Source organism: Phoxinus phoxinus (genome assembly GCF_949152265.1).
Source record: "Phoxinus phoxinus genome assembly, chromosome: 5".
NCBI lineage: Eukaryota > Metazoa > Chordata > Actinopteri > Cypriniformes > Leuciscidae > Phoxinus > Phoxinus phoxinus.
In genome coordinates this window covers 32,445,559-32,588,505 of record NC_136880.1, presented here as the reverse complement: position 1 = coordinate 32,588,505, position 142,947 = coordinate 32,445,559, and the positions used below count along the sequence as shown (strand labels likewise).

The following is a 142,947-nucleotide window of genomic DNA, read 5'->3' as shown; positions in this document are numbered from 1 at the left end:
GCAGACACACAAATCACAGAGGCTGGACAGACAACAGTGCAGTGGTCCAACCTCACACCCCGTGCTGCCGACCTCGGTTACAGTCTCAGCACGTTAACCGCGTTCATTGAGATATCAGGAGTTTCGACATCCATGTCCTCATCGGCTTGTCTCTCTCTGTCTGTCAGATGCATAGACAGGGAGCGCCGTCTGGCTACTGACAGATAAACGACTCTGAGTTGAATCCTTGCCGCAGGGAGACACGACATACTGGACTCTCTGATATGTCTGCAATAAGGATTTCACCCACGCACCAGCTTTCCATCAGATTAGCTGGATAAAGCGCAGCACATTCCGTCCTTTTTGGCGGGTACCAAAAAAGAGTAACAAGGTGCAAAACACAGCGAAAGCCCATAAAGGAAATGACTTGAGCTTTGCCCGATCGGTGGTTTGTGCATATTCTTGACACGGCTTCAGATCTGGTATTATGTTGTGACACTAGTATGATTGTTAAGACTATGAAAATCACTTCTCCATATCCTTTGTTTTGCTTGTGGATTCACACTTTATTAAAGTTGTCATACACATATACGTATCAAAGTTTCACAGGAAACTGTGGCGCTGAAAGCATCCTGCACAGAGGACAAACAGTTCCTCAGTCAGGCGTGACACTTCTACAAAAACAATCAGTGATTAAGTTGTGTCTCTGGCACGTCTGAGAGAATGTCTCATTCATCCTTGATTGCACCCTCGGCCTGCCCCGCAAGGTCATCCGCGCCCCCGCTCCCACCGAAACAGCGCTGGCACTTTGCGCAACAGGATTCATGTCCTTGACACAGACAATCAGTTATTGTCTTAATGCTACATATTTGCCTTGATGTCAACGAGAATAGAAACGCTCCATCATATCTGCATTTCTTTGTGTCCGTTTACAGAACGTACGGATGAATGACTTTTGTTTGTCGTGTGGCTTTGTGTACATGTGACTGTGTTCTGTGCCGCAGGTTGAACTGCACCCCTTGTGCTGGCCTTTGTCCCAAAGTGTGCATGGGGCTGAAGACAGTAGACTCAGTCACTTCGGCACAAGCTCTGAGAGGATGCACCGTGATCAACGGCAGTTTGGTCATCAACATCCGCGGAGGGAGTAAGAACAATACAATTTCTCCACTTTGTGCAGCATAGAAGGGAATCTTTAGTGTAGAGCTCTCTGGAATTCATGGTTCTGATTGGTTAATCAGCATTCTGCAAATGTTTTTATGACTAATGACGACTAATCTTTATAATTGGTTGTTGTCCAAAAATGGCAACCATTTTCCTATACTGTTAGATTCAGGTCCCCTTCTGTGTTCTGATCACTGTATTCTGGTGGTGCATTTACCTCCCAGTTACATAATAATAATAATAATAATTTTCTGATTATTATTAAGAAATATATATACTGTATATAATAATAATAATATTATTATTCATTTTAATTATTATTTATTTTTCAGTTATTTAGGGGTATACTAATAATAAAAAAAAGTAAAATAAATAACAATATCATAAATAAATCTATTTCGCATTGTGACTGCATTACCACCTTGGGTGTGTGTTCACTTCCAATAATTCAGTCGAATAATTCAATTTAATCAATAACAGAAACCTATAAAAAATGTACAGAGTAGCCTTATTGTACTTCATTGTACATTTTAACAGTGTGCAGACTTTCTTAAATTCAGATTTTAACCTTGCTCTTCTTTCCGCCTCTCCCTGTTAGATAACATAGCCGCAGAGCTGGAAGCTAACCTGGGGCAGCTGGAGGAGATCACCGGCTACCTGACAGTGCGACACTCATATGCCCTAGTCTCGCTATCTTTCCTTCGCAAGCTCCGAATCATCCATGGAGAGACGCAGGAAGTCGGGTATGAGTCTTCTTCATATGTTTTCCAAACTGTTGGCTTTATCCATTTGCGTTGTCAGGTGTTGCTTGTCAACCATAATGATACCATGTCATCTTTCTATTCCTTCCTCTTCCTCTTCCTCCTGCCTTAATTGTGTGCTTTTTTATTTCCCATCAGGAATTATTCATTCTACGCTCTCGATAACCAGAACCTCCGTCAGCTGTGGGACTGGACCAAACACAACCTGTCCATCCAGCAGGGTCGCATGTTTTTCCATCATAACTCCAAACTCTGCATGTCAGAGATCCGGAAGATGGAGGAGTTGACTGGCACTAAGGACCGGCAAACAAAGAATGACATTGTCTCAAAGACCAATGGAGATCAGGCTTCATGTGAGGAAGACATAGCTTTGCATTTCCTTTATGCTCATGTGCCTTTTTTTAAATAAATCTGAATGCATTTTTGTTGGTGTTTGACTAGGTGAGAGCCAGGTTTTGAAGTTCACACAGATTCGCACACTTTCAGACAAGATCATAATTAAATGGGAACCTTTCTGGCCGCCAGATTTTCGAGACCTTCTGGGATTCATGGTTTTATACAAAGAGGCGTAAGTGACTCAACTCTTTTTTTTTTTAAATGGACCTAAAAGGTGCACTATGCAGGATTTTCACACACAAAAATAAATAAAAATAATGCCTCTCCTAGGGCTGTGCGATATTGAAGAAAAATGCGATATGCGATATCTTGCTAAATAATGCGATATTCGATATGCGATACGATATTTATTTTTCTAAAATCAATTAAAATTGTATTAAGAGAAATCATATAACCAAAATTTCAAATTATTTAGGGGAAAGAAATCACTACAACTTTTGAAAGTGAACAACAGCAGTTTTTTTTATGTTGCATTAACACAAATTACATTTTAACATTACATTTAAATGTTACAATTACATTTTAACAATGTAAACAAACAGAAAATAAAAATATCACTAATACTTTGCTCCACTATATAGTTAGGCCTACATCAACCTGAAAACATGAACATTCAAGTAAACAAAAACACTTGAGAAACAGTGGAGTTACTACTTTGCTCTCTTTTTGTTTTGTTTTTGCCAAGAAAAACCCTGGTTTCCCGACTGTGGCGATCGGAACCATATCCTTTGCCAGATAGCGTGTAACGTTAATGGCCTTGGTTATCTCACTATGACGGCGGGAACTTACAGGATATGGTGTTATGCTTTCGAAGCTTGATGATATGGATTGTTGCTTGGGTTGGTGAACGAGGGTTGATTCACCTGAGCTTGAAGATTTTTCTGCCGAGCATTGCTGATACAAATCGTTGTGCTTTGCTTTGAGGTGACTGAACAGATTTGAAGTGTTTCCCGTTTTCGTTGCTACACGAGATTTACATGTTTTACATATAACTTCAGTCTGCATTAGAGCCCTGCATTTCAGCCCGAGCCCGACGGGCCCCGACTTATTTACGCCCCTAGGGCCGGGCTTCGGGCCAATTTTCACGTCATCGTTCACACGCGGGCCGGGCCTCGGGCCTGTTTTAGGCTTATCCTTCTTTTTATAGCCTATTTTTGACATGTATTAAAATTAAATATGAGAAGTTGACGATGGAAAAACAAACATAGAAAGACGTTTTAAACCTATCACACTGACATATGACTGACACATGACAGTCTGCTCGCGCTCGCGCACACACACACACACGCACGCACACAGGTTTCCCGGCGGCGCGACCCAAGATTTGCGCGACCAGCTCGCTGTTTTTAGTGTCCCCGCCAGCAGCAGAAGTATAGCGAGCGTGACTTCAGCGCAGCTGGAATAGTTCAAGAAAAAAGTACGACTGGATTAAAACCTTCCACTGTGGATGCTGTGATTTTTCTTCACGATGCTCTGTAACTGTTCTTAGCCATGTTAGGGGGCTGTCTTGTTGGCTTTCGTTTGAAAACGACTTTATTTTCATCAGTCTGTTGGAAACTATTGGAAATAAGAATGGCCATGTTCTGTAGTGAAGACTTGATTTTTGAGGTAAGATAATGTGCATGTTTGTTTTTAATTTAATGCCATTTATTTGATTTGTTTAGAGGCTATAGCTCATTTCGTTTACGAGCGCTGTTGCCACTGTGAGCAGCAGAGCAGTTTGCCTCAGCTTTTAAAAAATGATAATAGACGTTTAAACTATAACTGTCTATGTGTGATATGCTTAAGGTGTTTTATGGATTTTATTGTAGCCAAGTAAAGTGTTGATTTGAGAGGCTAAATGGATCAAACATGTTTAACTCGCTGTCGGCTGCTTGGTCGTCAATAAAAAAAACAAAAAGAAACCGAACATTTGTCTAAATTAACTTAATAAAGAAATGAAAAGAAACATAATTAACAAAACGGAACTATTTTAATGGCTGCAAATAGTTAGTTTGCCCTAGACCAGGCTACATGTAGCCTATATTAAAAAAAAAAAAAAAAACGGGCTCGGGTCGGTCTCGGGCTGATAATTCTGATGAGCTGTCGGACACGGGCCGGGCTAGGGCCTGAGCGTCTCGGGCCAGGGCCGGGCTAGGGCCTAGATTTGAGGCCCGTGCAGGGCTCTAGTCTGCATGTGGTCATCTCTTTTAAATCCAAAAAACTGCCATATCTTTGAGGTGCTTCTTCGTTTTGGCACTAAATCGTCGGCAGCAGCTGCGGATGTCTCAGGCTGGCTCATTTTATCATATTAGTTTGCTATGAGCGCGTCACTCACTGCGTGCTGGCTTGTTGATGGTCAGACGTCAGAGCAGTGAGCACGCGGGCGCTATGCGCACGCACACACACAACTAACGTCCGCATGTCAGATGATCTGTGTCGTAAAACTATATAGCTTTGTATTATTTTGTTCATTTATCGCAAATCATTACGATATGCATATCGCGATATGCGAATTTGCGATATTTTGATATTTTCGATATATCGCACAGCCCTACTCTCAACCTATAATTACTGAAGTGTGCAGTGGTGTTTGTGTCTACAGAGACACATTTTCTTCTTGAATTCCTGTGCTCGAGACATTTTTGGACTGCAACCTTGGGCAGTGGGTGTGTCGTCCCAGCCAATCATTTATCTATTAGCGTAACTGTTCTTTCATATGTACCAAAAAAAAAAAGCTATTTATGCGTGATAAATACAATATTTGAATAAAAAGCTCATTGCTCATCTTCCCGCTGGTATTCGCTTGAGTCGGTTGGACTGCGTATGCAACTGATAAATCATGTCAGGGTAGAGGACTTGTGCTTCTGGCGGTGCTCAAACGAGGGGCCAAGTTTGAATGTTGAACTGTAACTGAAAATCCTGTATAGTGCACCCATGATCAAGACATACAGCATATGATGTGTTGTGAATGAAATTGAGACTGTGACGGATAGAAGTTCCATCCGAAATCCAGAGCATTCTGTCTTATGGAAACTTATATTTTATGTTTTGTCGACTCAATGATACACACCAGGTTATACGAACTATCCCTCACAGCCTCATTTTAATTTTCACCATTTTAAAAATGGTGTCTAGCTCAATGCAATGAAGTGATTTCTGTGTTAGTGTTTGATAACATATCTCTCTGCTTCTCAAGGCCATATAAGAATGTAACTGAGTTCGATGGTCAGGATGCATGTGGCTCTAACAGCTGGGTCATAGCAGATGTGGACCCTCCACCTCGTGCCACAGAGGGAAAAGAACAGCAGGAGCCCGGCTACCTCATCCACCCTCTGAAGCCGTGGACGCAGTACGCCATCATGGTCAAAACCCAGCTCTCCGCTGCTGATGAACACCAGGTCCACGGAGCAAAGAGCGAAATCATCTATGTCCGCACCAATGCTACCAGTAAGAGCTTCTGGAAAGTTTCCTTCAAGGAAAATTAAACTTTTAAGGCAAACCTAGAAGAAATGTAGAAAGTTGGGATGACCAGTTTTTTGTATGGCCTTCAGAACATCCATTTACTATTTTAAGACCTTTCACTTTACAGCATTTGTATTCATGATATCCTTACCAAGCCTGTTTAAAACTAAATGTAGTAATTTCTCTAGTCTTTTCTGTAAGTCGATTTCAGTAGCAGTGTTAATCTTGCAGCCTTAGTATGGGAGAGGAATAAAAGAGGTCAAAGGCTGGTAAAACAGACCGCTGGTGACTTTCAGTGGTATGAAATAATTTAGCTGTGTGCACATCATGCCAGGCCGTGATTAAGGAGAAAAAATAAATGTGGTTTGCTTTCAGAGCTGCTAGGTGTCTGTCTGATTTCCTTTTAGCTTGTTTTGTCTTTCCTTCCTGATAAACCACATAACCATTCACTAAGCTAAAAAACATTGTTTCGGCAGCTGGTTGGCAAGAGCTGAAAGCAGTGCTTCAGGGTTTTTCTCTCTTTTTTGTCTTTCTGGTTTGGCAAACGGTTGGGTTCGCACACTGTGACATCGATGGTGTCCTTCTACTTCCTTTTTAGGAGGAAGCTGTCGTTATTCTTCTTGTCTCATTGGCGACCTAGTCTGACAATGTGGTCTAACCAGAATGGAGTTTTGTTTAGAGTCTACTGTTCTACTAGTCTACCTTTTTGGCTTTGTTCTTATTTAAAATCATTCTTGTTTGTTCCATTTACTAATGAGTTTTTTGTTGTTGTTGTTTTTCAGAACCCTCCGTGCCCCTGGACCCCATATCCTCGTCAAATTCCTCATCTCAGATCATTCTGAAGTGGAAGCCCCCTAACGATCCAAACGGAAACATCACACACTACTTAGTCTTCTGCCAGCAGCAACCAGAGGCTAGCGAGCTCTACAAGTTTGATTACTGTCAGAAAGGTTAGAAAACATACATGAGCATATGTATATAAAACATACACACTACTGTTCAATAGTTTAGGGTTGGTAAGAATCTGAATTGTATCTATAAAAAGATAGCAGAACAAAATCTAAGCCTTGTGTTTCTGTTCAGGAATGAAGCTACCCACCAGAGCCCCCACACAAGTGGACAACGAAGAGGAACAGAAGTGGAACCAAACCGAGGATCAGGGCCAAGATAGCCGCTGCTGTGCTTGCCCCAAAACGGAGAAACAGCTGAAGAAAGAGGCGGAGGAGTCCGAGTACCGCAAAACCTTTGAGGACTACCTCCATAATGAAGTCTTTGAGCTCAGGTAAATATCACGGTTCCTCATTTAACTAGTGTAGATTAGAACTGCAAACACTAATCATATAATCGGTAATGAAAATAAAATTATTATGAAAAAAATATGAATTTTTACTATTTTTGCACTCAATATATAGCATATATTATATAGCATATCATTTTCCTTACATAAACAATATATACAGCATACATATGAACATAATATGTATATATTACATATACTATTTAATGTATAGACAATATATATCATGCATTATATAGACATTCATATGTATGCAATACATAGCTCACATTATATAAACTTTTTAATAGTATGGCAAAATATAGCATAGATACATTATAGAGACTTTCTCATATAACCGGTATATTGCATATATTATGTAATGCAATTTTCATATATAGACAATATATAGCATACATTATTGACATGTGTTCATTATTGTATATCATGCATTATATAAACTTATACAAACCGTTTTCATATAGTTTGAAGGAGAGCATTGTGAAAGATGTGAAATTTAATAGATGAAATAATCAACAGATTGATCAATTATCAAAATAGTTCCCCCTATTACCATGGGCTCAGAAACATATTTTTCTATTCAAAGACTCTTGAGATGCAGCTATCACAATCTTCAGCTGATGTGACCCTCTAGGTGGATGTTCTCAAGTTGTTCATGTTGTTATGGTGTTCATCTGTTTTCTCCAGAGTTCTAAGCTCAGGGTTGAACGTCTTAGTAGTGGTCAGACCGCTTTCCCTCGCCGGGTTGTTTTTGACTCCACCAAGACCTTGAGTACATGTTTTTGTTTGGTGCGTTTCCACCTTCTATGTGTATCTTTGGCCTTCAGAAGCTCACAGCTGGCTCTCACAGCTAAAGATCTCGTTCCACTCTTACACACACATGTACACTCCCACATACACACAAACTTTCTCTCATGCTTTGTACAGGCCTTGGTTTAGTGTAATCTTTTTTTTTTGAGTGGAAGATGTTGTCTGGTCTGTGGTAGGGATGGACAATGTTGACAAGGACAACCACAACGCATTCAGAGGAAGTGCAGACTCTTACACAGGTGGTTTGTCTCGCTACCCTTCATTGTTCTACATATTATGGTTGACTTTTGCAGATGGTCTGCACATTTTATTCACAGCGACTTTACAGTCTATAAAAAGTATTCGATTTTTTTTTTTTTAGACATTAAAATATTGTTTTACTTGAGATGATTTTATCTTCGGAAATGCTTTGGCTCTTATAACATACCAAAAGTGCTGAATCCTCCTGTCCTGAGCTCTTATATGAGGAAATAACTGAAGGCTGTGGTGCTCTGGTAGTGGTTTACCACTGGAATAGTTAAAACCAACCACATGAAATGCTCCTGTGCTCCCTCTAGAGGCGATGCTTGTAATGAACCCATACTTCAAGTTACGCCCACTTCAATACGCCCACCTCAAATTGCTCACAGTTTTTGTTTTTTTTCGACTTAAAGCAGGCAGCGCTGCACAGATGACCAATGTTCAAAGTACCGCGAGAGCGGTCAGAGAACAGACAGTTCCGTATGCTTTTGAATCGCTCACGCTCAAGTTTAACACAAACTGAACATAATAGAGTTGATTAAACTGACTCTTAGCTGTTCAAGAACCGAAATGCTTGTTTTGGTATACAGTAAAGCAAGCTGCGATCTGCATTAGTGCCAAGGTACTGATAATGTATTGCAAGAAAGCATATTGCTATGTATTGTTTTATCAATTATTCGTCCCACCTTAACTAGAGTGTGGAGCAAGCACTAATATATCCTTTTGGAATTGGGCTTTATTTCCTTTTTTTCATTTATTTTTTATAAATAATTGTAAACATTTTTTGATGTCTTATTGTATGCCTGATTTGCTGGTGATACTGATGTACACAGCACTAATGAACAGCTAAATGCAAACAAATTATACTTTTGAGACAAATGAACAACAAGCACACCTATAACAAAATATCCAATAGAAAATCAGATCTCAGAAAGTGCCCCCAGCCACATAAAAACAGTAGAATCTAATCATTGTAGTTTTCCCCTCTGTCCACATCCCCTGTAGGTTTCACAGTCGTTGTAGAGAGAATTGCATTGAATGCAATTGGAGATTAGATACGGAGTTCTGTAGGTCCTTTTATGCTCCTTTGACGATGTGTTCCAGTTTACCACACCTGTTGACAAAAGAAGAGACGGGATCATGTGTAAAACATGTTCCGATTTTTATTTTATTTTAACATGTTTCCTCAGTATTCATTTTAGTAGTGGTGTGCCACCAGAAAAATGTGAAATTAAAAGAAACACTTATTGTCTAAAACAAAGCATTAGTCTATTGTAGAAGTAATTATTATATTATGATGATTCAAATAATTTTAGCACTAGAACCTCGACTTGAATCAACTTGATAATGAACGAATGAGGAATCGTCACTCAAAAGCACCACCTCTGCACAAAAAAATAAAAAGGAAACAGTCGTAAACGGTTATAGAAAACAATAAATTAGGCGACATCTATGCATTTACATCTATTAGGTGACATCTTACCCATGCATTTACATTTTATTAATGGCAAGTGACCATTCCAGGGCGATCTACTACTGTTGTGTTGCTGGCATCTGTGGGACACTCAGCGAGACAGATTGACAAGCTCAAAGTTCAAAACGCTTTGCTCTGCCCTTGCTGCAATGTAAAAAGCAGCAATATGACTTAAACACTTCGAAACACGGTTATCTCGGGAAAATATTCTTACCGTTGTCTCTATACGAGCTTAGCCTGGCTAACGCCAGACCCAATTCTCGTTGAGACTTGGGTCTGGGAACCACATGTTCATTTTCTCGTATTTGAGGCGTGGTTTACGAATGCGCCGGCGCCGTTTATTGGGTGCTAAGAATGTCTATCAAATGCGCCTGTACGTAGCTCATAGCCAATCGTTTCCATTATACCAGATGACGTATGTAGAGAAATGGTTTAACGCCAAACGCTGCTCTTTTTTCTAAATAAAATTGCGATCTAAACTACTTAGAACAATATCTAAGGCTGCATCAAAAGGTAGCTTCGCGTCTGCTGCCATGTTGACTCCATAGATATAAACAAACTGCTTAGTTGTGTCGCAAAGATGTCGTCATTGTCTTGCTGCTCCCTCCCCGTTCTGTGATTGGTTCCCTAAACGAGGCGAAAATCAGGTCCATGGTTTCCAGACTGCCTTTCAGCGAGAATAAAATCGCGCTGCGCAAAGGCAGTCTGGGGAAACCCAGGCTAATACGAGCTGGTATCTTGCCGACAACAGTTTTGAGTTTGACACATCGTGTGGTTCTTTGTGATTTGGACAACTTCAAGTTACGCCCCCTTCAAGTTATGCCCGCTTCCTGTTACGCCCCTCTCTTGCAGTACGCGGACAGACCCATCTCGAATTCTGTGGCTTGCAGTCCATGCATGCTAGTGTTGTACTAAAATATGGCCAAAATACCCTTTAGCAAAGATACACATTTAGACTTTGTCTTCTGGTTAAATGCATCAAATACACCAACTTTCAATCATTTGGGGTCAGTAAGAGTTTTTTTAAATGAAAATCTATTGACCAAAAAATACAGTAAAAACAGTAATATTTGTGAAACATTAAAACTTAACATAACTGTTTTCAATTTTCACTCCAATTTTACTCCAGTCTTCATTGTCACATGATCCTTCAAAAAACATTCTAATTTGGTGCTCAAGAAACACTTATTATTATCAATGTTGAAAACAGTTGTGCTGCTTAGTATTTTTGTGGAAACCGTGATCAGGATTCTTTGATTAATAGAAATAGAATGTCTTTTCAAATCAATTTCATGCATCCTTGCCAAATTAAAGTTTGAGTAAAAAAATAACAACATCTTAGTTGTGTTAAAGGTGGTAAGTATTTTTGTCCAATCAAATTATCTTTCATAATTAGTGTGTTTCTGCTAAGAACCTGCTTCAATAGGAAATGTCTAAAGACTATGCTCAAAAGATTTCTCATATTTCAATCGGTTCAGAGCTGTTGAATTAATAGTCACTTTAATTTATTTCAGATTCCAGATATTTCCTAAACTGTAATTTGCCACTGTTTTGTGCAATTACACTGTCATTTGTGGTCTGTCCTTTCTCATTTGTGCAGCCCTTTTCCTTCTGAGCGAGAGTGAAGAAAAGAGTCATATGTCATATGTCAATATCTCATATTATTTTACATTTTTCCCTCATTCCTTTGAAGGGTTGAACATTTCTTTAGTGCAGATGAACATTAGATTATTGGATGAAATGAGTGCTGCAACATGTAGAACTGTCATTTAGTCAATCAGACTGCTGTTTGATGTTTGAGTGAGGCTGCTTAAACTCGCATCAGCTGGAATCTCAACATAAGCTCACTTTTTCAACATCCACAAACATCTGTTTTCTAAACCGTGATGTATTGTAGGCAAATTTACACAAACAGTACAACAGCCTTACAGTCTACAACATGCTCTAATGCAAGATCATTTTCTAGAGCTAATGCTCTAATGTTTACCGTCATTGTTAGTGCACTCGACTCGCTTGCAGGGGGATCGAGGTTTGAGACCGACCCGGAGCAGGGCTGGTAGGATTAGAGTGTGAGTTTTGGAGGCAGAGCAATGAAGAAGGGGTGTGTTTGTTTGGGTTGATTTCAAACATCAACATTGGCCAACAGCATATTATAAAAAACGACTTACCCCACCTTTAAGAATCTAGACTGACTTCCTTCTCTTTACATGTTTCTGTGTACCCAGGCCATCAAGACAGCGCAGATCACTGGTGGGCATTGCTAATAGGACCTCCTCTCGTCTTTTCACTACGCCCTCCTCGTTACCCAATGGCTCTGCCACTCGTAGCCCAGAGGAGGAAGCAGAGGCCAATAAGATTTCACTGATTGTGCATGCCAAAGAGTCAACAGTCATCTCCAGTCTGCGCCATTTCACCAGCTACCAGATAGAAATCCATGCCTGCAACCATGAGAATGACCCCGCTCGCTGCAGTATGGCGGCCTACGTCAGTGCCCGCACCATGCCCGAAGGTGTGGGATTGTAATTTTATGATGCATTATTTCATTGAGTATAGCTATTTTTTTATTGGCTATATCCCCTATTGTCATCTGTTTGTTTCTGTTTTTGTACAGAAAAAGCTGATGACATTGTGGGTCTGATAATCTATGAGGTGTCTGAGTACTCCGTACACATCAGGTGGATGGAGCCTAAGGCCCCTAACGGCATGATTATTCTCTATGAAGTCCACTACAAGAGGCTGGGAGATACAGAGGTGAGTTCTTACACAGGATGGAGATCGAAGCCTGCACTCTGCTCCCATGAACACTGGCTGCACTTTTAAACTGATTTTTATCAATCCTGTTGAAATCTCCAAATAGCTCCAAATAAACAAGCTTTTTTAGCATAATTGTATCAGCTGTGTATTTCTGTAACCATGGAGAAATCCAGCCAGGGACGGTAGTAATGTTCCTAATACTGTTTTTAAAAAAGCCTCAGATAAACAAGTGATGATTATATAAAGGTTAATAATGGTTGTAAGCAAAGCAAAACATGGTTTTGCACTTAACGGCGCATGCACCTGTTTCGGTTGATGGATTTGAAACACTGTTGTAACTGTTTACACTGACCTATTACAGTTTCATCAAAGTCTGATGAGTAATATTTATATGTATTAGTGTGAGATGGACTTTAAAAACATGATAAAAACAGAGCCTTTGCCACTGGATAATGGGTGGCTTGAGTCTGATGTGCACGGCAATATGGGTTATCTATCTAACTGCATGCCTTTATGTCTTAGGAGCTGCACCACTGCGTATCCAGGAAGAATTATATTGCAGACGGAGGCTGCAAGCTGAGAGTGGTGCACCCTGGGAACTATACAGTGCGGATCAGAGCTACCTCCCTGGCAGGCAATGGATCGTGGACAGAGCCAACACACTTCTATGTTCAGGACCTACGTAAGATGGCTTGTCCATAATGCCTATGTATATTATATCATCAGTTATTAAATTATGCATAAGACCCACATAACTGAATTTTCGAAAAGGTTTGTGTATATGTGGAAAAAAAGACTAAATATTCACATACTAATACTATTGACACAAAGTTTCAACCTCTTAGTTTAATTAGGGGAAAATTGTAAAAAAAAAAAATTACAGTTGTTCAATATGGAAGATGTCATTAGTTAAGTTTTTTTTTTTTTTTTTTTTTTTTTTTTTTATACTATAAATTGGTTTTGTTGTGTGGTCATTTTTATAGTTTAAGTTTGCTTTGGGTTTTATTTAAAAAAAAAAGTTTTAATATATTAATTTGAAAAAAATTCCATGGCATTTAAGGCTTCCTAATAATATCAGTATATAAATAATATTTTTTATTTAATCTTGTAATTATTATTTGCTCCATTGTGTACTGCACCTGTACACAACTTGGTTTGAAAGTGCACACCTATTATATATATATATATGTTGTGCCTATGTGAACAGGTGTGGACCCATCCAGCATGCTGAAGATTGTGATCGGTCCTGTGATCTGTGTCTTTTTACTACTTGTGATGGGAAGTGTGGGCTTTTTCATGTTCAAGAAAAAGTAAGTGTCTTGTATTGTGATTGTCATGAAAACTGTAGGAAAGTATTTTTTGTGAGGTAAGTAATGAATTTCTTTAATTTTTCATTTTTAAATCTGACCAGGCAAACAGAAGGTCCAACTGGGCGACTTTATACCTCCCCAAATCCAGAGTATTTCAGCCCAGATGAGGGTAAGCAATTTTCCTTTCCCTCTGCGTGACCTTTGGCAGCAAATGCTGGAGTTGATGGCTGCCAGAGGTGGAAAGTAACGGATTACATTTACTCGCGTTACTGTAATTGAGTAGTTTTTTTGTGTACTTCTACTTTTTTAAGTAGTTTTTAAAATCTGTAATTTTACTTTTACTTAAGTACGTTTTGTTTGAAGTATTGTAATTCGCTCCATTTTTAAATCATATCCGTTACTGAGTAAAAAATAAATAAAATAATAATTTACAAGGAAAAAAAAAATCGCGCTCCGGAAACTACTACATTGATTGAAGGGCGGGAGAACCGTCTATGGCGAGAACAAACGCGCAAAAAAGGTGATGCAGACCCAGCTAAAAGTGAAACGCTGTTGAATTCTTATGAAGCGAACCATATGGGCAGTATGTGAATACTTTAGATGTAGGAAAAACGCGTGGTTGTCCTCGAGGATAGATATCCAATTTGCAAAAAATGTGGACGCAATGTGGCTGCAAAAGGAGGAAACATAGAACACCATCCATCTGTGCAGATAAAGGTATGTCCCGTTTGCAGAGTGAATCCCCGAATTCAAAATCCAAATGAAAATTCAATTTACATAACGCAGGTTCCACGTAAAACACGCAATGATGTAGGCTATATGAATAAATTGAAAGTAGAGCTGTGCAATAAATCGCGACATGGTCTCTGAATATTAAAGCGCAAAAAGACTGCTATGTAAATATGCTTGTTCTGCGTGCCTCTGTGTGAATGAGCTGCGTCGCGTCTGTAGCCTACTACATACTCAAGTATGCCTGATGCTCATTGTGTTTTCAGCGTCTCACAAACAATATGAGGACATGAAATAGGCTACATGAACATTTAGAGAGCTGCTCTGAGAGAACGCCTAATGAGCATTTTCATCATTTTATTTGAGAAAAACCATTGTCAAATACACTCTAAAACAGGTCTTCACTAGAACCCGTCAAAATAAAAGTTTAGTGTTACTAGGAGAAATTATGATAGAAATAGCCTACCGGTTTATTACTATTGTATGCCTACAATAGAACATACTTCTCAAAATAATAACAACAATAATTTGAATTTAAAAAAATTTAACATTATTTAAGGAATATCTTTTTTTGGGTCCATGGTTTAATTTAATAAATCTGTTCGGCAGAACTTTCCCAAAAAATAAAAGGATAAAGTTTACATTTATTTGTATTAATAAAATACATTTTCTGAATAAAATACATTTCATAGGATTATTCTTAAACATTTTAATATATTATTAATGTTAAAAATAGTTAATCTAATGGTCATTGGTCAGTTATTGAATTTAGTTAATTAGACATGTTTTATTGAAATTTTAATAAACAAAACAAACAAATAATTTTAAGTTTGTTATAATAAAAGCATTTGTTAAACCAAAAAACTGTTTTCATTCATTTAACTGTCATTTTTTTAACTGATGATAATAATAATAACAATAATTTAATGATACCGTTTATTTATTTATTAATTGATTAAAGGGATAGTTCACCCAAAAATTAAAATTAGCCCATGATTTATTCATCCTCAAGTCATCCTAGGTGTATGTGAAATTCTTCTTTCAAACAAATATCGGAGTTATATTAACAAATATCCTGCAGTGAATGGCCGTTTCTGTTTTGAAGTCCATAAAAGTGCATCTATCCATCATTAAAGTGCTCCTCACGGCTCCGGGGGGTTAATAAAGACCTTCTGAACCAGAGCGATGAATTTGTGTTAGAAAAATATCCATATTTAAAACTTTACAAAGTAAAATAACTAGGTTCCAGCCACACGAACATACAGATTCCACTTAAAGGGCACCTATTATGCAAAATTCACTTTTACATGATGTTTGAACATAAATGTGTGTTGGACTTAACTTACATCTTGTGAAAAGGGGCATAATAGGTGCCCTTTAAGTCTAAAGCGCAATTTATGCGAGGAATGCGACGTACTGCTGATATTTACGCTATGCCATGACGCACTACGCTACTTCGACGTCATAAATTGCGTAAGTTGTGCTATAGACGCAAGTAGACTGCGTTTGGCCGGAAGCTAGAATTTTACTTTGTAACGTTAAATATGGATTTTTTTTCTTAAACTCATTGCTTTGCTTTAGAAGGCCTTTATTAACCCCGTATGGAGCACTTTTATGGTGAATAGAGGCACTTTAATGGACTTTTTAAATATAACTCTGAAAGAAGAATGTCATATACACCTAGGATGACTTGAGGGTCAATAAATCATGGGCTTATTTTAATTTTTGGGTGAACTATCCCTTTAACAGTAATATTTTCGGAGACATTGCCATACTGTGCAAATCTCATACCGTTACAACCCTACACGGGAGAGCCCCCCACCCCACCCCACCCCCGCTGTTAAAAAAGTAACTAAGTAACTTTTACTCTGAGTAAATTTTAAATGAGCTACTTTTTACTTTTACTTGAGTCGATTTTTAGACCGGTACTTTTACTTGTACTTAAGTAAAATTTCATTGAAGTAGTAGTACTTTTACTTGAGTACAATATTTTATTACTCTTTCCACCTCTGATGGCTGCACATTTAATTTAGTTTTAATAGAAGAGTTGATCACATTAACCATCGATTAAGGCAGATCATCACATTTAAAATGACTTTCTCTTTTGCTTGAGATCTGCTCCATTTCAAAAATGACACAGTGTGTCCTGCATGTCTGTTGTTTGTGCAGTGTATGAGCCAGACGAGTGGGAGGTGCCGCGTGAAAAGATTAATCTATTGCGAGAGTTAGGCCAGGGATCTTTCGGCATGGTGTATGAGGGCATCGGAAAGGACATAGTTAAAGGCGAGCCACAGACCAGTGTTGCGGTGAAGACGGTTAACGAGTCGGCCAGCCTCAGAGAGAGGATTGAGTTCCTCAATGAAGCTTCTGTGATGAAGGCATTCAGCTGCCACCATGTGGTAAGACATGTCTCTTGCATGTTTTGTAGTCTTATTTTAGTTTTGTTTATATACTGTTTATTATTATTTTTTATATTTAATGTTTTCATTTATTTTTTTTCTTTTAGTACATTTATTTAAGTTAGTTACCTTGGCAACTTTTTAAACTTAATATTTATATATACACTACGGCTCAAAAGTTTAGAAAAATCATGATTTTTAATGTTTTTGAAAGACATCTCTTATGCTCACCAAGGCTGCATTTATTTGAAATGCAAAAATACAGTAAAACAGTAATACTGTGTGAAATGTTATTACAATTTAAAATAAGAGTTTTCGATTTGAATATATTTTAAAATGTGATTTATTCCTGTGATATGAAAGCTGAATTTTCTGCATCATTATTCCAGTCTTCAGTCACATGATCCTTCAGAAATCATTCTGATATTCTGATTTGTGTGCTCAATCATTATCAGTTATTTATTATTATTGGTGCTCAAATATTGATAATGGGTCCTTACTATTGTAAGTGTTGAAAAGTTTTTGCTGCTTAATATTTTTGTGGAAACCGAGGAATACATTTTTCAGGATTCTTGGATGAATTAAAAGATTAAAACAATCTAATTGATTTAAAATAGAAATATTTAGTAACATTATAAATGTGTTTATTGTCAGTAAAAACAGCCTTTTTCAACGTATGCTTTTTCAGGTTTTATTTTAAATACTGAAAATTATTTTATTAGGTTTAGTTAACAATAACACTGGTTGGACTTTGACATAGTCTATTATGTACAGTAACTGACATGATTCTGTGGGTTAGGTGAGGCTGCTGGGGGTGGTGTCTAAAGGCCAGCCCACTCTAGTGGTGATGGAGCTCATGACACATGGAGATCTGAAGAGTTTCCTGCGTTCTCTCAGACCTGACTCAGAGGTAACAAATCATACCAGAAGTTTCACTATCAGACTTAATAGAGCTTTTAAATCCGTTTTAAGGAGGTAGAATATTAGCTTAGTTTATATTACACATTAAAAAAGGACTGACTTTTTAAATATTGGATTTTTGTTTTACTGTGTTGTTTGATTACTTTGTTACAGAATAACCCTGGTCGGCCTCCTCCAACGCTGAAAGAGATGATTCAAATGGCCGCAGAGATAGCAGATGGCATGGCTTACCTGAACGCCAAGAAGTTTGTGCACCGTGACCTTGCTGCCAGGAACTGCATGGTGGCCGAAGACCTGACCGTAAAAATTGGAGGTACGTAATGTGATAGGGGTATATTTATTTAAAGTTTAAAGGGATAGTTCACCCAAAAATGAAAATTAGCCCATTATTTACTCTAGGTGTATACAATCGGAGTTATGTTAAACATTGTCCTGGCTCTTCCAAGCTTTATAATGGCTGTGAATGGCCGTTTCTTTTTTGAAGTCCATAAAAGTGCATCTATCCATCATAAAACTGCTCCACACGGCTCCGGGGGGTTAATAAAGGCCTTCTGAAGCGAAGCCATGCGTTTGTGTAAGAAAAATATCCATATTTAACACGTTACAAATAAAAATTGCCAAACAGCCATACGCAGTCCACTTATGCCTAAAGCACAACTTGCGCAACTTGTGACATCGGAAGTAATGTAGTGTGTCATGGCGTAGCGTATATATCAGCAGTGTGTTGCATTACTCGCATACGTTGCACTTTAGACTTAAGTGGAGTCTGTATGTTCGTTTGGCCGGAAGCTAGTCATTTATTTTACTTTGTAACATGTTATCTAGGTACTTTTACGCCTAATGTTTTATGAATTCAGACATACTATTCTTTTCACATACCGTACTGTTTTTCACATACTGTAGTAGGGAAGTATGGATATTCGGATGTAGGGATAATACCAATACCAAACAATACATGTTAAATATTCAAAATTGTCTCTCGAAGGTTGATTTGCCCAGTATAGAGTTAAAAATAATTCAATTTAAATGTATTTGAATAGCTCACATTTTGCTGGATGGCGCCTTGCATGGCTGACACCGCCGTCGGTGTATGAATGAGTGAATGTGAGGCAATATGTAAAGCGCTTTGGTGGCCATTGGGTCTGTTGAAAGCGCTATATAAATGCAGTCCATTTACCATTAATCCTGCCACACGATTATTATTTCTGTGTAAATACCTTGTTAAAATTTTATTTTTTCATAATAGGTGTTGCTTCAGATGCTTTGTTTTCGTGTGGAAGAAAAAACACTGTATAATTTTGTCCATTTATGAACTAGTCTTGGGTCTTTGAAGTAAGTTTCTGAAATAAAATAACTGCACAAAGCTAGTAAAATATTCTAGCTATGCCACACAAAAGTGCCAAAATGAGATGCTGAATGCAAGCTCATAATAAAAAAGGAGGTACAAGTGTGAATGTGTTGTAGTATGTCTCGTACGTGGATTGTGTCATCTGTTATTTTAAGCGCTTTCTAATAGTGTTATTTTGTCTTGTGTTGACTGCTGTCAGATTTTGGCATGACAAGAGACATTTATGAGACGGATTACTACAGAAAGGGTGGGAAGGGCCTGCTTCCTGTGAGATGGATGGCCCCTGAGTCGCTGAAGGATGGAGTCTTCACCGCTCATTCAGACTGCTGGTGAGCTGTCCATATGCACACACACACACACAAACAACCATACAAAGACATGTCATTGTTGTAGGACTATCCTTATGGTTTGTTTTAGTCACTAATGACCCACGTTGTGCTTGTCAAGGTCGTTCGGTGTGGTGTTATGGGAGATCAGTACTCTGGCTGAGCAGCCCTACCAGGGGCTGTCCAATGAACAAGTTCTTAAGTTTGTGATGGATGGAGGATACCTGGACAGACCTGACAACTGCGCAGACAGATTGTGAGTGCATTACTGAAATATTGCCCGTGTTAACATCTCAAAGTTGGTGTTTATTGCAATACTAACTTTAGCCTACTGTATCTGGGCTCATAATGGATTTTTTTTTTATTCTCCTGCTGGTCAGTTGGACCAGTAGTTATAGTAGTCTACTTGCCCTGCCAATATTTCACCTGCATATCACGAAAGAATTATCTTTTTATATTATTATTTTAAGCTATGCATTTTTTCTGTATTTGCTAGAAATATTTGGATTTTTCTATAAACTTCAAGTTTTCTTTTAAACATTTTGTTTATAATCTTTTTTTTTTTTCTTACAAGAAGACAATTGGTAACAAGGTAGAAATTATAGCTATAATGCATCTCCATAAATTGACTTAGAAACTGTTACTGGAATTTTGAAGTTATAGCAATTGAATCCTAGTATAAGAATTTGATCACGTTATTTTAGTCCCTTTTAGGTCATTTAAGATGAAATCACCATCATGCTTTCCTTGTCAAATGCCAATGACTGTTAAACATATACTGGACTGCACTGTTTTTAATTTAAATAGACAATGTTTTAGTTCATAGATGTGTGTAGCTGATATGTGTCACCTGAATGTATTCTAGACATTCTCTTATATTAATCTTAAATGTCTTATATAGTTTTTTGTTAATTGTATGACTTTTTATTCACTTTGATCTCACAATGAAGATAGCTTTGCTGCTGATATGGCTTTACATTTAACATAAATAAATGTAGTGGAATTTTAAGGACTTCGGTCTTTAACTGACATGTCTCCTGTTTCCTGATCCTCCAGGCATAACCTGATGCAGATGAGCTGGCATTACAATCCCAAAATGAGGCCCAGCTTCCAGGAGATCATCGAGATGCTCCGGGAGGATCTGCATCCCTCGTTTCAGGAGGCCTCCTTCTTCTACAGTGAGGAGAACAAGCCGCCCGAGACGGAAGAGTTTGATATGGACCTGGAGAACATGGAGAGCATCCCGCTGGACCCTTCCTCGTACTCTCAGAGGGAGTGCTGTCTAGATGGGGACGAGGGCTCATCCGTGGGCCTTCGAGGGAGTTATGAGGAGCATGTGCCGTATACGCATATGAATGGCGGCAAGAAAAATGGACGCATCTTATCCCTACCCCGATCTAACCCTTCCTAATATTATAAACCCCATCAAGCTACATTATAAATTTTTTTTTTTCATCATTTTATAGATTCACTTTTATTGAGCTCTATACCAGAAGCCCTTCAGAAAGGAATCTCAGGACATTCATTTTCTTCTTTACTGCCTCAGTATGATGATGATACAGGGTGCGGGCTTTTTTTTGTATTTAAAGAAGAAAATACACATAACTGCTTCTTTTCTGTTTTTTTTTTAAATATAAATATATATATTGCCAAGTTTCAAGGACTGGTCAAATGGAACAAACTGTGAAATTAACCTCAGACAACCAGAAGGCTGCTTTAAACCTTACATCTCCTCAGACTCTCTCCTCATCCACCAACTCTCTCCAGAAAAAGACAAAATATAGATGAAAAAGAAAAGAAAAGTGACCTTACTCTGTTTGTGGCAACATGGAGTTCATGACAACATGGAGTTGTGTCTGAATCTGTACACTTTGGGCTTTGGTGGCAAACCTGTTGAACTTGGGAACTGTAGGATGACATTTAGCATCCTTCCAAGAATAAACTGTCTACAGGTACAAGACACTGCTTTTCTACCTGCTACTCAGTATTCCAGACTACACGGAGAGAACGAACAGATTTTTGGACTCTATTTTTTTATTTATTTGCTTGCCTGTGCTCTTTTTCTTATTTTTCCCCCCTGGTGTTCACACATTTACAGCTGAAGGATATTTAAACTGTTTTCAGGACTTTTGACTAAAAGAGTTCCTCAGATTGACCAATAGTTGCTGCTTTGATATATTTTAGTGGGTATAGATGATGATAAAAGTATATATAAATATATTATTGATGTTTTTGTACATAGTTGATATGTCGTCATTCGAGTTATTGCCGGTTGTAGAAATGTTTTTACATGTTTGTCTCGAATCTTTATTTTTTCTAATCCGAAAATTATACTAATCATCCTGGACCTCTGATCAGCCAGCAGCTCCAAGATGCACAGGAGTATCTACTAGACGCATTTGGCTTCAGATGTCAAATCTTGATATCAATGGAAATAACTGCTGTAAATAAAGCAGTGAGGTGCATTCAAGAAGAGCGAATAGATGTGTTTCTGTCGTGTTTTTCTTGCGAGTAATTGTGTGAACTTGTGAGTGGTTGTGAGAAAGTCTTTCAAAGCACAGGGCATAGATAGAGGAAGTGTTTTACATCAAATTCGCACAATTTGTGCGATAACTAAACTGTGAAGAGACATGTGACAAAAATGCAAGATCATGATAAAATTCATCCCACAAACAGGAAGTTGTCCTTTTATTTATATTTAATACAAATCTATCTTTTCAAGTTTAACAATGTCAGCCTAATTGGGATTCTTCAGTCACTGATAAATAATATCGTGCAAGTTAATTTATTTCAGTAATTCAACTTAAAAGGTGAAACTAATATTATATAGACTACATGCAAAGTGAGATATTTCAAGCCTTTATTTGTTGTTGTGATGGTTATGGCTTACATCTTATGAAAACCCCAAATTCAAAATTAGATTATTGTGAAAAGGTTTTCATAGCTGTAAGTGATAATCATCAAAATTTTAACAAATAAAGGCTTGAAATATCACAATTTGCATGTAATGAGTCTATATAATTAGATATTCTAATTTTTCGAGTTTCACCTGTAGAGGAAAAGAGGTCCACCCTATTTCACAAAGATCCACCTTCAACTTAAGGGATGTTCGACTTCACCACTAGGTATGCTAATTGAAAAGAAATGTTGTGTAACACTAAGTGTTATAGCTTTTTTGTTTGTTTACTAACGTTACTAACTATCTGAATGTCTCCTCGGTGGAAACGCATTCATTCAGTAAAACGTAAAATAACGTATTTCTCCTGTTCTACCCTGTATAATGTATCCTTCAACTTGTAAGGCTCCTCAGATTTGAATACGGGATTCATTTGTCCTGTTCTCCAAATTGTGTCTCCTTACACTCCTGCACCTGACAGGATAGCGGATCAGGCTCCGGAGGTCGTGAATTCTTGGGGCTGGCCTCTCCTCTTCACCCCAGTCTATTACTTCGTCCCACAAGTCCCACGACATCCAGTATTCGTCGTCGGTCCATGAGAAGAAGTTTTCGCCGTGGTGGAGGGACATTTCACCAGCCGCCCTCAAGTCTGTCTGGCGTGCTTCAATCTCCTCATCCCCACTATCCTGCCTGTCCCAGGCACCAAGATAATGCCAAGAGACGGCAGATTTCGGATAGAGGGATGACATCTTCACAGGAAGAATTGGAACTGAGGCACTTTTTGTTGCTATACGGCACGCTATCCATTAGCTTTACTTGACAACTGCATCAAGAGGATGTGAGCGGTCTGGAGTGACCAGAGCAGGTTCTGTGGAGTAACGTTACAGTGTCGATTATGTCACTGTGTGTCATAATATGGACAGCAAAGTTCCATTTTCATTAAAAAGTGGAATGCACAGTCATTCAAGCTTCTTTTACTGTCTTGTTTACTTCAGGAAATCTAAATCTGCCTAAACGTTAACTAAAATATAAAAAACTAAACTTATCATTTAATTTAGTTTCTGATGTACTAAAATAACTGACACTAAACTGAAATAAATACAAACTATAGACATAAAAAAACGAATAAAAAATGTGTAAAAACAACAAAATTACTCAATCTTGAAACGAATTTAATCAAATAAAAACTAATTCTAAATATGAATAAAAATTATAATAGAATTACAATTATACTAAAATAACATTGGTGTGTGTACTGTGAAGAAAAGGAGGAGTGCTGCTGGATGTGTGAACAAACCCTGCCGCCTTCTGTTTTGTTCCCGTCATGCCTCGAGTGAAGCAACGCTGAAGTGTGTGTATGCGCGCGCGCGCGTGAGTGTGTGTTGTTTGAGAGGACACAACCATCGTTCCTGTAGATGTGTGCACTGCACTTGTTGTTGCCGGTGTGGTAGATGCTTAAGAAAAGAAACTGTGTCGAAAAAAGAAGATAAGATAGGAAAGAAAAGAAACTGTTCCGAAAAAATTGGATAGGATATTATGTGATGTTTCTTTAAAAATGGTAAGTAGAAACTTTTGTAGCTAAAGTTTGCGCGAGCCTCTTTGTGTTTAAAGTTTGTCATCGAGGCCTCGTGTTATTTAATTGGCGTTGAGGATTATAGTTTACAGAACATGTATTCTCATTTCTAAATCATCTTTTTGACTTTGTTTAGAGATATACACCGTATTTTAAGGGCTACTTTTAGAGTTTTTCGTGGCCTATCATTCATTTATCTTTTGCGGCTGTTCTTGAGAGGAGTGTGACGTATACCAGTAGCAGGAAAAGTTTAGCCGTGATTTCACTTTAGGATTAATAATGGTGTCTCTTCTGAAATAACCACCCTGTGTTTTTGTTTTGTTTGTTTGTTTTACAGAGCATGGCATGTTTATTGTTGCGAGTAGATGTGGTCAATGAAACCATGTCATGTTTTCTTTTGATCTGTTGATTGCTCTGTTTACACTTGTCCTCTGATGATGAGTAATGAAGGATGGGTTATCTGTTCGACCATTACATTCCTCGAAATCTGTCTCTTGATTAATGCCTCATTCGCTCGTGATTCTAGTTTCACCAGTGTCAGATCTGTAGAAATCTGAGTGAGGTTTGTGGTCATGACTCGTGGGAATTTGTGTTTGTAAAATAATCAGACTTTTCCTCCTCTGTGTTCTAGCTACTTTTTCTTAATCCAGCAGTGACTAGAATCTTTTTCAGTTTCACCAGTGGTGGGCCGTCAGGGCCAGCAAGCCCTTCTCTGCTGGCCTAAACACTATGAGAATCACTGACTTGCACTTTAATATATATTTTTTATGAATGAGTATTAAATTATTCCCAATAGTCCGTTCTCATAATTTCATAGCTTTTCTCTTGGTTGCGCTGCTTCCAGTAGTGTATATTTATTTTAGTGCTCTTATCCAATCATATTTCAGTCATCATGTGTTGCCAGGGTCAAATATATCTGCTTCGAGGCCTTCAGAATCGATAGTGCGGGCGCCTGTAGCTTAAATGAATGGCAATGAAACTGTTGCTTTAACCAATCAGATAATCGGTCAGATTTAATCAGCCAATCAGATATCGAGTTGATTGCACAGGGGCCATCTAGAAGGCATACAATAACGTAAGCATCTCCACGCCCTTTGATTGGATGGTCAGAGCGTGTACTATTATTACTGGTAGTCAGAGATAGCTAACTGCATCTGTTGCGAACTGTGTAAACTAAAATACCTGTAGATTTAATAGTTTTTCAACCCACAATTAATGTTTATTTCCTTCCTCGACCACCAGCAGGTTCAAACCTACCGGAAAAAAATCCCTTATCCAGCTTACGCAGTCTCGGAACTCTATCGATCTGTCCGGGTAAAAACAGAACTGACTGCAATGTAAAGTTATGCCAGGACTGATTTTGAAGGCATAAGTCCCGCTGATCTCAATGATATCGTTCATAAATCTGTGTGAGAGCTTGTGTCGGCTGTAACGTTACACATCGTCATGTTTTGCGGTGTTTTCCCTGTTTAACGTTACTGCTTCTGTCGAGCGGACACTCTCAGCACTAAAGCGAATTTAAACTGACAGAAATACGACGGGACACACTCGACTTTCAGCACATTAGCCTCGATGGCGATAGAAAAGGTTGCTGGGACTGAAAAGCACAGACAAACTGTACAACCAAGTAATTCAAGTCTTTTCGAGGAAAGAAATTAGGATGGATTTTGTGTAAAAAATCAGTTTTGGAGAGTATAATGCATTTTTTTGTCCGTGCTGAATATGATTTTCTTCCTAATTTTTATTGTAAATTTATGATCGAAACAACTTATTTTTTTCAAACATTAATAGGCTACTATAGCCATTGACTGATAAGACAGGGATGAGGATCCGTTTCTGAATTTATAATCGGAACGCAATTACACAAAAGCCGAACTCAATTGCTCGTTTCACCGCATTAACCCTATAACTGCCGGTGCAAAATAAAAACAGGAATTTCACAACAATTATAGAGAGTATGTGCGTGCGCTGCTACACTATTAAAAGTTATTAATTCAGGGTGGACATCACTGAAGGCCTAGCTGTGAAATGCACGGCCCGCCACTGAGTTTCACTAATAACGTTTCATACCTCATACTGGTATCTGTTCAATCAGTCACTATCCTTATTCATTGCCTTCTGCTAATATTTATTATTTCGTAATAGTGCCTGTGTGACTTAACTATTATTGCAACATCAACAAATAGCAAATCTATGCTTTATTTATTTCTATGGGAATTTGTGGTTCAGATGTAATCTATTCGTTTCCGACTAGTATGTTTTCTTAAATGTTCATGGTACCAGTTTTAATCAATATGTTAAGTACTTTAGCTAGGTACTTGTAACTATTCAAAAGCTATATTTTGGTTTTCCTGGTTTAGTCAAATTTAGACACTGGTATCTCTTTATAGACACGTGTGTGTTCAAGTTGTTTGTAGTAATGTATCAACTTATTTTCTTATAGATACATTTTAATTGAACTATAAATTGTGTTTATTTTAGTGCATTAAACTAAATGAAAAGATAAACTAAAAGAGAAATATTGCCATTGTAACTAGTTTTTTTTTTACAATATTTTATTATAAGTAACACATAAAAAAAAAAAAAAAGGTTTTAGTTAACTATAATAACCCTAGTCATTAAAAATGACAAAAGTTTAAAAAAAACAAAAAACAAAAGTGAAACTAGTGTCTCATAAATCACCAGAAAATCAGGAATAGATACTTACTACTATTATGATAGTTAGTAGAAGAAGTACTATAGTGTCTGAATTAATACGACACGTCACTCGTACTGATATCTAACTGATAATTTAAATAAATAAATAAATAAGAAATTAGGCACTAGTAACATATAAATAGATACTATTCACAACTTAGTAGCCTATGTTACAGCTTAATAAACCTACAGCTTTCAATATAATATGTTAATATGAAACTGCTACTCGGTCTTTACTCTGACCAAGAGCCCAACAAAATCAGCTGAGACAAACTAGAATCTCACTAGAAGCTTGTCTTAGACTTCGCAGTAAAGGTCAGCATCTTTAAAGGTTATGTGTAATCTGTAGCTTATCTGTTTTTGTGTGTGTGTGTGAAACAGAGACTTTCTGTATTTTATCTGGCCTGTTGATGTGTGAGAGGGGGAGGTTGGCTTCATGGTCATAGGCAGTTTTCAAGCCAGGCATTTTTCACACAGTAACAGAACTAGTAAATCAGTTACAGTATGTGTAAACAAGAAATGCTCGCATTTTGCAGCTGCTGAATCCATTATCACACCATGAAAACTAGAGCGAACCAGTTAATATGAATGTCCTCCCGCTGTTTTAGTTCAAAAACGGCGGTTTTTAGTTTATAAGATCGCCTAAACAATGATGGCGGCGGTGTCAAATTTCGTGTCTTATACTAAATGTAAAGGAAGGAGGGCGTTTGTTGTTTCTACTCAGACTGGAGCAGCCTGCTTTTCTTGTTTGACCGATAAGCATAAACCTTAGCCTCATTTCACTTGGCTATATTCATGAATCATCTCCATCCAGCGGATGATTCAGGGGAGGTGCAGCCTGCAGCAGAAGTTATCATTCAGCTAGAATAGTCCAGTAATGAATCCACCTGCAGAAAACGGCAATTACATTACTGCTGAGGGCAGGTCTGAGTATTATTTTAGTGCGACTCGGCTCATGCAATGATCCTTCTTGGTCCCCCAGCAATGTGAAGTGTAAAGTCAGTGCCTTTAACCGCCATTCATCAAGGTGCAGCTGAATTTGGGTATGAAATCTGCATCCTAGTCAGTATCCTTCTCATAATGAAGCACTAGTCATGCGTTCAGGTTTGCTCTTCTCGTTTGCTTGTCTTTTATTTAGCCTTCATGCACTTTACACATGCTAGTCTATATGAATGAATGTACTATTTGAATAGCAGCACACACATTGTTAGTGTGCTCACAAGGTGTATCATGCCTTTCTTGAGGATGGAGCGGTTTGCCATTGTAACAGCTGAGTGTTGTACAACTGTAGCCATATCAAATTCATAAGTTGAACAAGGTGATTGTTTTTTTATATTAAAACCGGTTCTCCCATCACAACTTAATGACAACAATGAAATTATAAGGTAGTTCACATAAAATTGCAACACAAAAGATGATATTGAAGAATGTCTTTTTTTCTTCAGTGAAATTCAGAGTGGAGGCCATGTGTAGGTCTGCTTGTTCTACATAAGGAAATCATACACATATATATATATATATATTAGTCTTGTGTTTTTTTCCTGTACTGTGTCATCCAATACTTAATCTAAAACTATGTTAAGCAGCATTCTTCTAATTATTATTAATTAACTTGACATATTATAAATCACTTTAGGACTAATTCTGAGGTGGACTGCAAAAATGCTTAAAGGTGATTAAAATGGTGAAAAAACTAGTTAGTGACCCGACAAGGCATCTTTAATAGGCAGTGTTTGCCTTTTATATAGATCTGTAAATCTTAACCTAAAACTAGATTTTGTCAAACAAAAGCAAATTGCCGTTCCAAAGTTTGGGGTCAAACTGGCTTCGGTTCAGACTGCAGGTAAATGTGGCCCAAATCCAGTGTGAACACAAACCACATGGAATCTGATCTTTTCAATTCAGATTTGGGCCACTTCCATATGTGGTCCTAAATCCGATTCAGCCGCTAACTTACCGACCACAGGTTCCTGGAGGGTATGTAAACTCGTAAGAGAGAATGGAGCCTTTGGCCTGCCCCAATATCTTGAACTTGACGTAAGCTGCAACCGGAAGCCAGTGCAAAGACAGTGGTGTGACATAGGCTCTTTTGAATTCATTGAAGACCAGTTAAAGGAACACTCCGACTTTTTGGGACTTTAGCCTATTCAACTTATCCCCCAGAGTTAGATAAGTCCATACATACCTTTTTCATCTCCGTGCGTGCTATAAGTCTGTTTGACGCACCCACCGCTAGCCTAGCTTAGCACAAAGACTGGATGTAAATGGTTGCAGCTAGCATACTAATCCAAATAATTGACAAAATAATGCAAACATTTTCCTATTTACATGTTGTGATTTGTATAGTCACAGAGTGTACAAAAAACAAAGTCACATGAGACATAGACATATTTTAACCATATAAATACTGGGAACTATATTCTCTGAAGGCGAAGCACTGCTACTTGGGCGGAGTGATAACCGCAGCACCTGAGACGCGCTCTGAACGAACTCTCTGCTCCTCACCACGGCGCGTCTCAGGTGCTGCGGTTATCACTCCGCCCAAGTAGCACGGAGATGAAAAAGGTATGTATGGACTTATCTAACTCTGGGGGATAAGTTGAATAGGCTAAAGTCCCAAAAAGTCGGAGTGTTCCTTTAAGCCAATGTGTTCTGAATCATTTGAAGAGGTTTGATTGCACATCTTGGAAGTCCAGTCAAAAGGGCATTGCAATATTCCTGCCTACAAAGGACAAGGGCCTGGACGAGAAGTTGTTGCATGCTCAGTGAGGAAGGACCTGATCTTCCTTATGTTGTACAATGCAAACCTGCATGATCATGCTCTAGTAGCAATGTGGTCTTTGAAGGTCAGCTACTCATCAAAAAAAATACCCCAATATTCCTGGCCAAACTCTATTGTTGCTGAACCTTGCTGGATGGTGATATTGTGCTGTACTGATGATGAAGTGGCTGGGAAGAAGAGAAGTTTTGTCTTTGCTCGAGTTGCAGGTGATGTTCTTTCATCCATGCCGAGATCCATCCACGCCAGGCATTCTGTTAGCTCCTGTCCATTAAATAATATAGATACAACATTTGATTTTTAATAATGTAGTAATAAATGTTGAAATTAACATTAACTAACACTGATAAATCCTTTAGCAGTATTTCTCTAATGTTAACTTATGTAGTTAAATAATAAAAAACAGAATCCAAATTAAAACCGACTATACAGAATTTATGAAATAAATGTAACATTTCACATAATTCATCTATTATTGTTAGTTATTATTAAAATGTTAAGTTATACAATTTTTATAAATTCAAATGATTAGACATCCTTTTTTATTATTAGTAATATTTAATTAAACCATTAAAATGGAAAACACAGGGAAAAAAATAGGCCCTATAGTCAACTGATATATTGTTTTAGGATTCTTTGATGAATAGAAAGTTCAAAATAACAATTTATTTGAACTGGAAATCTTTTATAACATGATATCTTCCTTGCATAATAAAAGTATTAATTTAATAATATTAATTAATTAAAAATTTTGTCCAGCAGCCATATCACCCTGTAGCCAACGACTGGTTGCCATTAAAGCTAAGCTGGGTTGAGCCTGGTCAGTACCTGGATGGGAGACCTCCTGGGAAAACCTGACTGTGGTCTGTGTGGGTCCTAACGCCCCAGTATAGTGTCGGGGACACTGTACTGTCAAAGAGCACTGTCCTTCGGATGAGACGTTAAACCGAGGTCCTGACTCTCTGGTCATTAAAAATCCCAGGATGTCCTTCGAAAAAGAGTAGGGGTGTAACCCTGGCATCCTGGCCAAATTTGCCCAGTGTCCTCTGTCCATCATGGCCTCCTAATCATCCCCATATACTGATTGGCTTCATCCCTCTGTCTCCTCTCCACCAGTAAGCTGGTGTGTGGTGGCGTTCTGGCACAATGTGGATGTTGCACATTTGTGGTGGTTGAGGAGATTCCCCTTTCCATGTAAAGTGCTTTGAGTACCCAGAAAAGCGCTATATAAATGTAACAAATTATGATTTTATTATTATTAAAATGTATTCATTTCTTTCAAAACACAAAATAAAACTTACTGACCCCAAACTTTTGAAAGAAAGTGTTTGATTAATTATACATGTACTGAATATGATTATATATAAAAATACATTTGTAAATTTGGCTGTTGGGTTTGTGTAAAAACATTGTGTTCACTTTTTTTGTGCTTCAAAGCCTTACATACCAGACACTGGATGAAACATATCTATTTTGGATAAGGCAAATTATATCTAGGCTATATCTGCAAATCTACATTTTTATTCAAATTTTACTTTCCTCTGAATTTGTCAATACTTTTTTGCTTTAGTAAAAAACTACAGTCCAAAAATAAAGATCCATTTAAAAAAAGCAAGGCTGTTTACTTACTGTAGCCATGTCTTCTGCTCTATAACCTTGTCTGACAAGAGCTTAGGAATGTGACAAACTAAAACCAGTTTGCTGTTTCAGAGAAGAAACAGATTTGTTTCATTATCCTGTTTTCCCAGGAATGAACTGGAGCCTTACATTAGCACGCCCCATCTCTTGCCTGTGTCTAGTATAGCTTCTGTGTTGATGCTTTGCATTTGGCAAGACACTTTTATCCAAAGCGACTTACATTGGATTCAATGTATAGATTTTATTGCATTATATCAGTTTATAATTGATCATCTTATAAGTTTATGCATTCCCTTGATCAGTCCTCCACTTCAGCATATGCGTGTGTGTGCTGGCGTCAAACCAAAATAGATCATACCTGTATGTACACCACAAGTGTCATGTCAGATACACACCTCTGTAACCTTTACCTGCACTGCGATAGTCACGCAAAGACCATTACGTTTTTTTTTTAACCATAAATAGATTTAGGTATGAAAACTAACTTTAGCTGGAAAATAACATTATTCAAGAGCCGCTATAAAGCCAAAACAATCTCTGTTACCTTAAATTATACGTTTATCTCTGTAAAGCTGCTTTGAAACAATCTACATTGTTAAAAGCGCTATAAAAATTAAGATGACTTGACTTAAAAGCAAAATGAGTGGAACAGGGCTATTCATTCATTTGATCTTACTCGGTTCTTATGTTGTATATATGGATTCATTTAAATTATTGTTTGCACAAATGTCTTGTATAATAATGAATAATGGTCTCAAATGATTTTTTATCAGTTTTTATGACATGACAAATGAGTGCCCTACTCGATTGCCACTTGAACAAACATTTAAGGTTAATTGCAGTTTATAAAAACTGACGAATGCTGCCAAGTACCACAGAAAATAGTTTCCACTTGTTCCTTAGTTTGGGAAAAAATGCATTTACATCTTTTCAGTTAATGTACACATGTAAATCCTGGAAACCCAGTAACTTCTACATTGTATCTGTGTAAATCCAGGAAGGAACTATGTTGATGCATCTAAATTTGTATTTTATCCAGAATGTTCCTTTAAATTACAGACCCAAAGCTAACTTTCTGCTTTATGCTCAGGTCTGACAGAGACCATTCATCTTGCATTTGGCTGTATCTGCTCCATGACTTACCTGGCAGGCATGACCCTCTCACAGCAAAGATAAACCTGCATCCTCCAGCCTTTAACCTCTTCTGGTTATCACTACGGCCACAGGTCAGTGCTCTGGCATCCTGGACAGGAACTGTAGTAACAGTAGCAGCTTTCTTGTGAAGCAACAGCATTGGCATATATATATATATATATATATATATATATATATATATATATATTTATATATATATATATATATATAGTGTATGTGTGTGTGTGTGTGTGTGTGTGTGTGTGCTTATATAAATATATTTATCTTATTTATTTATTTAAACAGTTTATTCTTTTATTCAGCAAGGACACATTCAATTTATCAAAAGGGACTGATAAGACATTAAAGAATCCAAAATAAGTATCACAGTTTCAACAAAAATATTAAGTAACATAATAAGAAATGTTTTTGAGCACAAAATCATCATATTTGAATGATTTCTGAAGGATCATGTGACACTGAAACTGGAGTAAGGATGCAGAAAATTCAGCTTTGCCATCAAAGTTGCCACAAAATTTCCACTGTTGATACCAATAGCGGATTATTAAGAGTAATATCTGCCGTTACCGATAGCTTGATTTTAACCCTTATGTGCTGTTGGGGCTGTTTTCAGCCACTATGGGGTATTTTTGAGTCTTATTTTGGCCATAACTTTTTCCGTGTTTCAGCAAATGGAATGATTTTTGGTGACAAAGCTTATTTTTACACATATTTTAGGAAAATGCTTTGAAAATTTTCAAAAACTTAACAGTACACTCTGGGCAAATTCACTACCCTTTCGTTATGTTCGTGGCTGAAAACAGCCACTACTTTAAACTGCTGTAAAAATTGATCAGATAAATATTTTTTTGCCATTTTTTTTGCGTAAATCTATTAATCAACATCAGTCCTGTTCAAAACTACTAAATGTTTTTTAAAAAATCAAGATTTTAACTCTTTAATTGCCAAATTCATAAATTATGTCACTGATTTGGGAGGGGAAAAAACACAAAATTACTTATTTTCAATATAAAATGTGATTGTGGACTGGATTTTTTTTTACCTTTTATCACAGTCTTGGACATGTCAAAGATTAGAAACAACATTGGTTTTGATGCATTGTTAGTTTTTGTGCAGCATCAGATTTTAACGTTTTCTCCCTCATTTACTGTTCGTGGCTGTTTTTGCCCCATTGACTTCCATTATAACCACATTTTTTGATTGCAAAGCCATGACACCATAAAATCATGCATTTTTGATTGTTGGTGGTTTTCCCTGTTGGGAAGAGGTAAAATTAGTAATTTTTACTGTTGATAACCAGATGGCACCATTAACCCTTTAGGTAGGCCTGTGCAAAAAAAAGCTTAGTTTCTGGCTTTTACATGGAGTTATATGGAGTATAATAGCATAACAAAGTGTGTGTGTGTGTGTGTGTGTGTGTGTGTGTGTGTGTGTGTGTGTGTGTGTGTGTGTGTGTGTGTGTGTGTGTGTGTGTGTGTGTGTGTGTGTGTGTGTGTGTGTGTGTGTGTGTGTGTGTGTGTGTGTGTGTGTGTGTGTGTGTGTGTGTGTGTGTGTGTGTGTGTGTGTGTGTGTGTGTGTGTGTGTGTGTGTGTGTGTGTGTGTGTGTGTGTGTGTGTGTGTGTGTGTGTGTGTGTGTGTGTGTGTGTGTGTGTGTGTGTGTGTGTGTGTGTGTGTGTGTGTGTGTGTGTGTGTGTGTGTGTGTGTGTGTGTGTGTGTGTGTGTGTGTGTGTGTGTGTGTGTGTGTGTGTGTGTGTGTGTGTGTGTGTGTGTGTGTGTGTGAGTGAGTGAGTGAGTGAGTGAGTGAGTGAGTGAGTGAGTGAGTGAGTGAGTGAGAGAGACCTCACCTTGATGCGTCTGAGAAAATCAAAATATGCAACTCAGCTCTCAGAACTACATGGAGTAAACAAAAACAAAAAAGGTGTATTTATGCATCTGCCTTTTGATTGTGAGAAATGCAGACTAAACAAAAACTAAGCAAGTGTATTTAAACACTTGCATGCAAGCCTGCTGGTCATTTGATGGTGAGAAGAGCAGGCAACATGAGAAAGGGCTTGACTTGCAGTGAAGTTTTAGAGATGATCATGCAGCCTGACCCCTCCAGCGAGCTGCAGGATGTATTGTCTTCTCCCTCTGACACCACAGACTCAGGAGAGGCAGATCCTGATTTGGATGTGGCACCCTCATCATCTTCTCTAGCTTCCACTGAAGGCGAGGAGGATTCAGAGGATCCTGGGTCTGGGTGGATTGGGAGAAACGGCGAAGTGTGGTTTTCCACCAACGCGGAGACAACTCCCTTTCTTCAGCCTGCCAGAGGCGTGACTCCAGGGCCGACGAGATGATTGACCTCATTGTCAGCATGACCAACCTCCAAAACGCAGAGCTCTGCTGATTTCTTGAATCTTGAGAGGGACATGGTGGCTCTAAAAATCGCACGACCACTGCGATCATCCCACAGGCAACGTGTGGACTCCTCTCTGGACCTGTAGACACCGGCCATAATCAGTAGCCCCATGTAGGCACGGAGATCTGTGGAGTCCACCCCGGTCCAGTTTCTCATTGTGCGGCGCCCGTAAAAAACAGATTGAACACAGAATCAATGTTCTGGACCCTTGCGATGGCATAGCGCGTCGGCCATGAAGTCACGCCTCTGGCAGGCTGAAGAAAGGGAGTTGTCTCCGCATTGGTGGAAAACCACACTTCGCCGTTTCTCCCAATCCACCCAGACCCAGGATCCTCCGAATCCTCCTCGCCTTCAGTGGAAGCTAGAGAGGATGATGAGGGTGCCACATCCAAATCAGGATCTGCCTCTCCTGAGTCTGTGGTGTCAGAGGGAGAAGACATGCATAATCATCTCTAAAACTTCACTACAAGTCAAGCCCTTTCTCATGTTGCTTGCTGCTCTTCTCATCATCAAATGACCAGCAGGCTTGCATGCAAGTGTTTAAATCCACTTGCTTAGTTTTTGTTTAGTCTGCATTTCTCACCATCAAAAGGCAGATGCATAAATACACTTACTTTGTTTTTGTTTACTCCATGTAGTTTTGAGAGCTGAGGTGCATATTTTGATTTTCTCAGACGCATCAAGGTGAGGTCTCTCACACACACACACACACACACACACACACACACACACACACACACACACTTTATTATGCTATTATACTCCATATAACTCCATGTAAAAGCCAGAAACTAAGCTTTTTTTTGCACAGGCCTACCTAAAGGGTTAATGGTGCCACCTGGTTATCAACAGTAAAAATTACTAATTTTACCTCTTCCCAACAGGGAAAACCACCAACAATCAAAAATGCATGATTTTATGGTGTCATGGCTTTGCAATCAAAAAATGTGGTTATAATGGAAGTCAATGGGGCAAAAACAGCCACGAACAGTAAATGAGGGAGAAAACGTTAAAATCTGATGCTGCACAAAAACTAACAATGCATCAAAACCAATGTTGTTTCTAATCTTTGACATGTCCAAGACTGTGATAAAAGGTAAAAAAAAATCCAGTCCACAATCACATTTTATATTGAAAATAAGTAATTTTGTGTTTTTTCCCCTCCCAAATCAGTGACATAATTTATGAATTTGGCAATTAAAGAGTTAAAATCTTGATTTTTTAAAAAACATTTAGTAGTTTTGAACAGGACTGATGTTGATTAATAGATTTATGCAAAAAAAATGGCAAAAAAATATTTATCTGATCAATTTTTACAGCAGTTTAAAGTAGTGGCTGTTTTCAGCCACGAACATAACGAAAGGATGGGAATTTGAACAATGCACAAGGGTTAAGAAAAAGAAATATCAGCCAAATAATGCTGTAAACTATACAGGGAACCATGAATTTTTTGATAAAATGTACAGAATTTGAAAGTTAAGAAAGCGCAGCGCTCTTTACTTGGATGGCTATGCGCGCTACAAATAAAGTTTGGTGTAAATAAAAACTGTGGGCCTGGCAACCCTGGCTTGAACTACGAGTCAAATAGAGCCTGCTTTAAAGTTGCTATTTTTTTAACTGTTTCTTGTTGCGTTAACTTAGACGGCCTTAAACTCAATAAAAGACACTTTCTTCACACACAGTATGAGTTTCTATCGGACACATTTTTCAGCCCCCTTTTGATGGACGGTATAATTGGCCTTGATCATCGACTGTTTTTAAACAATACCGATTATTGGCTGATACATCAGTGTAGCCCTAATATTACTGTTTTATACTGTATTTTTGAACAAATAAATGTAGCCATGGTGAAAATAGAGACACTTTTAAAAAAAAACTCTTGAACTGCTCTGAACTTTTGAACAGTAGCATAGTGCTTATCAATGGCATCTTTATGAAACCTGTTTATTTTTATGATTCCATTTGGTGGCACAAAAATGACATGCTTCACCCTTTAAGATTTTCTTTCTGTCAAATTAATCGTTTAGCCATTACAGGTTTATTAAGACAAAACTTAGTGTCTAACAGTGTTGCTTGACTGTTTTAATTGTCTTCTGGCTGTCTTTTAGTTTTTCAGAACATAAGATGGAAGAAATCGATTCTGTGAGAGTCAAGTCCTTGCCAGAAGATTCAAATGTCCCGTCCACATATTCTGCTGACTCCATCAATATTGACGGTTGGCTATTTAACCCGTTTAGTTACTGTAGCCATTAAACTTGTTGTCATCACAGGTCTTGTTTGTTGATGTCAATGGGATGTGTATATTTTCTCCTCTTCTACACAGATGGTCGTTATAGTGCGCTGCGTGAAGATCTGGAAGCAGATGCTCGGGATTTTGAAGCTCCCACATGGAGTTTAGCTGTTGACCAAAATTATTTAAAAAACTATTCCAAAGATGCCATTAAAAGACAGGACGTAATACATGGTAAGGGATGTGATAACTTGTTTTGTTACTTTTTTTTTTTTTTTTTTTCGTAGAAATTGAATTTGAGCAATACAAAAAAGTCTACTCTGCTATTGTTTTTTGACAGAGCTGATTCAGACTGAAATAAACCATGTGCGGAAGCTAAAGCTGGTTTTGGGCATATACGTGCGAGAACTGCGTGAGACCCTGCAAATGGATGAGACGCAATTGGAAAGGCTCTTTCCACAGGTGGATAACCTGCTGCTGGTGCACCAGCTTTTCCTCAACCGCCTTAAACAGCGAAGAGTCGATTCCATGGAGGCAGGCAGTACCCAGAATTACTGCATCCACAGTATTGGAGACATCCTCATCACACAGGTATCTTTATCATATATCTGCTGTAGGATGTGCATAGATATGTTAGATGCCCTGACAGGCAAGTTTCTACTTGAGGCTTAATGGCTAGTTATACGACAGATCGATTTATCTAGCTGCATGCTTTGGATCACCAAACTGTCAGTTATATATCCAGTGTCCTTTATATGATCTTTGAATCCACATTCCCCAGAGCTGAGCTAAGCAGCAGGTGCTTCCTGAAATGAATGGAATTATTGTTTTAACATTAAATTAGTATGCCATAATATGGCCCCAAAAAGTTTTTTTTTTTTTTTTAAATATAGGCCATGCACATTTCTCAAGCCAAAGATTGTTTTGCTTAACTTTTAAAAAAAAGAAGGTATTTTGACACTTTAGTGGAATGTCTATAGTCAATGTGATGAACTACATTGCTAGTACACTTAATACATCCACTAAAATCGTCTTGACATGAGTGAAGTCATTTTATAGCAAGTGGCCAAGAAAAGTGAATTAAGTTCTGAGAAAATATTTCATATCATTCTAATGCATTAGAAGAAAGAAAACGGTTATTGTAAATTTTAATAATATTTCACAATATTATTATTTGTATTGTACTTTTTATCAAATAAATGCAACATATAGTGAGCATAAGAGACTTCTTTTAAAAACATTAAAATAATCTTACAGACACAAAACTTTTGAATGGTAGTGTGTATGATTAAATGAAGCAGTGTTCATATTTCGTCGTCTTAGTTTAAATATCCGGAATATTTTTTTTATTAACTTCTGGGAATGTTATGAAAATCTTTTGTGTTTATCTTTGGCGCTCTCTGATCTGCATGTTTGTTTGTGTGTGTAGTTCTCAGGTGAACTGAGAGACAGGCTGCAATACTGCTATGGAGTGTTCTGCAGTCACCACACCGATGCAGTCAACTTCTCTAAAGAGTTAATGCAAAACAAGAAGTTCCTGGCTTTAATAAGAGTAAGACCTGACCTTTTGTTCTTAAGTAAAAATCTCAAAAAAATATTATTTTAAGAAATGTTATATTTAGTGAATCATTTCACTTTCTGATCATAATTTACTTTTCTGTCCTCAGAAAATATGTCAGTTGTCCATTATACGAAGATTAGGAATACCAGAGATTATTCTCCTTATAACGCAGCGCATCACAAAGTATCCAGTTCTGTTTGAACGTGTCATTAAATACACTGAAGGTACGTTTACTTTGCTTTCAAGAAAAAGTATCTGTTCTGTTTTGAGGTTGTATTGTTGTGGGTTTTTTATTTATTTATTATTATTTTTTTTTTTTATTATGTAACATTAAAATGTTAACATACACTTCTGTTCAAAAGTTTGGGGTCGGTAAGTTTTTTTTTTAAATATATATTATTGTTCTTTACAGAAGTTTCCTATGCTAACCAAGGCTGCATTTATTTGATCAAATACAGTAAAAACAGTTCTATTGTGAAATGTTATTGGAATTTAAAATAAGTTTTCTATTTTAATATATTGTAATTAAAATGTAATTTATTCTTGTGATGGCAAAGCTACATTTCTTATGTTATTGTTTAAAAAAAATTTTTTGTTGAATAGAAAGTTAAAAACTTTTTTTTTTTAAACTGATTTCCAACTTTTATGGAAATCTATATATGAATGCTGAAATAATTGTAAATGAAATATAGCTGAAACATTAAAGTTTAGTTGTAGTTTGGTTCTATTACAGATAAAAGGTACAGCTGTGTAGTTTTTATAATGTAAAAAGTGAAAAGTACTTAATTGGCAATACATCAGAGTTAATCTTTTAATGTTACTTTTGATTGGCAGATTAAACAGTGTTTGCAGAAATACAGTTTTCATTTAACATATTAATGATGGATATTGTGTCTGAACAGAATATATACATACAAGCATAAGTCACCTTCATTGATGTTGTATGGTTTTTCATCCTTTTGACAGCTGACTCAGACGAACACAAGGACTTGGTACGAGGTCTAGACTTGCTGAAAGAGACCATATTTCAAGTGAATACTCATGTAGACGAGTTTGAGAAAGCGACAAGGCTAAGGGACTTGAGCAGTAAGCTGGAGCCCAAGTCCCAGGTCAAGATGACCCACGGGCGAGTGTTCCGCAGAGAGGACATGGTACAGGGCGAGAGGAGGCTGCTTCACGAGGGCATGCTCAACTGGAGGTTAACTTCTAACAAAAGCAAAGGTGATCATTGTATCATTTGCATATCTATTAAAATCACGACTGGACTTAAACCAAAACAGTATGGTTCTGATGCTATAAGCCATTTTTTAAATATTATTTTGCTTCACTTTGATCATTTGATAGGTGACAGACATTTCAGTATTTTCTCTCTTATTCCTTTAGATGTCCTTGTCTTGCTGTTGTCAGATGTTTTGCTGCTGTTACTGGAGAAAGATCAGAAACTAACCTTTGCCTCTCTGGTGAGCAGAATGTAATCATTTGCATTTTGTTTATGTATAACGTACAGTAGGCTTGCTGTGATAGTCTGTGTTACACGGTGTTCAGCCGTACACGATCACATTACATATGAAAACCGTGACAATAAAAACCATTTAGTTAATTTCGACAACGGACGCTGCAATTATAAACTGAAGGTGTCTTCTCTGCTCCATACAGCACGAGCTGCAGTGCAGCAGAAGTCAGATTTCACTTATTACATGTTGAGACTAGAGTAAGGTGAGATGATTGACAGGAGGATGTTGTGCGCCACAGATCCTGAGCGTCATTGACAAATATCCCATTTTGTAAAATGTGCGGTCCGTACCACTGCTCCCTATACACAGAGTAGGCTACACGTGATCGTAAATTCAAAAGGGATTTCAATACACCGCATATAGAAAGCGGCTCTCTGATGTCCATACGTTTTAGGCCTGTAGACAGAGTGCGCGTTATCGCGAATTCAAAATCGAAAGTGAAAAGCGAGCCCCCCAACCCCCGGTGTTTATGGTTGTACCGGACATCCCTTGCATACAGTTGTCGTTATCATTAAATGTCAGCATGTTCACAGGATGGTAAGCCTGCAGTGATTTCACTGCTGAAGCTCATTGTGCGTGAAGTGGCTCATGACGAGAAGGCCATATTTCTGATCTCCGCATCCTCGGACACTCCTGAGATGTATAAGTTTCACACCTCCTCTGAAGAGGAGCGCAAAACCTGGCGAGACAAAATCTGGAAGGCCGTGGAATGGTATGTTTCATAAACATCTTTGATGTTTAAAAAATATTTTTTTCTTTAATACACTACCGTTCAAAAGTTTGTTGGTAATTGTCTCTTATTCTCACCAAAGCTGCATTTTATTTGATCAAAAATACAGTAAAAACAGTCATACTGGGCAATTACAGTAATATTGTGAAATAACAGTAACATTACTTACAATAAACACTTTTTGTGTAAGGTTTGTTAAAAATAGTTTAGAATAGTGAAATCTAAGTAATATATAAAATGTTGTCTGTTTTTTCTTTCTTTTTTCTAACATGATTATTCTGATTATGTTTCAGCTGTCCAGAAGATGAGGAAGAGGAGCCAGAAGAACTGTCTGTGAGGATCCAGGACTTTCAAAGTAACATGCACATTTCTGTATCACAATCTATGATCAGTCTTCCTTCCTCTACTGTAAAAGGAATTGTTGTCACATTTAACGTATTGACTTTTCTTTTTCAATGCTGTTTTCTGAGTAGGTAAGCTTTCTATGCGGGATGCATTGATAGAGCAGAACCTTACAGAAAAGCTGAGGTTATTCACTGGCATTGCAGCCTATGTGACGGGTGTTACTGACATCTCAACAAGTGACCGCCATCTGCTGCGTTGGAATGCTACAGACCCCCTGCAGGGGGAACAACTTCTCGCCAGAGCCCTAAAAGATGGTGAGACTCGCACCGCACAGCAGAAAGGGGAATTCATGCTTGTATTTAGATTGACATCTTACGCGATTTCTCTGCAGAATAGAGTTAAAGCTTGGCTTACCTTTTATTTACATTTCAAGTGATAAGCCGCCTTAGGTGCTGTTGTACTGTATTTTTGAATAGTCACATTTTAAGAAGCTTTTTTTAGGTTAATGTATGCTAAAGTTGAATACTAAAGCATTGTGGACTGTAATCTATGTTTCTAATCTTTCTTCAGTGGAGATTTTACAAAACTTGCTGGTAACATGTGAGGGCCAAACTCCTCCTCCTGGTGAGGGGATGGATCTGGTGCCACTACCCAAGAGACCTGATGCTTTTAGAGGCTTTGAGAGCGATACCTACCTGCTACCTGGAAGTAAGAGAAACGTTCTTTATTTCATGACATTAATGTAATGGTTACATATTCATTGCCATTGACCGATGGACTGGTTGTTTGTTGATGGTATTGCGAGTTTAGTGGAAAGATCAAGGGACCGAAGTCACTCGTGGTCCAACCCTCAGCTCAGAGAGCTTTATTCTAACGAGAACCTGGAGATGTCGGTGAGCTGACACTACAGTATCATGCTTGTTATTTTTTTGGAGAAGTACTGGTATAAACCAAAACGTATGTTCTTGCTTTTGACCCATTAGGCAGATGAGGAGATAACTCTAGATAGCTGGAGTGCATATCTGTCAGTCTTCTTCCCTAAAGCAGAGGTGAGATATAATATTCTTTCTGTGTTTGGAATAAAAAAGCCGCTTTTCCTCAAAAATTTTGATGATTAACACTGTGATGATAACTGTAAAGCGGCCTATATATTATCTCTGATAAACCACAGACTGAAAGTCATTCATTTACAAAGAGAGAAACCCGGGAGCAGCATGGAGTTCTGATTTTCTGATCCGATTTGATTATCTTCGTTTAAGTTTTTAAAAAAATTACTTTTCCGGCTTGATTGTATGTGACTGCCCAACTGGATGTGACGTAATCAAATCTATGAGTGCAAAGTGAAAATGACCTATATTTTTTGTCCACTAAAACATTATTCTGTAACAGTATTTCTGTCAAAGGGGCCGTTATGAATAAATTTGTCTGAAATTATTTTATAACATGAAATAATTATTTACAATGATTAGCTCTAGAAAAGCCTATTTTTAGTGTCTTTTGTTCTGTGTGGACTCATCTATTGACTCTACATTCATTTTAGTATGGTGAACAAGTGGATGGTGCTTTCAAAGCAATGTAAAAGTTCTTTGCGAAATACAACAATCGAATGCGAATGTCGGAGAAAGTTAAAAAGACAGTTTAAGGTTGAATGTTGTCACTCCCTAAAAAAACTAAATCCAATTCTATTTATCCAAACCTGCTTCAGTTAAAATTGTATAATTTCATGTTTGTTTGTTTTTCTAATTTTTCTCATATTATTTTGTGTGGTCAACTTACTTTAAACATGTTACTTTTATTAATATTCTGTTTTTATCTCCACAGCTTTATGACATTGTAACTAAATTGTCCCAGAAACTTTACAGCCTTCAGGTAATCCAAACTCTAAATGTGCATTTCATGTAGTGCTTCTCTCGTAATTATCCAATGATTCATTACCTGTTGCCTATGACAGTTTTAAATAGAAGATTCTTCTGTAGATCCAGATCAGCACAAATGAATCTTTGATTTCCTTATCTGTTTCCTTCCTTCCTCAGTCCATCGTCCAGCAGCAAGAGAGCCACATCGAGGTGCAACGTGCCACTATTGAGGAGCTGATGTCCAGACCCAGGGGCAACACACTCCTGGAGAAGGAAAAGCATCGGAACCTGGAAAAGCAGCGTGAGGAGCTGGTCAACTTCCAGCGGCTCCAGAATCAGCACCGACAGGAGCAGCTGCAGTGGGAGCAGGAAAGAGACCGGCAGAGGGAGCAGGCGGAGATCAGGGAGAAGGAGCTGAGGGAGAGGGAACTGGAGTGCAGCAAACTGGAAGAAAAGCTGGCGGAAGACTATCAGGAACTGGCCAGGGGCAGAGCGCAGTACCAGGAGGATCTGGAGCGGCTTCGAGACTCTACACGTAATGTGGAGAGGGAGAAAGAAAAGCTGGAGCAGTTGGAGAAGAAGTTTAAGAAGTATGAGAAGAATGAAAACATACCCAAAATTGCCATCTTTCCCCTGGAGAATGAACAGATACAGGTTTGGGCAATATTATATTATATCTGAGCAAAATGTACTGATCTTCTAATGCCACTGATATTTCATACTACACATTAGTGCACATGTAAAATAAAAGAATGTATGCATTTCAGACTAAGCAGTTTTTCTGGCCAATATTATTTTAGAAGTTTGTATATTGAATATATGTGCCATTTGTAAATCAGAAAAAGTGTACATGCATAAAGTTTCCTTTCTCTCTCTAGTTATCTCCTCCACCCTACCCCATATTGAATGTGGTTACTCCCAGCTTTGAAGAGAGGCCTCCCCTGGTACCACCACGCAGGGAGAGCATCGCAGCCCTTCCTGTTAAAGCAGAAGTGCCCATCCACCTCATTAGTACCACCAACCAATCCCACAAAGCCGGCTCTGTCCAACAGAAGATACCCACCAAGCTGGCCGCCCAACCTAAAGGCAAGGAGAAGCACAGCAAGCACAGGAACTCCCACCAGCGCACCAACAGCGCAGGTAAGAACTGCTTTATGACCTCTATCACACCTGAGTGTGTGAGCTGGTGCTGTTTCTGGGCTGTGGTGTAGACGTATCAGTAAGTTTTAGGTGATTTTGAACTTGAACATCTTCTCACACTTTTAGCTGGCATAGAGGTGTCCCAGTTACTTCCCATCAAAGTTACAGGAAAGGAAGGAGGCAGTTTAAGAGCCATGAGCTCCAACAGTCCTCACCAACTCCGTCCAGGTAAAACTCCTTATTCTGTCTCATCTCACGTACAGCTTCTTTCTTTCTTACGATGTGTCAGTGGTTAAAATGTTTACATTTTCTTTGTTTAATGGGATCATTTTACTCCAAAACTCTGTTTGTTTGTTTTTACCTCATATTCTAACACTTCTTTGTACTGTGCATCTTCATATTGCTTACATGCTGCACTGTTTCAGTCATTTAAACCATTCGTAGTTGTTTCTGCATTCGTAAATCTATTTCTGTGGTGTTTTTTCAGATATGTTTATGCCACCAGAGAAGTCATCTGGCTCTGTGCCCTCTTATTCAGGAAATGCCATCAGGAGGCACAACACCACTCATAACGCACACAGTACCCTGCCAGGACAACGTAAACCCAAAGACAATGCAATTGCAGAAGACATTTATTTCTTTTAATGTCCCTGTGTGATCTGTGGGGTTTGTTTTCCTCTCTAACATGACCTGCACTGACTCAAATGCATATTTCAAAGAAATGAAACCATGCAGATTTTAGTCTTAATCATGATTTCTGTTTTTACTCTTATTTTTACCTTTAATTGGGGGGGAAAACATTATTTGGGAGGAATCATTCCTGGCACTATGGCTCTTACATTAACCCTTTTTCCTAATCAGTCTCTGTTTCCTGACAATCACAGTATCCTGTTCAGTTCTGCATTACAGAGTGGTCTTTGTCTTAACAGTTTGTCATTCCTGTAAATACTGTTTTTAGTTATTTATTGTGATCTTTATTTCAGGGATGTTTGGCTTCACAAGTGTTACACTGCAAAAGTCTGTGTTCTTCCTGGACTCTTTATAGGATAATCAAGAGCTTCTCAGCTGTGACATTTAAAAAAAAAAGTAGACCTATTTAATGTGTGGAAGTTTTAGTTTAAAATGTAAATTTCCTTTTTCATTTTCTGTCCATTTTCTGCACAGATCAAAGAATATTTTACATTATTTTGCTTGTCAACTGGAAAATAATGTTATATTTGAGCAAATATTTTGTAGTGTTTCAGAAAAAAAAATAGCCTTGTTTTTCTTTATGACGGGGGATATCTGTTCTTAACTACTAAATGTCAGAGGTACCACCTCTTATTTCTTTTTAGTTTACTTTTGTCTCATTCATTCATACTGTACATAACTAGATCATGGCACAATTCTGTTGATTTAATTTTGAGAAAACAGACTTTCTTCATTAGAAACCATACATTTGTAAATAGTGCAGAGCAAATAGAGCTTTTTTGTTCTCAATAAGAAACTGTTGCACTTTTAAGTGCTTGCGATTTGCTCAGTAAAATGAACAAACATAAAACCTGTGTGTTTAGTTTTGCTTCACATTTTGTTATTCAAAAGAAAAACTAGGGACCGTCAGCGACGCTACATTCACTCACTTCATGTCCTATAAATTGATCACAAAAAAAATCTATTTGAAGGAATTCTTAAATAGTTGTGTCCGAAATGACTCACTATACACTATGTATTTATGCACTATGTACTCAACCGTGTAGTGTATGAACTTTATCATTCTGACAAAACCTTATAAAGTTCATACCCTACACGGTTGAGTACATAGTGCAGATTTGAATGTTATGGTTTAGACAAAGCTGTGATTAGTCAAATGAACATATAAGGTTAGAAGTAGTCTACCACAGACAGCAGCGCAGACTGCTTTCCAGCACGGACTGGTGATGGGATTCCTAGTACTTTGGGAACAAATAAAAAAGTATAAACATTTTATTTGTGATGGAAAACAAAAATATCAGAGTCTTTTGTCAATAAATCAGGGGCTTAAGAACATCACATGTTGTCATCTTAAATATGACATGGCTTAATTAAATGCAGCCCAAGCTAAAATTATTTATGACTACATTATTAGGCCCAGTTCCTCTGATAATTTTGAGGATGGGTAAAAAAAAAAAAAGCACTATTTTTGGTTACAGAGAGCAAAGAAATTCAGATTTGGTAAAATGAGTACTACAAAAGTTTTCAAATTGTTTTAATAGATTTTTGTTTTTGGGACCGTATACAAAAAGTATTAGATCCCATATATGTTCAAATCATAGCATTTTTAGATTTTTAGCAGAACATCCAATAACCACAATATTAGAGTATTATAAGCGATGCTTTGTATTGGGTTCATACTGTAAATTGTCTTGGAAATGTCCTAGAAAATGGTGGCCCGAAAAGGACCTTGGTCACTTGCATTTTATGAAAAGAGCACCATGACCATTCATGAATGAAAGAAAAACTAAGGACTGAGAATTTTCATCATTTTAGCCTTCTAAAATTTGTTCATTTAACTTTAAAAAAAAGAAAAACAAGCTATTTTGCCCAGGGCTCGACCACCTTTGACAAGAAGTGCCTTGTTTTTTTGTGCGTGTTCATTGTGCCATTTGGCCTTTAGCTCAGTGCGGCTTATTTCATGCACAATATGGCATAATGAACACGCACGTTTCTTGCTTTTTTCCCCAGCTTGGTCATAGAGTTCAACATTAGCCTGGAGTTAGAATACATAGGGAGTCTAGTGAACCTGGTGAGAGTAAGACACAATTATACTATTACACTTTACCAAACACTTTTTGATGAGGGAGGAAAATGCCAAGAATATTTTACAACACATTCTTGACTGTAATTATACTTGCTTTTTTGCAATTGCTCTCACATTAAAACACCACAATACACAGTTTATAACATAATGCATTATTCCTTTAATATATGCACTGCACTCTTCAACAACTTTTCAAAATCTGACTTTTACAGCATATGTTGATCTGTTGATTTATTAATACTGCAGAAGTATTAATAAATGAACAGAACTTGATTACAACTTGTCCAAGTAATTCCATATGATCACGGTGTAAAAGATTTCAATGAGACAACAGCGCAACAAACTTCTTAAATAAACTCAATGTAACTTTAGATTATTAAATCATACACAAAGACATATCAGTGCTTTACACTGGAATAACTTTTAAAAAAAAAGTACCATGAATACAAAATTCCTACTATAAAACAGAATGACTGTCACTCAACAGATGGGCAGGAAAGTATTCTTAAAAACTGCACTTGCTTTAAAAATGCACTTTAGTTTTTATTTAAAGATCTCAAACATCCCTTCCATCAAGTAAACAGCAAATTCCAAATAAGCCATGAGCATATGAATATGATCTATATCAATGCAACTAAAGTTGAAGTCACATTCCAAAGTTTTAGTTAAATGTGGCCATGTGTAACAGTACTGCTCTTAATTATACAGCATAGCGTAATATAAACGATTAACAATCTAAGGATTAAACTAATAAATCATTATTCCCGACGCTTTTGCCTCATTCGGTCCTTTTTAGCACCGTATTTTAAAGGATGAGATACTTCAGCGCTGTTGTGACAAGAACCCGCCACGAATGCATTATCAACTGGAACCCAAATAGAATTTTTCTTTTTTGTGAGCCGTCTTGAATATTCTGGACATTTGTTTTAAAATGTCTAGCTGCACTTAGTTTCATTTACTGACTCTTTTTACAGTCTATTTACAAACAAAAAGAAGAGAAAACAAAATGAACACAGAGTTGAAATCCTTGTGAAGAAGATTGAAGCTGTCCCTTCGACGCGCTCCTAATACCATCACGTAAACTGGAAACAAGTTGGATGACGCACAGCAGGTGTTGTCTCCTCATGTTTTTCCCTTCAAACAGACTGTACAATTTCAAAGGCTTAAAACAAGTGCACTGAGATGTTCATACTGCTCAAGTCTATTACATATATGGTCAGATATATAACTGACTGCAAAAAAATAAAAAGAAATTAGCATCCTTCCAGTCTTGTTTTTATTACGTAGATGCATCTGTAAGATGCGGAACTTCCACTTGGGCTGGTGGAGGAGGGTCCTCGCTCTGATTGGTCGTTTCAGAGTCCGGCGGCTCCGGATTGGACTGGGGTTCATCTGTGGACGGTCCTGGGGTTTGAGTACAGTTGATCTGTTCCATCACAATTGGAGGAGGCTGAGACAGAAAAGTAAAACTTTCATTTAATTTTGATTCATAGATCATTTATATATGCACACTACATTAATGTTTTCGTTTTAAAAGAAATGATGGAGATTCATCAAAGACAAATAAAATTGATCAAAAATGATCAAGACATTTATAAATGTTAAAAGATTTCTATTTCACATAAATTATTAACTTTCTATTAATCAAAGATTTCCATAAATATATGAAGCAGCACAACAATTTTCAATATTGTTAATAATAATAATAAATGTTAATTGAGCAACAAATCAGCACAATAGAATGATTTCTGAAGGATCATGTGACACTGAAGACTGGGGTAATGAGGCTGAAAATTCAACTTTGCCATCACAGGAATAAATTACATGTTAAAATATATTAAAATAAAGTTATTTATATAAGTGTTTTTGATCAAATAAATGCAGCCTTGATGAGGATAAGAGACTTACTGGAATTTAAAGCAGAAGAAAAATGTTAGAATCGCTACGCTGAGAAGTGAGAATGAGAAAATGGTTTCTGATTTATGACTTTATAACACTCAAGATGAGTGGGATCAGGTTCTTCTCTACGTCATACAGAAAATCACCTTAGATCAACTTAAGACCAACCAATCTCCAGGCCGATTATTAGATTAAAAGCATAAGCACTGTTAGCTCAAGAGCTGAGGAAATGAAACATAAGCCCTCTTCCGGTACACAGATCTCTTACCAGACCTAAAGGAGACATCCAGTGTTTATCAACCCATAATGACTAGTGAGTGGTTTTAACTCGTGTCTTTAGACAAATGCCTGTGAAATCAAACAATGTAAATGGCTGATTGTGTGATAACAGGATGGTTCACCCAAAAATTAAAACTCTCATGTTGTTCCAAACCTGTGAGACTTCGGGAAACAAATGAAGATATCTTTAAATGGAATCTGAGGCTTCAAAATATTAATAAAAAGATTGTAAAAGAAAACATAATAAATCGAGCGGTTTAATCCAAGTCTTTTGAAGAGACACTATTGCTTTATATGATGAATAGATTTAATTTAGGCTTTTATTAACACAGAGCACTCAAATTTGGAAAACAGAAGCTCATGGATGCTTGCTTGACACGCGAGAACCAATGAGGTTTGTTCTTGTTAGGTTGAGCTTCCATTTACCATATTTGAGTGAATGTTCGCTGATCAATGTCTAAATTAAATCTATTCATCATATCAAGTAATTGAGTCTCTTCAGAAGATTTGAATTAAACCGCTCAATTCATATGGATTTATTTTATCGCTTTTTCAACGTTTTGAGGAGGAAAATTTTAGGGTGATGAGACTTTCAATAGAGCACAACAGTCGTAACAGCGCATTTCCATAGGGAAATTGATTTTTAACGATAACTAATAATCCTTTAAAAACAGACCTCCTGTGAGCTACGAGGATGTTAATCTATGGTATTTACTTCTGTTGAAGCAATCAGCCTGCGTTATTTCAGCGTATTTTAAAAATAATCGAATTTTCTAATTAAAAATTACATTACCCATGATGCGGTACAGAAAATTGCACCAATCAATGAGTAAAAAAAAAAGCTAAATGTGCCAAAATAGCTCTTTAGCTCCGGCCACTCACATGAAGCACTGAAAATTAAGTAATCGAGTCGATCTCTCTAAGCTCTCAAAATACTTAAATGTGTATATATGCATATTTTGCAATAAACTTTAAATAGTTTTTAAATATGTAATCTGATTTGTACATGAGAAGTTTGATATTTCTCCATTTTTAATTATATTATGCTGTTCGCAATGCTTCATGGGATTGTAGTTATTTTTCTCACTATAGCTGTTAAGTACACATTCTTGTACTTTTGTCATTTTGTCAGATTTTCTCATTTATTTTGCGTCAAATCAAAGTTTATCATGTTTACCAGTGCTGCTGAAAAAGGGGGCGGGAACTAATGCACTATGGAGGGAAAGTCTTATGGGTTTGGAACGACATGAGAGTCAGTGAGTAATTGATGACAAAATCTTCATTTTTGGGTGAACTACTACCCCTTTAAGAACAATTATACATATCATACATATTGGAAATTAACGTTTTAATCTTAAGGTACAGGTTGACACCGAACCCCTCCTTTAATAAAAAGAAGACACCCACAGTAAAAATGAGAGCAAAATAAGAGCGGAACAAAAAACACGTGGGTGGTTTTACTCAACTGTAATTCTAGTAACTGTACATAACCCTAGAACTTTTCCGATCGAAGAAGGCACTCATATCAAACTGGTATTCACCACAAATCCACTTCCTGTCCAGAACAAAGGCAACTCCTTGCGCCACAGTGCCACCGCAAGGCTGGTGAGAAGTGTGCAAGGCACCAGGTATAAGAGGGCAGGCTGACCCATCTGCATCAGAGCCAGAGCCACAAATGTGATGAGAAGACCAATGCCGTAGCCTAAACAAACCAAGATCACATTCACAATCTTATAATGATAAGCACCATGTACTGTACATGCTTAAAAAGATCCCAAATAACTACACTAAAGCATGAGCGTAGAAATATTGCCCTACAGTATGTCAGTGTATTACCACATTAAACATATCTGAATTTAAAAGGTTGCCAGTGTCTTACCAATAGTGCAGGCCAGAAAGTATATTCGAGAAGTCTGCATGAGAATGTCAAATCTGTGACAATACGCTACAAGCAAACCTGAGGAAACAAAATGAAAAGGAAGATCAAATTATCAAAATAGGCTAAAAGGAAGAAAAGAAAAACAGAAAGATTTTGAAGCAGAGTTTGATTTCAATAGCTTTTCTTAAAAACAAAGAAATCAGATACATACAAGCATTGTATATTTGAAGAATTTCTAAATCTTTAATAACATATTTTATATGCAGAGGCAGATTGCCAAGTATGCCTAATATTTTCTCTTTCTCTTATTGAAACAACCAAAAAATATGAATCCAAAAATCTGAAATATTAATCCAAAATGACAACACAAATAAAAAGTCAAATTCAATTTGGAGGGTGTGATGGATTATTAATAGATAAGATAGTAAACTATCTTTTGAAACTAACCATGTTTCCAACTCTAAATCTGACTTCCCCTTCTAGGTCTAACATTCTGACAAACTTTGGACACAATGTACCAAAGCGTTCTGTTCTTTGTCTGTATTATGTCATGACATATTGAGTAATCAACTGAACTCTTAACCCTTTACAATGTTTTTTGAGGAGATATTTTTGCTTATGCCAACAACAGAGGGTAAGGGGGGGGGGCTTATTTTACCAATTGAACCAATCATATTGATAGTAGGTGACATGTTAGTCACGCTGTCTTTATCCTATAAAGCCTGATGCATTCTTCATTTTGGGAGAGATTCTCTATGAACTGCTCGAGGACTCTCCCGGCCGTGATTAAAGGACACGTTTAAAGACTCATTTAAAGGACATTTGCTGAAGTCTGTCTGTCTGCGCAGCATGTTAGAGTAAGGAGACTCAGCCGACGTCGTTGTGTAGACGCGCTAGGGTATAGGATTAGACTAGGCCGACGTCGATGTGTAGACGCGCTAGAGTATAAATATTATAGGAAACTAACGTCAACTGTAGACGTTCGGGGACGTCGATTGTAGACGAGACGCAGATAGACTTAGGTCAGGTGCGAAATAAGAAAAATGTACCACAAGGGGCGAAACCATTAACCGCAGTGACGTTTAAACAGGTAAACATGTCAGCAGTGTGGACACTTTACCGTGACTAGAAAGTAGTGCTGGGCGGTATACCGGTTCATACCGAAAACCGGTGTATATTTTCGTTACGATTTTAATTTGTAATATACTGCCATACCGATGCATTTAATTACACGAAGTTCGGAACGGACCCTTTACATGAAATGTGTTCACGCACTGTCTCGAATAGCTTAGGGAGCGCTGTTTCAGAGATGTATTTGCTACCAGGCAAACTGTACCGGGGCTCCAAATGTTCAATGAAGCGGCAAAATCCAACGTTTTTGACGACTGACAGTGGCTGGTCATCCAGAACAATAAACTCGATAATTTTGTCGGTTATATTGCCAAACAGCGGACATACTGCTAGTGCGTGCATTTGAATTTCTTCTTTACTGCTCTAAACGGCGGTTGCTTGTGGCGACACAGCACAACTTCCTATGTTGCCGCGGGCAACCACTGTTTAGAGCAGCGAAGAAGACTTGATCTCCGATTTGCAGCGTTAAGCAAAGCTAGCGTGCAATAACTATGTATTGTTTATGAAAATGGTATCGGATCGGTACAAGTACTCGCCAATACCGATGCCAGAATTTTTATTGGTATCGGCGCCATTTCCGATACTAGTATCGGAATCGGACCATCTCTAAAATTTTCCCACTTCTTTAGTTTCCCACTTCTCGAAAGAAGTTTCCACCAACTAGTTTAATTTATCACCTACAAAAAAAACTACACAATAATCAGCTTGCCAAGTTCAATGACCTACACATTATTTTTTTGTTTTTTGGCTAAATTAAAACTTTCATTTCAGTTTTGGTAAAAAAAAAGAATTTCAGTGCATCATCACTTTCTTTCCATGAACTCTGGAAATCTGTTCATCATGCAGCTGATGCAACAACAGTAATGATGTTACCTGGTACCAAGATATCCCCGAAGCCCAGGAGAGAGAAGGGCCGGTCACACAGGACCAGAGGAGACGAATTTAACCTGGGCACTTTCAGCACCATGGGAAGCTAATGAAGACAAAGATCCCCAAATTGACACCACAAAACAAAACTAAAATGTATTTAAATGTATCCACATTTTCAACAAAATAAACACCTTCCTACCTTTTCATGAGTAGAGGAATCAGAGGGACCAGCCGCCACCTCAACCATGATACTTTCCCCACTCTGCATGGAACAATAAACAAAAATATGCTAAAGAATATATATTTTTAGTTTGCATCAATTTTAAAAACGAAACTAAGAAGAGCATTGTACCGTAGTTAAGAGTGGTGTTATGAAAACAAAAAACACGTCATACACGAACAGCACGACCAGGAGCAGAGTGCAGGCCTACAATGAGAAGACAAATCAGTAGGAAATGCATCACCTCCACACGCTAAGGTAATCGTCAGCATCCACCAGTATTTTAAACTCACCTTGAAAGTAGGCAGCCTGATTGTTTTCAGCATGTAGAGACAGAAAGCGATGCCTAACGCATCCTGAAGTATCCACGCCCACCTAGCGAACATGACTTTTCATCAGATACCATCCGTAATAGTGCTGAAAGTGTCAAGAGTCTTAAGACCTAAAGTGGTTTTCACTATTCTTACTGGTCTTCGTTGCGGAAAACTCCCCAAGTGACGCTGACTCCTATACAGAAGGCTGAAAGGACCAGCATGCGCACCTGTGGCCGCTTGTGGCAATATGGCAAGTTATTCTCAGGTACCCTGTCAACACACAAAGCATCTCCTTCAATACAAAGCCAAAAGGAAAGAATCTTATCTTGTCTTTCTCATGCACATCTCTGACCTGCATTTCCCAAATGGTAGTCTTCGGACAAAAGGCCAAAGACAGCTATACAGACCGACGGCAGATGCCAGACAGAACGTTGCTATAGTCATATACACTGTGAGAGAGAGCAATGCAGAGGAATAAATCAAAATCATCAAGTTTAACCAAAGTACACACGGTTTGTTGAAAAACGGTAATACTTAAATTATTTATTTACCCAATTGATCATAGAAGAAATATAAGAGCACCAGCATAGAGCAGCACATGACCACAAACACACAAATCATGATGGGGGTGACGTCAACGATCTCCTCGTCTTGTTTCTCGGCACCGTCGTCCCTTTTGTGCTTCATGTAACGTCTGCCGGCACACAGATGTGGGTTTAGTTGGATAAACTCTGCAGGCTGTCAGCTTTATTACTTATTTATCTTGCAACCTGTGCCTCAAGGGCTCAAAATGTTACAAGGGCACAATTCTTACTTTTTAATGTCTCTGCTGCCAGCCCAATATCCTCCGACAGCCACTGTGCCTACTGCCATCAGAAAGATGAGCACCATGTTGTAGTCCACCACCGGTTCATTGGGCGCATACATGGCCACCTGCCGTTTCTCCCCAAACGTCTACAAACAGAAATAAGAGAGCCTTTTAAACTTGTATTGCCTTTGTAATTTCAATGTGATGTGTGTTGAAGTGATTTTGATTGAGCAATTTCAGTCCACAGACAACCTGCTCTAATGAAAAATTACCTTACTGATGTCCAGCAAGTCTTTATAGCTTAGCAAGGCCACTGGGATGCCTATCTCCTCATACTGGGACTTGTTGCCTGAGGGTGGAGTCTGTAAAGCATGTATAACAAGCTTATTGTGACTCCTGTGAAAATGTTTTCATGACATTAATGGTGTTAGAGTCTTACCAGTCTATCTTTGCTGACAATCAGTAGTCCCTTGGCACCATTGATCTGGGCCAATCTGACTTTTTCATAGAAAGTGCAATTTCCTCTCATCACCATTGGGATGCTGTTTGGGAAGCCACCCTCGGGTACATCAGAGGGGGAGCACAGGACAGAGGAGGTGAGATCGTAAGTCTGCAGCCGTGCCTGAAAAAAACAATTAAGGACGAATGAGTGCCAGCATTGTGATGATAAATTGTATACTGCAGTTTCAGATACAGCAGAGGTTTCTGTTGGGAACGAGGCCTTTTATCGTGAAATCATTACATTATGTGAATCCACGCGTGTGTGTGTGTGTGTGTGTGTGTGTGTGTGCGTGTGTGTGTGCGTGTGTGTGTGTGCGTGTGTGTGTGTGAATACTTCCTTGGTTAGTAGAGACAGGAATACTTTCACCAAAGCAAAAAGCTTATATTAAAGGAGAACTCCGGTCAATTTTAACATTGAGCTCAATTTTTAGTAAATTTGGAGTGCTGTCAATACAGAGAACAACGACAAAAATCGGTGTTGCCTACACCGTGTTATCCTCTTTTTAAAATTTGCACCCTATTGGCTTGAATGGGGTCTAATTTTAAACCTGCTTTTATTTCTCTTATCATCCTTGATGTGTCAAAGACCTTTCCCAGAGTATTTGGATCTTGTCTTTCAGATCCAAATAAAAGCATTCAAATGTGTGTGCGTGTGTATGCGTGTGTGTGTAATGTAAATTGCTACTAACTGCTTTACTGAGGTCCTGAGGTAGTCGAGCCCACTGAGAGTTGAAGAATATGCAGTAATCTTTGCCTTTACTGTTCCCCTGATCGCTGAAATGTGCCATGCCATATTCACCTAAAACCTGTGAATCAGAATGGATACAGCTCAGGTTATTGGTTAACGGGTTTGTGCATTTCCTCCTTGCTGAAAGAAAAACTGACAATGGGAAAGAAATGTGTTAAAATCTGAGGGTGACATGAACTTGCATAAAACTGTTTTTAACCCTTATAAAACCATTCATATAGCGAAATGCACAGTGAATTATGTATTCTAATAAATTACAGGACCACATTCAGAAATTGTGTTGCTTTTGGGTTACTCAGTAATTGTGTCACTGAGATGTTATTCATTTTCTTAATATATTACACTATTCAGGAATTTGTTTCTGTAAAATGGACTGATAAATAATAACACAGGCGGTATGATAAAAGGCCATATGATGAGTTACAGATCATCATAATTAGCATATCTAGCAACTGGACAATAATTAAAAGACAGAGCTCATTGTGACCCACACAAACACGATACACCATCACGTTAAGACACTACAATTCTAATAACATTAAATGGAATGAACATAATACTCAAATGTGAATAACTAGTAAGAAAATAATAATAATACACTACATTTTTAAAAAATCATACATTTTACATCTAATTGAATATAATTCTGGTAAGGTATATGGTAAGGTAACTTACGGTTTAGCAACTAAATGGGTTTTGATGTAGCATGTTTACATTCGTCTTCTGGAAAATTACTGACATTTCCAGTGTACAGTCTCACTGTTTGCAAAATAAATAATCACATTAAAACAAAGGTTTGCCATTATTGATCCAGCAAAAACGATAGTTTGTCGCTCGTTTGATCAGTGTTGTACATTTGTTTCGCAGTAACAGTGTGTGCGAGAGGACTCGGCCGCGCGGGCCCCAAACATGCACGAGCACATCCCTACTGACGTCCACGGAAAGCTAATGTTAATGTGCCATCGGCAAACAGATTAAACAAACTGGGCACAATCCTTTTGAGAAACCCACCAAAAAGCAAACAGGTTCTTTTGTGTCTTCTTGCGTCTTACCTGTTTGAACAAAAGAGCTGCCCAAAGGAGACTTGACAAAAATCTCATGATGCCTGAATGTTGTTGTCGTCTCCCCCATGCGCACTGCCCTGCGCACTGCCCTACGCAGACTCAACTATCAGCTGTTTAAACATATCCCGCCCACATTTTGCAGTACGGTGCCGATTGGCTAACTTCATCTATTTCCGACCATTCACTATTGGTCTATTGGCTTTCACACTAGTCAATCAAATTTTGGTCCCGCCTTCGCATCATAAAGTCCAAATTTGTCATTCATTGGAAACATAATTCCCAACCGTTTAATGGTTAATATTAATGTAATGTTAATGTAGGTAGGTGTACTGACTTAAACCTAGGTTGCAAAATACATATAGATATTTTTCAATAACAAATTCGTTTATTTATTTTGTTTGACAGATTGAAATAGTATATGTGCCACTGTGCCACCCACTGCCACATGTAAGGAAATCCTGCCTAAAATTTCCATTTGCGCTGGATATTGCATTTTCACACATTGACCTTCAAACTCATGCATCGTGTGCAAAAGGCTCAAGTGATGTGAGTCTGGACAGAGTATGTACTGCGAGTGTTCGCTCGGACCACGCCCCCTTTCAGACATGTTGCGACATGCCCTAGCTTGCAGAGAACGGCTGTCAGTTTAGTTTCAGTTTCATCAGTTTATTAGTTAAGCTTCAGATTGTGTTCGTGTGCGTCAGTGATCACAAGTAAGTTACAATTATATCATATAGATAAGTTAATATTAGCGATATTATTATGGTTGAGTTTACAGTCAGTGATAGCCTTTATCTCTGTTGTATGTGTAGCTTGTATGGCATTCTTATTGTGGTTCGCTTTTCATGACATGTTTAGCACTGTTTATTTAAGTAACTAAGGAGAGTTATTAGCCTCAATTGTGTTTATGTTAGTTAACATCTATGTTTATTTCCTTTCTTTTAGAACCACACTTACACTGTAAAGTTCATAATAAATAGTGCCTGTGCATCTGTATTTCAAAGCATATATAAAAACCTTCAACGAATATTCCTGCCTTCCGTGTCCTGACTAGACACCCCATATTGGTGACTAATTTTCATAACCAGTAGAGCCCCATTACAATTTATGGTCCTTCGAGCCGGATTAGAGTCAACGATATGGCAACCAGTAAAGAAGGAATCAGCCTCCCTGTTTCACCTGTGCGCCCCAAACGCTCAGTGCAACGCCCAAGATATCTGGATGATTTTCTAGTTGAATATACAGATCAGCATAGCTTAGCACAGATGCACAGGCACGAAGAGGAGAGGGAACCACTCAGCCCTGCTAGAAGCATATCAACAATGCAGAATGCAAATGAAGCCATTGTTCATCAGGCTTTGGAGACAGCGCGGCAACAGAGTGAAACAGCTAAGAAACAAACAGAGCTTTTGGAGCTTTTCCTACAGCACCATTCCCCTCAGACCTCAGCTCAGTGGTCAAGGAGGTCATCACGGCATCAGACCCCAGTACGCCAAATCTACCCAGACAGAGGAGGTGAACCACAGCCTTCCCCAGCCCTTGCTTCTCACCACCACAGAACTGAGGATCATCCAAGTGTAGCTGCAGAACTAACCCATCAGCTAGAACAAATGACACTTCCTCCGTCTCTCAGCCGAGTCACTCAACTCCATCGGCACACGCTCGATCCACGCTATGATGTTCAGGCTATCAAGCAGGATACTGAACATGATCCACCAGCTCACCTTCAGACCAGCTATCCCAAAGGGTCACCCCAGGGCCCACAGCAGTCAGTAGGCTTGTTCAGAAATGCCTCATCACATAGCATGCTCTCGTCATACCCCATATCAGGTAATTGTAAGCCCAACGCAGCCGCACCCGGCAGCCAACACGAGAAAGGTAGGGAGCCTCAGTTGGAAAATCCACATCTGGTGTCACCTGAGCCTCATATCTATCTCCCACATGTGGCTCCTCCCAGATCGCTACATGGAAATCCAGCTCTCGATCAGATGATGCCTTTACCTGTGCACCAGTCAATACATCAGCCTCCTTATGTACCCCAACCCTTCTACCAAGGAAACCCAGCCATGTTGGCCCAATATCCCTCCCCGGGTATCAGTATGCACCCCCCAATATAGAAGGACCAACATTTCCTGACTTCACCAAGGAGGATAGGGCTCAATATGTGGAACTACGCCTTTCTCTTAGCACACTCCTGCATCCTTCTCAGTCGGAGCATTACAAGTATGCCATCTTGCTGAAACATGTCAAGGTTCCACATGCACATCGCCTCGTGCTGGCTCATGCAGAGTCTAATATGCCCTACTCAGAAGCTCTGAAAGCACTGGATGAACGCTATGGACGTCCATATCAGTTTGTGCTGAAGGAGATAGAGGACATGGAACGCCTACCCCCCATCCGAGATGATAGGGCTCTCGACGAGTTCTCCATCAGAGTGCAGTCGCTTGTCGGGATGCTGAAAGCTCTCCGAGGTGAAGGCCATGAGGAACTCCACTGCGGCTCCAATGTGAAGCGCCTTCTAACCAGGCTCCCCAAGCACCAGCAAGAGCGATTTCGTCGTCAACAGTATAGGAAGGACCCTGATAAATTGAAGCTAACGCTCACTGATTTTTCAGAGTGGCTGAAGGGAGAAGTCAGATGCTTGGACATTGAGCCCTCACTTCATGCTCACAGTGAGAAGGACAAGAGAGAATTCAAGCAGCAGAAGTCCAAGGTCAAGATCACTACTGTTATGCATGGGACAGGCAGTTCCAGTAACCATCCAGTCAACACGCCCTCCCAAGCAGCTCATTCTGTCCGAACACAAGGGAAGGGTAAGATATACTGCCCTTACTGCGAGGCAGAACACTACCTCAGCCAATGTGAGAGTTTCGCTAAGCTGACCAAAGCAGAGATGGTGGATTGGATTAAAGTCAAGAGAAGGTGCTGGAGATGTGGACGACCTCACCTAGCCTCTGCCTGTGACCTCAAGAAGGCGTGTCGCTTTTGTAAGTCAAAACACCTTTCTGTTCTTCACGAGGTCAACCAGAGGAGTGAGAACGAGCCCACCATCACATCGACAGCAGAGACTCACTACCTGGATCAGCCAAATAGATATAGCCAGGTACTGTTAAAGATTGTCAGAGTCAATTTGCAATACCAGGATAAAGTGATCGACACGTATGCAGTGCTGGATGATGGCTCTGAGAGAACCATCTTGCTTTCATCTGCAGCACGCCGCCTGGGAGTACAGGGTCAAGCAGAAGACCTCACACTCCGTACTATCCGCCAAGACATCAAGATACTGTCAGGCTCACGTGTGTCCTTTACGATCACTCCAGCTTCCCAACCAACGAAGAGGTTCTCCATTCAAGGCGCATTCACAGGTGAACACCTAGGCCTCTCTCAGTACAGCTACCCAGTTACCCAGCTCCAAAAAAGATATCGGCATCTACGAAGTCTGGCAATTCCACCCATCGATGGAGCTCAGCCAACCCTCCTGATTGGATCGGATAATGCTGATCTGATCGTTCCGATTGAACCAGTGCATCTGGGTCCCCCTGGTGGTCCTGCAGCAGTCAAGACTAAGCTTGGTTGGACACTCCAGGGTCCAGCAAAATACCTGCAGCAACAGCTTCCAACCACACAGTGCTTGTTCACCACAGTTTCCTCCCCTTCTGTTGAGCTGTTCAGTCAAGTTGAACGGTTGTGGCAGTTAGATACACTGCCTTTCAAAAGTGAGAGGTTAGTGACCAGATCCAGACAGGACAAGTACTCAGTGGACTTATTAGAGGCCGAGACCACCCGTGTAGAAGTAAACGGAGTGCATCGGTACGCTACACCCCTTCTACGAGTCCCAAATATGCCCAAGCTGCAAGTTTCAAAGGAAGTAGTGATGAAGAACCTGCGAAACACAGAGAAGAGGTTGGTACAAGACCCACTGCGTGCATCTACCTACCAGGAGGAGATCAAGAAACTGGAGATTGCTGGGTACGCCACCAAGATTGACTCCTGCGAGGTGGACTCATCAGAGGAGTCGTGGTTTCTGCCCCACCACATGGTCAAACACAATGGCAAGGAACGGATTGTTTTCAACTGCAGCTTCCAGCTTGGCAGACAAAGTCTAAATAACTACCTCCTTCCTGGTCCAGCCTTAGGACCCTCACTCCTTGGAGTCCTCCTGCGCTTCAGAGAGCATCGAGTCGCAGTAAGTGGAGACATTAAAGGGATGTTTCACCAGGTCCGCCTGCTGGACAGAGACAAGCCCTTGCTGAGGTTCCTTTGGAGAGATCTAAAGACGGACGAACAACCATCAGTATACCAGTGGGAGGTCCTGCCGTTCGGGACGACGTGCAGTCCCTGCTGCGCGATCTTTGCTCTTCAGAAACACGTCAATGAGTCAAGTCAACCAGGGGAAAATGTCCGCCACAGTGTAGAACAGTGTTTTTATGTCGATAACTGCCTGCAGAGTCTACCCACCATAGTAGAAGCCAGAAACCTTGTGACGAAGCTTAGAACTCTCCTAGCTGCAGGTGGCTTCGAAATTCGCCAGTGGGCCAGTAACCAGCCAGAGGTGATTCGCAACCTGCCCAAGGAGGCCAAGTCTGACAGCAGCGAAAGATGGGTTTCTCAGACGCATGGTGAAGCTCAAGAGATGACGCTAGGCCTTAGTTGGCACTTCATAGAAGACACACTTCATTACAGGCATCGCCAGGTTGCCCCAAGCCAGACGACCATGCGAAATATCTATAAGATACTAGCAAGCCAGTATGATCCCCTAGGTCATATCCTGCCCTTCACAACAAGGGCCAAAGTTTTGGTCCAGAGACTGTGGGCCAAAGACCGCGACTGGGACGACCCAAACTTACCGGTCGACCTCCTGGAAGCCTGGACTACATGGGAAGAAGAGCTCCCTCAGCTCCCAACAGTCAGTCTCTCCCGGAGTTACTTTCCACTGGACGTGGATGTAAGTGCCATCACCCTCGAGCTTCACGTCTTTTGTGATGCATCAGAGTCCGCCTATGGGTCAGTTGCTTACCTACGTGGTGAGGATCCTCATGGCCAAGTCCATGTAGCCTTTGTGCTGGCACGCTCAAGAGTGACACCGAAGAAACAACAGTCAATGCCACGCCTTGAGCTCTGTGCCGCCCTTACTGGAGCTCAGCTTGCCCAGATGATCCAGAGAGAGCTCACCCTTCAGTTGACGGACACAGTGCTATGGTCTGACTCCACTACAGTACTTACCTGGATACAGTCAGAGTCCTGCAGATACAAGGTGTTTGTAGGGACTCGTGTCTCTGAGATTCAGGAGCTGACGGATCACCGGTCATGGAGGTATGTGGACACACAGAATAACCCCGCAGATGCTATCACCAGAGGGATGACACTATCCAACCTAGCCAAGCCAAACCAATTCAGCCAAGGTCCTGCCTTCCTTCGGCTACCGCGTGAGAGTTGGCCAGCCACAACTTCTTTCGTGGAGGTCCCAGATGAGACAGAGATGAAGAGGTCTGCGTTCTGTGGCATTATGTCAGCCATTACTGCTCCAGAGATCCCAGCCGCTGAAGACCATTCAACCTTTGAAGATCTCCTTGAGGCAACGAGTAGGTCACTGCATGGGGCGGCCTCTCAGTCAAGCGCCCTCAGTGCAGATGACTACGCAGAAGCAGAACTCCGAATCCTTCAGAGAGCGCAATATGATAGCTTTCCAGACGAAGTCAAGTGCGTGAGAACAGGGAAAGCACTTCCATCCAGCAGTCGGCTCTTGTCACTTGCTCCAGAGTATGACGTCTCTAGGGGCCTTATCCGAGTAGGCGGTAGGTTGCGCCGTTCTACTAGTCTGGAAGAAGATGTCGTACACCCAATTGTGCTAGAACCTAAGCACCCTATTACCAAACTCATCATACGACAGTATGACAACAAGTTACTCCATTCTGGATCGGAGAGGGTCTTTGCAGAACTCCGACGCAAGTTTTGGATCCTCCAAGGCCGCGAAGCTGTGCGTCGTCATCAGAGATCCTGCCCGGAGTGCCAGAAATGGAGAGCAAAGCCTGCTATTCCTAAAATGGCAGATCTGCCCCCTTGTCATCTCCGCCTCCTGAAGCCTCCATTTTATTCAACAGGAGTAGATTGCTTTGGCCCATTCCAGGTCAAGCGAGGTCGGAGTACGGAAAAGAGATGGGGAATAGTTTTTAAGTGTATGACCACCAGGTGCATTCACCTAGATGTGCTGCCCAACATGGATACCGACTCATTCCTTATGTCACTCAGAAGGTTCGTGGCTAGACGGGGAACTCCCTTCGAGCTTCTCTCTGACTGTGGGACCAACTTCCGCGGAGGAGAACACGAGCTCAAAGCAAGTTTCGAGGCCATGTGCAAAGAGCTGCAGACCAAGTTGGCTAAGCACCAGATCCGTTTCCAGTTCAACCCACCAAATGCACCTCACTTTGGTGGAGCCTGGGAGCGGGAAGTCAGATCCATTAAGGGTGCACTCTATGTTACTCTGGGAGCTCAGACAGTGACCGAAGAAGTCTTGCAGACAGTTCTGATTGAGGTAGAGGGAATCCTCAACTCCAAGCCACTGGGCTATGTGTCGACAGATGTAGCCGATGTGGATCCCGTAACCCCCAACTACCTCCTCATGGGGCGGCCTGACTCTTCGCTTCCTCAAGTGGTGTACCCTGAGTCTGAGATTCTCAGTCGGAGAAGATGGCGGCACAGTCAGGTGTTAGCTGACCAGTTTTGGACCCATTTCATTCGGAACTATTTACCTTTCTTGCAGTCAAGGCAGAAATGGCTAAAGGACACAGAGAACCTCACTGTCGGTACAGTGGTGATGGTAATTGACCAAAGGTTACCTCGCGCATTGTGGCCCGTGGGACGAGTCACAAAGACCATTAGGAGTGTCGATGGTAAAGTGAGGACTGCTGAGGTGCAGGTGGACAAGAGGACCTACACCAGACCAGTGGCCAAGCTCATTGAGCTGCCGGCCATCCCGGATAATGCCTCGACAACAGCTCCTGTGGATAGTTGAGCCTTTCCAGGAGATAATTCACACCGTGAATTATGGGGCGGCTGTGCAAAAGGCTCAAGTGATGTGAGTCTGGACAGAGTATGTACTGCGAGTGTTCGCTCGGACCACGCCCCCTTTCAGACATGTTGCGACATGCCCTAGCTTGCAGAGAACGGCTGTCAGTTTAGTTTCAGTTTCATCAGTTTATTAGTTAAGCTTCAGATTGTGTTCGTGTGCGTCAGTGATCACAAGTAAGTTACAATTATATCATATAGATAAGTTAATATTAGCGATATTATTATGGTTGAGTTTACAGTCAGTGATAGCCTTTATCTCTGTTGTATGTGTAGCTTGTATGGCATTCTTATTGTGGTTCGCTTTTCATGACATGTTTAGCACTGTTTATTTAAGTAACTAAGGAGAGTTATTAGCCTCAATTGTGTTTATGTTAGTTAACATCTATGTTTATTTCCTTTCTTTTAGAACCACACTTACACTGTAAAGTTCATAATAAATAGTGCCTGTGCATCTGTATTTCAAAGCATATATAAAAACCTTCAACGAATATTCCTGCCTTCCGTGTCCTGACTAGACACCCCATATTGGTGACTAATTTTCATAACCAGTAGAGCCCCATTACACATCGTCATTATTTTTTGTTCATTCTTCTTGAAGTTAACTTTTTCTTGCCTATATGATTCATATCATATAATATGAATATATTCACTGTTTGGACTGCCGCCTTGAACTTGAGCACGGCCTTTGTTTTTGTTCCTTGATTTTGTTGTTTTCTTTTATTTTAATGATCTACGTTTACGTTATTAGCCTAACATATTTTATCATAGTATTATATTTGAAAGTTTATTACAATGTTTGAATGAATGAATGGATGGATGGATGGATGGATGGATGGATGGATGGAAGAAAAAACATTTTTACAAAGAAAAAAGTAGATTAATGCTGGTCTCCCACTACACACAAATCCTGCTGCATAACATTTAAAGTCAAGGGAATTTCCAGATAAATTATTATGGTCAATAGATTGACTTAGCCTAGACTTATTACTGATTTAATGTGTAAAACTTGCCAGACTTTGCACAACACATTTTATCTGAGGAGAGCAAAAAGTCTTCCGTGCTTTTTCATCATATGTTTTTCATCATAATGTTTAATTACACAGTATTATAAACGTCTAGAATGCTTCAGAGGATTATGTCTGGAACAATTACAGACTTGCATAAATGCATATCACATAGGCCTATGCGTGTACAAAACAAGCAAGAACGCTTTGGATATTTCTCTTGTGTGACTGATATATATATTAATTTACACCTTTTTATGTGTGTTATGAGTCTGTTGTGGTAACACTGACGAATGAGCAGTGCAAAACAAGCCCAAACAAGTATTTTTTTTAACTTATATCAGTGTGCTAACACCTGGCAGACTCTTAATAACAGGTACAAGTTGACATCATCCTGCAGTGGAGTCTCGATGATGTCACTGATCAAGCCACGCCTCTCCAGAGCGCAGCAACCGGAAAATACCCATTGGCTGAGGAATGCGACGACGTTAAGGTATGTAACAAACAAACTCTCAGCGTTTACTTATTCTATAATAGTGTTCTAGGTACTATTATTCATATTATAGAGAAAACCGTATTCATTTATTCAGTAATGTTTTTCGTGTGTCAACGTACACGTAGCTTGCCGGTGTTTGCTGGTCGTTTCTTTTACAAGTTAGCCAGATGGCTACTGGAATAAGTCAGTGCTTTATTAGATACTACTATTAGATACTTACTTCGTATTTGTTTTATGTCCTCATTAACCACATTAAAATTATGTTATGGCTGTGAAACTATCCTCTGAGATGGAAAAAAAGGTGGTTGTAGTTGTCTTTACCAATTAAGGCATTAAGCCTTGAAACATGTCTTATAGCATAGATGAGATAGATTTAACGGAGATGTCATTTTAGTGCGAGTTTGTTCTGCACTACAGTGCTGAGATATTTGCTGTTAAAGGGTCATGATAAAGAAAGAAAGGAAGATAAAAAAACTGGCAACCCTAGTGTATGACTGTAGGTAATGACGTATGTAGGAATAGAATGTCCACACTCTGCACATGGAACTTCTCATTCTCATGTCAGTTTAAAATCCAACATCCTGTGAGGTCAAGAGTACATCCCGAAGCATGTGCACTCTTCAGAACAGTTACAAACCATTTATAGTCATTGTCAATAAAGTGGTCTAGTGTTCTGATGAAGTCAAATCCATGCAACTAAACTAGTCCTAACACTATTTCTGGTCATTGTGGTCTCTAACAGATTGATTAATTTGAAGTCAGCAAATCATGGCTGGCTTCAGGCAGGAGGATGTGGAGCTGTGCTATGAAATGGGAGAGGAGTTAGGAAGGTAAGATATGCCATTTCTCTTCTTAAAACTCTGTAAAACTAGTTTAACTTGACTTAAAATGGTCTCACGCATAGTGGATAAAACAAAAATCGAGGTTAAAAGTAGTCTAAGATCTTAATGTTTGATTAAGCACTATAATTATGAAAGCTTTTTGATGAGATAAAAGGTAAAATGAATACATCGTAATGTTTGGGATTGAGTTGCAAAGGCAATGTAGTGTTTGTGCTTCATCAGTGCAGTATAAAAACACACGTCATGAGAGTCCTGCAATTTAAAAATCCCCAGCACAGTGACTTAATCATCTGCAAACACTGAATCAAGTCCTGCCTTTCTTCCTATATATGGATGTGAAGGTTTCTGTTCTGTGCTGCTGCAGCATGACATCACTGCTTTACAATGCATATACTCGCTCACTGAGCCTGAGCACAGCTGTAGTGCAAATGAGACTGGGCCAGAGAAGAGCTGTCAGAGGAGTACTTTAACCACACAACATTTTTTTTTTACTTTTATTGTTCTCATTGGTTGCATTATACAGCATTTGTACCATTAACTAAATTAGTTACCAATTTGTGGAATGTACAGTTGTAATAATACATTATTCAACCCTCATTGCAAATCAGGTTTATTGGCAAAATGTACAGTCTTTTAGCTGTTTGCCATTAACAAATCAAGCAAAAGTAATTGAAACGGCCCAACATAACAAATATTTCAAGTGGTTTCCCCAATTTCAACTGAAAATGCAACTTTTAATGACTTCTGTAGAAGTAGACTTCTTTAGTAGAACACCCTTTTTCTGTTATGACCTGCTGCAAACGAGATGTATAACCAGACACCAGCTTATGGCAACGTTTCTGATGAATCTTAGCCATGAGTAATGGCCTCCATTTCAGTAATATTCTTGGGTTTGCAAGCTGCAACCACCACCTTCAAATCCCACCAGAGATTTTCAATGGGGTTCAAGTCAGATGACTGATGGCCACTGTAGAATCTTCCAGGACTTCTTCTGCAACCAAGCCTTGGTGGAATTTGAGGTATGCTTGGGATCATTGTCCTGTTGGAAGTTTCAATGACGCCCAAGCTTCAGCTTCCTCACTGACAGCATGACGTTTTCTCCTAGGATTTCCTGATACTTCAATGAATCCATCTTGCCTTCCACACGCTGCAGGTTTCCAGTGCCAGAGGACGCAAAGCAGCCCCAGAGCACCACAGAGCCCCACCATGCTTAACTATAGGCAGTAGGGGTGTAAATATCAATCGATTCGTATCGATACATCGATTATACAGCCGGCGATTCGATGCATCGTTGCGTCCGCAAGAATATCGATTAATGTGCTTATTTTGCCGCCTGTCATTTTTCAGCATCCACTCCGACATATGCGTGCAACCTACTCCTAAGCTGCGGGTGGCGATATCCTCATTATTGTCTTCTACGTCACACTGCTTCACGCGCCGCGCGCATTACGTTTATGTTCACAGTTCACACACTGTTGAGTCTGACTTTCAAGAGCGATGGAACCGTCAGAGCGAGCTGGCAATGAAAGTGAAACGTTACACACTCCAGTCGGCGTCAAGTCATGGGTGTGGAAGTATTTTGGCTTCAGGAAAATAGATGGAGCACTGGTAAGAGATGTTGCCGTTTGTAAAGAGAAAGACTGTCAGTGTGAGATAAGATACTGCAGCAACACGTCGAATCTCTCCGCACATCTGAAAAGGCGCCATGGTATTGATGTCGAGTGTAAAGCTTCTTATTACAAATTATCTGATTGCACTTTATTGTAACTGTAGTAGATGCAGTAACTGTTCTATTTTATGTTCATTTGCAGTGCATTGAGCACAAATGTTATAGTGTAACATACACATTATTATGTGAATAGATAGAATACTGTTAACTGTATTCTCAATAAAAGGCTAATTAAATGATTTATTTTTGTTGATTTATTTTGAAACTTAATAGATATCATCATGTAAAAATATCGAGCATTGAATCGAATCGAATCGTATCGCGGGGAATTCTGAAGTATCGAAAATAATCGAATCGTTGGCTTAAGAAATCGGTATCGTATCGAATCGTCATGAAGGCCCCGATTTACACCCCTAATAGGCAGTGTTTTTTTTTAGCATATGCTTCATTACTCTTTCTTCAGACATAACGCTGATTAATAGGGCCGAAAAGTTCCAGTTTTGTTTCATCGTCCCACAGAACAGAATCCCAAAACATCTGTGGCAACGTTTATATGATTTTGAGCAAATTGGAGCTGACTTTTCTTGTGCTTTTGGGTCAGTAGTGGTGTACGTCTCAGAGTTCTGGGTTGCGTTCAGTACGCACTGTACAAGCTGAAACCTCAGTGCCTGTTGCCACCAAGTCTTGGTGCAGGTCTTTTGCAGTCCCTCGAGGTTTTATCTGAACCTGCCTTCTCAGAAATCTGGTTGCAGCCGTTGATAGCTTCCTTTTTCTGCCCCGTCCAGGTAGTGCAAACTATGCTTCCAATGGTGTCTCTGGGAACATTTAGTGCCTTCGCTATCTTTTTGTATCTTGTTCCTTGTTTGTGAAGGGCGATGATATCTTCTCTTAACTTTTTGGACCATTCTTTTGACTTATTTTCTATATTTCTAACATGCAGTCAAATGTGACACTCAACAAACCGAGCCAGTTCAGATATTTCATGTGTTCTAGCTCAAGCACACTTGGTGCAACTAATGAACCCCTTGATTAGTTGCATCAGGTGTGCCTAAAGGGTAACTCAACTCCTGGGCTGCGTTCCAGTCCAAAATCGTCATGCCCTTCACTTGCTAACTTGCTGTACGTCATTGCTTACGTTGCACGAGTGCCAACTACAGACGGAAACCGCAATGGGCTGAATTGGAACGTCCTAAGCCCTTGATCACTTGGAATAAGCTATGGAGTTTTTATAAGTGTGCTTGGGTTGTTCTAAATTTAAAAAATTATAATTTAAATATCATCAAGTTGTTTGTTGTAGTGGTGATTAGACGAGATCTGTGGTGACGTCACAACCGTACTGCATTGTGGGACATATAAGTGCCAGTGTACATATGAAGTAGACTCGCGCCCTCAGTCAAAATCAAGGGAACGAAGGTCTGTGGATATAAACTTCCCTCGTCCACTTCACGAAGTGGAATGCACTTCAAAATGGCAGCAGGGATTCCCCCGAGGGGAAGTGCTTAGGGAAGTTTGCAAGTGCGTGTCTAAAAGTGGACTGGAACGCAGCACAGGTCAGAGCCTGACTCCACCCACTGGCAATATTTGAAAAATGCTGGAAAAGTGGGCAGAGCCCGGCGGAGGGGGGTCGTGCACCTGAGACTCGTCTCTGTAGGCAAGGGCGTGGTGAGCTGGTACCTGCTTACGTCAGGCAGTACCACAACATCCAATAGAAAAATTCAACTGCAGTAGCCACCGTTCAACCTGAAGAGGGCAGCACTCAGATGTTTTTACACCATATATTGTAGAATTAAAACACTTTATACCCAAATGTCAACAAATTAACTTGATTCAATGAACAGCATTAATAAAGCCCCAGTCTTACAGATCATTAACTAAAAAAAGTTTAGTTTTAGGTTTAGTTGCCCTAGATGCATTTGCATTTTCAGTTGAATTTGGGGAAACCACTTGAAACATTTGTATTGAGCTATTTATTCATCGCGAACAGCTGAAAGTCTGTAAATTGTCAATAAACCTGATTTGCAATGGGAGTTTAATCGAATAATTCCGATTACAACTGTATGAACTTTTGTTCAGTGTAGTGTGTTTTTTGAACACATTTCATATACATATCTACATGCAAAATATGTAAAATTTTAATTATAAAAACATCATCATGATCTCGGTTTCCTCTTTTCAGTATTTTTTTCTCTGTGTGTCGTTCTAACATGTTTCATAGTGGACAATTTGCCATTGTGCGTAAATGTAAAGAAAAGAGCTCCGGAACAGAATATGCCGCCAAGTTTATCAAGAAGAGACGGCTGTCATCCAGTCGACGGGGCGTGAGCCGAGAGGAGATCGAGCGGGAGGTGAACATCCTCCGAGAGATTCAGCACAGCAACATTATTACCCTCCATGACATCTTTGAGAACAAGACCGACGTGATCCTGATCCTGGAGCTGGTGTCTGGAGGGGAGCTGTTTGACTTCCTGGCTGAGAAGGAGTCGCTGACTGAGGAGGAGGCGACGCAGTTCCTCAAGCAGATCCTGGATGGAGTCTACTACCTACACTCTAAACGCATAGCACACTTTGACTTGAAGGTAAGCACTAGTATGTTTTGTTTTAAGATTTGCTATTGATTGATGTAGATGCCGGATCAATCAATGTTTTTTCAAAATTTAAATTTTCAAAAAAGGGTGAAATATGTCTCATTAACATGGAAACATGTACTACAAAAGTCTTGAATGCACTTTGTTTTCAGCCTGAAAACATAATGCTGCTGGATAAAAATGTACCGAACCCCAGAATCAAATTGATAGATTTTGGAATTGCACATCAGATTAAGGATGGAAACGAATTTAAAAACATCTTCGGAACTCCTGAGTTTGTTGGTGAGAAGTTTATTATAACATTGAATTATATCTTTACTTATTATGAGTCTATTAGGAATCCTAATTTCATTTGCCATATCTTTTGTCATTTGTAGCACCAGAAATTGTGAATTATGAGCCCCTTGGCCTGGAGGCAGACATGTGGTGAGTCATAAACATAAATAGCCATGTTATTGCATAAAGAAACGCTGAATGGAAATGCCAAGATGCACATAAGTTCTAAAAAATGTTTTGTAAAAAACAAATGTAATAAAACGTATGTCCTCAATTGAGTCAGGAATAGTTTTTTTGATAAGGTGGCATGCGCATAAACCACGATAGAAACACATTTACTGTATAAATGCACAGCAAAAAAACTAACATGGCTTTGCCAACTAACATGACAACTAAGGATGTGATTGGATAGTTGGACTAACCAGCGGATCAGTTTCATTGCACAGGATCTCAATGTTGTTTTAGTTATTCTGAAATTAAATTTAAAAAAGTCTTCAAAATTATTTGTTTTTTTTACCTCCCAGAAGTGCATCCGAACGAAAGATAACATGACAGCATTTATTGCGTTTCGTCTGTGTGTTCTGAGGCGCAAGACATTTATGATGTAGGATAAAAGAGACACAGTCGCTTCCCTGATTGCAGCAACTTCCATTTTATCACATATATTTGCAGCAAGAATTTACCAGGAAGTGACAATTTTGTTCTCTTGGGGTTTTATTTGCAAATATTTTATAGATATTCCAATTTTGTTAAATTTGCAACTTTGAATGGAAACTTGGCTAATAATGGATATCAAATATTGTTTAGGTTGTGAATGCATAATATTCACGTGCAAATCTTTGCTGGGATTAATTGTTTTTCTTGTGATTTTCTTTGTTGCAGGAGCATTGGAGTTATCACATATATACTGTAAGTAATTAGAAATGGCTTGTTTGGCTGCATTGATTTCATGCTTTTTCTACATCGAGGTGATATGGAAACTGTTGTACTTTGCTTAACAAATATTAATGCGTTATTAATGCTCTTTAGCTTGAGTGGCGCTTCTCCGTTTCTTGGCGAGACCAAACAAGAAACACTTACCAACATTTCTGCTGTCAACTATGACTTTGATGAAGAGTACTTCAGCAACACAAGTGAGCTCGCCAAGGACTTCATTCGCCGACTGCTGGTCAAGGATCCTAAGTTAGTATTATCCAGTGTTATTATTATTTCCAGTAGAAATTATATAATAAAATAAAATATAAGATAAAAAAAACCCCTCAAATAATTAAAAGTTTATTTACTAAAGTTACTAAAACTAAATAAATTAAGATAAATGGAAATATTAATAAAATGACAAAAGCACAATCACATAAGAAAATGAAAATGCTCATTCAAAATGTTAGTAAATTCTATGAATAATACTAAAATAACACTGGCATAATTTTCATTCTTTAATATGTCAACTGTTTATTAATAATTAATTCAATATTTGCTGTTAACATTCAGGAAGCGAATGACAATCGAGGACAGTCTCCAGCACCCCTGGATCAAGGTTCGAATGTTTCTCTATCCCTCACTTTTGAGTTGTCACCATTTGTTCTTTGCTTGACTTGCTCTCATCCCATCATCCCCTACAGGTGATTAAGAGGCGTAACGTTCGACCTGAAGAGAGCGAGCGCAAGCCGGAGCGCAGGCGTTTGAAGACCACCCGTCTGAAGGAGTACACCATCAAATCCCACTCCAGCATGCCTCCTAACAACACCTACATCAATTTCGAGCGCTTCTCTCTGGTCATGGAGGAGATAGCCGCGGCTGAGGATAGCCTACGAGAGCTGGAGAAGAACCAGCGCTCCTGCGGGGAGGATGTGGCCGCTCTGCTCTCCATCTATGAGGAGAAGGAAAGCTGGTACAAGGAGGAGAACGAAAGCATCGCTGCAGATCTCAATCAGATCAAACAGGAGCTGCAGAAAGCACAAGCCCTGCGCAGACAGAGCCAGGAGGAGACCCGAGCCGCCATGCTGTCGGCCAATGCCCTCAAGCGCAAGTTTGGTCGGTTGGAGAACCGCTATGAAGTGCTAGCTGAGCAGATGGTCTCTGAGGTGCGCTGGGTGGAGGAGCTGGTGCGCTCAATTTCAGCTGAAAATGACACGCACAGCAACAGCATGGCTTGAGCTGCTCTGTTTGCTTTCAGAACGCAACAACTATCTAATGTCTTTGCTTGGGCAGATATAGAGCATTAAACTTAGCAATAAGCTTCATGTAAGGTTCATGTTACTCCTAGAACAAAAGAGCAAGCAGTGCAAAATTGTATTTTACATAAAGGCTGAGTGAGGGTGTGCATGCTTTGAGAATGGCCTGTGCGTCGCAGTATTCTTTTGTGATGCCGGTCTGTTGCAGCTAAAGCAAACATTTAGCATTTTCACTCGCCACCTCACAAATATACATGCTGGATCGGTCGATAAAAAGTTTACGACTTGAGTATCAGTTACAGCACTCAAAGCAAAGCATATTAATGTACATTGGGAGTAATGCACTACACAGTCCTCTATGAGGAATTGAATAATCTCAAGATTGCTTTTGCAGTTGCTTTTGTTGTGCTGCATGTCTGCTTTTCCTATGCAAATCAAATTCTAATTTTATGATATGAGACAAATGGAATGACTTCTAAACATATAAGTCCTAAATACTATCTTTAATGAGCTGTACATATATGAACTTGGTAAGCTGCTTATCTATAAATATGATTTAATAGGGATAGTTCACTCAAAAAGGAAAAATAATTTATTCTCCAAACCTGTATTTCTTTTTCAATTTTTTTTTTAAAAAGTTCATTTTTTTGTCTGTACAATGAAAGTCAAAATTGTTTTGGACCACATTAACTTTCATAGTACGTGCTGAAACGTTTTTAAAAACGAACTCTTCCACACAGGAAAAAAAAGTCATACGCTAGGTGAGGATGAGTAAATTATGACAGAATTTTTATTTTTGGGTGAACTATCCCGTTAACAATTTTCTTTTGCATAAAACACTTCAAACATTCAATTTTTTTATATGACATTCCATATGCAAATGAGTATTATTTCTTACAGGAACATCTCTTACAGGAAATGGTTGTGGCCATGTGTAGTTAAGTCATAGCAATAATCGTATCTGTTTGATTACAGTACTGTGCCCATTTTTATGTTGTTTTATTTACGAAAAATGTATATATATATATATCAGAAAAGTCCATTCAAATAAAAGAATTGAAGAAGAATACAGTTACAGTGTCTTTGTTAGGTGTGTGTGTGTGTGTGTGTGTGTGTGGGCTGAGGAGTGCACTGGGAAGTCAAGTGTAGTGTTTTATAAATCTGAGCATTTGTCAGATACGCTTTATCTTAATTTTCAACATGTCTTGAGATGTTGAAAGTCCTCGAGTTTTAACTAAACAGGATCTTTCCATCTCCATTGTAAGATAATTATGTTTTGTTAAACATCCACATAAACATTTGGATTTTTTGGGGTCTTGTAGATGCCACTGTTTACTTAGAAATTTCAAACCACAGGGCATCTATGAATATTCTGAGAACCCTTAGCTTCCCATGATATGTTGACATAAATCAACAGCATGTCTTTCTTTGGCTCTAGCATCCACATGCGCTTTTTATGTTTTTCTTAAGTTCATTTAAAGGGTATATATCAACCAAAAATGAAAATATAATGTTGTTTTTTTTGCTCACTGTCATTTCATTTCAAACATGAATGTCTTTCTTTTGCTGTAAATGAGTGCAAATTTGGACTTTGAAGGCTTTGAAACACAACTTGATGAATGTTATTTATTTAAAGAATATTAAAGAATGTTTTGACATTCAAAGAAAGTCAGTGGGGTCAAAAAAAAAACCTTTTCAAAACAAATTATTTTTTAGTTTGACAGAAGAAAGAAAGTCATACAGGTTTGAAACGATATGACAGTGAGTGAGGAAATGCTGACAATGTAAATTTTTTGGCTGAACTATCGGTTTTAGTGCGTTTTGGTCAGTCTGCCACCATATTCACCTCATACCGATTAAGGCATTATGTGCCTTCACAGTGATTTAAGAACCACAATGTCATGAGCACATGGAAGAAATGTCTCCAGGGAAATACTGGATGTTTTTTTTGTTTTTTTTAAACAGAGATGTGTAATTATTCCTCAGGGCACTGATAAGGTCCTTAAAATAACAATGTAGAAATCCTGACGTAGCTTCCACTCACATCCAGAGCTCTAGACTCGCAGCCCAGCCTCACTGGTTCAACCCTGATTCCACATACACTTCCCTCACTGTCACACCCAGACAGCAGAAGGCCAGTCTGTGTCCTACATCATCTTCCTCAGGATGGCCAGATCCAACTTGGCCCAGAACACCTGTAACTGGATTGTTGCTCTCCTCACGTTGTGGTCCATGGTCTCTCTGATCGTCATTGTGGTTTGGGCCACCTGGGCTCCCTTGGCTAGTCTTGCACAATGCAGAGCAGGACATCGGGCCTTAATTGAAAAGATGGAGGGAGCTAAAGTGATGAAGGGAAAAGAGCAAGATGTCTTGAAATCTGCACTGCAACTGAGCTCTAAAAACCAGACCAGACTGCAAGAAGAGCTGGAAAGTATTCTAGAGAGCCAGAGGGAAACCAACGCATCTCTAACCAAGACTCTGCAACTGCAAGTGAGTATCAAAAAGTTATAAATGTGTTTTAAAATGTCTGTGCTGATGCTTGGTACAGTAGGCCTGTATATCAGTGTACGATGGTGTTACCATCTGCATCATGGTAACACTAGCATTGTGAAAGAATAATAGGAACTGATTAAGTGTCCCAATTTATTTTTATTTTTTAAAGATGGTAAAGATGGATTTTTTTGTTTCTATTTTAGATGATCCTAAAGGAAAATGTAACCGCTTTGGAAAATCAAAGACTCAGGCTCCACAGTGAACATGCAAGACTTTTTTCAGAGCTGGCTCAACAAGAGGGTAGGAGAACCTAATATGGGAATATTTCTCAAAATGATACAGTTGGAGGAGCCAAAGAAGTCTGCATGTTTTCACATGAGAGCATAATTAAGTTTTGAGATAAGGAGTATGAAATTGGCTATTCTAAGTATTCCACACACACACACACACACACACACACACACACACACACACACACACACACACACACACACACACACACACACACATTGATATATAGGCCTATAACACTGATAACATAATGTTGATCATGGCGATATAAGCTTAAATTGCAACATTTCACTTCAGAATAGAACAGGCCTAATAAATGTATGAAAACATGTTTGCTTTGCTTCGTGCAGCTCTTGTTGAGACTCTGTGGGTGAATCTAACCAGTGAATCGCATCATTTGGATTCGTGTGAGGCTTTACGGGCTGCCGCAAACAGCCAGCAGGTGGCAGCAGAGAGTCAGAGGAAAGCCTGTGAATACAAAACAACTTACCTTGTCAAGCAAATGTGAGTGATTATAATCCAACGTAGACACAACAAGACGTTTATTTTACAGTGCACTGTTTCATTTATTTCTTTGTCTATTTTGCAGAGAGAACTGCAAGGTTAATGGGTGAGGATGGAACCGAAGAAGACTTACAAAACAACGGAAGAAAACTGCCACAGAAAACGACCACAGACCTCTTTCGACTAAATATAGCAACCCCTACTGGTCTTAGTTTATAAATATATGAAAAGTGCTTAAAAGTATTACTGACACAATCTCCTTTATAACGAGACATTCTGAGATATGTTTATGGTAAAGTGAAATAAATAATGTAATATTATAATAATAATATTGTTGTTGTGTGAATAAAGTTAGGAGGACATGGAAATATGATATGATTTTTTTATTGTATGAATACATTTTTCATATTTTAAAAAAATGAATTCCTATTATCAGGACATACCAGTACACATATTTATACCGGTATTTCTGTTTTAAGCTGAATGTACTTTTGTTAGTTGTTTTGTTTGTTTTTATTTATGTCTTCAAAATAGGTGGGTTTATAAAATGGGTTTGTATTAATTATGTAATTCGATTAAATGCAGTATTTGTTATAATAATTTTATTGTGATTATTTAATTAACAACTCAAATGAGGTGAATTAAATAATGAATGCAATTGTTCCTATATTGTTTTAATAATTATTTATATAATTTCAACTTGAAAAACATGAAAACACCCAGAAAAAGGGGGAAAAAAGGAAAAAGATTGTGCTTTTGACTCTTCAGTTCAAACCATCTATGGCTCAAATCAACTTCCTAATTCAAACGTAAAACCTGATCACGTGATCACGACCAAGCGCTTCGTAAACAGCTGAAAATCTAACAAGTAAGTGCTCTGATACAAATCTCTCATACGAGCGCATACATTTTATATTACAATTTCTTAATTTGACTATTTTGAAACAGTAGCAAATGAACCTGCGTCTGCATATTTTTTAGGATACTATGACATGCCCTGGCTGATCGTGTTTACATTGGTTTTCCATGGAGCTGCTAATGCTAATACACAGCGCTCCTAGTCAACACGTCCGATGTGCTTTAGATACTTTCTTTTATGTTGCATTTTATGTGTATATCGTCGTATCTGCCATATTACGATTTTTATACGGTAGATTTAGCTTATGTGTGTGTGTTTTTTTTAAAGTAACGTTACTTGGGTTATGTCAGTTCCAGTATTTCAACAAACCCACATGATTACAGTAACTAACAACTGTTTTAAAGACTTTATTTCTCAATATGATCAGCGTTAAATTTAGTATACTCTGTAATGCAATTTCTGGAAATGTCATAATTTATTTGGTAGTTATTATATAGCCTGCTTATAAAGTCATTTTAGTATTTACAGTAGAAGGTCTTTGTGTACCAGGTTTATTATTGGAGAACTATGCTATGTGTCTGTTTCTAAACTTATGGCAAGTTGGATATATGTCCATGATACTTTTGACAACGAACATGAGTAACAGACCTCACTTTGTGTTTCTTTGCATCCCAGCATAATGAGACCAACCTTGGTGGTGCCGATGTGCTGAGACATCAATGGTTGCAGGAATGAGTTCGGAAGACAACTTGTCCTCACGCCACCGAAGAAATCCTTGCAGGACCTGTCGCGCCATTTCTGAAGTTTCTGCTAAACTTAACAAACCTGTTTCAAGCGACAAAGCTTCCATCTTGCACAGTAAAGAAACCACAGCATCTCAAGGTCTGAATACTGCAGAATCATGCGGACAAAGAACGGCCAAGAAGGAAAAGAAGAAACCTCAAAAAGCAAACCAAAGTGCTCCTCCTGACTCATCAGCTTGTTTACAAAATTCAGTACATGAAATAATGGGTATATTTGGACGGGTGTCTTCAAAGTCACATAAACCTGAGCCAACGTTGCCTCAAAAAATGACTACCCCCAAATTCCCATCAAATACTTTAAAAAGATCTCACAAGGGAAGGAAAAAGAAATGTGTTCAACCCAATGAGAAAGAAGTAGCTGCTAGCAAAGCTTGTGCAGATGGACTGGACAATTCTGTACACAATTCATGCCCAGAACAACACTTAAGCTCTCCAAAAACAAAAGGGACACGTTATCGGCACTCTAAAAAAACTCAAAACCATCAAACCCCTTCTGATGTTTCTACAGGGCTTCACACATGTACTACATTATCTCCTCGTCGTCACAAGGAGTTATCCTCCTGCCACACTAATGGCGATTGTACTTCCAGACCACGCACCCCAAAACGGAGCTGTGTCCAGTCCAGCCCTCTCTTAAGCTCCACACCGAACTCAGACCTCCACCCCCTGTCTCCAAAAAGAGCTGAGAATAGTTGCACACCACAAAGTCGTCAGAAAGTCAAAGTGTCCAGTCTATTAAAGGTTTTTATGAAAGCCATTATAGCATTATTGAGCTGTTGTATGAAATTCCTGGTTTAACAATTTTTTCATGTGGTATTCTTATTAGTCACCTCCTCCGGAGGCTACACCATCAAGACGAGTCAGGCCTCAGAGAATCGCGGCAGCAGGAAGGCCGAGAGGTCGCAAGAAAAAGAATGTGCAGGAACAGCCAAGTGCCTCTCCACCAGTGAAACGCTGCAGGAAGAGTGCAATGTCTCCTGTAAAATCTCCTGAGGGAGAGCCATCCTTTGAGACGCAACCTCCAAGTAGACCTTGCATTGAAACCCAGGAGCCAGAGCCACTGAAATCGGGTATACATCATTTTTGGGTCCTCTATATAAAATCTATATAATGTAGTCTGTTTATGTATTTACATCTGGTACATTAAATCACTTTTAATGTTAATAGGTGTAAACAGAGCCTCAGATATACGATTGTGTTGTCATTTTCTTCTGAAATCAGTCATTATAATGATATAATGTCGTGTCATGTACCTAGCAGATCAAACCATGTCCTCTGACCTCTCCATCGAGCTGAGCCTGCAGGAGGAGCCTCGTCCTCTTAACCAATCTGTCTTCATGCAGGAGGAGGAGGAAGAGGACCAGGAGGATGATGATGAAGAGGAGCTGCCCAGCTTTTTGCAGCAGGACAATAAAAGTGAGCGCAATCCCTTGTGTATGTGTATATGATTTACTTTGGCCAATGCTTTGATATATTTGGCCGATGATATTTGATTTCCAGAGCCTTTGTCAATCTCAGAGGGACTTTGCGTGTGGTGCAAACTGAGAAAATATCCCTACTGGCCAGCAGTGGTAAGTACAACATACGATTTTGTGCAGTTTTGTGCAGATTTTAGACTGTAGTTGATGACTAGTGTGCTCCTCTGTGCCACAGGTTAAAAGTGTGAATCACAAGAGCAAAAAAGCCAGCATTGTATTTATTGATTGTTACCTAATCGACCAAAAGAGAATTAGAAAAGGGTAAGAATTCATCAGTATCTCAAATTCACTTATTTTTGGTATGTATAGTAAATGATTCCTTTTTGTTTATCTGTAGGTTTTCTGTACCCCTGCGAAATCTAAAACGTTTTGACTGTGAAGAGCATGAAAAATTGGTGGTAAAGTAACATCTCTTTGACTGTTTGCCATATTATTTTGCTTTTTCAGAGTGCACACTCACTGTTTTAATATTTCTGTCACCAGAAGACATTGTTACACTTAGTATATATACTACAAGACATTTTTATTGACTTTTTCTTTTTAATATCTCTTTTAGGACCTAGCAAAAGAGAAGTATGGCAGTGCTATTACCTGGTCTCTGGAACTGATATCGGACTATAGGATCCGCATTGGTATTTATCTTAAGAACTTAAGTACTCAAGTACATTTAAACATTTAATAAAAATAATATGTAGCAGAATCAAATGTTTGAAAATATATTTGCAATAGGGCTGTGAAACGATTAATCGCATACAAAATAAAAGTTTGTTTTTACATAATATATGTGTGTGTACTGTGTATAATTATTTTGTATATATAAATACACACACATGCATGTATATATTTGAGAAATATTTTCATTTATATACTGCATAAATATTTTTATATAATTTATATTATATAGAAATATAAATATTTTATATATAAATAACCATTTTTTCTCAAATATATACATGCATGTGTGTGTATTTATATATACAAAATAATTATACACAGTACACACACATATATTATGTAAACACAAACTTTTATTTTGGATGCGATTAATCGTTTCACAGCCCTAATTTGCAAGCTTTTGGACTAAATGCCCTAATCAGCGAACACAAATAAACCGGAGCACGTATGTGCCTTATTGTACATGAAATATCAATAATTATTGATTGATGTTGATTTTGCACTCCTGACAGAAATGAAGAAATTACTGTCGCTGTAACTTCATCAAAAATCCCACATAGCGGTCAAATATCGAAACGAGTCCTAAATCTTTCTAATCATACATAGTTTGTCAAGATTAAAGAATGTCATGGTAATAGTGTGCAGTGAATGTAATCAACTGATATATGCTTTTGTTTATATCACTGTATTCACAGCAGGAATATGAAATTATATAATTTGAGCCACTTTTCACACAGTGCTCTTTGTATGTACTGAGGCTTTGCTTGTGAAATAACATAAAAATATTCATCACAGATATAAAAAAAGTGAAATTCAAATATTAAATTCCGATGTTTTCTGGCAGGATGTGGATCCTTCTCTGGCTCCTTCATCGAATATTGTGCCGCGGACATCAGTAGGTTTCCTTTCATTATATATTTTCACGCTCATCTAAAATGTTTGTAATTTTGTGTTAATTGTTGTTAATTTAAGATTTAAGACACTTTGTCATTAGATGCAATTCAATGAAATTTAGTTAGTAAAACAATAATTGGCACAAATAAAAGAGATAAGAGATAAAAAAATAAATGAATGGTAAATTTGAACAAATTATGTTCATATTAAATATAAATGTTGCAGTTTAAAACTTAATTAAAAGGAAAATACCAATACTTCCATATTATAGATGAATTAACATGGTGTTTGTGGTAATAACTTTTTAATGATAATTGATTAAAATAAAAATAAAATCAATCAGTGTAAAGCAGGTTAAAACCTCATTATGAATCAGGTCAGCCTCCTTCACCAGTGCTGGTTTAACAGAAATGTTCCTTTGATCTGATGATCCCAGGTTGCCCAGTGCGGAGGAAGTACTCTGAGAAGAAATCTGTACTGACCTTCCCCAGTCAGGAGATTCTGGGCGAAGAGTGTGACATCTCCGATAATAACACAGATGACATCATTGTGGAAGAGCAGGATGAGCTCCTCTCCAAGAAAGTGCTGCCCGACCGATCCAAGGCTGCACGGAACCGCGCCAATGAGTTGTTGATTGACTTTATCATCAGACAAAAAGTCGAAAACCGCTTACTGGTACGATTTTTGTTGATATATTCATAAATATTTTTATATTGATGTATTGAGACAGGTTCATGTATGCACACAACTAACCCTTCTTTCTGGCGCACGCAGGCAGTCATCAGCGGTCGCGAGACATCTAAATGGATGCAAGCCCTCCAGAAGCCTTCTCGCCCAGTGGTTGATGTCTATCTGGAAGATGAGGAGCAGGTTGATAGGGTGTACCGCTACCTGAACAAAGTCTGCGATAGCGCCCCTCAAATAAACACCTGCCTAGAAAACATCCAGGTGGACCGGATCCGGCTTATTCTCGATGTGCTCCTGCCTGAGGTAATCGCCTTAAAGGGATAGTTCACCCAAAAAAAAAAATTCTTTCAACTCAAAAGAAGATGATTTGAAGAATGTCGGTTGATAGACCCCAATGACCTCCGTAGTATGAAAAATAAAATAAAAAATACTATGGAAGTCAATGGGGCCCATCAACTGTTTGGTTTCTGACATTCTTCAAAATATCTTCTTTTGTGTTCTGCAGAAGACAGAAAATGCATTTAGGTTTGGAACAACTTGAGGGTGAGTAAATGATGACAGAATTTTCATTTTTGGGTGAACTATCCCCTATATAACCTTTTAAATGTTTGGGGTTGGTTCGAAGGTTTTTTTTAAAAATGTTTTTACTGTCACTTTTGATCAATTGAATGCATCCTTGTTGAATAATGTATTAATCACAAATTTTTTTTAAATCTCACTGCCCCCAAACTTTTGAATGGTAGTGTATAATATTTTCAGCTGACCATATTCCGGCATCATTCATAGCCATGTTTCAGGGACCGTTTTGCTTTCTAGGCCATTATCCATGCCATTGCTGGAGTCCACAAGCTTTCCCTGGAGAAGGCAGAGGAGAAGTATCGCAGAGGGCCGTGCTTTAGCAACAGGTAGAGTATTTTTGAACTGACTTGAAAAACTGCATCTTGCATCTGTTTGAACTGTTTTTCTTTCACTGTGTTTTAGAGAAAGACAGGAGTTTGACATGATGATTGAACAGCAGATGAAGCTCAAGGAAATCACACAGCGCCATAGACAGTGACATACCCTCTGTTTCAAAGAAACAGTAACTTTTATGAGCTTAATTAATACCATTTATTCCCAGGAATATTTTCTCACATTTTTTTTTGACAGCATTTATCATAGTGTATATAGGAAATTAATGATTTTCATGGCAAACAATTATGGCTTTAACTAAAAGCTAAAAATGTTATTATTAATTTTTTATTGTCAGATCTGAGATCTTTGTGATCTGAATGGTGAATCTCTGACATCTTGATGCTAAAATCAGCTAAATACAGTGCTTTTAACGTGTGCAGTGTTTGTAATAATTGAATACTCTGTACATAAATACAACATTTTAAAAACAATGTGGTTATTGTATTCCTCAGTTTAACTGAAACTGATGTTGTGGCTACTTGTTTAGAAAATGCTTAAGTGTGTGCAAGGGACGTTTGTAAAATGTTGCCTTTTACCCATCTGACAATTCACTTTAACTTTGCCGTGCATAGAGGCTTTTTCTACATCTTTGTGCGAAAAGATGCCAAAGAAGTTGCATTTTACTGCAACTGAGTTCTGGTCTAATGTATATAAAGATTTTATACAGGACTTGATTGTTTATCAATAAATCTTTATTTTTCATCACACATTATACTCTGTATTTTTGTAAACATTTATGTCATTTAAAGAGTTCCTTTATATTTAAACTGTTATGTTTTTTTTTTAATACTTTGTACATCATGTGCCAACTTCCACAAATTGTGGCTGCACAGCAACATCATACCTCATTCTTCACATTCTACCCTTCCAGTTGGGCTGTTTATTATAAATCCAATGCACATTTTAGAATTTAGTTATAGATGCTATACAAAACTTTACCATATAATCGGATTGAATGGAATGAAATCAAAGTTAAGTCCACGATGAAACTTTGAGGTATAAGAAGGTGGTCCCCATGAATGTCCACAGTATTTGTACACTGGCCACACACTGAAGTCATGGCACTTTGAAAGGAAGCTGAGTCAGATATTGTGTGACCTGGTAGCGGAAAGACGAGCCTAAGGTTCTTTAAGAGTGTTGATCTGTGCACAGATTTTGAGAGCAGGGCCCAGTTTCATGTTCATAGCGTTCATGAGGTGGTCCTCTGTAAGCAACAACAGGGCCTGTCCGTCAATCTCCTGTGACCGGAACTCTGCTGCAATATCAGGGCACCCTTAGAACAAGTGGAGGAGATGCAAAGATGAGCATATGATTCTAAAGATAATATAAAAATCACATTAGATGCTCAATGTAGTGGAAATCATATATTGACATTACTAGTAAAAGTGAAGTGCGTGACTGTTTCAAATATTTTCAATTTTCTTCACTAACATACATTTATATAAACAAGGGGGCCCTATTGTTTTTCTAAGGATTATTATTATTATTCTTTTTCAATCGTTCAGGCTTTTTGGGGCCCTTAAAACACGTAGGAACCGTTGGCCATCAGGGCTGGGCCAAAGCTGGTACACGGGCGTGGCAGGAATGCAGTCCAAAAACTTGGTCCATATATCATTCATACTTGCATGTACATGTATGAAAGTCGATAAACATGTATATATATATATATATACACGTCACATGATAATGACAAGACGACAAAGTAGTACATCCAGATTACATTAATTCTATATAGAAAGTTCTTCACTTCACACTACTACATTCAAAAGAAATGTTTTTATTCATTAAACACCGCCTAGTGGAACAGAAGGTGTACTGCGTTTCTGAAACCTGTATGCAGCTATACCTGGTAAAGAGCTGATGAAGGAGCACACTTGCTCCACACTCCACTGTGAGGGACTTGAGTCAAGGACACAGTCAGAGCTGCTGCAGCTTTCCAGTCTGCTCTGTTCTCTTTCTCTGTCTTGCTCTTTCTCTCTTTCGACCTGCAAACGCAGCCTCGTTGTCATCGGCCCTGGCGAATCCTCCTCCTCACTCTCAATCCACATTGAATTGGACACCCTCTGGTTGCCGTTGGAACGATGGGAATCTTGCAGCTGCTGAGGAAATAATTGATTGTATTAGGTCAGACCCACTTATTCATTATGGTTTAACAATGAGTTGCATAGTTTGGTTAAAAGGTTATGTTCATTTTCACTGGCCTGCTTGAGGTAGTGTTCCCTAGACCCAGCATGCACGCGACTAGGTGGTCTCCCCCGCCTGCCCATGGGTCTGTGGAGCCAGCGGACAACTTTTTCTGGTCTCAACAGGTTTAGACGTTTTTTACAGCTTACGTTGAATCTGTAAGATAAACAAGACTGCTTGTACTGCAGTATACAGTTTTATGAACACATTGACTTAATCCTAAATGTGTAAGCTTATAATCCTAAATGTGTTTTTTATCATAGTTTATAGCCTATGTATGCATTCTTACAAAAAAAATGCAACCATTTCAAGTGAGCATGTATACATCACTATTTTAAAAAAATCATACTTTTATTCAGCAAGGATGCATTCAATTAATCAAAAGTAACAGTAAAGACTTTTAAAAAACTAAAAAATATATATATTTAAAACTAGTGAACTTTCTATTTATCCAAAAATCCCCAAAAAGAAATGTATCACAGTTTTCACAAAAATATAAAGCAGCTATTTTCAACATTGATAACAATAGGAAATGTTTCTTGGGCAGCAAATCATCATATTAGAATGATTTCTGAAGGATCATGTGACAATAATGCTGTAATGCTGAATTATAATAATATATAATAATAGTAATAATGCTGAAAATTCAGCTTTGCCATCACAGGAATAAATTACATTTTAAAATATACTGAAATAATTGTAATAATAATATTTGACAGTATTACGTTTTTATCCAATAAATGCAACCTCTGTGAGCATAAGAGGAGACTTTACATAAAAATAAAAAAAAAAATTTTATACATGTATTTTTTTTTTTTTACAAAGTTTAATATTGAAGTTTAGAGGTTTAGAACAGGAGTGCCCAATCCTGTACCTGGAGGTCTACCTTTCTGCAAAGTTCAGCTCCAACCCTGATCAAACACAACAGAACCAGCTTATCTTCAGGAGCACTGGATAAGTACAGACAGGTGTGTTGGATCAGGGTTAGATCTGGATCTGATTTGAAAGAGAAAATAAAAGAGACACAAAAAGTGGCTATCCATACGGCTCTTTACCTTCTGACACATGTCATGGAGCAGAAGCGTTTGGATCTGAGGAAGGTACGAGCGAAGCCTCTCTTCCCACAGAACTCGCATTCGAGTACGTCAGGGAGGTTTTCAACTGTCTGTTCTGAAAGCAGAAGAGATCTTGCCAGAAACGCTCATATTGACTCAATGCATAAATAAGAAATGTGCTTAATGAGCCCACCATCCTCAGCGGGTGTGTTATCAATGTCGGAATCAGTGGAGTTTTCCGGATTGTCCGCATCCATAAGGCAGTCGTCCCGGGCTGATTGTTCATCCTCTCTATCTTCTGGCAGTGTGGCCTGCAGGTTCATCTCTAAGGAAGCACGTCTCACCTGATGAAAAAGACCAGCGCATCAATACTGGACATACCAAACATTTTTTGAGATGCCTTTTGTGGTTTCGACTTCTGAAAGTGTGGAGCACTTTGCGAAGGTTCCCAAAGGGGACTTTAATAACTGGTTGATCTGTACGTTTGGCCGCAGACCCTCACCAGCCGTCTTACTCTCTGCTCTCAGGGAACGAGAGATCTTTGAGCTTCACGGCTCCATTAGAGAACCATAAGAGAACCATGGGCTTCATTAGGGCTTCATGGCAGCTGAGAATTGCTACGTCGTCAACCAGTGGACATACCGGGAACGGCTCCAGGCCCTCTCGGATGACGAAGCCCTCAATGAGGTGTGTGAGGATGTGAGGTCTAACGATGGCCTGTGAGGGCTGACCCTCAGGGTTCCCTGGAAGGCTGGCTGGGGGAAGCCTGCTGGTGCTTCTTACCGCAGAGGAGAGGAGGGGAGGGGGGGAACTGTTGGCATATGTGGGGTCCTCCGGTGACCGGATCACAGATCTGCTCGATGGAATGCACGGTTGGTCCGGATCGGCTATGGACAGAGCAGAGGTCAGGTTAGAGATCTGCAGAAGGCTGGGAGGACCACATTGGCAATCTTTGATATGGGTGTTTTAAAGTACCTGTACAGTTTTCTGGTTGAGCTGTTACATCATCAGAGCTTCTCTGTGACTCGTCTGGTGGGGACAGTGGTGGCGGGGTGGACGCTCTGATATACTGAGGACACACGTGTTCTACATCCTTCAAGAAACTCATGCTTCCACTCTCCTTCAACAATGGCATCGCCTGGCAAATTTCAGAATAAGCAAGAGATTTAAATTATATATACAATATAAATATAATTATATATCTCTCTCTCTGTGTGTGTGTGTGTGTGTGTGTGTGTGTGTGTGTGTGTGTGTGTGTGTGTGTGTGTGTGTGTGTGTGTATGTGTTACAGAGTAAAATGTACTAAAATTAATGAATGTGACATGACAAAATATTGACTAAATTCAAAGGATATTTTCCTCAAAACTATTATTAAAAAACCTAAGTAGTATGATGAAATATATATTTATTTATTTATTTAAAGGTAATTTTTATTGAAATACAAAAACCACGACAACAACAAACTGTAAAAAAATGATTCTGAAGAATAAGAAGTTGCTCTTTTCCATTCAACAATACACAACCGTAGGGGTTGGTAAGATTTTTTCAAAAGTAGTCTCTTCTGCTCACCAAGTTCAAAAGAAAAGGATTTATTTGACATAGAAATCTAAACATTATAAATATCTTTACTGTCACTTTTGATCATTTTAATGCATCCTTGGTGAATATCTTTAAAAGCAAAATCTTACTGACCCTTCACTTTTGAACTGTAGTGTAGCCTCAAAGAAAACCCCAAAAAGCACCATTAACATCATGAATGTAGTCATATGGTAACCATATTGAGTCTTCTGTATACCCTTTTTGTGAGGAACAGAATTGACGTAAGTCATTTTCATTTCATTGATTCATGCTTGCCCAAATTCAAGACGCTGGTGATATTCAACTTTTGTTTTATGGAAAAGAGCACCCTGGACAATCCTTAGATAAATAACTCCTTTTCTGTTCCACAGTAAAAAAGAAAATAAGATTTCAAATGAAATAATTGTGAGTAAATGATGACAGAAATAAAATTTCTGGGGTGAACTATTCCATATGTTGGTTTTCCAGTTTAGCCGTATTATATATCAAACAAGACTAACCGAGGGAGCTCCTGTTTGTGTAGCAGGTTGCAACTTTAAGTCCACTGCCACTGTCTGTGGTGGAGGTAAATTCTGAAAAGGCAACTGAACTACAGCTTCAGCGGCTGGGTGCTCCTCTTCAGACACCATGTGGTCAGACTGGACAGCTACGGTCTGAACTGAGCGTAGAGAGAGTCTCTGCGGCTGGACCAGCCTAGGCAGACCCATGGTGAGAGGAGGGGGGCAGGCCAGAGGTGAATGCTGGGAAACCGGCTCGAGCACTGGGCCCAGGTGAAGGGGTGGAGGGTCAGGGAGCGCTGCAGGAGGAACTGTGGACATAGACACAACTGCCGACTGATTGGCTGGTTGATTCACAGAGGAGGGCACTGAGAGGAACTCTGTGTGCTGTGACTGGACGGTGGCTGTAGTGGGAGTGGTACGGGTCTGCAGGGCAAGGGGTGGAGGAGAGCTGTCCTGCGGTGTGACACGCAGTGCAATGGGCTGGACCTGTCTGTGAGCAGAGGAGCTCTGCTGGATGATGAGCTGGTGTGGCGTCAGCCTCTGGCTGGAAGGGCAGTGCAGCTGGTGTCTGACCAGCGTATGAGACTGGACTGGTGTGAACGTTGCTGCGGTAGAGACAGTCATTAGAAGCAAACACAAAGTATTCAGTATGAACAGTTCTAAGATGTTTGAAAAGAAAAATAGGTTATAGCAGTGGACCTCAACCTTTTTGACCATTTTTGTTCACAGAAACTAGAAGTGGCAATGTTAAACTAATAAAATTAAAAAACTATAAATAATTATAATTAAAATAATTAAATTCAAAAACTCAATTAAATTGTTCAAACTCTTTGTGACCAATGAATTTATATGATTTTCCAGCTGTCCATGGTTGTTAAATTATATTTTACTCACAAATAGCAATCTCTCATTATTTCCAACCAATAAAATATCATGGCATAACTAGAAAAAAATATTTATTATAGACATTTCCTTAACATTTCCTTAAGTTTTTATTCATTTTCCATCACTTTTCCAGGTCTAGAAATATCTAGCTTTTTCAAGACTGTGGGACTGCTGTTTAATAATATAAAAAATAATACAAATTAAATAATTTTAAGCCATTGTGTGCCTTTAAGCCATCATCCCTTGGAAGTGTGTTCCCCCAGGTTGAGAACCAAAAATCTTGAACAACATGAAAGTATTTTAGATCTTTTGCAATTAAAATGATTCTGCTTTCTTCAGAAGCCAATATTTGCTACATTTACATTATTCTGCATTAAAAACAATGAAAATAATGAAGATGGAAATGTGATCTTGTAACTTACAAGGAGGAATGTGTGGTTGGGCTGATGGTGGCTGAGTGACATCGGTCAATATGGACTCACTTCTAGAAGCTTCTACTAGGTTCTGGGACAGCTGTGTGGATTTCAGTGGGAAAATGGACATCTTGGGAGGGGGACACACCAGCGTCTGACCTTGAAGAGAAGACTTGATCTGGAAGTTCTGGGGAGTAGCAAGAGCTCCAGGGAGATGCGTGCGGAGAGCCAAGCTTTGAACCTTCCAGAAGACAACACATAATGAATGAATAAGCAGCATCATTGATCATTTTATTTGTGTCCATAATATATATATATACTGATATAATAAACAGGATACATTTTAAATTTATTTGATAGCTTTAACTCTTTATTATAAAAAAAAATCTGCAAATTTGCATTCATCATTATTACATCACATTGATTGAATTACATTGATTATTAATTCATTCAAACTGCAACAACAATCTATTTGAAAGAATTCTGAAGAGTGTAAAATATAATTGAATCCTTTTCATTATACTCTGTCTCACCTGTGATGATGCTGAATGAGAGGACATTGAACTCACAACAGTCAGATCAGGTTGAACGGCAGCTACGGTGGCAGCAGGAGTAAGAATCAGCTACAGATTTAGAAACAATGACACAGCAATGGGAACAAAGAAGAAGAAGCCAAATCAAGTCAAGTCAGTGGAAACTTGCGAACACCAATGAACTCGAAGAACACAATGCTTTTAGTGAATAGCTGCTTACCATTTGAGTGCGCAGATACATTTGGGCCTGGCTACCTGTGGGAGAGCTGTTTCCTAGAAGCATGGCCTGCTGGGATATGGCCCCCCCTGTGCTATTGGAGCTAGTGACCTGGATGCGACCTATTGGCTGAGTTACAAGAGAGGTTGGCATGGTGATCTAGAGGGAGAGAAGCGTTTTCCTGTATGATTCATCTTCGATCGAAAGCTTAAATGTTTGGATAAAAACAGTGTTTGGTGATCTTATTTTTTTTTTTAAAAGATGTATGTAATATTTTCCCTAAATCAAATTACCGTACACTTTTAATGGGGCGTTTTTTTCCTGGCATAATGTCTAAATGAGAGCACGTGGTCCATCTATATAGAAAACAAAAGTGCCTCTGTGAAGAAGCTCAAATAAAGTTTCTATACTAAAGAACGAAAGCACTTACTGATGTTTGAGACACACTAGCAAGCTGAGTTACATTCCCATTGGAAGATGTACGGGAGGAGTTGGGCTGTCTGCCATTAGTCTGTGCAGCCTGATAAGACGTAGCAGGAACAAATTCTTAATCTCCTATATATGAATTATATTATATTATATTATATATTCTCATACCTGCTCTGTAGTGGTCAGGATTTGTTGATGCTGCTGTTGTAGTGCAGCTGTCTGTAGAAGGATATGTTGTTGTTGGGCAGCATACATCTGCTGCAGGTACTGAGCTGTCATGCTCTGTGGTCTGTGTAACGTCTGCTGGATTACCTAGCAAAACACCACATCATAAGCTTCACACGGCACTGGAGGGAATCATCTATTGGCAAAGTTTTTTTACTCACAACCACAACAAAGAGTGAGCAGCTGAATATAGGTCAGCCTCAAAGCAATGTTCAGAATTTGACTACATTTAAAGGCTGCTGCTATTCTTTTAAGATACATTAGCATTGTGTGATAACATTTGTTCAATATGCTGCTGGTTGATGCCAGTGAGGACTTACCTGGACCGCCTGCCTGTCTGAAGAGATGTTTCCCAGAGGAATGGAGTTGGGCTGGGTGCCCGTGGGAGTGTTGGATCTGGGTGTAGAGCTCACTGGTGCGGCAATGCTGGAGGCTACTGTTACACAGCCGTCCCCCTCCATCTCTTCCTGACTCTGTTTATCTGTGTCACCCATCAGAGTGATTTGTTAGCCAACTGAAAAATGATTAAAAACATCAAATCAGCCACTATCAGGGGTTCCTGTATTCTGTAATCAACTTCTGTTCTTTAACTGCGTGGTTTTCTGGATTTAATTGATTGAGGTTGATTTAATTTAATTTAAAAACATGTAATTACAATATATTGCATTAGCAAATTTTCAAAAAATTAATTTTAAACAATTTATCCTGTCTCGTTTTTCAGGATAAAGCTAATGTTTACAAAACATTGCCCGAAATTAAGTCTCTTTTAGCAGAGTTACTGAAAAGAAACCGACATTAGCATTTCTAAAAGGCTTTTTATACTACTTTTTATTTACTTATTAAAATATAAGTCTAAATCTTGTTATTAAAAATTATAAAGAAAAATTAAATTAAGGAAAATAAACTTCATAGAGTAGGCAACGTTCTTTGGCTTCAAAATCCAGACAAAATTTACCAAAAGACCATAAAACACCAATGATTACAGAGCAGAGACGAGAACACACTATAATGACAAAAGCTGTAACATTTTTTCAAGATAATAATGTCATAGCTGATCAATGATTGTATGACTCTTCAAGTGAATTCTAGTGTTGTTCTTTCTTTAAATTAGGCCTACATCTCATATCATCAAATGTTAAACCCAGATCATAATCATGACCACTTAAAACAAGCTATTCTTCAAAAAAAAAGAAGCATTCACCAACATTACTTAGCTCAAAGAATTCCCAATCCAAACAATCATAAACCAATAAACATTCTGAAAATTACAGTGATGAGCACACTTTGATCAACAACAATATATCATGATGAGTACTTGCACCAACATGGCCTTTTAGAGTTATAGCAGCACACCTCACATTTATTACACATTATAAGACATTTGTAAATTTACAAGTTTAGCAAATTCTTAAAATGTCATTAAAAAGTAGCTAATTAAAATAAACAATTATTTAAATTTTAATAATTTAGCTGTATAGTAATTCATACAACTTCATACATTCATTTTTATTTTACATTTAAAACGTTTTTCTTTTATTTATTATTTGATACATTTACATCTTATCAGTTTCATTTTTTAAAACTATATTATGAAAAGTAGCATAAATTATTTGCAGGTTTAAATCTGCACTTAACAAAATGGGAGTTTATATCAACAATAAACTGAATAAAATACTATTTTAATTGAACAAAATAGGAATATATATTTTGTTAAAAATCTGACGTTTACAAATGCAACATGTTGATTGGTCGATTTCTACAAGCAAATGTCGCTTCTTTTCTGGACCTGCACTTTTAGTTTTTAAAATTAAAACTGTTTGATTTCTTTTCTCTGTCAGATTAGAGTATAGGCTATATGTACAGTACGGTCTCTGTCAGACTGTTACTATAGTTTTCTGGGAAATTATACATTTAATGACAACGATTGTGCACGCGCTCTCTCACTGTTTTCTTCGATCCTATTAAGTGAATTGTAGTCTATAGTGTTTAATATTAACAGTTTATTCTACCGTGTATATTTTGTATCCAGACAAACTACAGAATATGCCATGACAGACGATAAAGAATTGCCTATTTCACAGACATTCTAAACCTGTAATCCCTAAAGATCAGTCAATAAAGTGATTCAATCTCCTTAGCCTACTACCATAATCAGTAATAATAATAATAATAATAATAATTTTTTTTTACAACGAGCTACGAGCATTTTACAATGCAGATTTTAAACGAATTTTAAATAACTAAATTATAAATAGGCTATTACCAAACCATATAAAAGCCAAGAGAAATTATTATTTCACTATCCACTAATGAGTAACGTGATCCTGTTTAAATACAAAGGTATTATAAAGTTTTTGATAATATTTTGATAATGTTATGATAGTCTAACATTAAATATAAGACGCGCATAACAGAAGTAACATTATTTAATGAAGAGAAGCGTCGGAATAATTTAACAGAGAATTTTTGCAGTAAAATTAAATAACATCTATTTTTGCTTGTTTTATTCGTCACTTCCATACGAGGACATGCATAGAATTCGACTCAACTTAAACAACTCGCGTGTTATGCCTTGTTAAATCTAGGCTAAACAATTTTACAGTAGCCTGCACAGCATTTTTACTTTAGGGAATCACCTGTTTATCAAAATCATCAGAAAAACAGACTGGCGTCGCTTACGAAATGCGTTGTACAGGTAGATTATTTCGACAGGCCGAATGTTTTAGGCTACCTATCTGTCATAACTGCTTCTAACTGCTGCTTCCAGTGACACGGAGAAACGCCCACCTTTCCAGCCCTGTGGGACCCTGAGATTTGTTTTAACAAACGATTTGACGGGAATCATTTTCAGGAAATGTTTTTATTATTAAGACTTTACGTGTCCGTCTTTGGGGAATCAAGCGATCATGACGCGTTTCTCCCATGCAATGTTGAAGGCGCATGAGTTGATGAGTGTTACCTGCCAGAGATGGATATGAGACGTGAGCGCGCGCTGCTGTGCTCTGTCACGGCCTCAGTCATGTTCTAATGCGACAGCGCGCTCTAAGATGGAGATAAAAACAAAACGCTACTGAGGCTGAGACATTTCTGAGCCAGCAGCACCACTTGCTGTGTAGGAGGACTTCGTGCAGCGCTGCTCTCACCACGACTTTCTCATCATTATTGGCCCTATGTGTTCTCTCAGGGCCTATAAATATTGTAGCCTAATGATATTACATTGTTATTACCATTTTGGTGATAGTTTACAATAAGTTCTCAATTGCTGACATTATATACTGCATTAACTAACATGAACAAACAATGAGCAATATATTTTTTTACAGCATTTATTAACTGTTGTTAAAAAAAATCATAAACTGATGTTAAGATACAACTTTTGATCTTAAAAATGTATGAATGTTGAACTATTATTCGATATATATATATTTTAAATATGCTATTGGATACTTTTGCATGTGGGCCCAGTGAAAATGGTTTGACTTCCCAATGCAGTGTTTTAACCTGTCTGGCTCATAATAACTTTTATTTTGAGAGTCATGCACTGTCTTCCAATATTTTGGTTAATGAGTTCAATCATAAAAAAAAGTAATGATGGCTCTTTATGTGAATTCTACCAGTTTGCCTTGGCAAACATTTACAAATGTGTTTTACTCTCATTTAAATTACAGTAGCTATAGCCTATTAAAAATGAGCCACTGGTGCTGTAGCTATTGAAAATGCATATTGTTTTATAACATGCTACAACTTTTTTAAGCAATTTGAGGGAAAGAAAGCACCAGATAAGAAATGAATGGTTTTCATACCAGTAACTCTCAGCTTATAAGCTTTCATTTGATAATATTGTCAAAATTATGTTTCAGTGAGTAGACTATTTACAGCACACAAACTCTTGCATCAAGAGAGGGGATCATCTTCGGTAATCGACACCATAGGCCTGTACCAGGTATGAATCCTCGTGGCACTGTAATGGCAGTGGTTTTGCCACTAGAATGCGCATTACACCGTGAATTGTAACGACGTAGTAGGCCTATCACTCACAAAACGATCCTTGTAAAGAATCGATTACCTAACGAATTACTCTTCTCTGGTTGTTTTTTTGTGTATCAAAAACATAGAGTCTGAATCCTGAACAAATTATCAGCAGGTTCTTTTTAGTTAATCAGTCGGAAGAGTTGGTGAATTATTCTGACTTAATGAAATGTAGGGTTATATTACTCTCTTCATGTCTGACTTGAAATGAACCAAGAAATGTTAGCCTACAGTTAGGCTACTTAGTTAAAAGTAGGCTAGCATAGGCTTATCATTTTTAAAAGCATTGTTATTATTATTAAAATACTTGTATTACCTTTTCTGATTTGTTATATTATACTATATGTTATGTATTGTTATGTTGATTTATTGAAATCTGAAATAAAAAAATTGCATTTCTTATTTTCCAAATAGCCTATTTATATCTCAAAGTAGTAAATGAATAGTTCAAATGAATCGGAACCAGACCAAATCTATAAATTATTCCCTTTTTTCTATGAATCCCATCCCTATCATTTCTAGCCATGCAAAAGGATGCGATAACTTCCTTGGATGCTCTTCTCCACCCTCTTCGAACTTTGTGTGGTATAATCGGAATGCTACCAGACGCTCCCATCCCACCGACCGATCTCATTTAAACATATTATCACACAATACTAAAACATGAATTATATCGAAGATGTTCAATATTTGCACATTCTATAAACGATCTAGACAAACAATATTTCTGATACTAACAGTCGCTAATAATGTGTAATGTGTTTGTTGGAAATCCCCATCATCTCCCCTCCACATTCCGCTGTTTGGATCATTCCGTCTCGAGGCCTGCGCGAGAGAAGGGAGTGTTTTCCCGTCAGACACAGAAGTTCTAGGAGTCAGAATAATTTTTGTCAGAACTTTACTAGTTATATTTCAGACAGGCCGATTGTACCACTGGGGTCAACACTATTTTGGTCCAAATAATAAGTCCAGTTTTCTAACTCAGGTTGTTTTTTCTCGTCACGACAGCGGGCTATAGCCTCGTTAGCTAAGTTAGCTCGCTAGCAGGAGTACGGAGAGCTCATAATGCCTACGCTGCGGGACAGCACAATGTCCCACCCCGGAGAAAACCCGCACCAGGTCCGGGTAAAAGCCTACTACAGAGGGTAAGTAGACAGTGAGACTCTGTGCTGTCTTTTTAGATGTTTCGATAGACGTATGCTCTTATATTGTCCTCCTAATAGTGCAGTTTCGGTATATACACAATAAATGATTAGCCAGCTAACTTAGCTGGTAGTATTAGCTAAGCCCAAAACAAAACAAAACTCTCGATGAAGTTCCAATAAAGAAGTTTCGACTCCAATAAAACAGCTGTGGAGTAATTTCTTTATCTACAGCTTTTTTTCCTTTTCATATTAGGTCTCATAATAGTATACAAAAAGTGAATATATGTGTTTGTACTGTTTGTCAGTTAATCTAATGATGGCATATGAAGTGTTGTTTTCATCTGAGAGCTGCCCCTGTCATGGAGTTGGATATGTCTATCTGTCTTACAACATTTGCGATCGGTCACATTTAGGTGGTTCTATATGACGGTAGGGTATAAGGGAGGTAAAGGTAAAGTCAAAGATACTATGATAAAATTAAAAGTTCAAATTAAACTATATTTTCAAAGAGTGTATTATGTGTCATGAACATAAAATGTAGATCATCACATTCTTCATTGAATATTCGGTTTAAGCTAATTTCTTAAACAAGAACAGTGAATTGTTAGTAAAATGAGAGGTAAGACAACATGTAAATATGAGTTATTCCTCTTGCTGTTTAGGGAAACAATTCTTGGGTTTCTATTGAAATATTTTACTTTCATGTGAATAAATAAGCTCATTGTATGAATGATTTTCAGTCAGAGCTGTGTTCCATTCATGATGACGCATGCGCTTGTCATGCACTTGAAAAACTGGTACAGCAAGAATCTTTTGCCAGACCTGTTGGAGACTGATTCCTATTCACATTCCCCAAGAGAGCTATTGTGTGTGCGCAGCTGTCATGATGATTCAATCGGTTTCTATTCCTGCTGAATTTGTTGATAATAGTTATTATTATCATCGTTGTATGGAACTGACAGGTCCACCGACATAAGTCTGGCCTCATGAACTGGCCTCAGGTATGTGAAAATATTCAAAGAAACCAATCATCCCACAGTACGAAAAGCTCGATGGAGACAGCATTAGTTGATGGCCTATACTGTACAAAAATAGTAGCTCATAATTCCTGGGTGTGGATGATTTTGAAACCCACCATTTGTCCCTTCATGTGTGTTCCCTCTGGTTTCTATTGTTATTCAACAGGCCATTTCAGCCAATCTTTGAACCAGTTTCAATCCCCTTATTCTAGGCTATATAAACTACTATTGTGTTGTTCCCATGATAGACCCAATCAGAGGGTGTTTCTTTTGGTGTGTGGAGGCCTTAATGGCAGGTTTCTGCCTGAATGCAGCACAGTCTTGAATAGAGTGAAGGACGTGTTACTCTCTGCACCTTTTATGTTCTGTTTAAAAACCCCTGAAGCATGGCGAAGATGAAATTCACAGGCTTTATCCTCCTCCTCCTCTTTCTCTGCCCTATCTTATGTCTTTTGATCCACTTATTGCTCTCTTTCTGGCAGTCATCCATGTATGACTGTAATAAACAAGTCTTTTTGAAAATTTGACCTATATTGCAACTCTAATCTGAATATATATTTTTTTTTTTGATGGATGGATGTTGAATACAGTAAATATGTTACTTTGTGCATTTGGGTATCGTATAAGAGTCCTGCTTAGCTCATGGCCAGTTTGTCATGGTCATCTGACTTTGTATACTTTACCCAAAAAAAATATTTTTTAATTATTTGATCGTCCTTGGGTCATTCCTGAATGACTTTCTTTCTTCTGCAGTAGGGCTGCACGATGATGGTTAAACTAATAATTATTTTGTTAAAAAATTATAATAGATATAAAAAAATATATACATGTATGCGCAAATCAACAAACTCGTATGGTTTATTTGACCAAATCTAGTTTACAACCAATATAATCGAGATTAATATTTGAATTTATCTCAATTCGTCACAAGGTTTGCTCACAGTTATAGTTGAAGCAAATAGCACAAACAGAAGATATTTTGCAGAATGTTGGTAACCAACATTTTTTTCGTGACCAATAAAACACACACACACACACACACACACACACACACACACACACACACACACACACACACACACACACACACACACACACACACACACACACACACACACACACACACACACACAAAACAGAGACATTTCTCAAAATATTTTTTTCTATTCCACAGAAGACAGATAGTCATGCATGTTTGGAACGACAGTAAATTATGACACTTTTTTTTACATTTTTGGCAATGCACCTGCTGTTTGGTCTTATTTCCTTGTGTATTTTTATTTTCCTCTTCATTTTAGTATATGTTAGCTTGTTTACACCTCCAGGTTCGGCAAATTGTGTTTCGGTTCTTGTGAGTCGTATTTTATAGCAGGAATGAGTGTGTGTTCAGTATGCTGTTGTAAAGGGAGTGTGAGCTGATCCATGTATGCGCTATGAAGTAATGTGGCTTCACCACCTATCAATGATGCTGAGGGTGCATCTGCTCATACACAATGATCCATCTTTACGTACAGAGATATGCATCACAGGAAGCACTGAGCTGCCCTTTAACTCTCTTACAGTAGCTTCATCATAATGGTCCTAGATAAGATCAAATCAGCCTTGTGATTTTCTTTATCATAAGGTGGTGTGTGTACTCCCACTAGTCTCTGTGGCATGTGTGGGTCACCGCGCTGGCTCGTAGACAGGAAGGACTCCCCTGCTGTCAATAATTAACCAAAACAGTGTGAACATAGTAGAAAACAAAGGGAAATAAGCTTCTGGGTGCCTCCTACTATGGGAATGTGCTAGTAATTCAACATACAGCTTCCCACAAACTCACTGTATTTTTATTTAAACTATCAGATTTTTATAATTACCAAACTTAAGGATACAGAACGGCTTCCCAAATTTATGATCAGCTTTAAAGGGATTTTTGAGCATAATTTTGTGTCTGCAGTGTGTACACAACCACCCTATAATGGTAAAATCCTCCCACTCCCTTTTTGTTTGGTTCATGTCCACAACCTAGTGTGGCGTCACATTTAGTTAGGTACTGCTTATTAGCGTCGATTCTCCCCTAAGCGAGCAGCACACAGTCCACCATGTTAATCTCCCCCTTAGAGCAGCTAGTGGTAGCACAAGGATGCGACCTGATAAAAAATCTAAAAGTTCAGTTGTTGTCCATTTACTCCCAGCATCTGAGCCACTAAAGACGGCTGTGTGTTTAGTTAACCATTTTGCATAAGACTGCTTTGTAACTAAGCGAAATGATTCCTGTTCTATCTTCATACAGTATATATTCTACACATATTGTCTGTTTATAGCACAAGGGAACAATTACAGTATTTAGTTTGTGTTTATGAATTGAATTGTTGCAAAATGGCTGAAAAAACTAGTACACACTACAACTACTATTACATAAATTAATCAATTAACCATTCAGAAACATCCTGGTGCATTCGTGAAGTTATTACTTCTGCCAGAGTCTCTTTTTCTTTAGTGTCCAACTTTGGTTTGAACATGTTGGTTTGAACTTTTAACAGTATTTACAGTAGCAGCCATATTGGTTCTCCTGTTTTGTTGTTGCTGAGTATTCAAGGCAAGTGTGCCGCACACATCCTGAAAAGTGAAGCAAAAGCGTTTCGATCGCCCACTTGTTGCTCGCTGTAGTATGGGTCATTATCCTGCCCAAGTCTACATAGACTACATTTTATTAGGTAAGAAAAAAATGTCCCTTATAAAGGTAAAAAAGCAGATAAAAGGTAATATTTTAAACTTTTTGTCACTACTGAACTAACTGCACAAAATATGAAGAATAACTAAAACTTTAGGAATCAGCAGTGAACAGCAGTCCTATACACTCTGCTAAATGTCGCCTGATCATCGTTATTGACACAATATTTGGTCAATATCTCATAGCCCTAGTTGGCGCTTCCGCTGACTATCATTATTTCTGCGTTACAATAAAATGATCACAGAAGTACTGGGGTAAAAGTTTATAGTTCGGATATAAACACTGATGTCTATGGTAGCGATCAAAGTAGAGTAAATCACCTTTCAGAGTAACTTGACTCTTCAAATAAAGATTGTATCAATTACATCTTTATGCCAGTAGGTGGCGAATGTATTTGTCATCGTTCATTTATTGAGAGATTTGTTTAGAAACGCTGTTAAATGAGTAAATTAATCATTAATTCAAAAATTAACAAAAATATGTTTTAAAAAATAAATAAATAAAATAAGTTTTTTAATTAAATATGAATTAATAGACTGCGGCAATTAATATTTTGTCAGACCCTGTGGTAAATTACATGTTACTTTGTTTAGTTGACGGTTTAGAATTGTGGGAGAATCGTGATCTCTATTTTAAACAAAAATACTTGATTTTCAATTTATCCAAAATTGTGCTGGTCTATTGTATAAAAAGGGCCACAACCTTTGTTGTTAATGAATAAACCATTACTGAATGTGATCTTTTTCTGTTTTAGGGACATCATGATCACACATTTCGAGCCCTCCATCTCCTATGAGGGGCTGTGCAGTGAGGTGCGGGACATGTGCTCCATGGACAATGACCAGCTCTTCACCATGAAATGGATTGATGAAGAAGGTTTGCCATTTCATTTGTGTTTGTCTCTCTGACCCTTTGCCATTTACACCAGGTATTAACATGCCTCCCCTGTGACCTCTTGTGATCAAATTTCATTGAGGCTATTTGATTTCATGACTAAACACAAGACTTGCTAAACCAATCAGTGTATTTACATTCAATTTTAATTCAAATGAATAAATAGTAATTAATTATTCTTTCGTTTTTTGCCAATTACCTTTATTTCACTCAATGTTAAATTCGTTTTTTTTCTTAAGTTTTTGGGTTTGTTGAAGAAGCTTTTTTTTATAGTTATTTGTTTCTTAATGTTGCACATTTAGAGACACTCACTAGCTATGTTTCCATCACCCTGTTTTTATAATGCACATTTTGATGTATCGCATCAGAAACGTTTGATGGAAATGGCAAATTTCGGTGCAAGAAAGTTCGCTTGAGGTGGTTTTTGACCTGTACGAAAAAGAGTTAATGCGAATAATCGGAGATGGAAATCATTTGCTGAATAAATTCCTACGTAGCGAACATTAAACCCATGTGACTAATCGGCTGTTTCCGCTGATGGTGTTTTATTTACTGTTGCTTACTAGGTTACCAATACCTTCATCATCCGTTCGAGCAGTTTGATGGAAACGCACGTAATTTGCTTCTTTTTTTTTGTTTTGTTTTTGCGAACTTTGAAAAAATTCACTCAATGTTGATAAATCATAGACCATAGACTCCATGCACAATGACCAGCTCTTCAGCATGAAATGGATTGATGAAGAGGGTTTTAAAATATTTTAAGATAGAAAAATATTTCAAAAAATGTTAATAAATTTAATAATAATACTCCATATCACTTTTTTCTGTATGTTTTTCAGGATGTGTTAATTTTTTTTTTTTTAATCAAATTAATGCAGCTTTAGTGGTTTGAGTAATCACAAAATTGCTAGGACTAAACCTGTGTTTATTGATGTCTGCTTGTGATCAAATCCCGCTGATACAGACGATTACACCAGGTGTAAATCTCATTCTGTTCCTCTAACTGTCACCGTAGCAACAAGCCTCCTCCTGCCATTCTGCTGAAATTCCTAGATAATTTGCACCAGCACTTTATATATTACAAGTGAACCCACTTTTGGCAGATTGCATTAGAGTCTCAAAATTACCCTGGACTCCACTGGCAGAAATAAAATGGATGGATTTTACATGAGGATAAAGTGAATCTGAATGCAGCGCACAGCAGGGAACAGGTTTTATGCTGGAAAGATTGACTGTGTGTGATGATTAACTGCTGCATTAGTCATGCGAGATGGGAAATGGAGATGGAAGAACGTTCATTTAAATACCAAAATCTTCAGCATTCCACGCTGAGCCCAGAGTCGCACTTCTCATTAGCATAGCTGATCTGAGAGGGCCGTCATGGTGAAGAGTTAATCCCTTCTGTCTGCACAAGGCTTGGCACTGATGCCCGGCGTCACTCATTGCCTCTGCTGTGATGTCTGACCGAGGGCCGTGTGTCTACGCAAGCCGAGACAGTCTGTGCCACAGGCTGCTCTTTAGATGACAAACAGGATTGACGTCAACTTCGGACAACGCCACAGGCCCTGTTACTAGTTCATGGTGAAAACCGAATAGATTTTTGCTTCATGCTCTGCAAACATTGTTATAATCATAGCATGCTAACAGGGACTCATTTGTTTCCTGCTTTAATTTTCCCTCACTCTCTCTGTTCCTCTTTGCTGTGTCAGGTATGCTCATGCTGCTTATTCTGATGTCTTTGGTAAAGAGTTTTCCAATGAGTGTTCACTGTGCTTGTCATTGCAGGGGATCCGTGCACCGTTTCTTCTCAGCTGGAGCTGGAGGAGGCCCTACGCCTCTATGAACTCAACAAAGACTCAGAGCTCATTATTCACGGTATGCTGGGGTTTGGCTTTTTTGTGACTTTGCTTTTCATTTATTACTCATTTGAAGTTCTTCGATACTAGATCAAAAACCACTAGCCTAACTGATAAAGTTCACACATTATTTAAAACAAGTGAACAGTCAGTAATAAAATAAGAACAAATACACACATTACAAGCAGAGATGACTACTAAATAACAAAGTCTAACAGTAGTATTCAGGTACAGAAATTAATAATTAAACCTAAATGTAAAATAACACTCTTTGTTCACTGTAGAAATTAAATATAGTTTCATCTTTGTTAAAGCTGTATTTTGTTGTTTTATTAATATTAATGACACAGACAACAGTAGGAATATTAGGTGCGTGCTGTCACTTAAGACCGAATGGACGGACTGAATAAACTGACAAACATCCATTCTTTCGTCTGTCTCTCTCTCTCTCTCTCTCTCTCTCTCTCTCTCTCTCTCTCTCTCTCTCTCTCTCTCTCTCTCTCTCTCTCTCTCTCTCTCTCTCTCTCTCTCTCTCTCTCTCTCTCTCTGCGCGCCCCCCGATTTTCGCCTCTTCTTCCGCGTTTACAATTGTTTGCATGCGTACATTTTCATTTTATAACATTACACTATCACGTGTATCTGTGTATAGGGAGCAGCGGTACTGGCCGCACATTTTACAAGATAAAATATTTGTCAATGCAGTCAGGATCTGTTGCAAAAACAACATTCCCAAGTAACCACATTATATCTAAGCAAAATGTGTACAAAGAAAAAAATGCACAAAAAAGTCCACGGTCATGCACAGACTTAAAGATAACAACAATGCAAAAGCAATACAAATTCTGAAATGGCCGAAGCTTTGGGATGTTTAAAATTAGCTTTTCAAAGCTTCAATTTCTGCCAAAGTTCAACTCCAGCAACAGAACTACTATAATTAGATGGTTCATTAAGCTATCAACACACTTGACAAAACTATCCAAACCATAGATATGTATATGTAGATACCTCTTTCGCTCACCGCTCGAATCTCGAGTCTCGAATCTCATTGGTCTAAAATCGTCTGATTAGCTGTGATTGTGTCACATTGCACAGCGGTATTTGCATTCAACTTGTTGAGACTTGTCACATCAGACACAGTTAGTCATAACAACCATATCCTTTTAAGCCCCCGAGCTAATGAGCTCAGACGAAGCTCCACATTTTGATTTTCTGACTTAGGTACATGTATTTATTTATTTATAACACACCCTACGGCATCATACAGGTCATGGGATCATTAGTGGACAGGAAAGATAGGACTCAGGGAGTGATTGACAGAGATAGATCGTTCTGCCTGCTGGGTGAGTTAATTAGTCATGCTGAGGAGGAGACGTCTGGCCCCAAGGGCTTTCAGAAAAAGGCCCCAACCAACTGTCCGTCAATACCCACTCTCCACAAAGGCCTGGACAAACTCTGTTTTTTGACCCCAAAGTCCTTATCCACTGTCAGATGAGGAGAGGTCACAGAGAGGTCACTGGAGCTGTTTGTCACTGCTTTTTTCACACTCTCTATCTCTCTCTCCACAGTGTTTCCATGTATACCTGAGAAGCCTGGCATGCCCTGTCCTGGAGAAGACAGTATGTGCATCTTGTGATATATATTTATAATAGGGTCATTTAGGTTTTTTGCACTTTATAGTGCTGGAAAACATGCATTGTGGGTTATAATGATTGAGTATAAACTGGTTAATAGCAGATTTAATTAATGACTCAAATGTTGCACTCAGAATCCATTTACCGCCGTGGAGCTCGACGCTGGAGGAAACTTTACTATGCCAGTGGACATGCGTTTCAGGCCAAGCGCTTTAATAGGGTACAAAAATGCTCTTTGTTATTTCTGGCACCTATTACGTAACACAATTTGTCTCAATATTACGCATGTGACTTTTTGTGTTCAGTATGGTTTAATGTTCCTGTTCCTTCTGTTCTCTACAGCGTGCTCATTGTGCCATCTGCACAGATCGTATCTGGGGCCTGGGCAGGCAGGGATACAAGTGCATAAACTGTAAACTACTGGTTCATAAGAAATGCCATAAATTGGTGACAGTGGAGTGTGGTAGACAGGTAATACAGGTGAGTCATTAGTAATCTGCATCCTTTCATATTTTATGTGGAATACATTTAAATCTAAAATGGATTTAAAGGGGTCATGACATGTTTTTTTTTATTTCATTATTATGTTCCCTTAGGTGCAAATATAGTATTACTATAGTTTTTTTTTACAAAAAACTTTTAAAATGTAGTGATTTATGACCTTTTCCCACCCTGTTTCTCATCCTCTGATTCAAACAGTCTGTTTTGGGGGTGTTTCCCCTTTAAGAGTTCAGTGTTAACGCCCACTGTTATGATTGGCTAACGTCAGTGCCTATGCATCAATTATTAACGCCCCCAGCCAGAACATTTGCGGATTCGGCGCAACTGTTTAATAGCGGGTGATGCATGCGAAGCGATGGCTCTTGCAATGATAAAACCTTATTATGTTTGAGCCAGAATCAGAGAAAAATGAACGATCACCACAACAACGAAGACTGGATCAGCCCGTGTCCACATGGAAAGTGAAACTATTTTGAATTAATAAAAAAAAATTAACCCGAGACACTTGAAAACGGATTAGCTAATAGTTTAACATTATTTAACTAATTCCAATGAAATGATAGGGTGTACCACGGACAAAAATGCATGCACAGGCCATATTTGAAGATGCAGCATTGATAAAGGCAACATTTTTAATTTTCTATCACATGTAGGCCTACTAGAAAGGCGACATATTTTCAAGATTCTCTTATACAAATGTGTTTATATTAGCCATGGTAAAAAGTAAGTTTGCGTCGTCGTTGTTGAGCCCAGAATATTCGGCACGGACTTATCTTTGAGCAACAGTTTTCTGGCAAAGCCAAGCATCATATTGGGATTTTTTCATCAAAACAGTCATCCTTAAATGTATAGAACAAACGCTTAAACTAACACTGCCGTGACTGGGACGTCTGCAAAAAATAAAGTGCATCCATTTTTTCCCTGACGACTGGATCTTTCAGCGTATTTAAAAAGTAGTTTAAAGTTTTAAATACATTACTTACAGTTTGCGTCGTCGATGTTGAGCCCAGAATAGTCGGCACGGACTTATCTTTGAGCAACAGTTTTCTGGCAAAGCTCAAAAAAGTCATCCTTCATATTTATAGAACACACGCTTAAACTAACACTGCCGTGACTGAGACGTCTGCAAAAAATAAAGTGCATCCATTTTTCCCTGACGACTGGATCTTTCGCAGCGTATTCAAAGATGTTGTTTGTCCACAGCCAGGAACAGCACATCTGCGGCATCGTAATTTCCCTGTACACAGACCCACTCGCTGTCCGTCGACTGAACACTTGTGAGGCGCGCGGCGCGCGGGCGCGACAACGATACGAAATGAGCGTAGTTGCCTTGCGCTTAAAGCGTAGTTGTCTTGTGCTGGAGGCGGTCTATATGCAAACGCTGGTACGTCACTTCGTACCGTGACGTCACTTCTTACCATGGATCCAGAACGAGCTGTATTTAGAGCTTGATTAAATAAATGATTCGTTTATAATGGGGAGGACGTCTTAAGCTATGAAACTTGCAGGACGTTTTAATGGTACAAAGACCTCTTATATACCAAAAGATCAAGGCAAATTTGGTTTCTCATGTCATGACCCCTTTAATATAAAATGCAGCTGAGAGTACTACGTTCTTATGGGTAGCTAAAATAAGCCAACATATTAGCCAAAAAAAGCTAAAATATTTAATAAAGGGACATGCAAGGGATGGGAAGCTTTGTGAATGGAGGTCATTCACATCAGATTGTGTGTAGACCTATATTAGACATGTTATTACTGCTAATAACACGATGAATCTCAATCTATCTCTAGCTTTAATCTTCTTACCATTTTTCTAGGACCCAATGATTGGAAGAATCGATCCTGGTTCCAGTCCATCAGAGCACGCTGATCAAGGTACAGTAGGCTCTCATCTATATTTGTCATACACTACACACATGCATCATGTCTATTGCATTTTCTTTGCTATTCAAGTACATAGAGGTAGAGGATAAAATCCATTTTCAGACAACAATGCACTTTTAAGATTTCAATTAAACTCAACTCACAATCAGTTTTCTAAAAATAATTGTCTTTTGAGGCTTTCCATCTGAGTTTAAATTGATCTGCTTCAGGTCACAAAATAATCAACCTCTTGTGCCTTGCCCAGACTTTTCAAATATATATATTTATTTATTTTCTGGTAAGAACATAAATATTCAAGGTATAATTTTCGGAAACTGAACTGAAAAATGTCCCTTATTTCCATAACTACCTGGAACAAGAGGTCATGAATAACTGTATAAACATTCTGCCCACAGATCCATAAACAAAAATCCAGAGTCAAGCAGATAAACTTGCCGTGTTTTGTTGGACAACATCACTAACTAAAAAGTATCTTGTAATCCAGAGGTGTTAAACAATGTTCTTCTGAGTTATTGCATTCACTAAGTCAATAAATTGATTCACTAAGATCTATAATGGCTCATTGATGCCACTGATTTTCATCTTGAGGGGTTTTAAATGACTGGATGGGCTAAGCTGATGTTTTCTCTTAGTAATTAGACGTGTGCTTGCACTGAAACAGACTAATGCATTGAGCAGCTTACAGGCGTGAGTCTTCTCACAAGATTAAGCTTGTTTGTTGGAATTAATGACGTGAACAGGCTCTTGGTTTAGTTACAGTGCTGGTCAGATAAATTTCAATCCCTCTGTTTTTCAAAGTGCTTTATTTATCAAAGTGCCTGATTTGGTTTAGAGGCTTGTGAATCAGATTTGTATAAGTATATTAATGAGTGATGACTTTCCCCTTTTCTCATTGTTGTTTTCCAGTACTAGACAAAAAGAACTCAACGGAAAGCATCAATCACGAGGGAGAGGAGCATGAGGTAAGACACTGTTTGGCTTTGGTTACTCCTGGTGTTAACATCCATCTCTTGTTCCATTTACAAGTAATAAATGCTACTTCTCACAAAGTCCACCTCTACAAGTGCTGTGAGTTTGGATCGCTTATAACGTGCATTTGAAAACCCAACACACGCCAACCATCTTCCCAAATTTGTAATGATTGTATTATTGTTGTATAGTCACATTGAATGGGGGGTGGGGGTCTTTTGTTTTTAGCCAATCACTTGTGTTTGTTAAATGATCACACTTTCCACTTGAATGTTAGTACATGTGTACATAAGGTGTAAATGGGACTATTATGAACTGTGTTTTTGATTTGATGAGCTTTCAGTTGTTCACTCTCAGACCGATGATCAGGCTGGAGTTGTCACTCAGAGAAGGAGATGGGGGTGTACACAACCAGGTCCATTCAGGCTCTATTGATTTCCTTTAGTGGAGCTAATAAAGTAACCTTCTATCAGGGTCATTAGCATCTGATTAAGGGCTCGCATTCCTGTAGCTCTGTCGCAGTCGTGGGAAATCATACGATAAACAAAGGGAAGGGACAGAGAAGAGCATTAAGAAATGTAAATCAGAAAGAAGAAGGTGATTTTTATTTATGTATTATTAAGATGCATCTCATCCATCCCTCAGGCTGTGGGCAGTCGGGAGTCCGGGAAGGCTGTGTCCAGTTTGGGGCTTATAGACTTTGACCTGCTCCGAGTGATTGGCAGGGGCAGCTACGCCAAGGTGCTGCTGGTGCGTCTCAAAAAGACAGAGCGCATCTACGCCATGAAGGTGGTGAAGAAGGAGCTCGTGAATGATGATGAGGTGACATTTCACATTTCATACACTGGGAACATGCAAAGATGCCACTCATATGTCATTATATGAATTACCGTATTGTTCCGAATATAAGACAATGTTTTTTTCTTGGAAATACATCTGAAACAATTGGGTCGTCTTATATTCGGGGTCTAAACATTTACATGTCAATAATTCACCCGCAACTATAGGGACCGCCAAATACGAGTAAAACGAGTGATCCACGGCCGCCCAGGAGTGATAAACGCAGCGGAGTCATCAAACATTAAGCAGCCAAAAATGACAGTGTGTCAGAGTGTAATGTTAGAAGAAGACGAGCCCAAAAAGACTCCACTTAAAAGTGGAAAAGTAAAAGTGGCCACTTCGAAGAAACCGACAAGCAAGTGTGTCAGTACGTAGTGTGGCACTGGATATCGCCAAAAAGCTGAACTTACCCACAATCGAGGCGGTCATTTCTTATTTTGGCTACGTACTGATGCACTTTCCTGTCAATATCCTAAAAGCCGGCACTTTGATGCTGTGTAATGGATTAGCGCTTGCCCTTCAACTTCAGGGAGAAACTGCTGTCTTTTCAGCGCTATGTGATGGGGCTAAGGAAAAAAACATTCATATCCCCCTGGATGAGATGGGTAATGCAGATCAAACAACTGTGTTTTTTTGACATGCCAGCATTTGTCACTGTACATAAAAAAGTGAGAAATCAGTCTTGGTGAAATCTACTAAATGAGATCTTCAGGTTATTTTAAGTTAAGTGTTTATTTCTGAATGTGATTGATGTTGGTACATTTAACCAGTATTTACTTTAAAAACAAATTTAAATATTTTTTTTTAAATATGAAATTTATTTTCAAATAAGGTCTTTTAAAGATAAGGGGCCCTATCTTGCACCCAGCGCAGTTGACTCTGTACACCGACGGATGTATCATTCCTATTTTGCACCCGCGCACAGCGGACTTTTCCCTCCACAGACGCACGTCGGTAAATTAGGGAATGAACTTGCGCTCGGGGGGCGGTGCAGCGAAAAGAGGAGGTGTAACGTCAAACGTCCCTGGTGCTATTTTGCAGTTTAAGAAAACAATTCCGCCACTGACCAGGAAAAACCTAGTCTAAAGACAGTGGCGCATTGCGCGTTAGTCATATGCTATTTAAAGGGCGCATGCTTGGCCATTATGTAGCGTGTGAACAACGCGCATACACTTTGATTCCCTAATCTAAACAGACGCAGCAGTTTTCATTTTTGCAAATCATACATTATTACAAGGAAACAAAATAACACACGAGGGAAATCATTGTTGTGTCCATGAAGATGTGAAAAAAACAGGCATAAATCTAGTTTACACATTTACCCAAATTATTATACGCCTGTTTAACCGAAGCTAATTTGGGTGGGTTTCTCCCATCCTCATACATTGTCACTTCTCTGTCTTTTACGGCCCTGATGAGAACGTCGGTCTTGGCGTGCGCCTGGCAAATCCACCGTTATAATAGCAATCCGCCGTGTAACAAGCGCGCCTGCTCTTACAAGGAATGTGAGAAGACGCTCTGATTGGTTTATTTCACATTACGCCTTCACGTTATGAAGCTACTTCAGACCAAACCATTTTAGATTTGCGCCGGGTGCAAGAGTCATTTATCCCGCCGGTATTATAGCAACAGCGCCCGGGATCCGCCCACAAAGATTCGTTTTATACTTGCGTTTCAGATTGTTAAAATAGGGCCCAAGATGTGGTCTTTAAAAAGCCTTTTTCCAAAAGATACATCTTGAAAAGGGGGGGTCGTCTTATATTTGGAACAATACATTGTATCAGATTGCAGTCACAATCGTTGTGAACCATACCAAGTTCTAATACACCACACATCCTAGGCTACTCTTATGAAACTACTGTCACTCCCAACAAACAAACAAACTCTGCTCTAGTTTGAAACCGCTCTTGACACTTCACAACTTGAAGTGTTTCTCCTGACACTAAATCACTGAAAGATGAATGTTTCATAATAAGAATAAGTCTTGTATATTTGAGTCTTGACTTTGCAGAATAAAACAAGCAAAGAGCTTCATCTGGCTCTAATCTTTCCAGGATGTGTTGATGTACATGCATACAGATGACTAGATGTTGATGAAGTGGGCATTTAACGTTGATTAGATGCACTTTAGCCTTGTGTGATGAATTGAAAGCAGCAGCTAATGGTCAATAATAGTAGCTGAGCTCTACTGGCCCTGCAGTGCTTCTTTAAGCGTGTCTCACGGTCAGAGGCATTTTTACCAGGCTGTCAATGAAAGGTCCTAGCTTTTCACTCTGTATCTGTCCATTGTGAGTCTCCTCACATCCAGTAGCAGCTCCTTGGGAAGACCTGGTGCCCCCGTCTTTTAAATCTTTATCAGTTTTTAGCCTTGTGAGGAGCCTTTACTCAATACAGTCCTGAATGTCCTTCCAAATGTTTCCCCTACTGACAGAAAGAATGCTCTGCTTTTCAATGGGAGATTGATTTTGTGTGTGTGTGTGTGTGTGTGTGTGTGTGTGTGTTTTTCAGGATATTGACTGGGTTCAAACAGAAAAGCATGTTTTTGAGCAGGCTTCCAACCATCCCTTCTTAGTGGGACTTCACTCCTGCTTCCAGACTGAGAGCAGGTCTGTCTGCACTCGCACTTTTAGATCATCAGGACTCCACAAATGATATATTATATCATATATGAATTTGTATTTATTTTCTTTCTACATTTTAGGCAGTAACTTCTTTTCCCAGTCAATAAATAGATTACTAACAGTTTAGGGCACAACAGTAAGGTTTTTTTTTCCACCACAATTTTTCATAGGCTCAACCATTTTAATTTTTTTTCTTTGACAAAAAGATTGCTTTTTTAATTTATTTATATAATAAACACTGATTAGTAAACAATTAATAGAAAATGAATTATATAATAATTTATATTATATAATTATATTATATAATAACATTTATTATAATAAAAACAAGACATCATATACACTGTCTTGTGAAGGTTTGGGGTCAGTAGGATATATGTTTTGGGAGGTTAATTTTAAATTAAATTTCATAATATAAGTTTTTGCTGTATTTTTATCAAATAAATTCAGCCTTGGTGAGCATAATAGACTACTTTCAAGACCCCAAACCTGGCATCTTACTGACTCATTTGGCAGTGGCTTTTATCCAAAGGGATACTTTAATTTTGAATAATGAAAAATTAAAGAAATAAAGCTGAAAACAATAAGTAAAAGTTCAATCAACTTCCGCCCCAAACCGGCCTTATATTGGTCCTCTGGCCATTCTTATTGTTTAGCCCTTCAGTTTAGTGTGAACTGTTTTGTTTGTCTGGTGAAGGCTTATGATTATTTAATGCTTTCCTTTCACAGGCTATTCTTTGTAATTGAGTATGTGAATGGAGGGGATCTCATGTTCCACATGCAGCGACAGAGAAAACTTCCGGAAGAGCATGCCAGGTATGAGGATGTGAGCTGTCTAGTGTGTAACACAGTTCAGCATTAATGAACAGCCTGTCGTGGTTGGAACTGAATTAGTCTGAAAGACACACCACAGGAACAGAAGCTCAAAGTAGGTCACTAACTGTTTCTTTTGTTCTTTCTACTGGCAGGTTTTACTCAGCAGAGATCAGTCTTGCCTTGAACTACCTCCATGAGCGTGGCATTATTTACAGGGACCTGAAACTGGACAATGTTCTGCTGGAGTCAGAGGGACACATCAAACTCACTGATTATGGCATGTGTAAGGTAAGTGTAGAGACCCGCTCACCATGAGAATCACACCATGATGTAAAAACGGGAGGGATTTTGTAGTCCAAAAAGGTGTTTATTAAAACGGATGTGCAAATAAATATGGTTAAGAGAAATAAAAACGATCTGGAGGGCAGAGTTTCGGTGCGCTCGGACGGTGCTTCCATATCCTAGTCCAAATCTCTAAAACCATGATCCATCCTTCAATCCTCCCTTCCACTAATGATGGGTGCCTTAAATACACACACATTTTGCCCACCTAATAACTGGAACATACCATTTTCTTAAAATTAACCCTTGCCTCACCATATGATTTATAAATAGGTACACAAGATGATTAAGAACAAGATTTAAAACTAATAAATAAATACAATAAATAGGACGGATAAAACAAACATACATTTGCACAAAAATTTCCATAAGTAGCTAAAATGAGCGCTCCTATGTAGTTTGTGCTTTCTTTAAGGCCACGCCCACTCAGCTAAAACAAGAAACAGCAAACCCCATGTAAATATTGTAAAATGCACAGGAACAGCAAGAACACAGTAAAAACAGTGACGGAAGACAAATTAAAGGTCTCTTCATCACAGTAAATCTGAATAAATATCAATCATTTGATTGAATGATCTGTAAATGACCAAACCGAAATAAATGAAAATGAATGAATATATTCTTTGAGAATATCATAGAGTTGAGTGTTTTTTTTTTTTTTTTTTTTTTTTTTTTTTTTAAACTGGAACCAGTAAACACAACACACTAGCACAGCGGTCGGGAACTTATGGCTCGTGAGCCACACCTGGCTCTTTGACAAAATAATGTGGCTAAAGAGGCAATGATGTAGAATTAGGTGTTGATTTTCTTCTGCAGAGTCGGCCTTAAGGGCCGTACACACCGGGACTGAAGACTGAAAAATTGACTGTTTAATGTTATTTTTTAGTATTATTTTTCTTTATTAATTTTCTTTATAATTTCATAATGTATTTTGTGAAGTCAGACTATGTTTGTACATGTGTGTTGAGCAGAGAGCTGGTAGAGTTATATTTTGCTTAGAGGTATGCAATGTTCACTTAGCGGAGATGTTCCAATGATGATGATACTTCAAATGTGTACAGTTCGTATGTTCTTTGCAAGAAAATGAATGTTTCAACTGATGCAAATGTACCATTTGTATAACACTAATGTATACACCACTAATGTATACACTGAAGGAATAGTTTCTTAATGTGGATAGTGGATTGACCATGTGCATTAGGTAGACATTCCATCTTTAAACATAAGCAATATGTTTTTCTACCTTACAAGGAAGTTGTAAGTCTCTCTGTGATGTATATAAGCTGAATCGTACTGTACCAACTCAGAGAAGCATTAAGGCATGATGAGGGGGTGAGAGGAAGGAGGAAACATAGAGATTATGGGGTGAGGAAGGAGAAACCCAGAAACCATTTAAGATGGGGTGAGAAGATAGATAATGGGGAATAGAGAAATCTAGAATGAAGACCTCCTCTCATGTAGCCTTATTCTTATATGCCTGTGTTTCTCTCTGTCTGACACATGAAACATGTTCAAATAATAAATCTCTTGGCAAGATATCAGGTGTAGCTTCCGTGATTTAACAATTATGGGGGAAGCACGATTTTTAGAATCTACAGTTGGCGTCACGAGCAAACAGGATCGCATCTTCAGGCATTTGTCTCGGTCATTCCAGGTAAGACTTTTTCTTTTCTAAAAAAGTTTAAGTCTGCCTGATGATTTGAGACATTGACTGAGACTGCTTTAAAGAACTGTGTTATTAAAGTACCAGATGTATTGCCAAAGAATATATGTGTCAGACATAAATTAAAACAATTAAAATTAAGAAAAAATGGAATTAAATTAAGTAATTCATTTTAATTTGGCTTATTTAAGTTTCTCTGAAAAGTAATCCTCCAACAATATTTGATATGCTGGGATGGAGATGGATCTTTTTTAGAAAAAAGGCCATTTAGTCATTTGGGAGAATTAGCTATAAGACGGTTAAGCTAGAAAAGTTGCTTGATTACGACTGTTCACGTGGTTGGACTGTGGCGGGACTGTTTAAAACGATGGCAGATCCCTAAAACATATCCAACACACTTGAAGATTCGATCTCAGAAGGAGACGAGGAAAGTGTGACAAGCGATACTTGATTGACAGAAGCGGTTAAGTGTGGCGATACTGTAAAAACGATGGCAGATTAATATCTAAAACATTGTAACACGCTGAAGTAATACAAGTATTAAAGGAGCCCTTTGTAACTAGCTAGGATCGCGGGTATTCTTATTTTGACCGTAAAGCTGTTCAAATATTTGAGGATACTAATCTGAGTTAAACTTAAAGAAAAAGAAAATTAAAATAAATTAATCTGAGATAAAAAAATAAAAAAGAAGAAAAAAGAATCTGATTTGAGTTAAACTGAAAAGGAAGGAAAAAGATAACTGAGTGAGAAGGGAGTAGCAGCCCCTTCCTTTGGAATCTATACCCTCCTTTGCACACAGACACACAGAGATATAAATAGAAAGCCTGTTGCTTCTCTGGTATACACAGGGAGTGGTAAAATGACCGAAAGTAATTGTATAGCAAAACATTATCTTCGGGGTATTTGAAGAGAAGAACAGAAACAAGCTAAGCTTTTGAACAGAAATTTCTGGTGTTAATGTGGGTTTAAAAGTAAATAATTGTTTACAAAATGTTAGTTTTTGTCTAAAAAGAACAAGAGATAAAAAATAAGATCATAAGATTAAAGTTAAGGAATTACTTTGAGGAAAGATCTATGATAATAGTTGTATAGTTCATTGACAAGTAGAAGTTGATGAAAAATTATAGATAATAACTCCAAAAGAATGTGAGTTGGAAAATATATAAGGAAATAATTTAACAGAGATGTTTATTTGGAAAAACATGTCATTTCTGACTAAGTCAGAGTAAAAAGTGAGAAGAATGAAATTATAAAAGTTATGAAAATGAGAATTACTCTGAGGCATTCTGGACTTTCTCTCAGAGTCTTTCTCTCATTCAAAGTCAGTTTGATTCTGATATTTGAGCCTGTGGCATAAGTAACAAGCTATTCAAAGTATAGCACAGTGTCTCAGTTGGAGATTATAGACACAGAGATTTTAAAATAAATGATACATTTAATTGGGAGTTAAATGTTTTAAGAAATGATAATCTACCTTGAATGATAGAGGTGAGAATTTTTATTTGTTTATCCCATGACCAGTAACTTCTTTGTCTTCACCATGTACAGGACGGATGGTACCGGTTATTGATGTAACAGAACATTACACTTAATGGACGGTTGTAATAACTAGATTCACTGAGTATAAACTCAGCATTGATATGTTGATGTTTGAAGATGTCTAATGGATTTTGGTGATTAAATACTGTCATTAATTTGTCTCCATATGTTTACACTATTAGGCATTCCAAATGGCTCTGATGGCTCTTGAATGAACTTTCCTGAGCTCCAGAAAATACCTGTTAAAATTTCCTAATGGGAAAGAGCGGTTACAGTGAGCATGAGGTGATTTCTCAAAGACGGCAAGATTCTCTAATGGCCAACGGAGGACTTCCTAGGCAGGGTGTCACCGCCACTGGGCACCTACCCTGAAGGGGGGGTGTTTATGTGAGATGGGTATGGTTGAGCAGATGTTTGTTAGGCCAACAGCATCAGTGAGGGTTACAGCAGTCTGCCCAAAAATGTGAGCTCTCCAATGCCTGATCACCAGAAACCGCATTCCTTGGATGTGACAAGTGTCATAACTTGATATAACTATGCCAGGGGGAACACCCTGAGGAAAGGAGATTATTTACAAAAGAGCTGATGGGAAAGAGTTTTCAAGAACTAGCTGAGACCATGAGGGTGATTGTCTTTAATTCTGTGGAGACTAAAACAAACATTGTTCATTTATTTTAGGAATATAATGTTAGTTGCCGTATGGACAATATTGTCTAAAGTTTTAGATCCTGAATCATATGTGAATTATTATGTCTACCATAGTTTTCCCTTTTGCAGATCATTATACATGGCATTTGGACAATTATAAGACATGGTGTTGTTAAGGATGAAGATTGTTTTTGCTAACTCAAGAGAAGTCTGGATAACAGGGGATAAATAAATTCATTATTTAAATTAAAGATAACTTTAGAAATGTTCCTTTGATGAACAAATGGATAAAACCGAGAATAGGACATAAGGAGTAAAATAGGAGATTTTACACATGCTACATTACTTACAAAACACAACCTCACAAACAATGAACACTCGCTTACTGATTTACAACCCAAGGGATAGGATCCTTTAACATCATTGTTTATTTTGGTTGTTGTTTTGGCCGGGAACTTGAGGAGTACTTAACGAGTCAAGGCACCGGCAGAAGATTTATTAGTTTTTTATTTTCTTAGATGATTGGGGTCAATTTTAGATGCTTACACATAGACGTTAAAGACACATAGTATACGGGGACATAACATGGGTTGGGGTTATTTGTTTGTTTTGTTTTTCCTTTGTGTTTTTCGTTTTGTGTTTTCCTTTTGTTTCCATTGTATCTTTATTTTGTTTATTTTATTTTTCTATCGTATCTTTCTTTGGTCTGCTTTTCCTTTTCCTCACTATCGCTTCATTAGGTTGGCCACTGGTGGAGTGAAGGTGTGGAACTGACTGTCGTAGTTCCAGTGGAGGGAATGAAGACTGAAAAATTGACTGTTTAATGTTATTTTTTAGTATTATTTTTCTTTATTAATTTTCTTTATAATTTCATAATGTATTTTGTGAAGTCAGACTATGTTTGTACATGTGTGTTGAGCAGAGAGCTGGTAGAGTTATATTTTGCTTAGAGGTATGCAATGTTCACTTAGCGGAGATGTTCCAATGATGATGATACTTCAAATGTGTACAGTTCGTATGTTCTTTGCAAGAAAATGAATGTTTCAACTGATGCAAATGTACCATTTGTATAACACTAATGTATACACCACTAATGTATACACTGAAGGAATAGTTTCTTAATGTGGATAGTGGATTGACCATGTGCATTAGGTAGACATTCCATCTTTAAACATAAGCAATATGTTTTTCTACCTTACAAGGAAGTTGTAAGTCTCTCTGTGATGTATATAAGCTGAATCGTACTGTACCAACTCAGAGAAGCATTAAGGCATGATGAGGGGGTGAGAGGAAGGAGGAAACATAGAGATTATGGGGTGAGGAAGGAGAAACCCAGAAACCATTTAAGATGGGGTGAGAAGATAGATAATGGGGAATAGAGAAATCTAGAATGAAGACCTCCTCTCATGTAGCCTTATTCTTATTTGCCTGTGTTTCTCTCTGTCTGACACATGACACATGTTCAAATAATAAATCTCTTGGCAAAATATCATGTGTAGCTTCCGTGATTCAACAATTATGGGGGAAGCACGATTTTTAGAATCTACAGGGACGAATATCGGCGCGCATTATTCGTCAGCGTTTTTCAACGCGTTTTTTTTGTTCACACCCAATCGATTTTCGCTGACGATGAGCCGAATGAACATGCAAATTCATTCCCTGACATTAGATGGCGCTTAATGTGAAACAGAAATACCCCGCGTAGTCGCTGGCACGTTTGTCATATAGTTCTTTATGTTCCGACACCAACGTGACCAACAGCTCTACATTCATCTTGTCTTGCATCTTCCTCGTCTTATTTCTTCCCGGCAGTGTAGACGTATATCTAGTATATCTTCTTCGCGTTACGCTCGGCAAGACCGTTTTGTGTTTGAGCGCCCCCAAGTTGTGTTTTTCTGTAACTTCAGAAGCTCCAGACACCTTGAGCAAAAGCGGCAATCTCATTGGTCGGATAGTTTTTGACGCGGCGCGTCAAACCAAAAAAACGACGCCCTTTGTTTAGTCACGAATATCGTCGGCGAATAAGTTAAACGTCGGCGAATATCGTGTGCGAAATTCGTCCCGGTGTGAACAGGCCTTTACGTCGCACTATGACAGAAATGTGACATAATCCGAAACGAGACGTTTTGACAGCTTCGTTTCATTAAAACTGTTTTTGGACTAACAAGGAAGCTTTGTGGCCTGAAACTTGCATGATATTTTTTGTAGTACAATGATATGTCAAAAGATCAAGGAAAATTTGATTTCTCTATTCATGATCCTTTTAATGGCAAACCACTTGCGTTTCTATGGTAACCTAGAGCTCCTGCACTCTGATTCAAGCAGCTACGTAGCTTGTTTGTGGTAATGGTGAAAAAGAAAGATTTTTACAACAGCCATTTTTAAATGGATATAAAAAAAAAAGTGACTGGACTGAAACTTATTTTATTGAAACTGGTGCACTCCTGTGCCAAGAGACGCTTTTGCAGCAGAGACCTTTTATGTCCTATAAATGTGTCGTATTTATGTCCGTATGAAAATCCGTGCATCTTTCAGTGGGTGGGACTGTTTGAAGTTATTAATAAAGAAACATGGATGCACACACACACACGCACACAGAACTCTGAAGAGGATTTATGCTCCTCCGGTGGTAACTCAACCTCACAGTGAAAGCCCTGCACAAATAATTCCGTTTTGCAATTGATTTATTGTTGTTGCATATTTGTTTGTTTTTAGTTGTCTATGGACCTAATAAAGTTACTATTACTGAAATACAAATATTTTCTTTAAAATATTACATTATTTTTTGCTGTGGCTCTTTTGGGTAAAAAGCATTTACGAAAAAAGGAAAGAATGGCTCTGGAAGAAAAAAGGAAGAAAAAAAAGTTTCCCTACCCCTGGACATAAGGAAGCATAAAGAAGCATTTCTTCATAAATGTATAAAAAACATTTGATTTAAATGTCAGATCTCCTTATGGGATTTTAGTCACACACTATATATTATTAACACACACACACACACACACACACGTATAATGCCATATACATGTAATGCCAAATCCAAAGCAATCTATTCTACATTGATTTTACCACTGTGTCATTTTCATGTCATATTCTCTGTGTACTGTATGTAAAATCAATGATCCCAGTGCACACAAACATGCCAAATTATTGAGTGCACTGCTGGATATGTTTAGAAAATGTATTTTTGTGTGTGTAAAATTAGTACCTAATTAAGAAGTTGATATTTAAAGTATAAATCTGTTTATTTTACTAAATCATTTTCTTTCTTTTTTTTCTCAGATTATTTCCAATTGTTTCAGTACATTTTATGACAAAATAAATATAAATTGCATTTAGACTTTGTTTATCTTTAAATATTGCGATGTATACATTTATGGGCTTTACATCAGCCACCCTCCTCACTAAGATTTCGGCATTGGCCATCAAAAAGTCATCATTAGTCATATTGTGTGCCTGAATGTTTCATTGGCTTCAATATTCATCTTGTATGCAGGAGGGACTGAGACCAGGAGACACAACCAGCACTTTCTGTGGAACCCCCAATTACATTGCACCTGAGATTCTGAGAGGAGAAGACTACGGTAAGCACAATTCACACACAACCAAGCCTCTTCACAAAGACTTTCGGTTGGCAACTATGTGTGCTAGCACACACACTGCTTAACCCATTTAATGCTATTAGTGTCTACCTCATGACTTTCTGCCATTTGAGTTTTTGTCAGTCCTAAGCTGCCCATTGCAAAGCCTTAGGATGATGTATGTGCAACTCTGTGTGCCTTTTCTTTTCAGGTTTTAGTGTGGACTGGTGGGCACTGGGCGTCCTGATGTTTGAGATGATGGCTGGGAGGTCACCCTTTGACATAGTTGGCAGCTCTGATAACCCTGACCAAAACACAGAAGATTATCTTTTCCAAGGTACATGACAGACGCATGAGTGTTTCAAAAAATGTTTTATATGTCTCTCCATATATCTCATGTTTTCTTCTGCTCCTCATTCGCAGTAATTTTAGAGAAGCAGATCAGAATTCCCAGATCATTATCGGTTAAAGCCGCTAGCGTGCTAAAGGGATTCCTTAACAAGGTAAAGCAGACCAGACAGATCAATGTTAATGTCTTTATGTCACATGGACCTGTTATAGTGCTGTCATAATTATTGTTTCTCTTTATTTCCTCACCTCCGTGTTACCTTTTTCTTTCGCTCTACATCTCTCTACTTTCTTTATCTGTTTTTTGTCTCTGTTCACTATTTTTCTCTTATTTTTTTTTCCGCTCTTTTTGTAGGAGCCAAAAGAACGTCTCGGATGTCATCCTCAGACAGGCTTTGCAGACATAATGGGCCATCCTTTTTTCCGAAATGTAGACTGGGATCTAGTGAGTCACTGCTATCTGTTTCCTTTATATGAGTTTTGACTTGAGACCGCAGCGGAAACATGAGTCATTTGCTGTAGCCTGACGGTAGTGAAACTAAACAGAGGACTTACTGGAGCCTGAACAACTATTTAGTGTTGTTTATGACCTTGAGAAACTATCCATTTGATTACTCATTCATGTCATTTGACGCAAGCGCTTTTACCACTTCAAATAGCATTTTAGAAACGTTAGCTTTTAAAAGTACAGTTCACCTCAAAATTTGTCCAAGACGCCTGAAGAAACCTGGCTGCAAAGCTATAGTACTGTGAGAAGTTTTAGGCACTCGTGTAAAAATGCTGTAAAGTGAGGATGCTTTAAAAAATAACGTCAAAAATAGACTTTATTTATCAATTAACTAAATCAAATCAATATTTGGTGTGACCACCCTTTCAGGTAGCTTTGCAGGTCGGTCTCTTTAAGCATATTGGAGACGTTGCCACAGTTCTTCTGGATTTAGTCTGTGTCAGTATTTTCTGTTTCTTCATGTAATCCCAGATGGACTAAATGGCGAGTTCAGATCTCCAGGTGGAGCATACCTGCTTCTGTCAGACATGTATACATACAGTGTTTACCACAGGATTTTGGGAGACTATGGGGGTGAATCTCTAGCAGGGTCTGGGGGCATGTTCCCCCATACGAGAATTTTAAATATTATAATAAGAATTTTACATTTATTATTATTATTCATATTATTCATAAGATACAACGTTATTGTAATACAACTGCACTGTAAAATAAATTAAAAATTAATATTTAATTACCTAGACATATTAATGTGAAATATAATGACCTGATGGGATACAATGATAAACTGATACAATCACATTTTTGGGTGGTTCATGTTTGTATCGTGACAAAAACCATCACGTGCAGGGCCAGTGATATAATAGAGGTGATCAGGTGTCAAGTCATTGATTTTTGTTGGTCTGAGGGTTGTGGCAGTGAACTGTATCATGTGTGAGGCAGGTTTAAATGATGTGAAACCAGCAGACGAGACTCAGACGAACACGCTGACCTCTTGTCCGTGTTTGGTCTGGGTGAACACACACACAGACGAGAGAAGTGGCGGTCAGGCAGTTTAAAGGGATCAGATTACACTTTCTTCTCAGACAGGCTGCAGTGCCTGTGGCATCCTGCAGGGGGGGCAGATCTTGGCCTTGTGGCAGAACCCACTGTTAGGTTTGTAGCATTAAGGCAAAAGTAAGAGCAGTACTGAACAAGCCATGGGAAGGATCAGTTTACCTAAATATTATATTAAATCTTTGCTGAGAGTGATTAAGAAAGAGAAAAAAAAAAGAAAAAAAAACATTGAAACCAAAGTGTTTTCAATGGTTTCTCTCCAGAAACCATTGAAGACACTTTGTGTGTGTATGTGTGTCTAAGTGTGAGACTGCTTTATGACACAGTCACAGTTGTTATTTGACTCATGTTAACTGTATTTCAGATGGAGCAGAAGCAAGTGGTCCCACCCTTCAAGCCCAACATCTCTGGCGAGTTTGGGCTGGACAACTTTGATGCCCAGTTCACCAATGAACCCATTCAGCTCACGCCTGACGATGAGTGAGTGTCTGTTCATGTGTATCTGTCTGTGTCACGACTCAAGCTTTCTGAATCAGACCTAAGGCGCCATTAATCTGCTTCAGATCTTTACCACAAAAATGCAGGTTTCAAAATCAGGATGTAATATCAAATTTACGATGCCTGATGACACATTATAGTTCTGTGAACAGGATTCCCTTATTTGCACACACACCGCTGTTTTCCAGGAAAATATTTTACAGCCTGCTCTCTATTTGAAAGCCGTAGTGAGTTAAATGTGCTCTAGCAGTTAAGACTGATTGATTGTCTCTTTGTCTCCCTCCCAGTGATGCTGTAAAGAAGATCGACCAGTCTGAGTTCGAAGGCTTTGAGTACATCAACCCTCTGCTGATGTCGGCGGAGGAGTGTGTGTGAATGGCCTGTCTGTTTCTGTTACGTGCATATCATCGCTGCCTTTATTTGCATGGTCACAAACAATCACAAGAATGGAAACAACAACCTGACTTTTTTTTGGGACCAGATGGAGCATTAACTTTGCCAAACCTCTTTCACTTTCTGCCATTTATAACCACTAGTCCTTAAGTAAAAAAAAAAAAAATCAGCAGTCGTGTAAATCAGCACTGATGAAATGAAACTTATCAGTGCCTTTACGTGTTGACCAACATAGTTGGAATGTCAGTTTTAAGTTACTGGACACTGCAAACTAAAGGAAAAGAATGACTGATGGTACGCAAGACCTCATAATGTCTGATACACCTTTTATTTGTATATAGTAAAGAGAATCCATTGAGACATATAGTAAGCCATTTTTAAACTCTATACCACATGGGATATTCTTGAAAACATTTTTTTTCTGATTATCTGTTCTGCCTCTCAGAAAAAAAAGAATAGTGTAAGGAAGAAAAATACTTTTTATTGTTTTTTTTATTATTATTTAAGAATACTGTCATCTATATAAAATGTGCACAATGTATTGAATCAGAGTTTTCCATAAGTTTTAAGATGATTGGGCATGTGGCCTCGCTTTTGATTGAAGTGATATTAAGCTTGTTCGACCGGAGCAGGGAACACTAATGAACACTGTTGTAAATACTCAAACTGTGAATGGAGAAGTTTTCTGTATAGAGACGGAAGGAGGGAGAAAGTAGACACAGCAAAATAAGACCCTAAAACGAATATGTTCCTGTCAGTTTCCATAAGGACGAGGTAAAAGTATGTTATTACTCTTCAACTGCTGCATGTATAAAGTATTTCTCGCCCTTTTTCTTCTTTTATATCTTGCTTTTTGTGTTAAATGTGATTGCCTTTCTGGTTAAGATATTTTGTTTATGTATTTTTTTTTAAAATATTGAACAAATTGAGTCTCAATGGACAAGTGTTCATTGTTTCTCAGCACAGTCACTAAGAAGGTTTTTTTATTTTTTGGTTGGTTGATTTTGTCCCTTTGGGTGATTTCTAGTTAGATCAGATACGTGATGTACAAAGGGGTCCTGGAACCCTTCACGGCCCCATCAATGGCGCACAGTTCTTCGGGTGGTGCGTTTTGAAATTACCAAATGATGACATTAAACACAGGCTACTCGTACACCGCATTGCCCTCTCTCATTCCTCGCCATGCATGTATCAACTTGCTTATATTTTCACAGATGTTCACACTGGTTTCGAGCTGCGACGAGCTCATTAGCAACCTGGTGTTAGAAATGATTGAATTGCTTAAAGCCCTCTATGCATTCCCAGAAAAAAGTAAACTATGTGCTAATATGCTTTAAAGAAGCATCAGGGGGCTGAAGTGGACCTGTTTTTTTTTTTGTTTTTTTTATGTTTTGTACATACACTTGTTTTGTTAAACACTATCAATTGACTGGAATGAACTGTACCAGTTTTTGTTAACACATAATTAAAGTATTTAAGGAAACTCTTTCTTTCTCAAGTGTGAAAGCAATTTGTTTTGTTGTGATTGGACAAAATTCACACCTGACCTGACTCTTGTTACTTGTTATGAATTTCCTGTCCAAAATGATTGCATAAACCGAATAATTGTTCTAGTGAAATTGACATGTGAAGGCCACGTATGGTAACCTCTGCATTTAACCCATCCAAGTTAGTGCACATGTAGTGAATACACACACAAACAGGGATGACAATGCTGCTCAGGGGCACTTCAGTCATTTTCTACAGGTACTGGAATCGAACCAGCAACCTATGGGTTACCAGACGGACTCGCTAACCATTAGGCCCGCAAAACATCTTTGAAACATTATGCATATATTATTATTTGGCGAAACATCCATAAAATAATTATAGAAAAAAGCTTCTCTTTGCCCTTTTAACCTCAGTGTTGTGAATGGTCATCAGAATAGCTGGCAGTATAGCAAAGATTAAAGTGAAAGTTTTGTCATCTTAAAGCCAGTTCATTATTACAGTATATCTCGTTTCATAGCTAACGTCAGTAGGCCTATCAATCTCGCAAGTCACATAAAACGCATTTGCAGACTAAACGAAGCTCAAAAAAATGTGTAGTTCCTACATCATTCAAACAATTGCTGTAATTTAATTAGTGCTCGAACTGTCTGCATCAAATAGAATTCTTTATATCTGATATATGTAGCCTAAACATATTACAATACTGCAATGTGAACCGGTGGCCTCCATGCTGGCGTAATCTGATTTTAAAATGTGTTCAAAATTAAATCCACTTCCTGATATTTAAATATATGTGTGTAGTGTGTAACATGTGTGTGTGCGGAGCTGCACCTTGTTGGCCAGATGGTTGAAGACCTCGCCTCACACGTCGGTGGAGCCACTCACCTTGTATGACTTTGGCCGTTACTGTAAATCCGTGAGGATTGTTTTGCATCAGACTGTACTCTGTGACATTGTCTCAGTGTCCTCTTTCTCGGGAGAGCAGGGTACACGATTCCCTGTGGAAGAAAGCAGAGTTGCCCTCTAAAGTAGAGATGTATGACCGTGTTTGATTAGTGGTGATACACTGGGAAAAAAAAGTGTAGGATTTCCTTTAAAACTGTTTTCAGTTACACTATATTAGGTGTCTTTAACTACTGTACTTACATCAGAAAATAGTAATTGTTAGGCTTAATGTACTTATTGTGTTCAAAACACCTTTGCTGCTATTGAGGTGGGATATTGGAATGTTTAGGGACAGGTAGGTTTGTGGTATAGGTGTAAGGGTGCGTTAAAAGTGTAATGATAGTGTAATGCATGCAGGTAGTCCAATGTAAAAAAAAAAAGTATGTAGCCTACACAATAAGGGCATTGTATCAAATTATTAATTAGTAAAGACACCTAATATAAAATGGGAACCAATTTTCATTGCGAAATTGCTAGTACATCCACAGATAATCATGTAGAAACTGCAAGTATTACTTTTTTTTTTACTACTTTCAAAATATTTTTTTCCAGTGTGATTGTGAGATTTTTAGCTGCAGGCTTTGGATTGTATTGCATATTGCATATTGCATGCGTGATTCCATTTTTGTTGGAAGCACCAACTCTGCTCCTTAAAATTCTTTGTATTTACACAAAATACATCTGCCCTTCTGAGTCGTTTTTTTAGGGAGGGAGCCAGGTGCGTTTCCTTTAGGTTGTGTTTAAACAACAATCCGAAACACCTTTTCAGAGCAGGTAGCACGAGTCTCCCTCACTTGTAACAGTACTGCTAGTGATAAGCGTTTGTTTGTCTTGCTGTCTGATGATGCATTTCTATATAGATTTTCTCTGAAGCTACGTCCTCAGGGGGGTGCTTAGGGCTTAGTCCCATAGTCTGTAATGAAGACAGCTGTCTGACTAACTGTGTGGCCCGTCAGCGCTTAATCCATTTTCCTGGCATTCTTTATCCTTCATTCTCCTGCACGCAAACAGCATTATGTCAAGCTTTAAATGAACTATCAGCTATTGGAGAGTAATTACCCATATTAAGTTTAAATTACTCCTCACAATACCGGGATGATGTTATTACCCTCTGGAAAAAAAAATCAATGCGCTAGTGTTTGGAGTTCAGGCACAGCACACTGTGTGTGTGGGCGCACCTGCTTTCATAATGCATCTGCTGACCTTGCTATCTGCAGCGAATGGTGAAAACGCCACTGAAATGGGCCTTGATCACTGGCGCATCAAACCGTATACGCAGGCTGGTGACATTGATCTCATAAAATGTTTATTTTATACCCCACCAGCAAATCATGTTCGAATTACAGTTGGATAAAAGTGTGTTGTGGAAAAACATTTGAAAAAAAAGTTATATTTAAACAGTTTTTAAAGAGCGTCATGTAGGCTACATATAATAATGATAAAATCATTTGGAGGTTCTGTGGTTCTTGGTGAGGTATTGTTGGCATTGCTAAAATCTCATGTCAGTTAAAATTAATATAATTATAAGAAAGGGTTAACTACTGCTAAACTTTTGGTGTTTTGCATATTCTGCAAATGCAAAAAAAAACTAAAAAAAAACACCACTTTAGAAGATTGTTAGATTTTCTAATGCAGGTGTCAATGTAACCCCTTGGTCTTTTGTGTGACTATTCAGTCTAAACAAAAACACACCTCTAAGCACATCAAAACTATTCAAATCTTCACAACCCTGTCTTGCCTGAACATGACCTGGGTCAGTGTGGTGGAGAAGCCTTTAAAAGTGTTAATGCAGCTGGTGTTTGTGAATGCGCTGCTGAATTCGGGCCCTCATCTCATTTAACATTTAAATGACACCTAACAAATGGCTCACACAGAGATGGATACCGAAGCAAAGGTGATCCCAGCACCCCATTATGGGTTCATTGAAGAAAAAAGAAGCCCACTGGATAGTGGAAGCCCCATGGACCAAGCAAACTGCTGGATTGGCTCCAGGCCATTACTCAGCCACAGAGAATGTTCTAGTGCTGTTACTTAATGTCCTTGGCAAAAGCCTCCACAACATTTGTACTAGCGTTACAGTTACTCAAACTAATGTCCATAAACATGTCTGGCTGGTTTATAATTAGGTCAGTTCAAACATTATATCCGATAATGATAAAGATGAAAAATCTCTTGACGTATAACCTTCCCTCCACAGTATAATTTTATTTTAAGTGCCCTAGAGGTCAGGGTTTTTGTCGTTAACAACAAACTAAAACTAAAACTACAGTAAAAAACGAAACTATTAAAATCTCTTGACGTATATAACCTTCCCTCCACAGTATAATTTTATTTTAAGTGCCCTAGAGGTCAGGGTTTTTGTCATTAACAAAAAACTAAAACTAAAACTATAAACTACAGTAAAAAAACTACACTATTAAAAAGATTTATGTTAAAGCTGGAATAAAATAAAATATAAATATTAGATTAGAAAAACTGCCTTGAAATGTTGCCTTGGCAACTATAACTAAAATAAGTTTACGTAAACTTACAAAATAAAACAAACAACTAAAACTGAACTATAACTGAAACTAAAATGAAAATGAAAAAGAACTTTAAAAAAGAAAAATTATAATTATACATAACTAATAATTAAATAACAGACTAACTATTACAGTACATGTTTTATTGCCCCAATTCATTGCTTAGGCGTATACAAAGTGTGATCGAAGGAATTTCATTCATAGAGAACATTTCAGATGAGTCATTATTTGTGAAACATTTACAGACATCTGCTCATAGCCTTTCAACATAAATCAGGATAGGATAGGGAAGTGGCTGTAATGGCATTTTAATTTCCATTTTCAGCATGCAGTTACCCCATTATATAGCTAGAATGTCCCTAGATCCTGCTGACAATAAAACTCCCTTATTTTGAAACCTGTTTTTTTTTTAAAATTCCATTAATTTGTCCATGTAACATGTACCATAGACAAACTTTGAACACGCATTCTATACTTTTATACCCAGAACTGGGATTACTTACAAATTGTAATGTAATTTAGATTACTCATTTTAGGTAATGTATTCTGATTACTTTTTAGATTACATTTAATTTAACTTGTTTTATCACATTGATTTGGATAGGATAATATTGTACCATATTGATATAAAAACACAAAGAGAAAGACAATATATTCCATTCTTTGTTATTAAAAACATAATAATAATTACATCAGGGTTTCCTAGATTGAGGTTTGTGATGGAACTGCAGAGATTTGTGAGTTTAATGAAAAGCTAAAGTAATTAAATCATTAAAATAGAAATCAATTATTTAAAAATAAAAACAATAAAAAATAATACATTTACTATAAAAGATTGAAAAATATATATCTGTTTAACTGCATGTCTTGTGACAATTAACCGACTTCAGAGAAAGTTATTTCAGCACTATTAGCCTATTATTATTGACTTAATTTTTATTATTGACCTAACTTATTCAATTAAAATCTAAGGGTTTAAAAAAGCCTATGACATAGAAGTTCAGCTGACAAAAACGTTAGGGAATCCCTGCATTGCATAATAGCCAAACAATGTGAATTTTAATGTGTTACAAAAGTCTCCAGAGACATTATGGATAAATGGCTCATTGAGTAGCCTAATAATTCAAATAGTAATGAACGTGTTTGTCAGGAGTTGATTAGATATGCAATGTTAAGAAAAGTGAAAAGATTTATGTACTAAATCCAGTAAACAAATGCTGTGTGGGTCTCAGTTTTCAGTGAGAAGCTCATGATTGTGCAATTCCACAAAACTGGAAGAACTTCTGAACGTATAAACAGTAGACCTTTATAGAAATGATCATTTAAAATACAACAAACACGTAGAATCAATGAATTAAGAATAATGTACTGCTATTGTGGGAATGACATGTAGGCTAATCATCAATAGAAAAGTAAATGTAGTCAGTCAGTCACTCAGTCAGTTACTATCCAGCAGTAGCACTGTTTATTATACCTTAAATCTTGCAAGTCTGAACTTCACAAGTCATTGGGGGAGAGCGGGAGACAGACACACACGCCCGCGCGACATCCGTTCTGCTAGTGCGCGCTCTCGCTCACTGTGACGCTCGAGCGTCTGAAGGGTTTCAGTCTGTGCGCGTGTTGTTGACGGTCAGACAGACTAGAGGGAGGGAGAGAGAGAGCGAGAGCGAGAGACAGCGGACCTGGAGCGATCATCCTGAGGCAAGTCCCTTTAAAATACGACAACGGGCTCACCTATACACTTTGTTGATTTATGAAATGGTCCAGAAGATTCTCTACATGTTTTGGATGGTTTTCAATGGTTATGTGATGTTTATTTCGGGCTCGGAACGGGATTTGTAGCGTTAGCTCTGTTAGCGCGTGCTAAAGGGTTTAAATGTTCTAGCCGCACTGCTAACGCTCTGTGAACGAACGAGCTATTTTTTTTCTGATGTAAAACCGGTTCAGGTGCTGTTTCTGAGCGATGGTAATTTGGTTATATTTAATGTGTGAATTTGTGAGATGTGTGTTTTGATGTGCCATATAAAAGGGACGTATATTCAGTGCTCAACATGCTCATGTTCACATTTAAGAGACGCATCGTCGTGCTGAAAATGTCTTTGATTTAAATCCTCAACCTGATCAACATTATATATAATATGTTTATTATTTAAAAACAGAAACGCATTTGGGGCGATAGCTAACGTTTTCGGGGAGGTCAGGTGTCAGTCTCAATGGCTTGGATTTACTGCCGTAAAAAGTCATATAATGGGTTTAAAATCCGAGCTTTGGATGTCGTTTTGACATATTTGGTATTTATTAACGTTATATATGTGGTCAGTTTTTCTGTTGTCATTTTGAGGGTCTCCCGGTCGCGGGGTTGGTGAATGTCGCACCGCGGGCGTTCAGCGCAGCCTGTGCCCGGAGAAGGAGAGGGGAGAGACGGATAGAGTCGAGGACAGAGCCGCGGTGTCCTTGCGGGAGTAAAAAGAGTGACACTTTCGTTCAGGGTTAAAAATAGACAGCTTTTTATCAGTGTTTCTGAAATTGTTTTATTTTTCGAGGAAACGAAACGACGTCTGTGGTCAGGGTCAATCTATCCGAGCTATCACACAAATCTGGTAAAGCAAAACCAGGCGAAAATTGTGTTTTATTTTGAGGAACTGGTGTTTTTGCCTTTTAAATTTGGACACATGCGTCGTTTTATGTTCATGAAACAGGCGCATGTTGTGAATACGGAATTGAACCCTTTTTTCGTTCTGGTTTTAGCCGAAACCTCACTGACATGCGCTGAATTTGGGGTTGTGATCTCTCGTTTTGCCTTCATATTCATGCTCGGAAATTCCGTTTCCATCAATGTCAGTCAGGCTTTTGCTTCTGCGATCAAAATATTCAGTCAGTTTTTCCTCTATATATTGATGTGTGTGTGTGATTTGATCTTTTCACAGATGTGGTGGTGTGCAGTTATTACATCTAGATTATTTTATTTCAAGCCTGCTGTGGTTGGACAGAACTAAATGGCTGCTCCCTGGTAGTTACGGTTGCTGTTGGTTATCTCTGTGTTAATCTGACGTTATTAGTGCATTGACTCATTTAACGCGTTGACGGATTCGGCATGTTGTCAGTAGAGAAAAACAGCGCACTAAAACACCGAGAAACTAGCCTTAGATCGATCAGTCTCAAATTAGATTATCCTGATGAGGTGAAAATGTTTCTGTCGTCTAGTTTAGCAATGTGCCGCACACTAAAACTGTTCTGGATGCTTTTTATTGCCCTGATAGCATATTCCTTTCAATGCGCATTTGTGTGGCGTCACACTCTGATTCGTAATGGTTTCGGTTTTTTAAAGCCATTTGGTGCTATAATTAGATATTCACAAGTCTTTATTCTTTTTGTTTCATTCACAGGAAGCACATCAAACCCTTATTTCTGTCACAATCATGCATGTAGCTGGACGTAAAAGGATTTGCAACCTTTAACACAGCGAGAAAAGAAGGACCAACTCAAAGGTGTCGTGTTTGAAGAACAGCCGAATATTCTCACCCAAGCAAGACCAATAATCTGTGTTCGGACATGGCTAGCCCTCAGACGAGTCTGAAAACCCCATTCAAAGACCTGACGTCATTCAAAGGCAACATGAAGCGGCTGTACAGGGAGCGACTGGAGGATGCACCCATTAAAAAGCGGGTAATGGCAGAGATGCACTTGAAACGGCGCTGCCTGGAGAGCGTCTCCAAACCCCTGAAGGTCAAGAAGGAGCGTGAGGACCATGCCAGCTCAGAAATGGACATTGAGGAAAGAGAATTCCACATCGTCGGGGCTTCCAAGGCTTTAGATCTTAGCGCTGGCCTCAAGCACACTCTGGCACAGTTCACGCTGAGCAGCCAGAGCTCTCTGGGAGGTCCTGCTGCCTTCTCAGCAAAATCGGCTCATGAGTGCGCCTCTCCTGCTGGCATGGCTCCCCTACCGTCTCCCCCAGTCCTTGGAGGCGGCCCGCTCTTGGTTCCCTGTGACAGCTCCACTGAGCTCACTCATTCTCTTCTCGAAGGAGAGTCCATCTCCTGCTTTGTTGTGGGGGGTGAAAAGCGTCTTTGTCTGCCCCAGGTACTCAATTCGGTGCTGCGAGACTTCTCTCTGCAACAGATCAACGCTGTCTGTGACGAACTTTATGTTTACTGTTCCCGATGCGATGCCGAGCAACTCCACATCCTTAAGGTGCTGGGCATCCTGCCTTTCAACGCACCTTCCTGTGGCCTGATCACCCTAACTGATGCCCAACGGCTCTGCAACGCCCTGCTCCGCCCGGGTGCCACCCTCTCGGCCGACCCCAACAGCAAACTGCCAGGCCAAGGCCTGCTGAAGGAGAGCGGGGCCAGTTTCCAGGTGGAACACCAGTGTCTGGGCAAGTGCCAAGGCCTGTTTGTGCCCCAGTTCTACGTCCAGCCGGACGCTCCTTGCATTCAGTGCATGGAATGCCAGCTGCTGTTTTCCCCACAGAACTTTGTAATGCACTCGCACAAGTCCCCTGACAAGAGGACCTGCCACTGGGGCTTCGATTCGGCCAAGTGGCCTTGCTACCTACAGCTGGGCCGCAAGCATGAGGGCACGCCGGAGGAGTCCCAACTCAAACAGCTGCTGGATGAGATGAAGGAGAAGTTTCACTACCAGCTAAAGAGGCCTCTGGACAAAGTAAGTGTCTTTTCTTCCATGATTGCTGGTTCACTAAGGTCAAGTTTTGCTTCAGGTTCACAAGTGGATTTGCACGTGTTTGACCAGATGGTAATGTGTGATAGTCTGCAGAGGAGAGACTGTTTGCTATTGTCTGGGCAAGGCTGTAGTTGTTTTGATAAACTAGTGTTGACCCAGTTTTATGGGGTGGCACGGGGCAGGTGACGCTCAGTGGGGTCGTATGGCAGGAGGGAGGGAATTCCAGTTGGTCTGGCTGAACAGGAAGTACATTATCTACCTCCCAGGTCAGAAGAGGGTCATCTTTGGGGGGCAGATGGGGATAACATAACCTTAAATTTTGCATTCATATTTAAGGGGTTTTTAACTTAAATGTGCATTTCCTGTCTCCGGTTTTAATTTGATTAATTAAAAAAAAAAGTATTCTAAAAATAATTTCCAAAGCATTAGCAAAAACCTTAATACAGCTGCAAAACTACATTTCCCTCCCACATTAACCCTTCTCACAAAAATAATTAAAATATACATAAAATTAAAATATTAACAATGTGAAATTTAACATAAAAATAAAATTTGAAATGCAACATTAAAAATGTTATTTTTTTAACAAAGTTTTTAAATGTTTTATTTTCAGTTTGTTTTTTCAATTTTAGTTTCCATTATATCATTATTCGTTTTTTCAGATGTTTCTGTTTCAAGTTAGTTTATTTTTAGTATTTTAGTGCTTTCAAAGTAATGCACTAACTGGTGTCATGTGAAAATCTTTAACTGTTACATTTCTCAGCAGAGTCTAGAATGATTGCTGTCTAGTGACATTAATATATTTTTTTTTAATTAAATTTTTTCCCCAGTCATTTTAGCTTTAATTTTATTTCGGGCACAGGCATTTTTACCTTGAATGTGCAAGCCTTCTGGTGTGAGCTGCTTCCAGTTATTTTAGCTATAATGTGTGAGAGTTAATTATACTGACTCTGCAAACTGGAACTTATATTATTTTCATTTATTAATATTGTAATCTTAAACCAATTGGTTTGTAGGTCAGGTAATTTTACTGTTTATTGTACTTTGTTATTCTTTTTAATTATTTAGTCATTTCAGCTAATGTATCGGAAGTCTCGCACATTCACGGGAAATAGCTTACTTCCACGTCAAAAATAAGGTGGACAAAGTTCTTGTGGAAAAAGTTTTTGTGACATCTGTAAAAATGTACCTGTTAAATGGGGAAAATGGGAGTGATGTCGTTGCATTGGGAAATGCCCGCATTGCATGATTGCATAATTTAAAGCCGGAACACTAGAGATTCTTCCACTTTCATGATGCAACCGTTGAAACAAAACTCAGCAAAGTGTACTAGTGCACTAGAATCTATAGAAAAGTCAGCGGGGGGAAAAAAAAGGTCTGGATTGTTTCACTCCCATTGACCAGCCATGTCTCATGACCCCCTTGACCAAGGCCGCAAGCCAGAGCTTTTTTTGTTGTTAGTGCTCATGTTAGACAAAGATTGACCCCCTGGTTGCTGTCAGAGGTTTTTTCAAATGAAAGTAGCAGCGGTTAATGGTTTAACAGTGCGGTAATGTTCCAGTAGACACAATTATTTTTAGTTTAGCGCTGATGTGAGCAAATGATTGTTCTGTCTAAGAGAGGAAGAACAGCCCCGGTTTCTCCTGTGTGCTTATGCAAGTGTGCCGGAAATACCGTCTGGTGTCTCGTCGTCTAGCACCCAAACCGCATTCCTCCTTCCGCCTCCCCCACCACACACTTCATGTACAGAAACAGACCTTGAGTCTGTCAGTCATAGTCACATCTGCTACACAGACTGACCTCACCCTGACACACAAACAGCCAGTTACACTGTAACACAACTCACTTATCCTTAACGCACACTAATGAAATTGATTCACACACACACGCTAAACTCCCCCAGGGATCGTCTCTGCTCCGCTCGGCTGAGGGTGAGATATCAAACTCCCAGAAATGCGAGTGAGTCAGTGACACCTTCTCTTTTCATGGCGAGCCGTTAACTGCCGAGCTCCCGACACGTCACTGTCTGGCAGCGTCTTGCACCTGCCCTGACGCTTTGCCTGATCCTTCTGTGAATTATTTTTTCTTAAATTTTCTGTTTCTCGATTAGTTTTAGGCTATTTTAAGTCATAAGGATCTTTCAAGGGTTATTTTTAAATGATTTTAAACTGTTTGATGCTTTAGCTTCTATAAATGATGGTGTTGTTGATTTATATTGTTTTAAACAGGTTAGGTTTTAGGTTTTTCATCTAATATTTATATTTTATTTTATTCCAGCTTTATTCCCATTACTGAAAATATTTGTAATAGGTTTAGTTAACATTTACAACACTGATTAGGATTAAAACGGTGTCAAGAAAACAGGTGCTTACAGTTTTGTGTTAAACGGCTTTTGAAGGGACTGTAAACAGACATATGTGCGTGCGTCAAAGGTCATTACTCAGACGTTGAGCTTACATGAGTCGTGCCGGTAAAGAGAAACAACACATGCGCACTCATCTGCTTGTGTCCAAATCAAGAAATAACTGTTAATTGTGTGTGTGTGTGTGTGTGTGTGTACGGGAAGTAGGGCAGACAGGCTCATCAGTTTACTGGGTGAAATGTTCACTCTAAACATCTGTGATGCTGGAGTGCCAGAACAAGTGACTCAGAGTTTCCACAGGTGGCTGTGTAGATGTTGGTGACAATCAGACCCTCACCGCCAGACTTCTGCACACGGCACTTTAGCTAGTTCAGAACCAGCCCTCTTCCCCTTCATCAAGGACAGTGTTCCTCCCGTCTGTGTGGTTATGGAGACACTGGCAGTGTTTCAAACCCTTGTCTGCCTAGACAGCATATACTGGGTGTCTAAAGGTTGATAAATTGTGGCATTTCTTTGTTGTTCCAGTATTCCCGTAATACTTCTGTCTTTTATGAGTTTAATGAAGAACTCTTGTCTCGTCTTCTGTCTAAACATACAGTCATCTTCAAAGAATGATCGACTTTTACGTACGCCAACACGCAATGTTGGCGACACAAGTTTGAGTCATAGAGGCCATTTCCTATTTCATTTTGTTTTCCTTATCATGCCATTTGGGTCTGTGTTTGTTTGTTCGAAAGATTGTATGTCAGTGATAGACAGGCCGCTGTGATGGTTTGAGGTTTGATGTGTACCTTGTAGACGTGTCTGGCAGACAGATGGAGTCCTGTCGATCTCCCACTGAGGGCAAAACACCGGCTGCGGTGCAGACACCAGACAGCTGCCTCTCTCTCTCTCGTTGTCTTTCTCTTTCGTTCTCTTTTTTTGTCTTTCTGTCTTCCTTTTTGTAATTGTGAAATCAGTGACTTCATGCACCACAGGCAAGGATGCCAACTCTCCACCATCGTGCTCTCCTATTTCCACTTTCTGTTTTTCCTTCCTTTCTTTTAAAATCTACGAGAAAAGCTGTCATTTTCCTGTCTGAATATGTTTTATTCTCTCATCTTTCAGCCCGACCACATACCTCGTTTGTGACGTACCTTCCTTGTCAGACTTCTCTCTCTCTTTTTCCTCTGTCAGCCGCAGTCCTTCTTTTTGCTTTGCTGTTTCCATTTTGTCATGTCTATCATTTATGCAACAGTTATTTCTGGTCCTCCTAATTTGATTTGATATTTGTTTTTTTTTAAAGCCTTAGAATCTTTAACTATTTTAATAACTCAGGCTGTCAACTGTTGATCCTGCTTTGGCTAAGTTTTCAAATTTGGCAAATTTTTTAGGAAAATTTTAACCCTCATGTGAAACTCCTGCTCGCACAGATTCCTATTGAAATGACTAGATTTCACTCATGAAATTTTGCCAAAAAATGGTAAATGTGATTGCACCTTTAGGCTGATATTATGGAGGGCTTCACTGTGGATGATTCTGTCTAATATTTTCTGCCTGGCAATCTGCAGAACACGATATTGTACCTCGGGAACTTTATCTTCATGTGGCCTGTGTTTGGTGAGAGATTGAAGGGTAATGAAAGGTTAGAGGTGGGAGAGGCTCAGGATTTTGTCTGTTTGATCGAGGATGTTGAGCTCAGGGTTTGCTCCAGTGTAAATATCAGAGACTCCAGTGGATGCAACACGGCCCCTCAAAATAAGCAGCCGAATGACCTAATCAGTCTCTGTTTACATAAGGGGAGCGGAGGCCAGTGAGTGTGTGTTTATGGGAGTGAGGGAGAGAGTGATTGAGGAGGACTATTGATCTGGCTGAAGTGGATGAATTCAGTAGACGGTAACTATGTGTGTAGGAGAGAGACAGAGACCAGTTAAAGAAGAGTAAGACTGATTTGCAAAGTGTTCTAACCAGGTCTAGTGTTTCTGTCTTGAATACGTTCTGATTACAAAGTGATTTTGTCATTTTGCACAGCATTTTCATTTTTATTTTGATGTTTGAATAACATATGGCTATGTGAAGCAGGATTTTGGACCAATGAGATTTCACTGTAGGAGGTGCTTCTCTGCATGAGGCAGCAGAAATGTAATATTCCGGTCAGGACACAATGTCAGACTAGTTGTGTAAAGAGTAGTCTGTTCGCACGCCCACGTACACGAATGCCAAAACGCTAGTGCATACAAATGGGTACGCTAATGAATATGAAGAGACTTGCTGACAAATGCATATGGATGAACATAGAGAATGGACAGGTGTGCACATCCATTGGCCCCAAGCAGCTATATACCTGATGAGAGATTGATAAAGGAATGAATAATAGTGTGGGAAATGGAAAAAATAAAATAGGAGAAAGAGATCAGGTTCAGCTCAGGACATGCTGGCAGTGGCTGGCTTCAGCAACCTTTACCCTTTTACCTTTGCTCTACTCATGGTGAATTACCACAGTGCTTCGAAGCAGTCCATGTGCTCAGGCGCTCACACACTCAAAGCACCGTTCATTTATTTCCAACTGTTTGTCCTCATGCACAAACAAATCACTAACTAACCCTAAAGCCCCCCAAAAAAGCACACACACTGTGATTTGGCAATCTGTCCTATTTATATAAAGCCCAGAGTTCCTGTTGGCCGTTAAGACAACACACTCCTCCCTGTTGGCTTAACATTCGGATGCTGCGGGCAGATTGGGGGCCCTGCTCTTTGTGCTCAAGCTGGGAATATTGTTGTACCGGTCTTTCGCCAAGTCCCTGGAGATGAGCCAGTAGCCAGAACAGCCCCAGGACGGCCTGCAGACCGCGGCTAACCCAAATTTGTCAAGACATGCTTGACTATTCAGCCAGGTGGTTCAACTGCCATGGTGAGCATTAGTTAGAGAAATCTCATGCGTGCAAAAGACAAGAGCTATGCCTGCTGTTAATATGATCGTATTTTGTGTCATATCAGCACTTATGGCAGCATTACATGCATTTTTCATTGATAGGGCATAGGGATGAGCTCAGTGAAAAAAATAAATGAAGATGGTTGATAAAGCAAGAAAAATGTTGATTATACTTTATGCTTTTGGCAGACATTTTAATCCAAAATTACTTTAATTAAATTCAAGGTATACTTTTTATCATGCATTGGTATTGCTAGCACCATTCTCTATTGTGTGAGCTACAGATATGCATTTGCTACTACAAAGTAGAGAAAAAAAATAGTTTAAAATAACTGAAACCTGACTATTTTACCTGACTATTTACTTAATTTGTGTGTAGGTAGGATGCGTTTTTGTTTAGCAGAGTATTGCTCCATTCCTCAAATTCTCTTTTATTGACCCCGTGTGTGAGGATCTGTGTGTTATTTATGTGGTACCTAGAGTTCCTTCCTGTGTTCCATGCAGAACTTAAAGACTGATCATTCATTAGCCCCTTTCACACAGCAATCCTGGTAAATTACCGTAAAGTTACCAGAATTACTTTACAGGTACTAAAGACACAAATGTGCTGTTCACACAAGCAACAGCGTCCTGGCTTTTTTACCAGTAGGAGACCATTCACACGTAACTGCTCCAAAATATTGGTCAATTCTGTGATGTCAGACATTATAAGTGGTCTTTAAACGCCGTTGTCTTCATCCGTCCACATGAGGAGAAGCGCTTTAATTTCACTGTTCAATTTGACCATTTTTTTATGTCTGGGTGAAAGGCATAAGGGGATGAACAAACGGAACAAGTTTTTGCTCTTAAAAACACTAGACGCGCATAATACTGCAGAGCCACAGCGCTGATGAATGGAAAAGAAGGCTGGGTCTCGAACACGACACGTTGAAAAAGCTGAGAGACGTGGCACAACGAAGAAAGATGATAATTTTGCGCATATTTAAATGGAAAAACTATTAAAAAGCTGACTGTAAACACTAAACAGTGACGGGTAATCACGTCATCTCCTTGATTGGCCCAAAGCAGACTTCCTGCGTCAGCACGTTCTGACTTCGTACGTGCAAATACCGGTAATCTTCGTTCCGCGTTCACGTAGAGCACTTTACCGGTAATGTTACAACTTCCCTTTTGAGTTCTGAAAAGATCCTGTTCACACATCTCTACTGGTAAATTACCGGTAAAAACTGTATGTGTGAAAGGGGCTAATGTCCCCTTGAAAAGGGAAGTTGCCTTCATAAACATCTTCTTAACATCTTCATAAATATTTCAACATGTCTTGACATCTGCATGTTCTTAAGACTTTTGATTTAAATAATTTGTTCCATTTTATTCTTCCTGACCACCAGACACATTTATAGATATAATGTGTAATATTATATTTTCTCCTTGTCTTTTCTGCTTCCTGTCTGACTGCCATATCTACTAGGCCTATAGCTTTATCTGATGATATTCTTCTACCCCCTCTTTGAAAAACCAGTGCAGTGTTAGACTTCATGTAACAGGGACATAATAGGAGTCCGTCGTCCTAACTGGGACACAAGCGAAGTCAGTGTCCCTCTGCTCCAGATAAAACCATCTGACTGTGCTGGCTAGTGATTCATCTTAATGTCCTCTTGTAAAACACTGAGAGTGTTGTGATTATGTGCTCACGCTGTGGTCGGACCCTCTTTTGATGGAATGCAATGCGGAGGCCACAGTTATCTTGCTTCATCAGGAAATCTGCCAAAAATGGGTCATGAAGATGCTTCCTGCAGTTATCCTGTGCTTGTGAGGCACTTTTTTTTACTGTGAAACTGCTGTTTTCGACCCCCGGTTCACCACAATCTCATTAGACTGCATATTTTCCTCCCATTACTGCAGCGCTCTTGTTTCCTAACGCCAAGCTCATCCCAAAGGAAGATGTGTCATTCTGCAGACAGCTCCAAAGACACACTCACAACACCACTGGGTTGTGATTAATGCACTGGCACGCTACATAATCTCTCTCTTTTGAATCTCCTCCCACTTGAGACTGTAGGCCCTGTTTGCCAAACCATCAGAAAATGCGATTGAGGGGCAGGATGCCGTAGGAGAGCATTCCCCTCCCCTCTCGTCTCTTCCCTCCTCTCCCTGCGGAGGCTCTAAACGTAGACTCGCTCTTCTCTCCTGGCTGTATGAGGACAGTCTGTTCCAAGCTTGCATCAAGCTGAGGGATTCCTCAACCAGAACAACAGCACCAGCCTTGCACGTTCATGTCTCACTGGAGAGCAGCACACATTTGACTCGCTGTTACAGGCAAAACAAAGGACAGTCTTTGCTTTGATTGACTGTCCATCTGTCCAGTAATTATTGATCTCTAATACAAGACATCCTCTCTATTGATCTCTCCCAGAAAGCAGTCCCACATGTCTGACATACATCAGTCCCCATTTATGTCTCGTCTCAGCATGTATCAGCTCTTTAATGTGATGGCAGACTTGAGAATTGAATAGTCATGTTTTTTTTTTATTCTACTGTAATGAAGCATCAGTTTGAAGAGAATGTTTAGTGAAAGGAGGATTTAAAAAATAAGTAGCCTAATAAGGTTAATAATTGTCTTAATGTGCCTACATGGATTCTTACGCTACAATTTGTGTATTATTTTAGCTGTAAAGCGCTTTCAATACATTATTACAATTGTTTTAGGTGTTACATTGTCATGGCAAAGAAGTTGGGTTTAACTACACAGAAAAGGTTAGTAAGCGATTTTATCACACTACAATCATGTTTACATATCTTGTGGCTATACTTTTGAAACTGAGTATTTTAATGTTTAGAGATTAGCCCATTTACTTCCACTGTAAGTGCCTCAAAGTAAGCCATATCTTTGGACAAGAAAAAGTTAAATTTTCTTTTTTTGTGATGGTATCCATTTTGTGTCAAGTGCTGTCAGTTGAGCTTCACTTGAACCTGGAATATTCCTTTAATGGCAGAGACATTTCAAGGCAACTCTATCATCCCCTTAAAGGGATAGTTCACCCAAAAAATAAAATTCTATAATTAATTACTCGCCCTCATGTTGTTCAAAGCCTGTAAGACTTTCGTTCATCTTCGGAACACAAATAAAGATCTTTTTGATGAAATCTGAGAGCAAAAATCAATTGTATTCAGCAGGAAAGCATTAAATTATATGAAAGTGGCAAATTTTCTATTCCAAAAAATGCTGTTCTTTTGAAAAAAATATTAAGCAGCGTAACTGTTTTCAACATTGATAATAATAAGAAATGTTTCTTGAGCAGCAAATCCGCATATTAGAATAATTTCTGAAGGATCATGTGATCCTTGCGGTTTTACTGTATTTTTGATCATACAAAGCAGCCTTGGTGAGCATAAGAGAAATCTTTCAAAAACACAAAAATCCTGTCGACTCATTTGAGTGGTAGTGTAGTTTTGTGGCTTTTAACCCACGCATGTGCCTTGAGGTTAACCTATATAGGTAAAGTATGATGGAAATATTTTGCATTGCAAAGAGTGTTTGGGGGTGTCAGCTGTGCCATTTTGTCAGTAAGGCCATATGTTTGTTTATTTTGTCTAAAAATGACGCCTGACACCCTGCGTGTGATGTTGTCCTGTTCTCCTCTCCTTTATTTTCTGATATGTATTGAGTATGATTGATAGTGTGTGAGGGTTTATGTACTCTGGTAACGGTGTGGATGTGTGCTGACAGCTTCCTCTTGTTGGGGATGTGAAGGACACTGCTCTTCTCTCTCTCTTTTTTTCAACTCCTTTTCTCTATGCAAAGCCAGTCACTGTGGCCCCTAACAGGCTATGCCATGCAAAATGCATGAGCCGCCTTGTGTAGAGTGAAATTGTGTGTGCGTGTGCGCTGTCTGCAGCTTAAATTCTGCGTATGAGACTCAGCTCTCTGTGGGTGGGCAGTTGCTCGCTCTCTCCCTCGCTCTGTCTGTCTCTCTCTTTCACTGTCGGTCTGTCTTTCTCTCTCTCTCTATCTCTCTCTCTCTGGGGCTGTTGAAGATGGAAGAAGTGAAATGCACTGCCAGTTTTATGTGTCAAGCTGCCATGTTGGTGAATCTCCTGTGCCATGCACACGGTTTAATGACATGCACCTATGGAGACCGGCTCCCTCTCTGCCTCACACACATCTAACATAACGTTTGTGTAGACTGGATGCTTTAATTATATATCATATATGAGACATCTTTTATATTTTTCCATAACCAACTGGTTGAGGAGTGTCTGACAGAAAAATATCAACAAATAATTAGGCTTAATAACTAGAATTAGCCTTTGATTTATGCATTTTTCTTGCCTGTGCTGATATGTTGGGATATATATTATTATTATTATTATTTTTTTTTAAATAACCAGTAGGATTTATTCTTACATCATAGCCATGAACCAAGATTTGCCACTTACTAGGCTATTGCTTGTCAGAGTTGTGTGATATTAGGGTAGGGACATTCTCATTTTAGAGAGCATTTGATTGGACAAAAATGTTAGAATGCAGAACGAGTCATCAATACGTTTTCGAGAAGAGAAATGCTTGTATATAATTTTGTCAGTTTAGAACTACACTAGCATATAGATTAGCCTCAAGGATAACATACATACAAGCTCTTACATACAATAAGATTTGTTTGTTTTTGAAAGAAGTCTCTTATAGTCACAAAGGCTGATCAAAAATAGTAAAAACAGTACTATTGTGAAATATTAAATTTTAAAATAGAATTGTAATTTCTAAATACAATTTTATATTTGAATATATTTTAAAATGTAATTTATTCCTGTGGTGTTTCAACTGTCATTACTCTAGTCTTCAGTGTCTAATATGTTTTAATATCCTGATTTGCTGCTCAAGAAAGGTTTCTTATCATTCATTGAGTTTTTCACGCTCACTTTGAAAAAAAATTTGATTTTTTTTTCTGAGACCCCCTTTTTCCCAAGAAAATATTTGAGGGCCCCCCTTCACATTTAATGATATTATCGCTCTTGTAAGCTTGCAGCAAGGATTACAAAATATGTTGTTTTCAAAAAAACGGTAGCTAGGTTTACTATCTATAACCAGATATGTTTATGCACAAATAATAGCCTATAATATTAAAAATACAATAACAAAAACATCAGTAGGCCCTTAAAAACGTAAGCCTAGGGGTAGCCTATAAATTGGCCCTATTTTAAATGCACTAACAAAAATATTCACACTGGTGTGTAGGTAAAAAAAGAAAGAATATAAGAAACTAAAATTAAAACAAACAAATTCTCAAGAAGTTGGGTTTCAAAATTAATTTGGCCAGTAGTATAAATCATGATCATAAATCATTCAGCCATAGCTCCTTCATAATATGGCGCTGAGGTTCACAGCTGCCACGCGAACATCCAGATGTTTGTTTTGTCCTGTCCTTATTTGTTTTTGCCCTTTTGACCAAAGCTCTCACGGACTGTGTGTGTGTCATGCATCCTACAGAAAGCAGCGTGGGCCGTTTCCAACGTCAGAGTGTGATGACTCTGGTTGAGCCCTGACAGCAGCTTCTGAAATGAGCTGTAGGGTGCCACAGCCCAAAGAACACTCTTCAGAGACGCATCTCCATCGAGACTGCCAATGTCTTTGTGCGTGTGTGAGTAAGTGTGGGTGCGTGTTAGCCTAGCGTAGCCGCGCCATGGGAGGCTTATGTGGTTACTGCTTTTCACCGGCGCACACTTGAGAGTACTCGGTTCTAACACGCGTGCATACAGATCTCCCATTCATAGGCCTATTTAAAGCTGCCTGTGTGTAGGAAAGGGAACAGGCAGAGCTCTGTTTGAATCAGTGAAATCTGAGAGCAGGAGAGGGGAGAGACCATTCCTCTGTGTGTTTGCGGCTCTCAGCCCTCCATGCCGATCCGTGATCACCGGCACAGTATGTTAGTTTTGTGTATGCTATGCGAGTGGATAACTCGATCACCCGTGTGTGTGTGTGGCTCTTATCAGGTCGTATGTTGTAGATTAAACAGTGGATGTGTGTAGACGGCTGACGGGAAGGGCAGACAGACAGGCAGACTGTGCACTATTGATGACCACGTCTAGACGGAATGTTCGTCTCCCTCCCTCTTCCCTTAAAAAATTTGCCCTAGGCTGCCAGCCAAATCCTCTCAGGAATGAGCACGTCTGAGCCTGTGTGTTTGATCCCTGTGAGTGTGTGTTTTGATATTTAGAGGCTCGTTATTTGCTCTGGTTTTTGTGCAAGTGTTTTAGTTTGATTATGAATGTTTGGGTTGTTTTAGTGTGTTTTTGTACGACGTGGATTTTAGTACTCCAGTGTGTGAGTATAGGCGTCATAGGTAATATCAGGAATGCAGGTTTACTTTTATGGACTACATGTGCAAAAGCATTTCCAGGTCAGCTTTCACTA

The 142,947-nt window shown here is 38.7% G+C and overlaps 9 protein-coding genes across 18 annotated transcripts in view; 7 read left to right on the top strand and 2 right to left on the bottom strand.

Annotated features, from left to right (window-relative positions):
* insra (insulin receptor a) overlaps positions 1-21,822 on the top strand; it is a 65,282-nt gene extending 43,460 nt beyond the window's left edge. For both annotated transcript variants that reach the window (XM_079614123.1, XM_079614122.1), the window contains 18 exons: positions 984-1,123; positions 1,739-1,883; positions 2,040-2,254; positions 2,343-2,469; positions 5,476-5,726; positions 6,524-6,691; positions 6,825-7,023; positions 11,788-12,071; positions 12,174-12,313; positions 12,839-12,998; positions 13,524-13,626; positions 13,728-13,795; positions 16,525-16,754; positions 17,554-17,664; positions 17,829-17,988; positions 19,223-19,352; positions 19,471-19,605; positions 20,406-21,822. In XM_079614123.1, the coding sequence (XP_079470249.1) occupies positions 984-1,123; positions 1,739-1,883; positions 2,040-2,254; positions 2,343-2,469; positions 5,476-5,726; positions 6,524-6,691; positions 6,825-7,023; positions 11,788-12,071; positions 12,174-12,313; positions 12,839-12,998; positions 13,524-13,626; positions 13,728-13,795; positions 16,525-16,754; positions 17,554-17,664; positions 17,829-17,988; positions 19,223-19,352; positions 19,471-19,605; positions 20,406-20,760 (3,121 nt within the window). In that variant the 3' untranslated portion in view covers positions 20,761-21,822. The remainder of the gene's footprint in view (positions 1-983; positions 1,124-1,738; positions 1,884-2,039; positions 2,255-2,342; positions 2,470-5,475; positions 5,727-6,523; positions 6,692-6,824; positions 7,024-11,787; positions 12,072-12,173; positions 12,314-12,838; positions 12,999-13,523; positions 13,627-13,727; positions 13,796-16,524; positions 16,755-17,553; positions 17,665-17,828; positions 17,989-19,222; positions 19,353-19,470; positions 19,606-20,405) is intronic.
* A 1,682-nt stretch (positions 21,823-23,504) lies between these two features.
* Positions 23,505-44,742, top strand: arhgef18a (rho/rac guanine nucleotide exchange factor (GEF) 18a). 2 transcript variants are annotated; one of them, XM_079614121.1, is made up of 20 exons: positions 23,505-23,803; positions 32,023-32,158; positions 36,597-36,703; positions 36,812-36,952; positions 37,059-37,309; positions 38,148-38,270; positions 38,386-38,503; positions 39,246-39,500; positions 39,663-39,739; positions 40,327-40,505; positions 40,817-40,878; positions 40,997-41,182; positions 41,439-41,576; positions 41,679-41,761; positions 41,852-41,917; positions 42,690-42,737; positions 42,902-43,378; positions 43,603-43,864; positions 43,991-44,092; positions 44,352-44,742. In XM_079614121.1, the coding sequence occupies exons 3-20, from the start codon at positions 36,613-36,615 to the stop codon at positions 44,507-44,509; spliced, it is 2,817 nt and encodes a 938-aa protein (XP_079470247.1). In that variant the 5' UTR covers positions 23,505-23,803; positions 32,023-32,158; positions 36,597-36,612; the 3' UTR covers positions 44,510-44,742. The 2 variants fall into 2 exon arrangements, with proteins under 2 accessions (XP_079470247.1, XP_079470246.1); XM_079614120.1 differs by having other exon boundaries at positions 23,506-23,803; positions 41,661-41,761.
* Positions 44,743-46,582: 1,840 nt separating this feature from the next.
* Positions 46,583-56,496, bottom strand: sppl2 (signal peptide peptidase-like 2). Of its 2 annotated transcripts, none has more exons than XR_013797577.1 (15): positions 56,342-56,496; positions 55,231-55,347; positions 54,480-54,662; positions 54,313-54,402; positions 54,047-54,186; positions 53,784-53,926; positions 53,585-53,681; positions 53,386-53,502; positions 53,212-53,293; positions 53,051-53,125; positions 52,898-52,960; positions 52,702-52,801; positions 50,698-50,775; positions 50,285-50,520; positions 46,583-48,090 (listed from the first exon to the last, which is right to left on the bottom strand). XR_013797577.1 is itself a non-coding variant. In XM_079612688.1 (15 exons), exons 1-15 carry the CDS (start codon positions 56,387-56,389, stop codon positions 47,920-47,922), a joined length of 1,665 nt encoding a protein of 554 aa, XP_079468814.1. In that variant the 5' UTR covers positions 56,390-56,496; the 3' UTR covers positions 46,741-47,919. The 2 variants fall into 2 exon arrangements, 1 of the variants encoding a protein (XP_079468814.1); XM_079612688.1 differs by having other exon boundaries at positions 46,741-48,090; positions 50,360-50,520.
* Positions 56,497-63,896: 7,400 nt separating this feature from the next.
* Positions 63,897-73,534, top strand: dapk3 (death-associated protein kinase 3). The gene is made up of 9 exons (XM_079614142.1): positions 63,897-64,918; positions 65,664-65,751; positions 69,648-70,008; positions 70,170-70,299; positions 70,395-70,443; positions 71,176-71,202; positions 71,323-71,475; positions 71,782-71,827; positions 71,913-73,534. Exons 2-9 carry the CDS (start codon positions 65,690-65,692, stop codon positions 72,444-72,446), a joined length of 1,362 nt encoding a protein of 453 aa, XP_079470268.1. The 5' UTR covers positions 63,897-64,918; positions 65,664-65,689; the 3' UTR covers positions 72,447-73,534.
* Positions 73,535-74,565: 1,031 nt separating this feature from the next.
* On the top strand, positions 74,566-76,403 carry LOC306998303 (uncharacterized protein). The gene is made up of 4 exons (XM_079612271.1): positions 74,566-74,954; positions 75,161-75,257; positions 75,599-75,752; positions 75,838-76,403. Exons 1-4 carry the CDS (start codon positions 74,631-74,633, stop codon positions 75,860-75,862), a joined length of 600 nt encoding a protein of 199 aa, XP_079468397.1. The 5' UTR covers positions 74,566-74,630; the 3' UTR covers positions 75,863-76,403.
* Positions 76,404-76,534: 131 nt separating this feature from the next.
* On the top strand, positions 76,535-82,809 carry LOC306998425 (uncharacterized protein). Of its 2 annotated transcripts, none has more exons than XM_079612494.1 (13): positions 76,535-76,620; positions 77,287-78,155; positions 78,241-78,484; positions 78,675-78,830; positions 78,915-78,985; positions 79,068-79,153; positions 79,230-79,290; positions 79,449-79,524; positions 80,412-80,462; positions 80,898-81,136; positions 81,236-81,451; positions 81,965-82,053; positions 82,130-82,809. In XM_079612494.1, the coding sequence occupies exons 2-13, from the start codon at positions 77,331-77,333 to the stop codon at positions 82,203-82,205; spliced, it is 2,190 nt and encodes a 729-aa protein (XP_079468620.1). In that variant the 5' UTR covers positions 76,535-76,620; positions 77,287-77,330; the 3' UTR covers positions 82,206-82,809. The 2 variants fall into 2 exon arrangements, with proteins under 2 accessions (XP_079468620.1, XP_079468619.1); XM_079612493.1 differs by having other exon boundaries at positions 78,672-78,830.
* LOC306998424 (polyhomeotic homolog 3) lies at positions 82,777-93,196 on the bottom strand. Of its 6 annotated transcripts, none has more exons than XM_079612487.1 (15): positions 93,081-93,196; positions 90,442-90,635; positions 90,065-90,208; positions 89,898-89,987; positions 89,471-89,626; positions 89,251-89,340; positions 88,727-88,958; positions 87,420-88,024; positions 86,317-86,479; positions 85,984-86,228; positions 85,535-85,685; positions 85,342-85,456; positions 84,304-84,442; positions 83,949-84,201; positions 82,777-83,375 (listed from the first exon to the last, which is right to left on the bottom strand). In XM_079612487.1, exons 2-15 carry the CDS (start codon positions 90,613-90,615, stop codon positions 83,221-83,223), a joined length of 2,712 nt encoding a protein of 903 aa, XP_079468613.1. In that variant the 5' UTR covers positions 90,616-90,635; positions 93,081-93,196; the 3' UTR covers positions 82,777-83,220. The 6 variants fall into 6 exon arrangements, with proteins under 6 accessions (XP_079468613.1, XP_079468614.1, XP_079468617.1 ...); XM_079612488.1 differs by having other exon boundaries at positions 83,949-84,198; XM_079612491.1 differs by having other exon boundaries at positions 86,125-86,228.
* A 1,683-nt stretch (positions 93,197-94,879) lies between these two features.
* prkci (protein kinase C, iota) lies at positions 94,880-122,776 on the top strand. The gene is made up of 18 exons (XM_079614387.1): positions 94,880-95,295; positions 99,785-99,906; positions 101,710-101,799; positions 103,346-103,396; positions 103,546-103,631; positions 103,754-103,891; positions 105,733-105,790; positions 106,706-106,761; positions 107,414-107,590; positions 110,117-110,214; positions 110,959-111,045; positions 111,198-111,333; positions 118,734-118,821; positions 119,030-119,155; positions 119,242-119,321; positions 119,522-119,611; positions 121,095-121,210; positions 121,516-122,776. The coding sequence occupies exons 1-18, from the start codon at positions 95,216-95,218 to the stop codon at positions 121,601-121,603; spliced, it is 1,767 nt and encodes a 588-aa protein (XP_079470513.1). The 5' UTR covers positions 94,880-95,215; the 3' UTR covers positions 121,604-122,776.
* A 5,345-nt stretch (positions 122,777-128,121) lies between these two features.
* skila (SKI-like proto-oncogene a) overlaps positions 128,122-142,947 on the top strand; it is a gene marked incomplete at its 3' end in the record, with an annotated part of 24,363 nt that continues 9,537 nt past the window's right edge. Inside the window, exons 1-2 of the mRNA XM_079613381.1 lie at positions 128,122-128,280; positions 129,966-131,247. Coding sequence (XP_079469507.1) covers positions 130,132-131,247 — 1,116 coding nt within the window. The remainder of the gene's footprint in view (positions 128,281-129,965; positions 131,248-142,947) is intronic.

Bases quoted from the DNA above. Each gene is read 5' to 3' on its own strand.
- arhgef18a (XM_079614120.1), top strand. From the start codon at position 36,613: ATGGAAGAAATCGATTCTGTGAGAGTCAAGTCCTTGCCAGAAGATTCA. The intron at 40,506-40,816 runs GTATGTTTCATA...ATTATGTTTCAG, and splicing joins ATCTGGAAGGCCGTGGAATG to CTGTCCAGAAGATGAGGAAG. The intron at 42,738-42,901 runs GTAATCCAAACT...TTCCTTCCTCAG, and splicing joins AGAAACTTTACAGCCTTCAG to TCCATCGTCCAGCAGCAAGA.
- LOC306998303 (XM_079612271.1), top strand. From the start codon at position 74,631: ATGGCCAGATCCAACTTGGCCCAGAACACCTGTAACTGGATTGTTGCT. The intron at 74,955-75,160 runs GTGAGTATCAAA...TTTCTATTTTAG, and splicing joins CCAAGACTCTGCAACTGCAA to ATGATCCTAAAGGAAAATGT. The intron at 75,258-75,598 runs GTAGGAGAACCT...TGCTTCGTGCAG, and splicing joins AGAGCTGGCTCAACAAGAGG to CTCTTGTTGAGACTCTGTGG.
- LOC306998424 (XM_079612487.1), bottom strand. From the start codon at position 90,615: ATGGGTGACACAGATAAACAGAGTCAGGAAGAGATGGAGGGGGACGGC. The intron at 89,341-89,470 runs GTAAGCAGCTAT...CTAAATCTGTAG, and splicing joins TGTATCTGCGCACTCAAATG to CTGATTCTTACTCCTGCTGC. The intron at 88,959-89,250 runs GTGAGACAGAGT...GTCTTCTGGAAG, and splicing joins CTCATTCAGCATCATCACAG to GTTCAAAGCTTGGCTCTCCG.
- LOC306998425 (XM_079612493.1), top strand. From the start codon at position 77,331: ATGGTTGCAGGAATGAGTTCGGAAGACAACTTGTCCTCACGCCACCGA. The intron at 78,831-78,914 runs GTGAGCGCAATC...TTTGATTTCCAG, and splicing joins TTTGCAGCAGGACAATAAAA to AGCCTTTGTCAATCTCAGAG. The intron at 79,291-79,448 runs GTAAAGTAACAT...TATCTCTTTTAG, and splicing joins AAGAGCATGAAAAATTGGTG to GACCTAGCAAAAGAGAAGTA.
- sppl2 (XM_079612688.1), bottom strand. From the start codon at position 56,389: ATGAGATTTTTGTCAAGTCTCCTTTGGGCAGCTCTTTTGTTCAAACAG. The intron at 53,503-53,584 runs GTCAGAGATGTG...GTGTGTTGACAG, and splicing joins CTACCATTTGGGAAATGCAG to GGTACCTGAGAATAACTTGC. The intron at 53,294-53,385 runs GTAAGAATAGTG...CATGTTCGCTAG, and splicing joins GTTTTCCGCAACGAAGACCA to GTGGGCGTGGATACTTCAGG.
- prkci (XM_079614387.1), top strand. From the start codon at position 95,216: ATGCCTACGCTGCGGGACAGCACAATGTCCCACCCCGGAGAAAACCCG. The intron at 95,296-99,784 runs GTAAGTAGACAG...TTTCTGTTTTAG, and splicing joins GTAAAAGCCTACTACAGAGG to GGACATCATGATCACACATT. The intron at 119,156-119,241 runs GTACATGACAGA...CCTCATTCGCAG, and splicing joins AGAAGATTATCTTTTCCAAG to TAATTTTAGAGAAGCAGATC.
- dapk3 (XM_079614142.1), top strand. From the start codon at position 65,690: ATGGCTGGCTTCAGGCAGGAGGATGTGGAGCTGTGCTATGAAATGGGA. The intron at 70,444-71,175 runs GTGAGTCATAAA...TCTTTGTTGCAG, and splicing joins GGCCTGGAGGCAGACATGTG to GAGCATTGGAGTTATCACAT. The intron at 71,203-71,322 runs GTAAGTAATTAG...AATGCTCTTTAG, and splicing joins GGAGTTATCACATATATACT to CTTGAGTGGCGCTTCTCCGT.